This window comes from Cibotium barometz, chromosome 16, assembly GCF_041138505.1.
Source record: "Cibotium barometz isolate CiBa-2024 chromosome 16, ASM4113850v1, whole genome shotgun sequence".
In the NCBI taxonomy this organism is placed as follows: Eukaryota; Viridiplantae; Streptophyta; class Polypodiopsida; order Cyatheales; family Cibotiaceae; genus Cibotium; species Cibotium barometz.
Genome location: NC_141061.1, coordinates 27,339,456 through 27,461,351, shown reverse-complemented (window position 1 = coordinate 27,461,351; position 121,896 = coordinate 27,339,456). Strand labels below are relative to the sequence as shown.

General features: G+C 41.2%; 2 protein-coding genes across 3 annotated transcripts; one reads left to right on the top strand and one right to left on the bottom strand.

Moving 5' to 3' along the window:
• The first annotated feature begins 13,271 nt into the window (after window positions 1-13,271).
• On the top strand, window positions 13,272-51,055 carry LOC147630511 (uncharacterized). 2 transcript variants are annotated; one of them, XR_015267654.1, is made up of 7 exons: window positions 13,272-15,247; window positions 29,378-29,433; window positions 30,002-30,059; window positions 31,129-31,214; window positions 31,380-31,435; window positions 31,552-31,605; window positions 50,748-51,055. XR_015267654.1 is itself a non-coding variant. In XM_086810398.1 (7 exons), the coding sequence occupies exons 1-7, from the start codon at window positions 14,153-14,155 to the stop codon at window positions 50,835-50,837; spliced, it is 1,476 nt and encodes a 491-aa protein (XP_086666524.1). In that variant the 5' UTR covers window positions 13,272-14,152; the 3' UTR covers window positions 50,838-51,055. The 2 variants fall into 2 exon arrangements, 1 of the variants encoding a protein (XP_086666524.1); XM_086810398.1 differs by having other exon boundaries at window positions 31,148-31,214.
• Window positions 51,056-81,480: 30,425 nt separating this feature from the next.
• Window positions 81,481-85,116, bottom strand: LOC147630510 (RING-H2 finger protein ATL58-like). Its single transcript, XM_086810397.1, has 5 exons — window positions 84,041-85,116; window positions 83,859-83,948; window positions 83,055-83,759; window positions 82,476-82,570; window positions 81,481-82,376 (listed from the first exon to the last, which is right to left on the bottom strand). The coding sequence occupies exons 3-5, from the start codon at window positions 83,265-83,267 to the stop codon at window positions 82,025-82,027; spliced, it is 660 nt and encodes a 219-aa protein (XP_086666523.1). The 5' UTR covers window positions 83,268-83,759; window positions 83,859-83,948; window positions 84,041-85,116; the 3' UTR covers window positions 81,481-82,024.
• Window positions 85,117-121,896: the final 36,780 nt, after the last annotated feature.

Sequence of the window (121,896 nt, the reverse complement as noted above, 5' to 3'; positions counted from 1 at the left end):
GGTATCCGAGGGAATATTCTAAGAAATATTCCTCATACCGTCGCCCCAGACCCCAGCTAACGCTCGTACCCCTGACCATCTCCTAACCATCATCAATGGTCACAATAATGACCCCATCGGCGTCTAAGCCAGGGTTTCCACTAAAGACATATGCACCATGGCTACTCATCATAATGGGGACCTAACAAATGTGCATTATACATCAAAGTGAGATACATGCTGAGAGGGCAGGCATTGAGTGTATACTAACACTCCTCTTTCTTTTTTTGTTTTGCGTTCTTATTTATTGAGATGGAGAACACAACATTTCGCATTTTCGTAGGGGGTTTAGAATTTGATCTTACTATTAGGACTGTGTAAGGATAATTTTATATTTCTAAACTTGATGATTAAGTTAAATTTTTATCTACTCAATCTGGGTTAAAGGTATTTGCAATATGGGTTAAAGGTATTTGCAACCAAAGCTGAGGAGGATGGTGTGGATCATCTTATACCAACCAATCAGCGAGACCCGTATTATATCTTTGATAAAGATATAAAAACATAATACCTTGTGGTTCCATTAATAGAGAGAAGTCAAGCAACAATACAATAAGCACACCAAGGTAACTGATTATTATTGATCTCACAATAGAAGAATCGCATGCATTCTTTAAAGCATATATAGAGACACCCTATGATAAGAGTGTGGTGAAATACATACTCTCTATAGAATCTCATGTTGATGTTCTTCGTAAAATGTTATTATCTTGTACACTTATTGAAAAAGTGTATGAGATTCCACAAATTTACAATGGCAATGTTGTTTTTGACTTACCTAAGGTACTTGATCCTTCATCCTCACCACCAATGTAAGGAATGGAGCAAGCACACGGTGGGCATTGTTGTGTGAAACCTGTGTTGAGTCACGTAAAGTTTCCATGAGTAGTCCAAAAGAGTTCCTGTGGGAGGCTTATTTGAGTGCACTTATACCTTGTGTGGAACTGGGACTATGAACGACACACCGAATAGGATATCATGGACTAGTAAGCTTTATACATTACTTCAATTTTAATATACATTTATTGATAAGAGTATTTATTAAGACTTTATATTTTTTTAAATAATAGGAAAGCTCACACAAAAGCTTCCCTTACTTGACTTAACATGGGATGGACATGGCTCTCTAGCTTATTTCTACTGTAAGGCTAGACCTGTATGTAGAAGCATGTGTGAAGCTATAGTGTACTATTGTACATATGAGTAGACTGATGATACATCAAGGGGAACAATTGCATGAGGTGCAAAGAGGCACATCAAGCATTGCAAAGGATAAGAATACTTATACAAGAGGCAATGTTGGAGGTTGTCATAAGTGGTCCAAGGAAGATTCCAACAGATATCACAAAATAACTAATATTAGATACAATTATTAGAAAGCATATAAGGGATGGATTAAATAATAACAACATGGTTTAATTGTATGATTATGATTCTCAACACAATTTTAAATAAATTGAAAAGTTATTCCATTCTCTTGTAAATTTAAAAGGATTGTACGTGCTTCCAGAATCAACAATACAGTGCAAGGTGCAGAGTCTAGTATTCTAGATTTGAAGAGACAATGTACTTTTGAGTTCTTCCATGGCAATCATTTTCCAAGCTAAGATTTAGATGAGTCAGAGAGGTGTTATGTATTTAAAATGTCAACCACAACGCCCACATCAGATTTAGGCTTAGTGAACCATAGTGTTAAACAGAAGACAGTGATTTAAAAAAGGCTTGGTTTTGTTTGATCACCTCAGGCGTGTGCAAGGATGGATAACAATGGCTACGCATGTGTATGATCCAAGGTACTCTATGGTCTTGTAGAACTCCTAAAATTCATTAACTTCTTTCCAACTATTACAACTATTAGATAGTGGCATGTAGCTTGCAGCTTCTGGACAATTTCTTCTTATGAAATGAAATAAGAAGACCTAGATGCACAAGTTTTATTCTGGGAGATAATTAATGATGTTGTGATGCACAAAGGTTTTCCCAAACCAGATTTTTATAGCTTTATGGCCGATGAGGTAGGAGCTAATTGGAGGGCAGTAAGGATAGTCTACAATAATGGACCAAAAAATAATTTGAAAGGTCGTGATTTGAGTGGTCATGCCTTTTTCATTAGTAACAAAGCTTAAATATCCATACAGTTCAATACGTAGTCGAGAATTTTCAGGACGATCACAAGCAACTTTGTCGTCATCAGTGGCATTGTGTATTGAGTGAAGAAGAGGTACTTTTAAAGTATAGGTACATTAGATCATGGTGGATGAACGATTAAACTTTCCACCCCCTATTCCTACAGCTACACACAAGGTTATAATGTAGAAGGATTTGTAACTAAAGATGAGGTAAATGAAATTATTGAGAATGATATACACAACTCAATGTGGGTTATATGTCGAATATCTCTAAACAGCAAGGTCACCTGCGAAGGAGAGTTAGGTGGCCAAGATGGCAAGTGTAAGAAGAAGAACATCATAAACTATGGGCGAGATGTTCTCAAGAGGGTACAGGTATCAATTCATGTGGTTTTGCAACAATAGCATGGATCACACATGGAGAGTATGTAATACTATCTACAAGACGTAAAAAATTTCGAGTACAGCTAAGAGGATAGATTCAACAATTTCAAGTACAGCTATACTGTCTTTGAGTATTTGGTCATTAAGGCTAGATAGATGGAAGTGTTTGTATAATTGAGACCAAGGAATGGAAGATCATATTGCACATACAAGCACCTATATTTTGTATATTTGCGTATTTTTGGGTTAGATGTGAACCATAATATGTTTATACATCAACCCACTCTAAAAAAGGAGGACCTCATTAGAATGTTAAGCAATAGGTGAATAATCTGAAAAGGAGCTCTTTAGTTGGTATCTAAGTTGATGACAATATTAATGAGAGGATTGTTTTTTAAGAACATTTGGTTTTCTTGCAAATTTACTTGAGAAAGGGCTACATAATGTTAAACTCACATAAAAGTAAATTCAATCCTTAATATTGCTGGTATATAATGTCCTTCGTATCGCTAGTATAATGTCCTTGATATGGTTGTATTACAATGCTTCGAATGAAAATAATAAATACATTTTTATCTATTAATGTCAATGGTTGGAGTATCTTCTTTTTATATATTAACTTTTTTTATTTATGTTAATGTCAACATCTCTTATCAATGGTTGGAATATCTTTTCCTAAATATAGCATTTATCCATGCAATTATTTTTCTAACTTTAAGAATTATCCAAATAAATCAATTTTTTCTTTTAGCACGTTTTATCTGTATATATGACCCATGGCTCTTACTCTTACCCTCACTCCCATCTCTCATTGTCCCCTTCTCTCTCACTATCATTCTCTCCCTCTTTCTCTCTCTCTCTCTCTCACCATCATTCTCTATCTCACTATCATTTTCTCCCTCTTTCCTTCTCTCTCTCTCTCACCGTCATTCTCTATCTCACCCACCCTTATTGTCACTCTATCCCTCATTCTCTATCTTTCTCTTACTCTCATTATCCTTTAACTTCACTCACTATGTCTTTATCAAATACCCCAAACTCTACTCTTAAGGATACCCTTGAAGTTGTGTGCAAGGATTTGTGCAAGAAGTTAGGTAGAGATATGCAAGAGTATCTCAAAATTATAATAGAGACCCGTAATCTTTGGGACAAGCTCCTAGCGGACAAGCTCCTAGCGGATAAGCCCATCGCCTCAAAAGATCTATATATGTGGAACATGAAGATTAGTCACCACACCATCGGTACTTGGCGGAGTTACAGCTACATTGGTGAAGAAAAGGAGGAGCTCCTCTAAGATGAGAGCTGAAGAATAGAGTAGCCCTTAAAAGCACTTATTAGGTATAGAAACCCCTACAACTCTCTACTGCTAGCTTGCATCTACTTATATAGTTATGTAGTTATGTTATGTTATTTTTAGGAAACAGTTTGTAAGACTAATGTAATAACTTGTTTGGAATAAAATCATCTTTTAATAATAATTGTGAATGTTATTCACCTTTTCAATTGTACATTGTTCATTATTGTTGGAAAGTGGAATTTTTAAATTTTAAGTTTCATGAATCTTTAATGACATGAAGCGCATGCAAAAGCGTGCAAAGAGTAAGAAGGGCATGTAATCACATGAAAAGATATGCTGCAAGGGCATGCAACCACGTAAAAAAGACTTGGAATCAGCATGGAATCACTTGGATGGGCATTTGATTCCATAAGCATGTAATCACTTGCATGAGGATCATCATTATGTTGTTAATTAGGCTACACCCACCATAGGATTAGTGTTTTTAAATCACAGTAAATAGGGTTAAGCACACCATAGCCATGTATGCTTGAGGTGCCATGGTCAAACTTTTTAGGCTATACCCACCATAGGATTACTGTTTTTTAATCACAGTAAATAGGGTTAAGCACACCATAGCCATGCATGCCTGAGGTGCACATGTTCAAACTTTTGACAATGCAAGGCTATGCAAGCGCATGCAACGAGAAAAAAAGGGTAGCCATGCAAGCACATGAAAGTGCATCCAAGGGATAGTAAATGCAATGTAATGGCACGCACATGCTTTGACACGTAAAAGGATAATAAAGGGCAAGAAATGTTATGCAAATGCAAATAAATGCAAGCGTATGCAAAGAGTACTGACATGTTGAGGTATGCAATGACATACAGTGTTATTATGCAATTGCACGCAAAGATAAGGTGAGGAGAGAGAGAGAGAGAGAGAGAGAGAGAGAGAGAGAGAGAGAGAGAGAGAGAGAAGGGAGTAAGGAAGGGAGGGAGGGTTGATGATGAGATGAGAGTTCATGACAAATAATGACATGCCAACACATGCAAATGGATAATAAAAGCAAATGTATAGAGAGAGAGAGAGAGAGAGAGAGAGAGAGAGAGAGAGAGAGAGAGAGAGAGAGATGCAACCATAGTAAGAAAGGAGAGAAGGAAGAGTGTGGGAGAGGGAGAGGAAGGCGAGAAGGAAGAGGGTGGGAGAGGGAGAGAGAAAGGGAAGAGGGTGGGAGAGGGTAAGGAAGGAGAGAGGGAAGACAGTGGGAGAGAGAGAGAGAGAGAGAGAGAGAGAGAGGGGGGGGGGGAAGAGGGAGAGAGAGGGAGAGAGAAAGGGTAAGCATGTGTGTAAAGAGTACTAACATGTAGAGGGATCATGCAATGTTATGCAATCACATGCAAAGATGAGGTAATAGAGGGATCATGCAATGTTATGCAATCACATGCAAAGATGAGGTAATAGAGGGAGGGAGAGAGAGAGAGAGAGAGAGAGAGAGAGAGAGAGCCGAGGTGAAAGAGAGAGAGAGAGAGAGAGGGACAAAGGGAGGGAGAAGGGTTGAAGATGAGAGAGAGAGAGAGAAGGAAGGAGAGATTATCCATAGGGAGGGTGGAGAGGGAGAGAAGGAAGGAGAGATTATCCATAGGGAGGGTGGAGAGGGAGAGGGAGGGAGGGTGGAGAGGGAGAGGGAGAGGGAGGGGAGAGGGCAAGGAAGGTGAGGGAGGAGAGAGGGAGAGAGAAAAGGAAGAGGAAGAGAGAGGGAGACAGTGGGAAGAAGGAGAGAGAGAGAGGGAGGGTGGGAAAGGGAAAAATAGTGAGAGAGAGGGAAGGTGCATAGAGAGGGTGGGAGAGGGAGAGGGCAAGGAAGGAGAGAGGGAAGAGGGTGGGAGAGAGAGAGGAAGGAAAGAGAACGTGAAGAGGGTGGGAGAGGGGGAGAGAGAGAGAGAGCGAGAGAGAGAGAGAGAGGAGAGAGAGAGAGAGAAGAGGGGGGAAGAGGGAGAGTGAGAGGGAAGGAGAGAGAGTGAGAGGGACAGTGGGAAAGGGAGAAAGAGTGAGAGTGAGAAGGAGAGGGAGTAAGAGGGTGGGAGAGGGAGAGAGGGGGAGAAAGGAAGTGAGAGGGAAGAGGGTGAGAAAAGAGAGAGAGAGAGAGAGAGAGAGAGAGAGAGGAGGAGCTAAGTTGGGTTAGAGGGGAGGAAGTGGGCACAGGCTGAGAGTTGGTGGTGGAGGTAGTTCGAGGAGATGTGAGGAGGTAGTGATGGAGGCATTAGAGAGAGAATGTCCACATTTTTAAGAGAGAAGAGCTTCCAGCAAAAGCTCCCTCCACCAAGCTCCCTAAAAAATCACACTTTGGAAATATAGTTAATATCATCTAGTTGAAAATCGAAATTGAAACAAGTCAAAGCAAGCTATTATGCACTTTTTTGTTTTAAACTAATCACAATGTTATTGTGTTAAACCACTATCATGTTTCCAAAGAGAGTGTGGCCCTTCCAACAATCAAAATGTCAAACTTGGTACTATCTTTACACTTATATTTATTATTTATATATATAGTTATAGTTTTCTTTATATTTATATTTATAGTTAAAATATATTTGTACTTGTACTAATACTTATTCACTCATAGTTATAGTTCTCTTTATACTAATATTTATATTTATAGTAAAAAATATTTATACTAATACTTATTCATACTAAATCTTTATACTAATACTAATGCTTATATTTGTAGTTAAAAATGTCTTATATTAAGACTAAAACTTCAACATTACAAAAATAACCATAAAACAAATTGAAGATACTTAGAGAATAGACATAACACACTTCATTTCATTAATAAAAAATAGCAAGATGCTTATTATAAGGATTCCATAATCGCAAGAATATGGGGAGCAATACATTGTGCATAGAGCATGGGGTTCTCACATCTACTCTTGACTTCCTCCATCTAACTTGAAATAGAAATTTATAGATGGATCACTTATTAATGTAAGATCCCTGACCCCACTGCGCAACGAATTTGGGGGTGTTAGCAACTAAAGTAGCACTTCTTACATGGGGCACGGTCCCACACTCGGGGCCTCGCCCACCACGGCTATCCAGACAAGAGACTAATCCATCGGTTCTCTTCCAAAACCGAACTCGGAAAAACTTTCCTTACCCGGAAAGCACGGGCAATTCCTCCAGGATAACTTTTCTCTAACATAGTCAAAAGCTTGAACTAACTGAACTGATTTGACCGAACCCGTAAGTCCCATAATCAGATCAGGGAAAAGATTATACTTAGATCATAGAGACCAACGCTTTTTTCCTCATTGAGAGGCACAGCCGTTGATTCTTTTCCATAGAATAATTTTTATCCAGGATTTACCTCATCTATCGTACTATACAGAAATTAAGTCTCGATTTACGGATCCATCAGTCCAACCTATCCAGTCCCATGGGTTAGCCAATCGCCCAACCACTGTAGTGATGGGATCCAATTAGGAATTTGGTTAGGTTTTGTCCCGGGTACCAGGGAAAAGATTTCCCATGCCTCCTAGCCGGATATTCATGCAAACATAGAACTAGTCACACCACTTACACACCCAATATGAACTTGTCTTTTTCACAGATTCAACAATCTTTAAGACAATCATTTAATGAAACCATAGTGTTACTGATCATAATCCTTTAATTATCCAGTTGAATCCTAATTTCCAATTCCTTCCTTCATCGGTGTACCTATGGCATCACTGGCAACTAGAAGGCTCACCACCTGTTCACTCAAGGGCCTTTTCAATAGTTCCTAGCTCATAGTATCCAACAATATAATCACATAAAAATATCCAGATGGAATCTCCGTTGAAGATCAACAAGATCAACCAACAGATCCATATAAAAGAGCCCTGGACTCATCCGTTGAGGACCAGCAAGGTCAATCAATCAGATCCATGCCCGAATTCAAAAAACAACTCTTACTCCTTGTTCCAATATCTTCCCCGACGTACTCGTGGGTATCTTCGGCGACCCAGAGCCCTAGCACCATATGGTCAGCACCCTCTAGGATCCTTCGCAGGTCACCTAGCGCTTCACTCATAGGCCGCTTCCTTGGTCCCTCATCCACTGTACTGGAAGCTCACCATTTAATCAAACCGAGGCTGGTCAAGACCTCTGCCGACCTTGCTACGCGAGACGTCCTCCGATGACTCTCCGTCCAACAGTTGCAACTTTAATAGATAGGTCTCCACGACCTCATTCACAAGACGGTCAAAATACTTTCCCAGCATTCTTGACATAAAACAATCATTTAAAAACAAATTTCACAAACAAATATAATTCCAACAATATTTCCATCTTTTCTCATTACTCCGCATCCTTTCACATTAGACCCCATCTTTTTTCATCTTACCACAATTTTATTTTCATCATCGATCCCTATCACATCACATCATTCCTACATCAAATCACATCCAATCGCATCATCCACACATCAATCTACATCATCCATACATCCATCCACATCAATCCACACATCAATCCACATCAATCCACACATCAATCCACACGTCAATCCACATCATTCAAACATCCATGCACATTAATCCACATTACCCACACATCAATCCACCTCATCCATACATCCATCCACATCAATCTACATTCTTCACTCATCATACACACACCAATCCACATCATCCACATCAATCCACATTATCCACACATCCATCCATATCTTCCATACATCCATCCACATCAATTCACACGTCAATCCACATCATCCAAACTTATCCACACATCAATCCACCTCATTTCATAAGCATTCCCATTCTCATCTAATCACACCTTTTTCAATCTCATCACTTATTTCCTCATTTATCCTCATCAGATCTCACCCACTTGCATCTACCCATATATCTCATCACTTCACATACATTAACACATCTATCCAGTTTACATCGCATCTTATCACATTTATTTCTCATCACATCTCATTCATTCACATCCTGATTCACATGCTAACACATTCCTTCATGTCCCTTATCGTTCATTCATATCGCGATTCATATCACATCACATCCATTCACATCCCTTATCATTCATTCACATCCTATATCATTCATTCACATCCCGATTCACATCACATCACATCCATTCACATCCCTTATCATTCATTCACATCCTATATCATTCATTCACATCTCGATATCATTCATTCACATCCTATATCATTCATTCACATCACATCACATCCATTCACATCCCTTATCATTCATTCACATCTTATATCATTCATTCACATCCCGATTCACATCACATCACATCCATTCACATCCTGATTCACATCACATCACATCCATTCACATCTCTTATCATTCATTCACATCCTATATCATTCAGATCTATCCAATTTACATCACATCTCATCGCTTCAATTCTCGTTTATATTCATCACATTTACATCCACATATATTCTCCCACATACATCCATATCCATCCACATATATTCTCCCACATACATCCACATCGCTTCAATTCTTGTTTATATTCATCACATTTACATCCACATATATTCTCCCACATATATTCTCCCACATACATCCACATCCATACTTATCACACACACATCCACATCTATCCTTTCACATATACACATCCACATCCATCCTTTCACATATACACATCCACATCCATTCTTTGACATACACATCCACATCTATCCTTTCACATATACACATCCACATCCATCCTTTCACATATACACATCCACATCCATTCTTTGACATACATCCACTTCTATTCTTCACATACATTCACATCCATCCATCCATTCATTCCCATCTATCAGATTCACATTACTTCTCATCATCTATTCACCTCACATTCTCGTCACTCCTATTCTCATCACATCCATCCATCCATTCATTCCCATCTATCTGATTTGCATCCCATCTCATCACATCTATTTACCTCTCATTCTCATCACATCTATTCATCCATTCATTCTCATCTATTTGATTCGCATCACATCGCATCACATCTCATCACATCTATTCTTAGAATGCAAGAGAATCCATATTTTTGATATAAAGATTCTTTACACATCTATTTATGCATAATTTCAATTTTAAGGAGAATCACTCTTTTGAATTAAAAATAAATTTCTTTATGCATCTTTCTATGCATAAAATCAAAATTGATGAGAATAACTCTTTTGGAATAAAAATAAATTCTTTATGCATCTTTCTATACATAAAATGAAAATTGATGAGAATAACTCTTTTGAAATAAATTGATGAAAATAACTCTTTTGAAATAAAATAAATTTCTTTATGCACCTTTCTATGCATAAAATGAAAATTGATGAGAATAACTCTTTTGCAATAAAAATAAATTCTTTATGCATCTTCCTATGCATAAAATGAAAATTGATGAAAATAACTCTTTTGAAATAAAATAAATTTCTTTATGCATCTTCCTATGTATAAGATGAAAATTGATGAGAATAACTCTTTTGGAATAAAAAATTTTTCTTTATGCATCGTCCTATGCATAAGATGAAAATTGATGAAAATAACTCTTTTGAAATAAAAATAAATTTCTTTATGCATCTTCCTATGCATAAGATGAAAATTGATGAAAATAACTCTTTTGGTATAAAAATAAATTTCTTTATGCATCTTTCTATGTATAAAATGAAAATTGATGAGAATAACTCTTTTGGAATAAAAATAAATTATTTATGCATCTTCCTATGCATAAAATGAAAATTACACTTTTAGAATACACAATTGGTGGGGATTACTCTTTTTGGATAATAAAAGATAAAACTAATTTCACCAATTTTTAGAAAAATTTCGCCATAACCTCCTTTGTATGGCTGACCATTTTTCAAATTTTCCTAACTTAAAATTACTTAAAAGTTATCCCCAATTGGTTTTGAGCACTTTAAACTAATCAATTTTCACTTTTAAGAGAGAAACGATATAAAAAGTTTAATTCCAACAATTAGATCACTTAACTAGAATAAAGAAGGGCTGATTCTAAGAATGAGAGAGGGGGAAAGCCTTTCCAAGAATGCATAGCATCTGTTTATCATTTTAAGATAACAAACAATTTAGAAAACCATTAAAAGAATAAGAAAAAGTAAGATTTCTTACTTACATGAAATTCTACGAGCTTTCCTTTGGCTTGATGGTTTGAGGGATCTACTCTTGTTTGCAACAAGAGTGGCCACCAATTCTTTAGAAGAGGGAATGGTCAAAAACTAGTGAATTATTAAGAAATTCACAGTTCTTGGCTCTTGGGAGAAGCAGAGTAACAGTGCATAAAACACTATTAAGCTTCAACAAAGGGGGAGGCTTCTATTTAAAGAAAAAAGTGAGCTTCTAACCAAGCAAATTGATTCTAGAATTTTCCACATCAGTTTGGTTAATTTTTGACCATTTTTAGGTCAGTTTAGCTTACTTTTTGGAACTAGACTTGAATTAGGAGAGAGGAGAGATGAAATATCTCAATTTTTGATAATTTTAAACTCCACCACACATGTGAAGTAGGCACCTCCTTCATGAGGGGGGAATTCCCATTGTGAGGTGTCAAAAATCTATTTTTTTAGTAATTCCTTTGGTCCTTAGTCCACTCTTTATCTTATGTGAGTATTTACTCATTTTTGGGGGGATTTTCTTTATTTCTTGGCCCCTCAAAACCTTAATTTAAAATTTTTCAAAAATCTGGACTCCTAGGATAAGGCCTCTTGAACAGATTATACTTGATTTCTAATGCACCTTTTGAAAATCTTTTTGAACTTTTGTTTCGGGGGAACTTATTTTAATAAGAAGAGATATTTTTTCATCCAAAAATATTCAAAATCTGAATAACCTCTCTCTAGAACATTTTCTCTCTCTAGGCCAAAACAGGTAGAAACAAGATCTTTTATATTTCTGAAGAGGGATTTGATTACAGGGGAAGATGCTGGACATCTTGAGAGGCTAGGGAGGAATCTTACACTTAATAACAGTGGAATCTCTTGCCTAAATAAAAGAGACCAATTTCCCTCCACACTAATTGTAATTGTGTCATGGCCTTTCCAGCCAACCTTGACATCCACCATTATAGGAATGCTCGGGACCTCAAGTGCCTTGATCTAAGGTCAACCAATCACCTCTAACAAGCCTCCATCTTTTGTACCTGAATCACATGCATAATTTTTATCGAGAAGTACAACACCTACCATAAAAACAAATGAAGTGAAGTACCTACCATAAAAACAAATGAAGTGAAGTACAATTTCACATAAATTTACATTTGGGATAAGTTATTATTTGAAAGTAACATTAGATTTGGTCACCTGACATTCAATTATATCCTCTCACGATTGGTTCTCTTTGCATTCATTACCCAAACCATCAAGTGGAATCCTCACTTGGGGCCTTTCATGTAAATGTGTTTTTTATTTTCTTTAAAACCTTCATAAGTTGCAAACAAGTATGTAAAACATCCAAATGAAATAAACTAGCTTAATTGAACATCTTTTGAGCTAGTAAAATTGGTTCCATAGAAGCTTGCACATCATTTGCAAGCTTCACCTTATAAGATTCTATTAGGTCCATGCTAGGTGTTGGCCATTGTAAAGAAGATAAGGGAGGGAGAGGTATGGGTTCTAACAAGCCATATATATCATTATGAGATGATATAACGTACACAAAATCATGAAAGAAGATCGGTTGGGTCACCAAAGAGTTAGTATTCTTATTCTCAATAGCAACACCCCTAGCAAACATGTATAAGAATAACGAGTGCTTGAAGTAGTACCCAAGTATATTGCATTCTACTTTGAATCATAATACTAAAAACTTTTACCCACAAAGTGGAGCGAGGTAAAGAAATCGCATTCACAATATACCTAAGATTCCCAATTCAATTTAAGAAGTAGATATTAAAAGGGAGTATAGATCAACTTCTTTTGGAGAGGATTTATGCTTTATTTTAAGCTCTCAATGATTGAGAAAAGACAAACAAGTAAAGGCTAAAAAAGACAATCTATGCTTTCTCATAAAAATGTCAATTGACGGGACATCATCTTAAGTGGAAGAGTTGGACCACAAAATTGGATATGAGTAAGAGCTTTTTGGCTATTTGAAATTGTTTTTCAAGAAGGGTGTGTTTATCTCCAAAAGAATCGAATCATCCTTGAGGTGAAAATAATAGATGCACATCTCAAGGGGCGGATCCGAACCTGCACCCTGGTGTATAAAGTTTCCCATTTCTAGTGTTGGGCTATGTTCCACCCCTCATACAACCGATGTTAGAAGGAATAGAGGGCCTTCTCTAAAAGTGAGGGTGTGTGAGCCCTTCTTGAGGCATTTTACCTTTCACATTAGGAGATAAAAGAAATTACCCAAAAATGAACGCATGATTTTGAAAAGCGTTATAATTTCAACATGGCAATAGTTCAGTGGATAGAGGGATTGTGTTACTCCCCAAGGTTATGGGTTCAAATAGTGCTGGCTACAGTGGAGACTTTCTTGTAACTTGTGGGATGGTTGTAATAAAAATAGTAGATTAGTCCCAAAACAATAAAAAAAGAAAAAGTCTTTCAAATTTGCAAGGAAAGAGAGAGATGTGGATCACCCTGTAATGGATGGGCAAAAGGTATGGTCATACCACAACTTCAGTGGCGACCCCTCTCACCTCTGCTTGCACAAGCAATGGAAAATGCATCAGAAGATTGCAATCATTAGATTATCCAGAGAGAAGCAGTTTGCTGCACTAACTTGAACGTTGCCGGCGCAGGAGAGCGACTTTACTGAAGAAGCTGGAGCCTTGTTTGACCAGATTTCTGCTGAAACAACTAGGAAGGAAGCATGAACGAAGCCGTAGCCAGAGGTGAAACCCTTGCCTTTGCTGGAAAATAAGGCTGTCTGTGGCAGGAAGCATAGGTAAAGAGGTGAACCATTTGCGTTTTGTTTGAGAACAAAGCTGTTTGCAGAAAGCATGAACCAAACCATAAGGTTGCTGTAGGCGCAGGTGAGATTTCTGGGAACCTTTTGGCATCAGAAGGGATGCAGTAACCATCATTTGAGTTTCCTTAGCAGGAAAGATGGACGAAGCCATTTATCTCTGATGGATTTGTATGGTTTCTCTGGAAGACCAAGAATTTCTGTATGTACGAAGCTGCAATGGCTGGGTTCCTTGAAAGACAAGAGTTTCTGTAGGATTGTTGCAGTTGAAAGCTAGGGTTTTAAGGCTTTCTAAAGTAGCAAGCATGCACAACAAGTGAAGTTTATAGTTTCCTGTTGCAGAAAGAAGGTAAAAAACTAGGGTTTCAGTGGTACAGCAACAGATATGGAAGAGCGGAGACTGAACAGCATACTTTCCCATCTTTCACCTCGTTCTCATTCTCTAGCAGGGAAGTCTGATATACTGACGGAGAAAAGCAAAACTGGAGTTGCAGAAGAGAATTGGAACAGTCCGATCACAGTTCCAGATGGCCTGCAGTGGCCTACCCGCCGACATGCCGAAGTGCTGAAAGCTCACAGGTACATATCTGAATCAAGATCACGTTCGGATATATATGAAAGCAGACACTCAGGTCTTGTAAAGGAAATTACAATGAGAGGACCAATGACGCATCCTATCACTTCCTCTAGCAGTGAAGAAGTTGTAGATGTGCAGTTTAAGCAAGCAGCAGAGATTAAACCAACTGATTTCTTGCCTGCTTCTTCACAGCAGGTTACCGGAAACCTCTTGTTGAGGGAGTTGCTTGGCCAGTGCTATTCACCTTGCTCTGAGCTTACCATAAAAAGATGTAGAGGCTTGCTCAGGTCAAGAACACTTACTTTTCAAGTGGGAAGAGAGGACATATCCAGCAATGATGAAGCGTATGGAGGCACTTTGTTGAAGACAGACATGCAAGGATATAATGCTGGCACTACAGGTCTAACAGCTTATAAACTTCACAGTGATCTGCTGCACCACAGTGATAGTACTCAATCATATCCCTCTTGCACACCATCTGATGTGGCACAGCATGATTTGGATATCGGATGCAAATGGCTTGATGAGCATGAGCCACTAACCAATGAATGTCAGGCAGATCAGATTGTTCAGAGAGCTTACATCAATGATGATAGCAAAGCTATCGGAACCCAAAGGCTAAATCTTTCGCCTGGTGGCTATCAAGACAACCAACACGAAGCAGTGGCGAGTGATCAACAAGCACACACCATAACTTGTGGGATTTTCCAAAGTCTAGTGGAGCGAAGTCTTCAAACCAGCAGAGACATGCACAGACGTGATGCTCAGGCTGTAGGAATCGGAAATGAAGCTCCAGGGAGCATGACTGTCAGCAGAAACAATGCAATGACTGGGCAAAGAAGGCTTACTGTAGAAGATTGCATTTTCTGTCTCATTGTTCAAGGCCAGTCTCCCGCATTTAAGGTTAGCATCTTTGAGGGTTTGGAGTGATCAGTGCTGACATTAACACCTATTTAGGTCTCCAGGAGGACAATGCATACTTTCATTTGTTCCAACTTTTCGTTGCATGGTAGAAGGTAAGATAGATGGATTTTGCTCTACACGTGAAATATCATGAAAGCCACTTTGCAACCTTGATGTTAATTGCAAAAAAGAAATTATCATATGCCCACCTGCCATTGCCATATTCTCGGCTCATTCAAAAAAAAACTTGCTTTCCAGGAAGAGTTTGCTCATGTCAAAACAAAGTGCATAAGTTAGTCAGGAAATTGTTTGTGGGATGAAGCAACTGTTATCCTTATAAAGGCCATAGAATGCTGTGGTTGTGGTGGCAACCACAGGGTTGTTGAATGTCCCAAGCCGATAAGGCAAGGACAAAGGTGAATATGAAAGCCGTTGTGTGCACATTCTTCTATCTTGCCTTGAGGATCATTATAGGCTAGTTGAGGCTGTAGCTCATGCCTAACCAATATGGTAACACCAGAAAAAGCATGATTATCAGCATAAAAGATATGGAAACCCACAATCAAAGGAATGCTGGTTGTGTTCTTGCAAGCAAATCATGTGCAGGTGAGTTCTATGCGTGCAAGCCCAAATCAGCCTCCATTTATTTATTTGACAGAGGCCTTGTACATTATATGTCAAACATCTAACTGATACATACATATTTACATGTTTTGTAATGGGAGCAACAACTCTTAAGTTTCCATCAATATGGTTGCCTGGCTCCCCGCATAGCCATGCTCAACATTAACCATGGCATCTGAATCACTTGCATTTCTAGGGTCATGCACAACATTTGCAAGTAATAGTGTTTGGGTTTGCTCATATAATGGATCAGCCCTCACTACTGTTGACCAAAGTCGACCAACACTTTTAACATCATTAGCTATTTCATTAGTGTGACATCCACTAGTCAAAGCAACCTCTGTCCAATTGTGCAAGACAACAAGTCTTGGTCTTGCCCTTTTTTTGGGGGTATGCCAAGCATTTGCATCTTGCTTTTCTTTCTCCTTAGGTTTTGGCATAGGAGAACTAGTGGATACAACTTTCATTTTGCCTTTGTCCATGTTAACATTTGGGGCTTCTTGTACATTTTTTCCCTTTTGGGGTTGTCCTGTTCCAACCGGAGTGTTCTCATTCGATTGCATTGTAGTAGTAGCAGCAACTGGTGGTTGCAATAGCACGGTCGGACACTCTGATTGCATATGACCAAATTTGCCAAAAGTGAAGCAAGAGCCAGCAAATCTTCCCCATTTAAGTTTAAGAAAGACATCCTAGGAGTGGTGACCAGTTGTTGTTCTTCAAAGTTATATATCTTGGGAGGGTGTGCATACCCCAACAGCTACTTTATCCTTGAGCTTGTTTTTATGTTTTGATTGTTTGGGACGAGTTAGTTAGGTTTGTTTATCGTGAAGGTTACGTGATGTGTTGTTGTAAGCTCTTTGTTTTTGTTTTGTTTTGTCTTGTCTTGCTTTTGTTTTATTTTATCTCCCTTTTTTTCTTTATTGTGATTGTTGTTTGTTTTATTCTTTATTATTATTATTATTATTATTTATTTTCAAAATAAGAGTTATAATCTTATTTAATATTAATGGGTCCTTTGGGATCAAGGGTTTCTTGTCGGGTTTCATGAAACATTTCTCGTGAGAGGGAAAGTAAAGTAGTGATTCTAGCAAGGAGCCACGGGCACTTGATTGCACGCTATTGTCGATGATCTTTTGAGTGTAGCAAGCAGCCTTTTTTAAGGACCTCACTGCTTGGCAGCAGCCCTGCTAACCAAATGAGGGGTGTGGCTAGCACTTTTCTAGCCTTGGATCTTTAGCCTTCAGGTAGGCGTTGATCTTAAACTTATGACTTGGCTACACAAAATGAAAATGCATCTACTTCTGCCACCAATGTCAACATTCCCAAGGTACGCATCTCTAACCCTTCTTCTAATTTTATTGCTAGACATGCTCATACTTCTTATAGAGAAAGGTTTAACTTTTTGGCTAGATCTAATTTAAACTCTTTGCATGATTTTGGAGAGGGTCCTATTCGTTGGGCGAAATTCAAGTCTATATTAGTAAGTACTTACTTTACTAATAATACCTTTAAGGCTCTTAAACGTTTAAGATGTTTAAGAAAGAAACATCTTTTAACAGACCGTCCTTTAAGCCCCGTTCACACCTCTCAGGTTATTTATGCTATTTATAACATACATGATAGTTCCTTAATGTATGTTGGCCAAACCTTTAGAACAACTTCTACAAGATTTCAAGAACATGTTAGGGAAGCTAGAAGAGTTCATAATAGAAGCACTTCACTTGAGAGTGTCAAACCTCTTTATGGAGCCATTGCTAAATTTGGGTTTGAATCTTTCCGTTGCTTTTCTATTGAGCATATTGAAGGCTCTTTTAGAAACTCTAGCGAGTTTTACAAAGTAGCTTGGCCTCGAGAGCTTTTTTGGATGAGAACTTTGCATACCTTCTTTCCGAAAGGGTATAATTTGGACAGCAAGTCTTCTTTACGAAAAAGTAAGAAAGCCTCTCATAAAACCCCTATGTTGTGGAAAAGGCATCCTAAGCAACCTTCTCATCCCTTTCCTTCCTTCATATTTCCTAGAATTTCAACCTTACAACAAGTCAATACTCCTAGCATAGAAATAGCAAACACTTCTAACTCTAGGATAGACGAGGTTAATTCATCTAACAATAGAATTTTTGCCTATAGAGACTATAAATGGAGATTGGTGTTCTTAGCCAAGCTCATGAGTTTGGGTAAGTTCTCTTTTCAAGTTTTTGACATGTATAATGTCAAAATTCTTTTTAAACTCCTTTATACTCTCGAAAAATTTTCTTTTACTGATCTAGATATTAGTAGTTATCATAGTACCCAATTAAGATTACTGTTAGGCAAGTTTTTGAAGTCTAAATGCTCTACCCCCAGCCATTCCTTAGTTTTGAGAAAAGATTTGTTGATTACTATCTTTACCTTTCCTGATCTAGATAAAATAGGATTGAGCTCTATTTTACAATCCCCTGAGGTTATGGAAGCTCTTCCCCCTTGTTTTAGAAAAGTTTGAAATCATCCTTTAGTAGCTTTCAAATATGTAAAAACCTTAGGTCAAAAAGCTTTCAATTATAGTGATATTGGGAGAAACTTGAAAGAGCACAATAAATCAACCATTCTTAGAACTGAATGCCCTTGTAGGAAGGCTGTCTTCTCTTCGTTTGTGGAGGAATCTTTAGGACATGTGGTCACTGCAGATTGCTCCATTCTTCATTCTCATTCACTCAAAGAGCTTTTTTCTAAAGGCACTAAATTTAGACTTTCTTGTTCAGTTGACTCTTGTCTTCTTAAAGCCATAGAAAAGGGCATATCTAGTTTTGTAGTCAAGCTAGAAGAATCTTTAGGAGTTCAAGGCATTTTTTCTCATTGGAAAGCTACTATTTTGAGAAAGGCCTCTGAGAAACTCACGAAATTATGTTCAAAGAGTACTCCCTCTGTTAGCAATTCTTTATCTTCTAGCGATTTAGTTGCTCTCAATAAATTTCATTGAGATTTTGTTTTTTGTTCTTTGTTTTTTTGTTTTGTTTGATTGTTTTTGTTTGTTTGTTTTTTTTTGGTTAATGTCTTAATTAAAAGTCTTCATTTGATATTATCTTTTGATTTCCTCTCCTTAGTAGCTAGGTTTGTTAGTTTATTTATTTTTGATCTTTCAAATGCTTTGTTTTTGTCTTTGTTCTTCTTCACTATTATTTCTTTCTCAAATCTCTCAATTCGTAAGTTCATATTTTTTTGACCTTGTGAAGGTATATATATCCTAGGAGGGCACGCAATCATCACCACATCCAAGGCAACATATGGTGGTGTGGGTTTATGAGTATCCCACAATATGCAAAACTTATTGACATTTCCATTCGAGCGTGGGGGGCATACAACTTTGCCCAATGCTTCTACCAAAAATGCCAGTGCAGCTCGGTAATAAAGTAGGTCAACTATCTCCACCCATACATGGCACTTGTGCCTTATGAGACTTTGATAGTTCTTAGTTGGCAGGCAAGGGTAAACATGCACTAGTTGCCAACCATAAAACAAAGATCTCCGTTGTATATCCATACACGAGCTGTTGCAGCTGGACGATTAGGATTTCTCTTGTTGTAGTGGCACATCACAAACAAGAGATGCCCAAAGTGAAGGCGGCACGAATGGCGGGAAAAAAAGCCTTCTATCGCGACGGTCATGTCATCATTGATGGCAAGATCGTCGAATAGGGACTCGCGGCCTATGAGACAAAGATATAGATGGCAGTGTGGAACTGCAATGGGTCACTGTGGTCAGATCCAGGGCGTTTTGAGGAGGTGTTGGGATATCGGGACATTATTTTTCACAGAGACACACCAGAGTCAAGAGAGGAGTTTGCCGAGGGTGACATGCTATACATGGGAGTCTGCCTTTAGAGGACAGACTAGATGGGCAGGAGGTGTTCGAGGATCAGAGGGAGTGGCTGTACTTTTTAGGGAGGAGCTCCGGCCACATGTTACAGTGATGAGCCAAGATGAGGAGGCTAGGTTCATGTGGGTCAGAGTGCAGCTCATAGATACGAGGGCGGTATATATTGCTGTGTGCTATTTCTCACCAGATGGCTCACCTTTTGCTCAGAGGAAGCGTCATAGAGATCAGATGGAGGATGCAGAGGAGCACGAGGATGCTATAGCAGAGGAGGGGGAGATATTCACACCATTTCTGTTAGGGGATCATGGAGTATAGGAGGAGGGGGGATATTTTGCTAGTGGAAGACTTTAATGCCAGGACCGAGAGTAGATAGTGTGAGGTGTATGACATGGAGGATCCACATTTGAGGGGGCTGGATGAGGAGGACCTCGGGATACAGAGATCTTTCGAGGATCGAGGGGAGATCAAAAAATATGGGAGACAGCTATTGGTGTTTGGTGCACATCATCGGCTCATTATTTATAATGGGCTCGAGAGGTGGCTGGCTCAGGAGCCTACACTTGTTTTCCATATGGAGGAGGGAGGAGCACGATTGACTACATTCTTGGTCCCATAGAGACCATGAGTCTCGTGGACTCTTTTTCCATCCCTACTTGTCCTATTGGGGCGGATCATACATACCTACTACTATCTTTACAAGCACATCCTTCTAGTTCTACCACTTTACCTACTACTAGTACATCACTTCGCCCTACTATATATTTAACACATGATTGTGATCATCTATATAGTACTTCTATCTACCGAGGCCTTCTTCATCTAGACCCACACTCACCTCTTGACACTCTTACTACACAGCTTACAGATTTATTACATACATCCGTCCTGTTGAGCTTCCCACATTCTTGCAGGCGTACTGCCAAGAGTAACACTGGAAAGATGCCCCAAAATAGTTGGTACGATGACGAGTGTCGGGCTACTCGTTCACGTCTCAAACAGGAGGTAGAGAGAGGTGAAATCTCAGGCCGCAAGGCACATAGACTTAACCAATCTTTAACTCGCCGTAAGAAACGCATGTTAGAGGAAACCAAACACTGGGACATGTACCACTTATTTTTTGAGCAACAATTTAGCTGAGGCTTGGCAGAGGCTACAGGAACACCGTTCACGCACCCCTATCTCTGACTCCGAGATCTGGCATACGTATGCTCAGTCACTATATGTGTGAGGATTATGCTGTTAATCCCTCATATCGTGTACTAATTACTACTTAAGTAATTAACTTAGAGAACAAGAACCTTCAGGAGAACACTTGAGAGAAGATTGAATTGACTTGAATTGATTAAACTGAGTACAATAGGTCTCTTATATAGGCGATGAAGAGACACATTTGAAGAGGCATGTCCTTTGACGAAAGGACATGACCATAGACGAAAGGATACAACTTTAGGCTAAGGGATGTGTCTATTCGATGTAGAGGCACAACCATTCATCAAGGGATACAACCATTCGTGGAAGGGATGTGGCTATTCGATGAAGAGGTACATCCTTTGGTGAAGAGTCGCAACCAGTCGAGGGTAGGGGTTCCCTTGGCTGGTTACTCTTTGCATCTGCAACAGGAATCAGCAATGAAGAGAGTATCTGATACATACATACGTCACAATCGTGACAATATGATGCACCAGATCAGCCGCCTATACCCTATCCTTGAGAGCCTCGGCCCACCCACTCTACTTTCTTTACAGTAGGTATGGTGGAGAGTGCTATATGTCGACTCTAGCACATATGCGCGGAGGACCACACAGGCCTTAGAGGTGACCATTTTTCATATGCAGCTGACACAGTGGCGCCATTTATACAGGACTGTGATGGTAGGCCACACATTGGCCAAACTTTATGGGTCGGTCATTGAGCATGAGCTCAGTAAATTGGCAGAGATCTCTGGATTCAGAGCTACTGGGCATGGTGGTTTCCGCCAAAACCACTCCACTCTTGTGAAAGAATGTGCACAAGCGAAAGCAAATAAACATGAGAGAGAAAGATTGCAAGCAAGAACAAGAGCTTTATTAGCTTGAGGTTACAGAGTACAAGAGCTAGCAAATAGGGCAATTTAAGATGATTGAATGAATAAAAGAGAGCAACTCTTATATACTTGTGCATGAAGCAAGTCGGTTGTAGAAACAGGCCGACAGAACCTCCATGAGAGCATAATATTTTAACACCCCCTTTGCATCTTGAAGTGTGCAAAAAAGTCAGAAGAAAATTGATGACGAAGGTGCGACCATGGACACCTTAGCATGGCCAGTACTGAGTACACCTCAGAAAATGCACATGTCAGCTTGTTGTCTTTAGAAAACATAATGCCACTGTAAAGAGCAAAAGAAAATCTGCTTGGCTCCAAACTCAAAGTAGAACTGTGAACACATCACATCTAATAACCTCGAACAAATGAACATGGAACACATCCTGTCCATAGTCTCTGCTGACCAATAGTTCTGGAACTCATCCGAACCACGAAGGAAACTTGGTTGATCCTGCAACTCATCCGGACCATCAAGTGAACTTGCCTGTCTTTATACTTGGAACTCCGACACACGGGTCCCATGCTCCAGATTTAATATAAGAGAGCTTTTGAAAGCCCCCTTTCCCGCCCACAAGCCGTTTCTGGAAGACAGCACGCGGGGGAATGCCCTTAGGATCAGAGCAAGACACCAGTCATGTTCTTTCCAGTCTGTAAGGCCTTGGGAGAGCTGGGGTTATCACTAGACGAGTCTGTGTCAGTCCTGTGACTTGTCTTTGCCCTTCTTTGAAGACTTGCCCTTGTCCTTGGCTTTGCCTTTGTCCTTTGATTGACAATCCTTTGACAGGTGGCCTTTCTTCCCACACTTGTAACACCGACTCCGAACTTTCTTCTGCACCGTCGCGAGTGCCTGATCAGGTCCAATAGACGATGAAACTTTCAACTTCCCCTCTGAAACTAGGATGGATTCCTCTTCCAAGAGGAGAGTACACAGATCATCAAACTCGAGGGAACGTGTTGTGATCTGAACCCGCAAGGCTCGGGAAACCATGTCATAATCTGCAAGAAGCCTGATGAGGAGGAGAGCAGCTAACTGAGAAGAGGTTAGGGCGGTACCCATTGCCACTAATTGGTCATGGATTACCTTAACCTTTATCACAAACGACTGCATGGAAGTCCGTGCTGTAAACTCCAGAGAAAAGAGCTGACCCAGTAGGTTGACAGCCCGCATTGTAGAGTCCCGTGCATATAGATCTGTCAGCTTTCTCCAAATAGAAGCAGCACAATTCAATGTTTGCACGGTGGGGGAGACCTCTGGTGAGATGGCTCGTACAAGTGCAGAGTGAGCTTTTGAGTCTTGATTCTCCCAAGCTGAAAGTTCTGCGAGAAAGGCATCCTCGTGGTCCTGAGTCCACTTCCTAGAGCTGGAAGGGCGTTCGGGCTTTCGTTCGTGGCCTTGAACAATCTCCCAGAGTCCCTTGTGTGTGAACCAGACCTTCATCTGTAGCTTCTAGTGATCATAGTTTGAACCACTGAGCTTGTCCTCCTTGTTCGTGCAGGGGGGACCCATGTCTGCCTCAAAGAAGCTATGTCTCAAACAACCTCTGTAGCTAAGCAATCCACGTGCTCTCTCAAGCACCTTTCCACAGGATCCAACTAGGGACTAGTAGCCCCCTCTGAAGATGCAGGCTGGACAGCAGCAAAAGAAACCCAAAAACACACCACCGGGAACCTCCTACCGGAAGGGGGAGGGGATCTTGGAGGGAGAAGAGCTGATGTGCCACTTGTTAGGCAAAAAATATCCTTCAAGAACCTGCCACAAAATTGATGCCCTTATTGAATTTGCAGCGAGAACTCCTCCACTTGCCTCTGTAGAAGAAAATGCAGCTTGGGGGACTGGCCGACAGCAGTAGGAGGGCGTGTAGATCAAAAAACGCAGCTAATGAAGAAAACGCAGCCACTGTTGAAATATCTACAGCCAGGAGAATCTAGGGAAGCAAAAAACGCAAGGCATAGTTGAAGAAGGAGAGAGACAGACAGCAGATTTTTGTGCAACAGCCGGAGCCTAAGTGTATGATACCATGAAAGAATGTGCACAAGCGGAAGCAAATAAACATGAGAGAGAGAAAGATTGCAAGCAAGAACAAGAGCTTTATTAGCTTGAGGTTACAGATTACAAGAGCCAGCAAATAGGGCAATGTAAGATGATTGAATGAATAAAAGAGAGCAACTCTTATATACTTGTGCATGAAGCAAGTCGGTTGTAGAAACAGGCCGACAGGACCTCCATGACAGCATTAAGAAGATGCAATATTTTAACATCTTGATCATATCTTCACACTCAGGAGCCTCATAGAGGAGGCAAAGGCACAAAGACGTAGATTATATTGATGCATTGTGGATTTACGCAAGGCATTTGACACTGTGTCTCGTGACAGACTTATGCAGAGATTGCAAACACTTGGGGTACCACCAGAGATGATATGGGGGATTATTGCTTTGTATGAGAGTTGTGGGTCGTGTGCGATGCACGTGCGGATTATCAGAGGAGCTTGCTAGCACTATTGGTGTTAAGCAAGGATGTCCATTATCTCCGACCCTGTTTGGATTATACATTGATGAGCTAGCAAATTTTGTGGACAGAGGGGGGGGCAGTGGATCATCTTTGGCAGATCTATATGTACCTTTGATGCTTTACGCAGACGATGTAGTACTGGTCTTGGATACACAACATGTTACATGCGGAAGCTCTGGGAGTCTTCTTTCAGTCCTAAATACCATCTAGAACATGCTGATGCAAAAAATTGCAAATAGAAGGGAGAGTAGAGAGAGAGAGAGAGCTTATCATATGGTACAAAAAGGTACATAAATCCTTGCAGCCATGGGCTGCCTTGAAAAGGTAGTAAAATTCCTAAACAAACTCCTAGTTCTATGACCCAGCCAACAAGGGGCTGAATCATCAAAAACGATGAGCAAAAGAGCCTTTTATAGGCCTTGGACCAACTAGAGTAACTGGTCGACTGCTGGTCGGCCAGCCGCCTGGACATCTTTTTCATCATGGAAGTACCTGACTTGTTTTACTGCAGCCGACAGCCTCTTCATGTATTCCACTCAGCTGACAGGTCTGCTTGTCCACTCCAGTCCATCCCTTGCCATATCTTGCACATCAATGCTCCAAAATTCTGGTCCTATCTAGTTCTTAATCCTTCTTTATCTGGCTGCACTCTAGGAATAGTCCTGAGATTAGCATGTACATGTGTGTGCACATGACATCCCCCTCTGCTAAACTTGATGACGGGATTCCAATCTGCTTCTTGGATGACTGTCTCCCATTCTATTCCCAGAGTCCCTTTGTCATCCTTGAATCCTTCCTACCTTGGCAACCTTTTCATTGAATACCCGGCCTGGTCTCCAAATCCACTTTAACTTTGAAGAAGATCTATGCATCTGTTCCATCCAATCCCCATTCCATTCCTACCCTGTCTCTGAACACCGCCTTGGTCTTCATTCCTGAGAAATGAGTCTGGCACACTCACTCCACTCCTTGGGGAGGATCATCCTCCCTTGGAACCACTGCCTGAAAGCCTTTCCTAACTCACAGGATTTCCATCCCCTTTGGGCTTTGTGGAACACCACCAACCTACCTCCTTGGAATTCTTCCCTGTCTTGTGTTCCTTGCCTTGGGCCTCGTACTTGTGCACTTTCCTGTACCTTGGACCTGTACAGCTTCATATGGGATTGAATCAGTGTTTAGCCTTGTTGAGCCTGATGCTTTGATACCAATGTTACATGCGGAAGCTGTGGGAGTCTTATTTCAGTCCTAAACACCATCTAGAACATGCTGAAAAACGCAAACAAAAGGGAGAGTAGAGAGAGAGAGAGAGCTGGAAAGTCAGTATATCATATGGTACAAAAAGGGACATAAATCCTTGCAGCAATGGGCTGCCTTGCAAAGGTAGTAAAATACCTAAACAAACTCCTAGTTCTATGACCCAGCCAACAAGGGGCTGAATCATCAAAAACGATGAGCAAAAGAGCCTTTTATAGGCCTTGGACCAACTAGAGTAACTGGCTGACTGCTGGTCAGCCAGTCACCTGGACATCTTTTTCATCATGGAAGTACCCGACCTGTTTTACTGCAGCTGACAGCCTCTTCATGTATTCCACTCAGCCGACAGGTCTGCTTGTCCACCCCAATCCATCCCTTGCCATATCTTGCACATCAATGCTCCAAAATTCTGGTTCTATCTGGTTCTTAATCCTTCTTTATCTGGCTGCACTCTAGGATTAGTCCTGAGATTAGCATGTACATGTGTGTGCACATGACACAGCAGGGGTTACAGCGGCGCGTGGATGCCTTGGGAGAGTTTGTAATCAGAGGGGCCTGATGGTCAATCTTGGTAAAACCAAGGTTATGATTTTCAATACCATGGAGCAGGGGCGAGAGACCACCCATATCATGTACCAGGACAAACGTGTGGATGTAGTGACTTCATATGTATATTTGGGTGTCACCTTTACTAGCTTGGTGGGGAGGTTCTCCATGAGACAGGCAGTTCAGGACAGGGTAGCCAGAGGGTATGCAGCTTTAGCTTTACTTGAGAGGCAATGCCACCAAGCGCATTTTCAGGAACCCCGTACAAAGGGATGGCTTTTTGATACCATGGTCACACCAGCCTTGATGTATGCATCCCCCATCTGGGCTCCAGGACTATTAGCGAGCGGGTGGCGAGGTTTAGATTGCCCGCAGATATTTATGTTCTCACTCACGGATGATTCATAGTAAAACCTCAATGCCACATGAGATAGTTTTGGCAGAGTTTGCGTCTTCGCCCATGCTAGTGGAGACACTGTTTCAGACAGTGACATTTATTCAGCGGGTTAGGCACATGCCCCCCAGATAGATTACCGAGACAGGCCCTAGAGTCATCAGAGCGAGTAGCAGCATCAGGGCGACAGTCATGGTATGCAGAGGTTTTACAGTGGTTTTCACTACATGGGATGAGTATGGACAGGCTCCCTCCGTTTCAGTATGATGAGGACCATCCGACCATGAGACTCTCCTGTGTGGAGAGGAACCGATGGATATGTCAGGATTTGATACAGCTATACACACGTCATACATTGATTGATCCTCCACAGCCTCTTCCTGTGAAGAGGCAGCACTACCTCGATCATTTCTTACAACTCACAGAGGATGGGTTTGTGTAGAGACCGGGTTACATGGATGTATATGTGTCTCATGCCATGCACACTACTATTGGGCAGCTTTGGGCATCTTCACACACTCTAGAGATAGAGGCAGGGAGAGCTACAGGAGCCCCGAGGGAGACACGTATTTGCAGATTGTGCCACATAGATGTGGAGACAGAGGAGCATTATGTTTGCCATTGCCCAGTATACTATGAGATTCGGAGGAGATACCACTGTCTCTTCAGGGAGGGATTTGGTCCACTCAGCAGAGTTATGTAGTTTCATGATGAGAGATGCTTGAGGGGATTTTTGATGGAGTTACGACGTCGTAGAGAGCGGCTATTACAGCAGCTCCCACAGCAGAGGGATACTACATCTTAGACACGGATCACCACCTTCTTCCAGCCACTTAGTGGTTTACACATCCTTCACAGCTCCTTCGATCCAGACCCGAGTCACTCGGAGACGCACTATATCTATATCTACTACTAGAGGAGTGACATCAGCCCGAGCATGAGAGCTACGATCCAGGAGACGCCCCCGCCCACGTGGCCCGCACCCCCCCGGTCTCCACTAGACACAGATTGATGAGATCTTGAGGAGACATAGCAGAGAGGACAGACCAAAGATTGATCTAGCACAGATTGGGAGATATCTTGCCCCTAACCCGATGTATGACATCCTACACCCAATCATTGGCACCTATTGGAGCTAGATGCTTTATTGGATGTATTTACCCCCCTTCCCTCCCACCCACCCCATAGTACTTAGTTAGAGCCCTGAATGAGATTTATCTCCACATTATAGAGTACTTTGTACTTTTTTTTTTCTTTTGTATCCATTTGATGTCCATTGAGACATGATGATGATGTACACAGGTTTTGTCTCATAGTCCGTTTTTTGGCCTTAAGAAGACGTTAATAAAATCTCTCTCTCTCTCTCTCTCTCTCTCTCTCTCTAAACCACATCCTTCACCATGCGACCTCATCAAATCAATCTCTACAAGCATCAGCCTGCATCCTTGGAGCATGAATCAAAACCCTAGAAAAAGCAATTCACAAGAATTCGCACAAAATCCGAATAAAAGTGATGAAGAACCTTATAGAAATCTTTCTCCATGCTTCACCTTCGTGTCTCTTGCGGGTTTAGGGCGCGTTGATACTAATTGTAAGGGATTCTCACGACAGATTCCAAGCTTCTCCCGATAGAATCCCCCCAAGAGCTCCTAAATTTGAGACACAAGTTAGAAGTCCAAATTCAGGTTTGCAGGCTCGTGCTCACCACCCGATTGTAGATCCCGCCAATAGGATCAACCACGACCAGAGGTCTAATAAATGGATGGGACACATGCTTGCAAGTGGGTTACCTTTGACTTGTGTGGGACTTGCACATACACTCTGTGACACTGGCTGGACCCTAGACCTAGAAAATGCTTGGCATCATGTCCCTGGACAAGGGAAATGCTCAGTGTGCCCATCCCAAAATGAGTCCTAAGTGTTCTCGGTAAAAGAAAATGACTCCTAAGTGTACCGATTAGTTAGAATGGCCATACGGCACCCTAATACAACAGGTGTGTACGTGACACACACACAGGCAGAGGTATACAGTACGTTTACTTTGGGGATTGAAACTTTGAAATTGTTTGAAGCCCATACTGCTCGCTTGTTTTTGAAGTTTCTAACCATGATGGTGGACAAACTGGGCAAGAAAGGGTAGTGGGCAGGGCAGAGTGCCCATAGGCAGACTAGGATGGGTTCTAAATAGGCTGGACAGGAGGTTGGATGATCAAGTTTCTATAAGGTGGGCTGAATTCAATGCACAACCTTAGTATTATAGAAAATAAAAACTATAAGCAAAAAACCTGTTGTGAAGCAGCCCCACTGCATGTTTGTAGTGGGGACTGATTGGCCTGCTTACAACCTTCAACTGAGCCTATTTTGGGGCCCAAAGCCCATGCCCTACTGGCCTGCCCAAGCCCCAGCCAGCGTGCCTGCCTCAGTTACTTGTACAGTGTACACTGCTTGGGACTGGTAGCAGCCCTAGGACTGAAAACCGGTGAACTAATGTGTGGATGGCATTTGGAGTGAGGCGTGTGAACATCCTTTTGAGTTGTTTGATTGCCATAAGACCTCAAACAAGCAATTTCTTTTTATGTATCTTTTTTAAACTTTACTCATTAGTGATGCTTCAGAAATGGCACAATTTTTGTAAAACATAATAGTGCTGCTGAAGTTTTCTAATTCATGTGCACCAGCTTCGCTTTTCTTTTGTTCGGGCGGGGGGGGGGGGGGGGGGGGCGCAATTTATTGCTGTGTCAGGAATGTAAGTCAAATATAAATATTCGGATGGACTTCTTAGTCAATCTCTTTACTTACTTGATAAGAAGAAAACATCTAGTTGCTTTCTGGTGTGGATCATAAATCTTTTGCTCTTGTTTGCAGCTTTACGAAGATGAGATGTGTGTTTGCATTTTAGATATGCATCCTTTAAGTCACGGGTATGTGTCTTGGTTTCCCTTTGCTATGAATTGTATTTTCTTTTGCTCAAAATTTACAGAAGGGTGTTTTAAACATTTTAAATTCATAGATAAGGAGTTTTCCTAACACACGTGTTTAACCAAAACACCCCCCCGCGGGCCGGCACCAGAGAGTATGAATGTCAGATGGCACATCCTGGAAAGCTGGCAGTCCAGCTCCGTCAAAGAGAGACTTGAACCACTTAGGAAATGGCTTTAGGTCCTTTAGGTTCTGCAGTTTTTGTTGTAAGAACAGTGAGGCCCCTATGTGGCCACTGTAGGCAGGGTCAGAAGATCTGCACAAAGCATTTCATCAGGTTGATGAAAACACATCCACATGGTTACTTATTTTGAATTTTACTCAGTGACAGGCTTCTTTGATAATCCCAAAGGCACCCAAGAGCCCACCTCCTTTCGATGGGCGCATGCAGCCTTGTTGTAAGAACAGGGAGGCCCCTATGTGGCCACTGTAGGCAGGCTCAGAAGATATGCACAAAGCATTTCAAACAAATTTACATGGTTACTTATTTTGAATCTTGCTCAATGACAGGCATGCTTTGATAATCCCAAAGGCACATTTCCCTTCGTTGGAGCTCACTCCTTGTGAGGTAAGGATTTAGGAGTTTTTCATAATTACCATTGAATTTGTGAAGCTTTACTCATTTGTTAACACAAGAAAGTACAATCTAGTTTTGGCCTGCCCTTGTAAAAGGTAGGACATAATGGTATATTCAATTTTTAGGCAGCTAAGTAAAAAAAAAGATTACATAGTTTTTGGGGAAAAAATGTTGTAGTGTTTCCACGTTTGTCTCCCATTTTTGCTCCTCATTTCTCTCTTGGATTTTATGATCAAGAGCTAGCGCTTTTTTAGTTTCAGCCAAAATGTTCCGCACATCAATGTTTAGATAATGTAGCTAGCATAGACTCTCTCTCTCTCTCTCTCTCTCTCTCTCTCTCTCTCTCTGGACATCCTGTCGTGACATTTTGGGGTCCGAACAGGGCCCAAGATGAGTCTGGATGGCCGTGCTGCTACATAGTTTCTCTAGTTTATTCTTGTGAGCCTCTCTAGTTCATTTTTGTGAGCCGAGTCTACACCGTGCACGCTGGCACCTGCTATAGTCACGGACCTACACGGTCAAGTAATGGCCGCCCTACCTACACATGGCTATATAGGTACACAATCAGCCCTTTTTTGACACAGTTCATCAATCATCACTATGAGTTTACTCCCTAGCTTCTACTAGCATATAGCCTCCGTCTTAACACTTCCAAATCAGCCATCGAAGCTCCCTTCAGAGGAGCACACAGGTGTGGGGCTTTGCCATCTAATGTATCACTTCAATAACACAATATTCTTCTCTATCTCTGTTATTGTGCACTTTGAGTTTTAAAGTTTTGTGCTATGAAAGATCCTACTTCTTGTGAGTTAAATCTTGTATACACTGCACGTTGTATCCTCTCACAACGTCAATGGACTCGTTAGCACATGACCCATTTTTGTGAGTGCAAACTCCTGTGGTGCTTGCCCATGTCTCCACCTGAAGATAGAGATGTGCATGGTAAAAAAAAAAAAGGGCAGGCATCTTGTAGAGAGTTCTTATCTTGTTTGAATTTATCCATTTTTTGCTAGAAAATGAAGCCTTACAAAATTGATGACTTATTATTTATGTTGAAAAGCTGTTGGAGCGTTATGCAGGTTGCAGCAGCGATGTGTGCAACTGTACCATTTATAAGCATGGCCATAATGGAGGCAACAAGTTGTGGTATATTTCTACTTCTGATACAACCTGTTTGCCAGGAACATTGCAATTTCCAAGATATTAATGATCTCAAGAGACGAAACTGGTTTGTGAGAGGGATTGATGTAAGTTCAAAGATCACCTCATGTGAGACAGCTGAAGATGCTGTGCTGAACTGTGGCTTTGCAGAGTCCTTTAATTTGCTTGTGAATAGCGGGAAAGCTGCTGGGCAAGTAGTATTTCATGTAAGTTTCTCTTTTCCGGATCACATATCTCTGGCATTGCTGCTGCTCCTGCATGGTTAGTCTTTAGAGCCCATATCATCCTGCAGTACTGCTAATGTTTCATCATATATTCTCAGACACATTTCCACATCATACCAAGAAGTTCGGGAGACAACTTATGGAGTTCTGAGGTATGTTTCTATTCGAGAATCTCCCTTCGTTCCATAAGGTGTCCGTTTTCTGTGCTGTGTTGCAGATTTCTCACTTTTCTTTTTTGATGCTTTGAATTTTTCAGTATTGTTATTCTCATATATTTTTTTCCTCCCAAGAAAACATCATTCTATTAGTTAAAAGAAAAACTAGTCAGAGAGGCAGAATACAGTCCCTGCAATTATCCAGTCAAAATGTACAAAGCATGGGAGGAGGCTCCCTCCATGGCTGGCCGCTTTTGGAGGTAGGCTACATCGCGGCCGCGGGGCCGCGCGGGGGGGGGGGGGGGGGGGGGGGGGGGGGGGGAAGTGGGGGGTCACACCAGGGGACGTGTAATTCCAATTAACGCTTCCACCCTTATGTGAAAATAAGTGGCCTGGGCTCCAGATGTGGAAGAAAGCCACCCACCGCTGCTGCATACACTCCAAATCTCCAATCAGTCTCTCTAGGCTTCCCCAGAGCGTGTGGATATCCACCGAGATCATGTGGATGGTCTCTGCGGGGGAGTGATCATCTCGTCGACACGCTTGCCAAATGTGCCAGGCAGCTAGGCTGCTGATGAGCTCCCAAAGCTGGCTTGTACTAGACTCAGTGATCCAAGGCCATTGCCCCCACTGACAATGCGAGCAATGTTAGGGTCTGAGGTAAAAAGGTGAAGGATGTGCTACCAGACTTGTTGGGACTTAAGGCAATCCCAAAGGCAGTGTCATTGAGTCTCGTCTGGGCCAGCGTTGTCTGAATCCAACGTAATGCCTGATGGCCAGTGCGAACCTCAAATTCTCGGCCACAGAGGAAGTGTTTCCAATGTTTCAAGGCCTGAATAATTACTCGGTTCACCACAGAAGCCCTGGAGGCTGGGGTGGTTATCTGTGGAGTGGTAGTCTTCTTAGGTCACTCCCTAGAAGTGTGTCCTTTTGTATGACAAAAGAAGCTCCTACCCTCCTCCTTGTACTAAGCTCTCTCCTCAGCACTCAATTTACCACCGGTCTTGCCTGCTTGAGCTTTCTAGTCTATAGTAAGCTTGGGTGCATTGGTCGAGTTCTTGGAGCCAGAGGCTCCCGTGCTCTGTCTTGGGGAAAAGACCCGGTCTGGTTCTAGCCTTGTTTCCCCGAGGCAGTTGCAGGTTGGGAAGTCTCAGGCTTTCCACCATTGTGCTTCATTTCAGCACTCTGCGCAAGCGAGAGTGCGTCTTCGAAGGTGGCTTGCCTAAACATACACACTTCCCACTGGATTTGCATGTCAAGGCCATAAAGGAATTGCCCTTTCTTGTCCTTGTCAGATAAGCCCAATTGCAAACATAAGGTAGAAATCTTATTGGCAAACCGAAGAATTGGTTGCGCGTTTTAATGTGCTCCCCTAAACTCGTCTTTGAGATGCTCAAGGTAATGGGGCTGTAGAAACCGCCGCTTAAGATCGAGAACAAACTTGTCCCAAACATAAGCCGCCATACCTAATCTGGTGTGGGCATGAGCTCACTGAGTCCACCAAGGAATGGCCTCACCTTCCTAGTACCAACTAGCCAAGATCATTCTGCTAGTATCACTTTTCTAATTGCGGCGAAATAAGCTTCAAATTGATGCAACCAGGAATAAAGAGTTGTGGGGTTGAGTTTACCATTATACTTACTGAAGTTCATTTTCTCGGGAAAATGACTCGAGGAAGCCGTTGGTGTCATTCTTGCATCCAAAGCCACAAGGTATCTTTCGTGTTCCATGCGTCTCCTGGCGTCGTCTTGTGCAGTAGCACGGGCTACTGCCGCACGATCTTCCATCCGTTGAATCTCCATTGCTCGCATTTGCAACTTGAGCATTGAACTCGGCTGCGGTCGTACCCCTTTCAAAAGGGTCATGTAGTAGAGGATTTGGAATATGGGAAACGGAGGGGGAGGAGGAGACAGAAAAAGAGGTGCTGGAGAACGGGTGCACTCTTCTGGGGCCAAGATCTGTGCCTTCTGCTCTTCCAAGTTGGTACCCTGTTCTACGATTGTTCGCATCATCTGGTGGAATATATCCTGTACACTCATGCCTACCGCCCGAGGACTAACCGGTCGACTCTGTTCCGAAGTTTGTCGTTCTCTCTCTTCGTTGTAGCTTGCCATAGCAAGAAAATGCACTTCCTTTATGGGGCGCAATCTGACCATCCACTGTGCGTGTGGGAGACTTAAGGAGGCTGAAAACCTACCATCCTTCGAGGGACAGGAGTCACACCGAAAGGGGTGGTCTACCGGAGTCTAGAAACCAACCACACAACCGAGTTTTCTGGTTTTTCTGGTTTTTCTGGCTGAATCTTCACACTTGAAGAAGGCTCTAATACCAATGTAACATGCGGAAGCTGTTATAAGTCATTTCCTGTCTTTACCAGACACTAGGGCCTCTGTTGTGGGTGTGCCCGCCCTTTGTAGGTGTTTTCTCTTTTTTCCTCACTTCCCGTATTTTTTCCCCGTTTCTCCCTATTTTTCCATGGTATGGGTGGCTGCCCTATGATGGTAGGATGACCTAGTCGCTGGCCGACTCCACCAGTATGCACGTGTTCATTTCTGGGAGCTGGCCGACTGGGTTGCACAGGTCGTGGACCTCTCTTGTGCTGGGGGGCTGACTGGATGACACCAGTCGTGAGGCTGTCGCCAGCTTTTGCATAGGCCGACTGGGTACTTGGGGCCATATAAAATGTCCCCATGGCCCCCATTCCATTGTATCTTGTATCACTTCGGGATCTTGTGTATATAGAGCAGAGTTACACGCATATCTCTCTCCTTCTCTTGTGCTGTCTATTTTCTACACTCTACTTGCTCTTGTGGTCTCAGATTTGGTTATCATCTCGGCTGCGTATTTTGACATGGTATCAGAGCCCTAGGCTTTTGATTGTTCTTTGGATTTGTGTGAGCAAGAGGGGGACTGTTGTGTTGCTGATTGGTGGATTGTTCGGGACTGTTTGGGAAGAGGAGAAGCAAGAGGACGGCGGATTGATTTGCTGGACAGCCACTTGCAGGTGTAAGTTCTTCTTTGTTCCCACCCACCCACCCTTTTTCAGAGTACATTCCCGCAATGGCAGATTTGTTAGAGATGGCCAAGAGGCATGTGAAGATCCCTACACTCCCCACGTTCCCGGTGGACCGTCAGTTGGACGAGAACAACTACGGCATATGGAAGGTTATGATGGAATCTGTGCTGGAGTCTTACGACCTTGCTGATTTCATCGTTGTTGGGGTTCCACAGCCGGAAGTAGAGGAAGGGGAGTTACCGTCGATCCGAAAAGACCGGGAGGCACATGCATAGTTGTGGGATCGTGTCAATGCCAGGGTCCGTTCATTTATCTTCCTCAACTGCACACCGCAGGTAATCAATCATGTAAAGCATATGACGCTGGCCAGAGGTATATGGCAGCATTTGGCTTCTCTTTACAACAAGGTATCACCCATGAAGAGGATTTCCTTGGAAGTACAGATGCGGGTTATGAGCCCTGCAAAGTCGTCGACGATGCGGGAGCATATTAACAAGCTGCAGGCTCTTCAGCAGGAAGTTCTTCAGGCTGGGAAGGAGATATCGTCAGAGGACATGGCCATAACATTGCTGTTGCACTTGCCCTCTCAGTACTCAGCATTTTACTCGTCTTTGATTACCAGTGGTAGGCTCAGCACCATCACGTGGGAGGAGCTTGTGCCCATGGTCTTGGACCTGGAGGAACGATTCACGAACCCTCCACAGGGCGGAGGTTCGGAGGCCTTAACTGGCCAACGGTCGAAAGGCCGTAACATGGGCAAAGGGAAGGCTTCATCGGAGAAGTCTTTTGAGAAGAAGTCCGACGCTGACCGCGAGAAACTAAAGGCAGAGAGGATCTGTAATGATTGTGGCGAGAAAGGCCACTACTGGAGGCAGTGTCCCAAGCGGAAGACCGAGAAGAGTGAAGATTCCTCAGCAGCAATCATGAAGACTCTGGCTTTTGTGCACTTGGAGGTGATGGACACCGATGTTTCATTTTCTTCAGGCAGGGAGGAGGTTGGAGGACTCTCCGCTACTGATACTCGTGAATGCATTCTAGACAGTGGTGCTTCCAAGCACATGACTCCTTCCCGTTCAGATTTACAGGATCTCTGCAGGTATTCTGGTCACATTCTTACTGGGGATACATCCACTATCCCAGTTCACAGTGAGGGCAGGTTGGAGATAGTTCCCGATGGCAGAGGGGGGAAGCATTCCTCCCAGGTGTTGTATGTCCCATCACTTGGTTTTCATCTGTTGTCAGTGCATCAGGTTTGCAAGACTGGCGTACGGGTGGAGTTTGATGAGCATTTTGTTGCTCTCTGGGACAAAGCAACAGGCCAGGTGGTTTGGGAAGACGGAGTGGAGAATGGAGTTTACAAGCTTTTAGCACTCTCTCTCCTAGGTCCTCGATGAGTGGCAGTCTGGTAGTGGCCACTTAAGTGTGGATATGCTGCAGGTGCAGGCTTTCCAGGACCAGATGGAGGATAGCTTGCCAGTTGATGGCAGCAATTGGCAGGAACTTTCCAGTACTGATGTTGGTGGTTCTTGTGTTCGTCAGTCAGAGGAAACTGAACAGGTAACTTATGCTCTAATGTCTCGTAGTATTCGGGACAAAGAAATTCCTGTAGATGAGGATGTTCTTTCCACGGGAACCTCTCGAAAAGCCAGGCAGGTGGCAGTTGATTACTTGCAGCAGGAGGTGGATTCTCCAGGCTAGTTCCGGATTCAGAGGGGGTGGTTGACAGGTTTTCAGAAGGCCTTGCGTTGTCTTCAGCAGGTTTCCAGGACTTGGCTTTGCAATGTAACAGGTGTTGATCCTTGTGAGCAGTGTGATGCCTCTTTGACTCGGAAGCAAAATGGTTCATTGATTTGGTTGATGGACACCAGATTGGACGGGAGCTTCCTGATGAGGCAGTTGAGCTCATGGTTGGAGATGACTCTTTGGGAGGCAGGATTGCGTATCTTGTAGTTGAGCTCATGGTTGGAGATGACTCTTTGGGAGGTAGGATTGCGTATCTTGTGGTTTCTGCAGCATGCGAAGGATCATGGACTCTTTTACACACAGAAGGGGGATTGATTGATGGAGTCCGACTCCACAGTAGGAGTGACTCAGATTGGGGAGGAGATCCAGACACGAGGAGATCTACTTCAGGCCCAAGAGCAGTTCTACGGAGCAGTAAGAGGCAGTTATCTTTTGCCTTGTCGTCGACAGAGGCAGAGTACCGGGCTGCTTGTGATGCTGCTTCTGAGGTGGTAAGGTTGCATGGCAGGATTGGGCTTCCACTGGAGGAACCCACGGTCATCCAAAGGCACTTTGTTCGTGAACAGATCGTTGCTGATGATATCTTGCTAGAGTTCTGCTCGACGGAGGACAGTACGGTGGACCTCTTCACAAAGTCGCTATCTCAGGATTTGCTTAGGCGGCACCCCAGCTCCCTGTGGTTGGTTTCACAGCCAGGAGCTGAGAGTGGGTGTTAGAAGTCATCTCCTGTCTTTACCAGACACCAGGGCCTCTGTTGTGGGTGTGCCCGCCCTTTGTAGGTGTTTTCTCATTTTTCCTCACTCCCCGTATTTTTTCCCCGTTTCTCCCTATTTTTCCATGGTATGGGTGGCTGCCCTATGATGGCAGGATGACCCAGTAGCTGGCCGACTGCACCAGTATGCACGTGTTCATTTCTGGGAGTTGGCCGACTGGGATGCACAGGTCGTGGACCTCTCTTGTGCTGGCCGATTGGATTACACCAGTCGTGAGGCTGTCGGCAGCTTTTGCACAGGCCGACTGGGTACTTGGGGCCATATAAAATGGCCCCATGGCCCCCATTCCATTGTATCTTGTATCACTTCGGGATCTTGTGTACATAGAGCAGAGTTACACGCATATCTCTCTCCTTCTCTTGTGCTGTCTATTTTCTGCACTCTACTTGCTCTTGTGGTCTCAGATTTGGTTATCATCTCCACTGCGTATTTTGACAGAAGCTTCGTGGCCGAATCGGTAACTTCAATGCTCAGAATTCAGCAATCTTTCACGACAAATATAACGCACAAAACTGAAGTAGATGTGCAGAAAAGAGAGAGAGAGAGAGAGAGAGAGAGAGAGAGAGAGAGAGAGAGTATTGGGTCCCAAATACCCTCTATAGGGCCCCCACCAGGAATGGTGTATTTGCTTTATTAGAATGATGTAAATCAGAAAATAAAGAGAGAATCTTGACCTGCACTTTTCACCTTGATTGAAGTTTTCCCCTTGGCTGTCCTGGCCCTTGGAATGCAGCAATCCCTTGTGAATTATGAGAGAAACTAATTGTTTTCTCAGCTGGGCTTTATATACTCTCTCATGCTTCAAGTTGGCCTTTTGAAGAAAAGCTCACGACTAGTAAAAATAGCATTAAATGCTAGATAAACTCATTGCTTTCACACCAATAAGATGGCTGGCCACCAAGCACACTTGCTGGACTGCTGGACAGCCCATGTGTGGGCTGTGCGGGCTGCCCCACACCTGGCTGACAGGCTGTCCAGGGACTGGGGCCCTGTCGGCTGCCTGTGCAGAGGCCCTAGGGCTGGCCGACAGCTCCTCCAGCCCAAGCCAAGGCTGGTGGGCACAACTTGGGCCCAGTCGGCTGACTGTCCGGACTCCGGAGGCCATAGGGCTGGCTGACAGCCCCTCCAGCCCAAGCTAAGGCTGGTGGGCACAGCCTAGGGCCCTCCTGGCCCCTTGAGGGTGGTTCTACCCCTCCCCCATGCCCGCAATAAGAGCTCTAGGCTCTGCCTTTGGGGTAGCCCTATGGGCTGGCCCCTTCTCTGCATGCAAACATACATGCATCTACAGATGTCTGGCACGCGGTCTTGCAAACCAGGTACTCAGATCACCTGACATCATTCCAGAGGGAGACTCACAGAACGGAGTGGCACTGCTTCATGTGCAAGACAATGCACACCTGACCTCAGACTCATAGAGTGGAACCCTGGCTGAGTTGTCCCGGACTGGGCTTACATGGGACCAATTTCCACTCTAGGTCGTGCACTTTCTTGATCAAATATGTCTACGTGGCGTCAAGTGCGGGATGCACGTGACACCGAAAGAAAAAACTCACTCTTTTTGCCGTTTATAAAGAGCTTATGCTTGCGAAGCTCTCCAAACGAGCTCTATGTTCCTCCACATTCTTGGAAAACACCAAGATGTCATCAAAGAACACACTTGTGAATTTCCAATGTTCACGGAAAATGCAATCCATCATTATTTTAAATGTAGACCGAGTATTCGTGAGACCAAACAGCATGACTAAATTCTCATGATGTCGGAAAGCTGTTTAGAATGCCATCTTATGAACATCCTGTGGTACCACACGCACTTGGTGATACTCGCTCTTCAAATCAATGTGGCTAAAACATGCCAACCCATCAAGCTTATCAAGAATGTCATGTATGTGCAAAATCGAAAAACGATTCTTAATAGTAAGCTTGTTCAATGCCCGGTAGTCAACACACATGCAGGATGACCCGTCCTTCTTTTGATTGAGGAGTACGGGAGAGCAAAACGACGAAGAGCTTAGCTAACTTAAACGCTTCTCCAAAAGCTCATTTACCTGCTGTCACGATTGTGACTAACTCTCTTAATCTCTCCTTAATTACTCATTAATCTCTTATTAACTGAAAGGACACCTGTGAAGGGTCACACCCTTACACATGGGTCACTATCAAAGGACATGTCTATTCATTGAAAGGCACACCCCTAAGTCCAAAGGACATAACTGTTGACTCAAGAGTCACACCCCTTCCCAGGGATGTGTCTCTTCACTTGTAACCTTTCGGCCTCTATTTAAGAAAGGCCCCTGTCTCAATGAAAACAATCTCAATCTTTCTATCAGCATTTGTCTTATGTTTGTTAATTAAGTCTTAATCATGTTAATAAAGCTATAAAAGCTTTACAGTGGTATCAGAGCAAACTTTTTTCCGCCCTGTGAGATGCCCAAACCCTAACCCTAAAATCAGTCCAAACCCTAACCCTAAAATCAGCCCGCCCAAACCCTAAAATTGGGTGTAGCAAGTGTTGAATGGAAGAGCAGGAGAGAATGCCCCATTTAATTCTACCCAATTTTGCCAATTTTGCTTGATTAAGCATTTTCCTAATTTTCTATTTTTTTAAAAAAACCGATGGGAAGCAGAAAAGCAGAGAAGCAAAAACTCACATCAAAGTGCTTGTAGTATGCCTGTATTCTACTGGAGGCCCTCATCGCATCTTTTCGGGCTGCATTTCTCTCCACGCAGGGTCGCCACCCTTTGATCTTGCCTCTTCACGTTAAAAAAAAAAAAAACGTAACGTTTCACATATATATATAAAAAAACCAATAGCCTTATGATTTAAGGCTTATTACACGTGGCTCCACCAGCCACGTAAAGCAGCTACCCAACGGCAACCCGCCAGCGCACGCAAGGAAACCGGCCGACCAGCGCATCAAAAAAAAAAAAAAAAAGAGAATGGAAGAACTCGACGTGAAGCCGCCGGCCAGCGATTATTAAAAAAATAAATCAAAGGAGCACCTCACGGCCAGCAATCAGCACATTTTCTTTATAAAAAAAAAAAAAAGAGAACCTGATGGCCACCGCCAGCGACCAGCGCATACAAAAAAAAAGGCCAACGGCAGCATGTGGCTTCATCTGTGAATTCTGCCAGCCACTTCCCAGGTTCACTCTCTCTCCTCCAGCGCTGGCGCATCTGCAAGCACCATCTTGCGCGCGCAATGGCAGACGAAGTTTTCGATGTGCCCGTTCCGTATCTCTCGTATGTAGACGAGGTTCCCAAAGATGAACTGCCGGCGGATCCTCTCCCTTCGCAGGAGATTATTGTCATCCCGGATTCACCCATGTTTGAGCCCGAGGTGATCATTATTCCCGATTCCCCGAACCAGTTCCCGCACCAGTTCCAATTCCTGCACCACAGGCAGCACATTTGTCCCAGGATTATCTGAGTGCCGGGTAGATGCGGTGAACACTGTTATGATCAAGAGATGGTCTCTATATTGATGGCTATAAACAAATCCTTGGAGCAGCAAAGTGCACAGCAACAAGCTGCATTCAAGCGGTTTGAAGCCATGTTCCATCAACAACCAAAAGCTCGTATGTTTCTCAACAAAAATTCTCTCACCCTCAGCATGGTTCTTCAGAGACAACTAGACACAAAGTATCTTCGTGCGAGCAACGCAAGCCTCAGCATGGATATTCTTGGAAATGTTACAGTTCTAAGCAACCAACTTCTCATTGGAATCATCAGCAACAGAAGCAGCAACATGAAGCTTCCAAAGGATCACATCTTGGAAAGAAATCCGCCATATCAAGATGGGCTTACTTAGTGGCACGTGTGTCCGACCCTAGTCAAGTACTCGGTCGTGAGCGCCGCGACGTTGGACAAGTTTCCCCTCGCGAGCAATGCCCTACATTCAAGTCCTTGCAAGCTCTTGGTGGCAGTGTTGAAGACTTACTCATTCTCACGTTGTGCAAGAGGATCCTTGAGAGGTCTAAGAGGCGCAAACAACCTCAACCTCCCCCTTCTACATTGGAAGCCTTAATACCTGCTGAGAAAGCTGAAGATTCAGAAGATTCTGGTACATGTGTGACAGATACAATGTCCACAACCCCTTTTTCTGCCGTGACCCAGGCAGAAGCACTAGCCTCGTCACCGCCCGTGCAAAACGAAGTCTTTGCCTCTGACCAGATACCTGACGCCGTGGTGAATGATGATTCTTCTTCAAAAATGAAGACTCCAGTTCTTACCTTCAGTGGTGCAAAGGATAAATCAGACGTAGCCTCTTACAGCATGACTTCAGTCGCTGCAAATGAATCTTTGGACATAACTTGTCCCGAGAACAACTTTCTGAGCAAAGAAAAGCATATGGAAGATATTTCTTCTCAACCTACGACAACACTTGAAGACTTTTGTGTTCCAGAAAAATCAGTGGAATCCCTTTCAGACATCCAACAGGTGGTCGTCGCCTCTCAGCCGGAAAGCGTGGTGACACAATCAGATAATTTACCAATAGTTTCACTTGAAGCAGATAAAGATTCAATCTTTTCTTGGACAAAGCTCGAAGTTCCCAATGATGTTAACAAAAGTTCTACTCAAGTTACAGATATGATTCTCATGCTTTTGGTAAAGATGAGACAAGTTGCAGATGCAGTTAATATTCAGTTTGGTATATGCAAGATTGTTATGGTCAACAATAATGCCATGACATGGGATCTAGCAACTAGAGCTTTGGATGCAGAAGCAATTCAATCATTTCTTCCAGAGGCTCAACAACTACCCCTGGATCTTATTTTAAGTGGGAGGGAATGTCACGATTGTGACTAACTCTCTTAATCTCTCCTTAATTACTCATTAATCTCTTATTAACTGAAAGGACACCTGTGAAGGGTCACACCCTTACACATGGGTCACTATCAAAGGACATGTCTATTCATTAAAAGGCACACCCCTAAGTCCAAAGGACATAACCGTTGACTCAAGAGTCACACCCCTTCCCAGGGATGTGTCTCTTCACTTGTAACCTTTCGGCCTCTATTTAAGAAAGGCCCTTGTCTCAATGAAAACAATCTCAATCTTTCTATCAGCATTTGTCTTATGTTTGTTAATTAAGTCTTAATCATGTTAATAAAGCTATAAAAGCTTTACACCTGCTTCATAATCTCCTCTTGTTGCATGGCACTCATGCGATGGGCCGGTCTATCAGGTGGAGACTTGTTGGGGACCAAGTCAATGCGATGATCCTCGGGCCTTTGCAGCGGTAGACCCCCTAGCAAAGTGTCAGCAAAGCAATCTTTAAATTCAGCAATAAAATTCAGCCTCTCGTGTGAGAGTATCCACATGCACATCACTATGTTCAACATTATTACGAACAAAAACCAAGTACGCGGACCCTTTTTCATTGCTTTATTAATCTGTATATGATGTACAATGGGAATAGAGTCTCCCTCCTTGCTTGCATCAATAACATGCATGTGGCCTTTATGTGTAAAATAAATTTTGCTCGTCTTGTAATCCTTGCGGGGATCAAGATGGTGGTGCCATGGCTTGCCGGGCAACACGTCTCATCCATTCAATGGTGCAACCAATAACATGCATGCAGTCTTTTTTGCATAAAAGAAATTATGTTTGTCTTGTAATCCTTGCAAACATAGTTGTTTCTGTATGGCGTATGATGTCATATCGTACGGAATACCGTACAGACTTGTATGGATTTTTCAGGGGAAAAAAATATTATTGTAAAAAAAATTAATTTTTTTGGGGGTAATGGTCTTGTTTTTGCATGTCTATGGCTATTTGAGCTTCCTTTGTACTATGATGCTTCCCTCCTTTTTAAAATACTCCATATCTCGAAATTGGAAATACCTAAATTTATAAGTTCTATTTTGAAACACCGTATTTTATCATACGATAAGAAATTTTTTTATATCATACCGTATTTTCCCGTATGGTATCGTATCGTATCGTACGATACATTACTTGACAATTATGCTTGCAGGGATCAAGATGGTGTTGCCATGGGTTGCTAAGCAAGTTAGCAACACATCGCATCCATTCAATGGTGCAACCAAAAAGTTCTCATGGTCCAGATATCCTTGAATATGCATACGGAGCTTGTGTATGATAGGCATAACCTACACCTCCTCGGCTTGGGCCTCAATTTGGGATCCCAAGTCCCATACATCAATGCCCAGGTGGCCGTTTGCACGAAGTTATCCGTGACACAATCATCAAACATAAAGAGAGGGAGATGATCCTTAATTTTTCCCCAAGCTTTGCATTCCACTCTTTCATTGCCTTCATGACTAGTATTCCCGAATCCCTTGCATATTGGGAACTGCATGCACATTCACCTTGGGTTGCTTGTTGCTTTCATTCTTCTTCCGTTGAGGACATTCTCTGAAGACATGGTCTTTGCTCCCACATGCAAAGAACTTCCTTTCCTTCACATACTGATTCATTTACTCCCGTGTGAGTCCAAACTTGTGCCTTTTGTTGGAGTCGTCTTTATCTTTGGTGAACTTTTCCCTCATGTTTGGTCTCTTTTGAGACCCATTTAGGTGGTTGCTCACCTTTTTGCAGGTTTTGGACAACCCTCTTTTTGCTCTTGTTACCATGTCCATAGTTGTTACGAGGCGCACCTCTAACAGTTCGAGGTGTATGAGGCGTCCACCAATTTTATTATTTATTTATTTATTTATTATTATTATTTTTGCTGGTTTGAGTCTTTAGATGGGGGCTTTAAGGGCCCAAGGCAGCCCCTCTCACACACACTGTCTCTCCCTCATTCTCTCCCTCCCTCCCTTAAGCCTTTCTCAAGACCCAAAGTTCAAAGTTCAAAGTTCAAACACACTAGGATGATGATGTTTTTTATACCCACTTTTGGAGCTCTCTCTATACTCTACCGGTTCATTTCATTTTACTTTGTACCCTTGAATCTTGATGATGTATTCAGATGATGAGGATGGACTATTTGCTGCACGCATTCTGGTTCTACCTATCTTCTACTGGTTCATACTCTTTATGTGGTTGCCTTTTCTGGATCTAGCCCTGAGAATGTCCATGGCATCTATGATGCACATGACACTTCACATGCTTCTCAGCCATCTCAAGTAAATCTGCCATTGTGGGGGTGTAACTGAAAAGGGTAGGTGGGTGGGAAAAATGAGGAACTAAACCTGCAAGTGGCTGTCCAACAAATCAGCCCACCTTCCTCTTGCTTCTCCTCTTCCCGTACGGTCCAAAACAATCCACCAATCAGCAACAAAACAGCCCCCCTCTTGCTCACACAGTTCCCAAGATCTTCTAGGAGCCTAGAGCTCTGATACCATGTTAGAATACGTAGCGGAGATGAAGACAAGATCTGAAAACACGAGCAAGTGTACTGCAGAAAAACACAGCAATAGAGAGGGAGAGAGAGAAGCGTATAACTCTGCTATATACACAAGAAAATCCCGGAGACTGAATACAAACTGTGGGAGCAAGGGACCATTTTATATGGCCCCTATGATCCAGTCGGCCAGTAGAAAACCAGCCGACAGTCCTCTGTAGGTCACCCGACTGCTGCAACATTAGTCGGCCAGTATACATGTCAAGTCGGCCAGCTACAGAGAGGGGCGGGGAGCAGCAGGAGCAGTCGGCCACAGGATAGCCTCCCACACCAGAATAAAATAGGGAAAAATATGGAGAGTGGGGAAAAATGAGAAAACACCTAAATTGGGCGAGCACATCCACAACAGAGGCCCTGGTGTAAATATACAGATAGGAGATTGTCATGTGAAAGTTTTGCCATGGACATTCTCTGGAGCTAATCCTGAAGGGGCAGCCAGAAAAAGAGACTAGAACCATAGATTTGGAGCATGTGTTGCTGTTTTTGCAGGGATTTGACTGATTGGAGGACATGGTGTGCTGTCCGCCAGATTATGCAGGTGTGATATCCAGTCAGCTGCAACAAGTGAAGTATTGATGTCCATAAAGCTGGCCGACCAGCAGTCGACCAGATTTTGATTGTCATATCCAGCCTATAAATAGGCATGTATGCTCATTGTTGTATTCATTCACTCCACTAGGGAGTGGGTCCTTTTTGTAGGACTGTTTTGGGTGTTTCCACCTTTTCATGAAGGCAGCCCATGGCTGTAGATTTAGGGGTACCTTTTTTGTACCATATGAATATACTGAATTTCCAGCTATCTCTCTCTCTCTACTCTCCCTTCTGTCTACGTTTTTGCATCAGCATGTTCTAAGTGGTGTTTAGGGCTGAAAGAAGACTCTCGGAGCTTCTGTGTGTTGCATTGGTATTAGAGCATCAGGCTCAGCAAGGCTAAACCCTGATTCAGTCCCATATGAAGGTGTGCAAGTTTTGCCATGGACATTCTCTGGAGCTAATCCTGAAGGGGCAGCCAAAAAAAGAGACTAGAACCATAGATTTGGAGCATGTGCTGCTGTTTTTGTAGGGATTTGACTGATTGGAGGACATGGTGTACTGTCGGCGGCCGGCCAGATTATGCAGGTCTGATATCCAGTCCGCTGCAGCAAGTGAAGTATTGATGTCCATAAAGCTGGCTGACCAGCAGTCGGCCAGATTTTGATTGTCATATCCAGCCTATTTATCATATCCAGCCTATAAATAGGCATGCTCATTGTTGTATTCATTCACTCCACTAGGTAGTGGGTCCTTTATGTAGGACTGTTTTGGGTGTTTCCACCTTTTCATGCAGCCCATGGTTGTAGATTTAGGGGTACCTTGTTGTACCATATGAATATACTGAATTTCCAGCTCTCTCTCTCTCTCTCTCTCTCTCTACTCTCCCTTCTGTTTGCGTTTTTGCATCAGCATGTTCTAAGTGGCGTCTAGGATTGAAAGAAGACTCTCAGAACTTCTGCGTGTTACATTGGTATCAAAGCATTAGGCTCAGCAAGGCTAAACCCTGATTCAGTCCCATATGAAGGTGTACAGGTCCAAGGTACAGGAAAGTGCACAGGTACGAAGCCCAAGGCAAGGAACACAAGATCAGGAAGAGCTCCCAGGAGGTTTGTTGGTGGTGTTCCACAAAGCCCAGAAGGGATGGCAGTCCTATGAGCCAGATAGGTTTTCGGGCAACGGTCCCAAGGGAGGATGATCCTCCAAGGGGTGGAGTGAGAGTGCCAGACTCATTTCTCAGGAATGAAGACCAAGACGGTGTTTAGAGACGGGCCAGGAACAGATTGGGGACTGGATGGAACAGATGCATAGATCTTATTAGAGTCAGAGTGGTTTTGGAGACCGGGCCGGGTTTTCAGTGAAAAGGGTTGCTAGAGATGGATGGATGACAGAGGGACTTAGGGAATAGAATGGGATGATGACAGTCATCCAAGAACAGGTTGGAATCCCGTTATCAAGTTTAGCAGAGGGGGATGTCATGTGCAAGTTTTGCCATGGACATTCTCTGGAGCTAATCCTGAAGGGGCAGCCAGAAAAAGAGACTAGAACCATAGATTTGGAGCATGTGCTGCTGTTTTTGCAGGGATTTGATTGATTGGAGGACATGGTGTGCTGTCGGCCAGATTATGCAGGTGTGATATCCAGTCGGCTGCAGCAATTGAAGTATTGATGTCCATAAAGCTGGCCGACCAACAGTCAGCCAGATTTTGATTGTCAAATCTAGCCTATAAATAGGCATGCATGCTCATTGTTGTATTCATTCACTCCACTAGGGAGTGGGTCCTTTATGTAGGACTGTTTTGGGTGTTTCCACCTTTTCATGAAGGCAGCCCATGGCTGTAGATTTAGGGGTACCTTTTTGTACCATATGAATATACTGAATTTCCAGCTCTCTCTCTTTCTCTCTACTCTCCCTTCTGTTTGCGTTTTTGCATTAGCATGTTCTAAGTTGTGTTTAGGGCTGAAAGAAGACTCTCAGAGCTTCCACGTGTTACATTGGTATCAGAGCATCAAGCTCAGCAAGGCTAAACCCTGATTCAGTCCCATATGAAGGTGTACAGGTCCAAGGTACAGGAAAGTGCACAGGTACGAAGCCCAAGGCAAGGAACACAAGATCGGGAAGAGCTCCCAGGAGGTTTGTTGGTGGTGTTCCACAAAGCCTAGAAGGGATGGCAGTCCTATGAGCCAGATAGGTTTTCGGGCAACGGTCCCAAGGGAGGATGATCCTCCAAGGGGTGGAGTGAGAGTGCCAGACTCATTTCTCAGGAATGAAGACCAAGACAGTGTTCAGAGACAGGGCAGGAACGGATTGGGGACTGGATGGAACAGATGCATAGATCTTATTCAGAGTCAGAGTGGTTTTGGAGACCGGGCCGGGTTTTCAGTGAAAAGGGTTGCTAGAGATGGATGGATGACAGAGGGCCTTCAGGAATAGAATGGGATGATGACAGTCATCCAAGAATAGGTTGGAATCCCGTCATCAAGTTTAGGAGAGGGGGATGTCATGTGCAAGTTTTGCCATGGACATTCTCTGGAGCTAATCCTGAAGGGGCAGCTAGAAAAAGAGACTAGAACCATAGATTTGGAGCATGTGCTGCTGTTTTTGCAGGGATTTGATTGATTGGAGGACATGGTGTGCTGTTGGTCAGATTATGTAGGTGTGATATCCAGTCGGCTGCAGCAAGTGAAGTATTGATGTCCATATCCAGCCTATAAATAGGCATGTATGCTCATTGTTGTATTCATTCACTCCACTAGGGAGTGGGTCCTTTATGTAGGACTGTTTTGGGTGTTTCCACCTTTTTATGAAGGCAGCCCATGGTTGTAGATTTAGGGGTACCTTTTTGTACCATATGAATATACTGAATTTCCAGCATAGACGGAGGTTGCAGCGGCAGATTCGGATTATTCTTGCGAGGCATGCGGGACACCCAGTCAGGGTGCTGACCACAGAGGATATTGAGGAGATCCGTCAGTGTCCGATGCGGCACATATTATGAGATGGAGGCACCTCCATAGTGTACCTTCCAGTTCCAGTTTCATTTTCTAGGTGCCAGTAGTATCATCTTTATTTTTCATTTTCTGGGTTTCTTTATCCAGACATTGTATCAGATCCACCATGATGTAACTTTTGGTCTCATAGGTCATTATGGCCTTTTGAAGACGTTAATATTTCATTTCATTTCTCTCTCTCTCTCTCTCTCTCTCTCTCTCTCTCTCTACTCTCTACTCTCCCTTCTGTGTGCGTTTTTGCATCAGCATGTTCTAAGTGGTGTTTAGGGCTGAAAGAAGACCCTCAGAGCTTCTGTGTGTTACATTAGATGACTACTCGAACCCATATCCACAGCAACAAAGTACACAAATCTCATCTCTCCAAGACTCCTCTCAAGTGCTTTCCAACGAAGCCAGGCTTCAGTACCAATCAGCTCTCTCTCAAACCTGAGGGAGACAGAGAGGCTAGATAGCAACAAAACAATCCAAGAAACCACCGGGAACCTCCTACTGGAAGGGTAGGGACTCGGGGAGCTGTAGTGCCACTTGTTTGGCAACACCACATGCAAGAAGCACACCACACCTGATGCTGAAGCAGAAGACACAGCCACAACTCCAAGAACTTGCCTGTGTAGGACAAAACGCAACCTAAGGCTGGCCAACTGCAAGGCAAGGACTGGCTGGACTAGAAAACTTCACAACTTGCCTCTGTATAAGAAAACGCAGCCAAGAAGGCTGGCCGACAGCAAACAGAAGGCCGGCTGGACCAGAAAATGCAGCAAAGTGGTGAAACACAGCCATTGTTTTCACTGATCAGCAACCGGGAGAAGCTATGGAAGAAACGCAAGGCACAGTTGAAGACGGCGAGCAGTTTGCAGAAGGATGGAGCAGCCTGAACCTAAGCGAATGATACAATGTTGGAGAACGCACAGGCGGAAGTAGAAAATGAACAAGAGAGAGAGTAGAGAGAGCTTGTGGACAAGATCACCTTTTATATTAGCATGAAGGCTTTACAATGGCAATTAGCCAGCATCGAGTGTTGAACAATTGCTTGGGAATGGTTGAATACAAGTGATGATGAGAGGCCCCTTTTATAGTGAAGCAAGGAGGCTGGCCGACCGCCCACGACTCACTAAACATTAGAAAAAATATATAAAATCCCATAAAATGGGTACTGCAAAAATACACTGAGATGCACCAAATTCTAGCAAGCCCATGCATGGTTTCTCCATAGGTCAATTCTATAGGCAATGTACCATGTCGTGCATGAGCGTGTCCTGCATATGGATGACCATCTGGCTGTCCACCCTCTTTGGCATAGGCATGCCTCTCATATCCCTCATGTCATGTGGTGAAGAAGTATGGCGGGAAGTCACCGAAGGCTCTTCTCTTTGAAGAAAGACTTGATCCTGCGAGCGATAGCACTACCAAGCTCTATGTGAGGAGGCTTCTTGAATTGTAAAACACCAGAGTCATCTTCCAATATATGTATGCTCTTATGTGTGTGCATGCGTGGAGTGTGTGTGGGGGAGGATATATTAATACCAAGTTCTACACCCACTATTGGGCACTGATGATGCTAGGGGGGATGTCGTAGTATCTAGTCTATACTATGCATGATGGAGTTGATGGTTTATTTTCTTGTGGATGACTACCATGAGGTTATAAATTGCACATCTTATAAGGGGAATTTGGGCATGTTCTTGGATTCATCTAGGTATATGTTTATGCTGTATTAGCGGACATGCAAATTTCACATTGTGAAGTTTTTGACCAAGTTGCAGCCAGTTGATATTGGTTTAATTCTTTCCATCTTTAGTGGTGCATATGCCCTATCAACTACCTTTTTGTTGTAATAATTCCTTCTATTTGTTATGATTCTTAGTGCTAGGCTTTATTATGGTTGAGTCTGCCCTATATCTCCGGAGCTCTGACATAAACTTAGTACACAGACCTTTGTATAAATGTATGCTCTTATGTGCGTGCGTGCGTGGAGTGTGTGTGGGGAAGCATATATTATGTCCATTTGCTAGCTGTACATGAATGTAGGATCCTTACTTTGAAGACTCAAAGAGTGAAGGCTAAAGACATATGCAAAGACAAAAGATGTAGGTGGAGAGAAGTGGAATGCAAACATGAGCAAACTACAAAAATACATTTTTTAAAACCCTATGCTTTTCCCTTGCACGAAACCACATCCATACAGTATGACACCTGGGGTTTCATACATGTCGTGTATCTATTTCGCTCAACTTCTTTCACCTCTTACAAGAGTAGTGAAAGGTATGGAACGTAGTACATGGTACCATAAGCACTGCATCATGTAGAGGGGTTAAGTATGAGTAGTTAAACATGGGCACTGAAGCTGGCCTCTTCTTTTCTGGTGCATGTATGAAGAGGAAATGAAATACTGACAAGAAAATTTTCCCACCTCATGTTTCTCCTTTTTTTTTGGGATAAACAGTATGACTAACTTTGATGGCAAGCAGTCATTGTGAGTTCAGACCCCAAGAGAGAATGTTTCCAAATCTTGTCGTGATTAATAAATAACAGCCAATAGTCCTTGCTCATCAAAGGTTGTAGCCTGCAACCACCAACACTTGTAAGCTATTTAATGTCCTCCTTGATTTAGAACTCACCGTGTGTGTTGGGGTTTGATTTGCAAGGGGATTGAGAATTGGAAAATGCCCATTTTGAATGGTGTCTACTGTGCAGGGTGGAGGCAGGAGGACACTGCCTGTGGACCATGAGACGTCCCTGCTTGTTGAGCAGATTCGCCACAAGCTATCAAACAAGCGCCTGTGACATCAAAAATACAGAAAAAGTACCAGTGTTCAGATTTATACTTGTGCATCAGTCTGTTAGGGATCTGTCAGTCAATTTGCACAGCCATTATGCCTGAGTTTTAGAATGAGCGTTGCTGTCGTAACGGACTTGCGTTAAAGCAATATTTCCTTGTCCACATTGTAATAATTGCTTGTAACATATTTTTTAAATTTAAATCCAAGAGAAGTTTTGGCTTAGTTGTAGCAAGGCACAATTTACATTCCTATGGTTACATTTGAAGAAAAGGGCATTCAACTGCATCAATGTTTTTGGGCCAGTGTTGAAGGATAAATCATGTACATTCTGCTCCTTCGCTGGAAAGGTTTGTGTGCTGCAACTAACTTGAGGGACTTATGCGATGCATAGATATATACATGTGCTGTTGCAGAGCTGACATATTAAAGCACACTGGCCTCTGATAGCTTTCCTTGAGCCCATTGCAACTGATTTTCTGTTCCACCACATCCATCTATGGGAGCATCATGGGATTCACCTTTGTGAGCCTTTGTAAAATTGTTGGGCTGACCGAGGGTTGAGAGCATATTGTAGTCTCTTGGTTTTTTTAACTCCATAATTTGAGTTGCTGGCAGGTGATTATAATGCTGCTCACTCTAGAGTCAGCTGAAAGGATGCTGGCTTGTCTAATCCAGATGCAATGTGACTCCTTTTCTCTCCTGTGATTTATACCTGTACACCAGGAATTTTATTTTCAGCAGGTGGTGCTCTCATTGCAGAATTAGTCGACCCTGCTAGACAAGGTTTCAAGGTGCACATGAGAACCATCAACTATAACTAATCTTGGATTCCTTAAGATGCATCCATTATTAAAAAGCACTTAAGGTGGACATAAAAGGAGATTTTATGTATTTAGGTACATGAAGGTGTTGATGAGGTCCAAGGGTTTGAAGTGTCATTAAAACTTGAGCATCAAACGAATGAGTAACATGGGGGATTATAAACCCAAGATCATTTCGATAGTGGTATTATATTATTAATACAAGAGTGATATAGTTTTGTATGAGAAGATAAATTGTCCTAAGAAGGTTCTTGGACATGAGCACAGTGCCATCACCATCACCATCATCTCAAATGGAAAAAGTAATTGCAAATGTGATCCTCATGTTTGTGAAGGTAAACATCTTAACGTCTTTGTGATTGTGAAGGTCAACATCTGTGTTTAAACTTGCAAGTATGTCCATATGTACATTCATTACAAAAGCCAAAATTCACAAAAGCATTTACATGCTACAATGGGTTGATAAAGAGAAGATTCGCATGGTTACACTTCCAAATGCTTTTAATCCATGCATGAAAGAACATCCAAGTGTGGAGAGTTGGCACCTTTCCTTAAATCTTAGAAAATTTGGGGCCTTTTTCAATGGGCAACAATCAATGATTAACAAGCAATAATCAATATAAAAGAAAACTTTATCTTTCCCATGCGTGGAAGGAACTGCAGGTATGCAATAGGGCATAGGGTCTAATGGTGCAAGATCTTCTTCCATGGGTAGAGGTAGTATTGGAAACAAGGGCCCTCTCTTGGGTAGAGAAAGAAGAAGATGGCTTCTTGGGGTAAAATTGCAACCGAGCAAAGCTGGCACTCACTCATATAGGTTAGCCATAGGTTCTAAACTAATGGTATGTGTGACAAAGGTAAAGAAATTAGGTGCAGTAATGTGATGACATGGTCTTCTTGAGACTTTGCAGAGCTAGTGGTGGCGTGCTCTGCATTAAGGCGCTAGTACTCAGCGACCTTGACTTTCAGGTCATCCCCCTCTTTAATAGAGAACTTTTTATGTGATGTTCGAGATCAATGCGACACGTGCGATTACGTGTGGCATCTCTCTCTGCAAGGTGTGCCTATCTGTCAGAGACCTAGGGGAATTGCTGGAGCTACGAATGAAACTCTGGCAGAAGGCCTTGCATGAGCTCGACTATGGCAGTGGCATTCCTAGCTTCCCAATAGAGGATGACTTCAGGAGGTGCTAATGAGGGGTGGGGTTTCGGTTCAAGTCCCTTCACCAAGTTCCAAGAACCTTAGGAAGTGAAAACTTGTTCCATAAGGTTAGCCTAGGTGGTGTAATTAGACCCATTGAAACGAGTCTTTTCTGTGAAAGCATTTCTGGACATAGATGGCTGGTATCCATATAAGGAGTGTAGAGGGTTAGGTGGAACACCATTTGAGCCAACTTCAAGAATTCTACCTGAGGCCTACTCCGAGGTCACGTTGACAAAACAGCATTATGTACCACACCCCCTACGAGCACCTCGCCCAGATTTAAAAGAACTACTCCCTTTGGCTGGAGAGGGTACATTGTGGTCTCATGTGGCGTGACAGAAAAAATTAGCAAATCCACAATTGGCTGACCTACTGGAAATCCGAATAGTTACCTTCATGATCAGTTATTGCTTTCGCAGGTGGAGAAAAGCTCACGCAGTCCACACATGAGGGGGCTATGCAACTATCATCACAGATGATGCACATCCCAAGATAGAGGATTTTGGAATACAACCGAACTGGAGAAAGGAATTCTTAACAATTCTAGAATACAGCCATGTCTATGTGTGTGCGTCACCAACTCAACAGGTTGATCCATTGTACATGCCACCACTAAAGAGAAGATGGACTCCACTGGAGTTTCAGGAGGCCAAACAGTGCGACTCGCATGTCTATTACAACTTCCCAATCTTCATGCCAGCAACCTTTACAAACATATGGGAGCAAAGAAAACAGATGCTCACTTGGATACAGGCATGGCACCGTATCCCGGACCCAGCAATCGTGGATTGGCCAGTGTTAGATTCTTAAAATTGCTCGTGGTCTTGATTGATCAACCCAAAAAGCCATATGATGGATATGAAGCTGAAAAACTGCAATTCGACATGAATCAAGGCCCCTTTGATGACAGGGGTATAATGATGTATTATCATTGTCTGCGGTGTCTTCCTACATACATGCATGTCACATTCGAGGACATGGTGGACATAGGGTTCTGGCGTTCACACTTAGCATTCAGAAGAACCCTAAAAAACTTCAATCACACCAAAACTTCTACCGTCACATGAGTTCGGTGACCAGGTCTTTCGACCTCAGTGTAATAGGTTATGAGGACAGAACCTACATCAGGTAGGGGGGATGTTAATCCCATTTTGGATTAACAAGTATGCTCCTCCAATTAAAGACATTAATAAGGGTCATGAAAAGGCACGATAAAGTTATACATTATGAGATATTGGCCACCCAAGGCCTTAGTTAAGTAAGTTTTGGGTGCCCAAGTGTGAATAAGGGCCAAATGTATATAAGGCATTTTCTCATGAAAAGACACAATCCCCCTTTGTTCTATTGAGAGCTCTTCTTGTGTCTTGAGAGAGATTGAGAGAGAGCATTCTAGCATTTGTGCCTCTTCTATGCTTGTATGTTCATGCTTGTGTGGGAGAGTGAGAGAGAGTGATTGCCTTATGCGACGGTGTGAGCGACTCTACGGTGACAACGTGGAGGTGGAGCTTGGAGGCCTCAAGGGACTCAAGTTAGAAGCATTGGTAAGTGCCCTATGATAGTTGTGCTCTATTGCTTTTCCCTTAGGTAAATGCATTGTGTTCCCTCTTGGAGGTGTGGTAGTCCATAATAGCCTCCAAAGTTTGCTCGAAGAGAATGCCACTCCACCAGATATAAAGGCGTTCAAGGGTTGGAACTAGGGTCCAAGAAAAGTCATGTATTGGCTTTCAATCAATGTCACAAACACAATGATAATGGCACATACAGGATGCCAACACTCAGCAGCAGTTGCATGGAAGAACCTAGTACAGATGTTCTAGAACAACACAAAGGCAAGGAAACTGCAACTAAAATAAGAGCTGCATATTGTGGAGAAGAAAAGCATGTCTATCAATGAGTATCCTTTAAAGATCAAGAGCATTATTGAATCCCTTGGGTCTATCAATTTATCGGTGGAAGATGATGACTTAGTGAGCGTTTGTTTGAATGGGTTTAGCAAAGAGTACAAGAAGCCATTCAAGACCTCCATTTGCAGTCAGAGAGAATGTTCCCAACTTTTGGGACTTAAAGATCAAGAGCATTATTGAATCCCTTGGGTCTATCAATTTATCGGTGGAAGATGATGACTTAGTGAGCGTTTGTTTGAATGGGTTTAGCAAAGAGTACAAGAAGCCATTCAAGACCTCCATTTGCAGTCAGAGAGAATGTTCCCAACTTTTGGGACTTAGTGTCCGTGCTGAGATCATAGAAGAAAAGTCTCTAGGTGAGGACTCTTCTTCACAAAGCAAGAACACATTAGAACATGCCTTCTACTCCAATTTAGGTAGAGGCAGAGGTAGAGGTTGTGGTCGAGGTCAAGGTGGTGGCCAACATGGAAACCAGAATTATGGACAACAATAGTCCAATGAGTCACAACAGTAGCATTAGCAGGAACCATACACATGTGGAACATGCCATTCTAGAGGAAGGGGGAGCTAGAGGGGCTGAGGCGGTTGGAAAAGAAATTGAAGTGGAAAAGTACTGCTTTAAGAAGTAGAATGACATTAAAAGTGAAAAGTTGCAACAAGGCAACTATGAATCATATAGTAAATAGGGTGGTGTGATGATAGAAGTGAGCAGCTATTTGTGATGCAGCACATTATGGGAGATGTTAAGCATCCTCCTGTGAGGTGGGTTCTTCTAATGCTACATCTTTTTAGATGTAGATTCTTGTGGTGCCACCTAAGCAAGGAGTGGTGAGGTTTTTGAAGAAAGATACTTCACTTTTAGGAGTAGAGGGTAGATCTAGGTATTGTTTTCCTTTATCTTGCATTTCACAAGCAAGTTCTTGTGTCTTCTCCACCACCCCCTTGCGAATTGTGAGGAGAGGTTCCTATAGTCTGCTTGCACTTGCTTAGGCAACCGCCACACCATTTAGGGTAATGAAGGAGATTTTTTCAAGGTTTTCACGAATGGTGACGGCTTCAAGGCCTTACTCTTTAGAACCGAAATGATTTGAGTTTACCATCATATAAGCCTTGAGCCTCTAAGAAATTATTAGTAGGCAACCACACTATTGGCAATACTGTTTGCACGTGACATAGGTTCTTTGTTGGTAGGTTTCTTGGCCTTTCTTTGGTTTCTCTTCTACTTCTTGGTGGTGGCTAGTTGGGGAGACAATGTTGTGTTGGTGGGCCTTGGAAGTCATAGGGGGTTCTCTCCTTCTGGAACTTTTAACCTTCCAACAATTGTTTGGGCACGCAACGACATTGATTCCTTTGATCTTGAGGCAATGGTATCTTTTTTTGTCAGCCTTTGATAGTCCTCTTGAGAGGTTTTTTGAGGGAAAGGGATGCAACATCCTTTGGTAGCCATATGTGAGTGTTGCCCTTGTAGTATCCTTGGGCTTTGAGCAGTTGATTGGGAAACCAACCACACCACTATTTTGAAGTGTTACCCTTGTAGTAGTAGCCTTGGGCTTGGAGCAGTTGATTGGGAAACCAACCACACCATTATTTTGTAGGGTGAGCTTCACATGAGTGTTACCTTTCTTGAACTACCTCTTGGTTCTCTTTGATGGTCGCTTGGGGATCCACAATGTTGTGTGTAGCCACATTGAAATAGCCACCTTGGGTGATGAGAAAGTAAGTTTTTGGCAATGTAATGTTTAGTGAGTGTAAGTGTTGCAATTAAGTGAGTGATTTCTAGGCACCTAGGAACATAAAGTTGGGACTAATTGCTATGGTGGATGTAGGTGGGCTTGCCACATTTGCAAGGAGTCATTGACTAGAAAGCCACACTCTTGTAGATGCAATCGTTTGTGCATTATTTTTTGATATTATGAGGGAAATAGGAGGCTTACCAAATGTTGATGTTGAGACCATACTTACCGTACCTCTTGCTAAAAGGGGCTACAGGTAAGATTTGTTGTGTTCTCCCCTTTCCAAGGGAACATTATTAGCTTGCCTGTGGGGAGATCAAGGATTACCATAATGTTGGCCCAGTTGATTGTGCATTCATCTTTGCTCACCTAGATTTCTCTAAGGATGACTCCCTCTTTGATTACACACTTGTAGGGACAACATGAAAGTTACACATCAAGGGATTGTGCATTTAGCTTTGCTCACCTAGATTTCTCCAAGGACAACTCCCTCCTTTGCTAGGGACAACATGAAACTTGCATGTCAAGGAATTACACCTGTAGTAGGGACATCATGCAACTTGCACATCACAAGGGATTACACACTTGTAGTGATAACATGAAAGTTGCACATCAAGGGATTGTGCATTCAGCTTTGCTCACCTAGCTTTCTCTAAGGATGACTCCCTCATTCGATTACACCTCTAGGGACAACATGAAACTTGCACGTCAAGGGATTACACTCGTAGTAGGGAGACAACATGAAACTTGCACATCAAGGGATTACACCCGTAGTAGGGACAACATGAAACTTGCACACCTATAGGGTAGCATGAAACTTGCACATCAAGGGATTGTGCATTTAGCTTTGCTCACCTAGCTTTCTCCAAGGATGACTCCCTCTTTGATTACACACTTGTAGGGACAACATGAAATTTACACATCAAGGGATTGTGCATTCATCTTTGCTCACCTAGATTTCTCCAAGGATGACTCTCTCCTTTGATTAGACCTCAAGGGACAACATGAAACTTGCATGTCAAGGGATTACACCCTTGTAGGGACAACATGAAACTTGCACATCAAGAGATTACTCCTGTAGGGACATCATTAAAATTGCACATCAAAGGATTAGATGTATTGTGAAGAGTCTATGTGAAACACCCCAAGCTTTCAAATGTTTGTTTATTGGCCACTTAAACATTGGTGTTTACAACACCAAGAGAGAGTTGGTAGCATACCCAGGTTTCCCATTTCATGAGATTGTGGCTAGCTTCAGAGCTAATGAAATCTCACTTTATTTTCATGTTTTTACTAAATGAAAAGTTAAGCCACACCCTAATAGGTGGGGTTTTAGAGTCATATTGAGAGTGCCTATGGTTCTAGCAATGGGGATGTGAATCATTAGCCTCATCTTCATCAAGTAGGGATGCTTATGGATCCTTCTCTTATTCATCATCTAGGTCTTGATAACAAATCTAACAAATATAAATGGAGATATATATTGAGTTGTGACTTGTCGTCCCATGGGGTGTGCTTTCCAGTTATGAAGAATGACTTTTAATATTTTGCACTTGTTAATATAGATGTGGTTACTGCCTAATCATAGATTCGAGACTTGCACATGTAGTGCCTTGCATTATATTTCACACTTGTTGATATAGATGTGGTTAGTGCCTCAATCATAGATTAGTAGTGAGACTCGTGCATATAGGGCATATGATTATATCAAACACACTTGGATGGCTGCTCTAAAGTTCATTATTATAAAAGTTTGTCGAAAACTTAACCCCATGGTTTTGACTTTGAGGTCTCGTGCACGACCTAAGGGTTTTATGGTTGTTCCATCCATTTGCCAGTTTCACTACCAGAGTGGTTTTGTCCAAGGTTGGTTAACCCCATTGTTCCTAACATTGTTTAGTGAGGATGCTAACTCCTACACACCACCATCAAATATGGCTTTGCATTCTCAAACTTTATAACCTACTGGAAGGTTGCATTTGTGGCATCACTTTCAAAATAGTGCCCAAGTGTATTTATTGGTAATTTGCACACCTTAGTTTTCTTAGTATAATTGATGTAGCACTATGGGTATCTTCGTGATGTGTCATGACTTCTTGTGTCTGTTGATGTAGCACTATGGTTCTCTCTATGATCTAGCACAAGTTCTTGTGTTTCTTGATCTAGAAATATGGGTCTCTTTATGATCTGGCATGACTTCTTGTGTCTCTTCAACCTTTTCTTGGAGTCATCCTTCCATCTAGTTGTATAGATCCCTCCATAGGCTAGGGCTTACATGTAGAAATGTGCCAATGGGAAATCTAATTTTAGAGGATAGGAAAGATGATAGATCAACTATATCCCTAGGTATGTATTCCCCTTGGCTAGATGCATGACTTGGGCCCCATCAGCTATGTTGTGTAAGGAATCTCAATGTCATCATGGAAGGCTCTTTTATATTGTGTATAAACACATATTGAATCTTTTTTTCTTTAGATTCCTCCTTCATGGCCTCAAGTACAAGTGGCAAAGGGATTATCTGATGCTGCCTCATATGGATCTATAAGAGAAGGTAGCATTCTTGCTAACCCTAGTTCAAGTTATTTAAGTTCATTAAGTGGAATCCCTACCAATCTTGTGTGATGCTCCTCTCACTAGTTTTTAAGTTTAAACACCCTTGTTGTAGTGGAATCCCTATCAATCGTATGATGCTCCTCTTAAGTTCCAACTTGCACTTCCTTGACCATGTGTTGGGCTTCTTCAAGCCAGTGTTTCTTTTGGATGGGGATTGGGTATTCATCAATGAAGCATTTAGGTAGTAAATCTAGGTCTATACTCTATTCAGAACCACTCTATATTTTCACTCTTAGAGGAGGATGATGAGTCGACTCTATTTAGAACCACTATGTATTGTCACTCTTGGAGGAGAATGATTAGTCTATATTCTATTCAGAACCACTCTGTATTGTCACTCTTGGAGGAGAATGATTAGTCTATACTCTATTTAGAACCACTCTATATTGTCACTCTTGGAAGAAGATGATGCATCTTGACTCTATTTTATTTGTGCTTTAGTAGCAAGCTTGGCTTGCATTTGTGTCGGCACATTCAATGAGATAGTAGTTATCTTGCCATGTTGAACTCTTATAACACATTTAATAGATAAGCCCTCAATTTTGGAGTTACCATTATTGTTAGCAGGGGGGAAATCTTTGTAGAAATGATCTACTCCACAATTTTGGAGTTAGCAATGTTGCTATAGCAGGGGGAAATATTTGTAGAAATAATCTACTCCACAATCATGGCATGATGATGTCAATGACGCATCCTTTGAGGCAATTAGAGTGTTCTTTATAGGACACTTGTCCACTTAATGTGGTCCTTGAAACACTGCATTCCCTACGAGCGCACAAGAGGTTTTGGGGAAATTCAAGCCATAGTAGGTAATGGGAGGCAACTCTTGGGAGAGCATCACGTGGTTGCACAACACATAAGGATTCTAGAGTGCTTGGACTCCTTTGTCTTGCCATTTGGTAATGCTTTAATATTTCCTCGATCATTCAAGTTTATCCTCAAGTAAGGAGGTCAGACAAGAAGTGGAATAGGCACAATAAGCAGTCTTAAAGGATGTTGGGCTAGTAAGACACAAAGTGGAATGGGTGCACTAAATGTCCTTAGTTTCCCATTTGCGGGGTGTTTCTTGTGGCTAGAGCCATCATCAATGCATGTTACATAGGGGGAGATGGCAATACTAATGGTTGATATAGTTCAAGGGAAGTGGTTGAGTCTAAATTTGTGTTCGTTCATGTAATGTGACTATATTGACATTCCAATTTCCTATAGTCACCATTCCATGACAAGTCTCTGCATTGGCGACATACATTAAAGTCCTCTTGTTTAAGTGTGTTGACACATTACACCACACTAGACCATTGCACTTTATGGGGACAATGATATTTTTTTTTTTTGTAATTCCCACTTGAAATCATTTGGTAAGCATTATTGCACCTATGCAACAAGCGAAGCACTGAGTTCCTTAATAGTCACGCTACCAATCGATGTTCCTCCCTTATTGTCTTTTGGTTTATCCTTGTCTGATGGCAAGAGGCTCAATAAGATTTTTGGCACATCTGTGAGTATTTATTTGGTTGATTTTCTTGCATGTTGTTGCCCCCCTGACAATTAGCCTCTAAATTCCTTGTCTTTTACATTCTTCTAAGGCTGAAATCAAAACTGTATATTCAGCACTGTTATTACTGCTGCTGACATCCTTCACCACCATTCACTTCTTGCATACTAATTCACCTCTTGGATTATAAACAAGAAAACCCCCACCTACCATCTGTGTCACCCTCCCCTGCAGCCTCCATCAAAAAATAGAGTATAAGCAATTTTCAAAGGTTTAGGGGGCCTCCAAGTTAAAACCTAGTGAGATTTTTTCTCAAATTTAATAAGTTTTCTCCCAATGTTCTATAAGTTAATAAATCAGCACAATGAAGCTCTAGTACTATCCTCCACCTGAAAAGTATATTCATAGCTCTGTAATTCCAAGAACCATTTGGAAATTTTAGCATGACTTCATATGTTGATGAATTAGAGTAAATATTGGTTCTACAATGATGATGACAAAAAGCTTTGAAAGTAGATAAGATATGAATTTTCTAATTGCAAAAATCAGAGCTAAGTATACTTGTTCAACTTGGGTATAGTGCTTCTTACTATCAGTTATGACTCTAGAAGCAAAATAGACTGGCCTTAGCATACATGACATTTTATCCTTTTGCAAGAGAGCTGAGTCCAATCTGGTGGCATAATAATGGGCAGCTATTATAGCACTTGCTTACATTCTTTAAATGTCTCCTCATCCTCCTCATTCGAGCGGAAATTAATCATATGGCCAAACCTTTGCAAGGGTTGTAACAACTGAGATACTATAATATGAATGAATCTGGAAAGATACTTGTTTTTTGTATATAAGAAATCAGCTCCTTATCTATAGTTGGTGATGGCAAATTCAACAACACTTAACTTTAGATGGATCCACATTGATCCCTTCCTCTGACACTTTGTGACCCAGTAGAATAGGCTTCTTTTCAGCCATTCATGCTCTGCCAAGCTACAAGATTTTCTTTCTCTAGACTCCCATCTCAGACTGAATTGCTTTGATTTATCTCCTTTAACTGACACCTCTCATAAAGAAAACTAAAAAAAACACAAGCAATTAGGTCCACTTGACTCAAAAGCTCGTGCCTTATAGAAATGCAATGACCAAAACAAACCTGACATTTTAATAACCAGAAGGTATATTCAATATGAATCAGAGAAACTCTTAGATAAGGTAAATAAACATGAGGCACTTCACACTAGTCGATTGGTACACAAATTTAAACTGAACAAGATTCAACAAACCTTAACAAAAAGAAATTTTTCTTTCTGTACTGATTACACACATCATGTATCTTAAACAAACCCACATAGTGAAAATAAAGAGACTTGCTTAACATATATGCTTAAATGTCTTACAAACAAAGCTTACAGCATTTCTCTCTTACTCTCACTCTTTTCAACGGTATTTCTCTAATGCCTAGATTCTCCCTCCCCCTCTCTCCTCACACCCTCTTGAAAAGATCTTTCTTTATAGAAAAAAGCAATCGGTAGCTACCTCCTTCCTTCAAAGAAGGGCTTGCCATATTTGATTTCAATGACTTCTCTATTTCTTTAGACATCTTCATTCTTCTAGACTTTTGTACATCTTCATGATGGGGTATCTTTTTTAGTAGGCACGTGGCCTTCCCACATTACTCACCTGCTTGATTTCATACTATGCCCACTTCCTCGGTCGACACAAAGATGTAAAAACTAAAGTTTAGACTAGCACATGTATGTTGCAATCCATGTTTGTGCTAGTCCTAAGACATTTCTTAAAAGAGAAAAAGTTTCCAAAAAAAATGCATCAACGGTTTCTAGCTAGAAGCAGTCATGTGTTCCAACATATGTTTTGAACAGGTGTTCTACAAAGGCTTTGCATACAATTACACCTTTTGAAGCTTGGAAAGGTAGAAAACCCTCTCTATGGCTCTGTTACACCCCGCAGCCCAATGGTGGTAGAAAGTGCTGGCAATCCACTCCCCACGTCGTGAGCACCACCTCAGTATCACAAGTGTGGAGGTGGAGAACTATAACCACCAAAGATCCATTACCAAGAACAAGAAGACTCATAAAAGGGCACTCGGTCACTATAGATGGTGACGAGAGGATAGCTTAGTATTAGGCAGGAATAGAGCTAAATGCTAAGGTAGATGGAACCTATGAAGAGTGCTATTGTTGTATGCTCTCAACTATTAGTTGTTTTGACAGTTGTGTCATGAAGCTGGAGAGTGTGTTTGTACTCAAGGAATGTTAGCACTATTGGGTAACTGTTCTATATTGATCTGTCATGTTTCTAGAATATAATTAAGAGAAATCTTGCCATTTCATTGTTGTTCCAAGTTATCCTCTGTGTCTAAGTTCGCAGTGTCACTGTTCTGCTCAATATGTTGTCTATTTATGAGAAAGCGAGTGAGATGTTAGTGGAGTGTTGCTGAGAGAGTGATAGTGAAGGGTTGCTCAATAAAGTCATGTTTAGCGTGACCCCTTGACCATATGGGAGTTGGTGTTTGTACCCAAGAACTCTGGTGGGTGACTACACGTCTCCCACATCATTGCCTAACTGGTTGGTCACCACAAACTATTATCTTGCCTTTCTAATGTGAGAGAAATCATTGAGAAACGCTTGGCAATCCTGCTGGGGAACAATCTCTCAGAACAAGTCTGAAGAGAAATCATAGCTGTTGGAATTAGGGTTGCAGGAATGCACACACAACTTCAAGAAGATGAGGAAGGTTGAGCACAACACAGTAGTGTATTATGAGTGCCAAAAATGAAAGATTACAAGCCCTAGAAGATAATGGGCGTATATACAATGCACGGGGAAAAAAACCTCCTAGTGAGGGAAAAAGTGCCCCGGCGGTCCTAAGTGTGTTCACACACATCACTACTATAATATGGTAACAAATCCCCCCTGGAGTGATGCGGTGAACAAGAGCTAGCACTCATGTATAGGGAAGTGTCTAGCTATGTGGACGAATCCACAAAAGGGAGTAAGCCCAAAGCTTTGCGAAAAGCTTCGAACTTCTCACGAGGCAGAGCCTTTGTGAAAAGGTCTGCAAGGTTATCCTGTGTTGGCACATAAGCCAAACTGATCTCTCCTGCAGAGAGTCTCTCCCTGACATAATGGTAGTGCACCTCAATGTGCTTCGTACGAGCATGGAACACTGGGTTCCGCGCAACTGCCAATGCGCTCTGACTGTCAGTGAAGATGGTGGTGGCAGATGGCTGCCCAACACCCAAATCAGCCATAAGGCGTCTGAGCCACACACACTCAACCGTAGCTGTGAAAGCTGCCCTGTACTCAGCTTCACAACTAGAAGTGGCCACAGTAGGCTGCTTCTTGCTCAACCATGATATGCATGAGCTTCCAAGCATGAAGCAAAAACCACTCGTGGACACGCGTGTGTCATAACAACCAGCCCAGTCAGAATCTGAAAAAACATGTAAATCTGGCGGCAATGATCCCCCCTTGGGATAAAACAACCCAAGATGCCGAGTACCACTCAAATAGCGAAAGATACGCTTCACTGCCTGCCAATGCTTAATGCCTGGGCTATGCATAAATCTGCTCACCTGTGAGACTGCAAACTGAATGTCTGGCCTCGTAATGCATACATAAATGAGGCAACCAACAGCTGTCTGATAGAGTGTGACATCAAAGTGATCTCCAGCATCATGAAGACTCAACTTCAAACCTGTCTCCATTGGAGTAGCAATAGGCTTGCAGTCTTCAAGGCCAAATCTCCGCAACAATGTTTCAATATACTTTGTCTGACACAAAGCAATACCTCCATCACACTGCTTAAATTGTATCCCCAAATAATGATGCAAATGCCCCAAATCTGACATCTCAAAAGAGGCATTCAAATCAGCCTTAAAATCAGCAATATGACTCTCATTTGGTCCTGTGAGCAGCATGTCATCGACATAGAGAGCAATGATTAGATGTACACCATCCACACGTTTAACATACAAAGTGCTTTCTGTTGGACTATTCTGAAACCCATGTGCAGTCAAATATGCATGTATTTTTTCATACCAAGCTCGTGGAGCTTGCTTTAAACCATATAAAGCCTTTTTTAATCTGCACACTTTGTTTTCCTGCCCTCTTTGAACAAAACCACGAGGCTGCGATACATACACCTCCTCATGCAAATCTCCATTTAAGAACGCAGTCTTTATGTCCAGCTGATGTACATTCCAACCATTATGAGCTGCTAATGCACAGATGCTACGAACAGTGGTCATACGACATGTGGGAGCAAAAGTCTCATCAAAATCAATGCCCTTCTCTTGAGCATAACCTTTTGCAACAAGCCTAGCCTTATGGCGATCCACTGTGCCATCAGGCTTACGCTTCAATTTGTATACCCACTTAGTGCCAATGGCCTTCTTGCCAGGGGGCAAGTCACATAAAGACCATGTACTATTCTTCATAATAGCATCGTATTCTGCTTGCATAGCAGCCATCCAATTTTCTGAACTTTGTGCCTCATCAAATGAAACAGGCTCACTTTCATCGCACATACTAGAAACAGCCAATGCATAACAATCTGACGCATAAGAGGCACCATGAGAGCCAGAACGAGTGCGACTAGACAAAGGGGCATCCAACTTGCTGTCACGCAAAGTCTGCACCAGCCATCTAGGCATGTTCCTAGAGCCCTCAATCTCTTTTTAGCCTCTTTCGCAGCCAGCTTAGGACACGCTTTGATGACATGATCATTTCCCTTACAGTACTTGCAAAATGTCTTCTGTTTGTCACCCTTCTTCTCATCTTTGTCTTCCTTCTTTGGTTGCGCAGCATTTGCAGATTTCTGCTTACTAGAAGAAAAGCCAGCTTTACCTTTCCCGCTTCTCTGACTAGCAACGAAAGCTTGATCTGCGACACGCATAATATTCCTGTTTTGCCTTGACTGGTCTTCTTGCAGCAAAACAGAAACTAACTCCTCAAATGATAAGGCATTGGGATTGCCTTTCATCATCAAGCGAAGAGTGGAAGCAAAACCCTGATAAGAATCTGGTAGACCATTCAAAACAGTCTGCACAAGTGAACTGTCTGACAGGATTTCATCTGCAGAAATGAGCTGCTCTTTGAAATCCTTGATCTTTGTCAAAAAACTATCCATAGAATCACCTTCGTTCATATGCTCACTCTCCAACTGTTTTCGGAGGTAAGCAACACGAGCCTCATTTCTTGCCTGATACAATGTGGCAAGTACATCCCAAGCATCCTTAGAAGTCCTGCAGGAGCGAATATGTGGGATAATGGTACGTTTGACAGACAGCGCAATCAAGGCATGAGCCTGCGCATCTCTACCATCCCAACGAATCTGCTCTGCTGAAAGTGGTGGTTCTCGAACAGCTGCTACAGCACTTGTGCCTGCACCATCATCAACAGTACCTGTTTCTGATGTGTTTGCAGCATTCCCAGCCACAATAGGACGTGCATCAATACCATGCACAATGTTCCATAACCCCTTTGCTACCAATACATGTCGCATCATATATGCCCACAATGGATAGTTGGTGCCATCCAACTTATCCTCAGCAGCCAACATGCGGAATACATCATTGTTGTCAGCCATGGCCAATGACTGTACTACTAGATGTAAATGCTGTCTGTAAGAGGTAAACCTGTATAAAATCGATCTGTGCTATGTAGCACAGCCCAAAACAGACGAATGGGCACCTGTCCTGCAGATTTTAATCTTGACAGAAAATCTGCACAGTAGGACGATTTTGCCTACGCAGTACTTGGAATGCAAAAACGGAGGGCGAAATGACTTCAGATCAAAATTCTGAAACGAACATGCCCTACGGGCTCTCCCACGGCATATACTAACCTGCAGACGCTCGTGAAACCTCGTCGCAATCGGAGGAGATGAAGCGGCAGGTGCCGGTGATGCTGCCCGGGAGGAGGAAGCCTGCTCTGATACCAATTGTTGGAATTAGGGTTGCAGGAATGCACACACAACTTCAAGAAGATGAGGAAGCTTGAGCACAACACAGTAGTGTATTATGAGTGCCAAAAATGAAAGATTACAAGCCCTAGAAGATAATGGGCGTATATACAATGCACGGGGGAAAAAACCTCCTAGTGAGGGAAAAAGTGCCCCGGCGGTCCTAAGTGTGTTCACACACATCACTACTATAATATGGTAACAATAGCATGGAAGGAATTCTCCAGAGAAGTCAATATGCAAAGCTTCCCACTACACAACTCAAACAACTTCAGGCATGCTTCACGCATGTTCAAGAATCTAAGAATAATGAAAAGTAATGCCTTCCAAGAGACCCTTTGGGAAGCTTACAGCTAGGAGTACCTCACATCATCACAATCAAGAAGGCAGTGCTGAAACTTCTGCAACCCCGCACAAGCAAGAAGAAGTGTTAGAATTTAGGCACGACTTGGACCAAGAAAAGGAGTGCCAAGAGTGAGAAGCCGGGCATAGTCCAGGTTTGGAAAGCCCAAGAAGGGCGGATTAGCAAAACCACGAAAAAAAACCACAACAAAACCCCCAGAAAAGGTTCAAGGGAGCCATGGCATCATTAGTAGCCAAAAATTTCTTGGTGTATTCAAGAGAGATAGCAGAAGATGCAGACTTGCATGTGAGGAGGTTTGAGCAATACTGGAAAGTAGCCAGACCTCGGATGTGGAAGAGCCAAAGCTGAGTGAAATTCGTAGGAGATGCTTTCATGAATACCTTCAAAGACAGAGCCACAGAGTGGGTGTGTCAATATATCAAGACAACTATTTCTAGACCTATGAAGAAGTCATGACTGCTTTTCTGGGAAGATTCCACAAAATAAATTCTAAAACTCAACTCTGTGATCAAATGAGAGAGATACGTCAAGACGATATGGATGTGGAAGGTTATGCAACAAAGCTACTAAGCTTAAGGTAGAGAGTGGCAGAACAAACCCGACTCTTCATATAAATTGTTGTTGACTAGTTTGTCCAAGGGCTTAAGCTGGATATCCACGCAGTAGAGCAGTCAGCACAAAACAAGTGGAAACTGAAAAAGAGTTCAAGGAATTGGTGTTGGCCAAAATGGCAAAAAGAAGAAGTCGAGAAAGGAGACAAAAGAAGAAGCCCAAGAAAAGTGTAACCACTAAAGAGGATGATTCAAAAAGACTCTTCGCATGACACACCAATGGCAGTGAAAAAGAAGAAAGACAAAAAGAAGAAAACTGGGAAGGCACAAGGAAACCCCGGTGAATTGATGTTGCAGGTAAAACAACTCATGCAAGAAATGAAAAAGAGCAAGGGCTCTTAATGTTGCAGGGTAAAACAACTGATGCAAGAAATGAAAAAGAGCAAGGGATCAGAATTCCACAAGAATGTGTTCTGTTCCCACCAATGCAAGAAGGCAGGTCACCTCAAGGAGGAATGCACTGTGCCACCAACTTGCACCATATGTAATATGTACAATCATAGTACATGGAACTACATGCACAATATGAAAAATAGAGCTCCCATGGTGAACAACATTGAAGGAGCAAAAAGAAGACCCCCAAGAATGGGAAGGTATGGAAATAAAGACCGGGAAAATTATTCAGGAAGGAGAAACCAAGGACGAGCTAGTGGTTCTACAACCTTCACGCGTTATTATTCTCAACAGCTTGGACACACCAAAGCAGAATGTGCCATGAAGAAAAAGCATGATGAAGAAAGACAAGCAAAATTGATGTAGCTCAAAGAAAATCCACCAAGCGTCAACATGATGCAGGCAAATGACATACAGAAGGAGGTGCATGACATCTTTGCAGTCACAAGGGCTAAGGCTAATGAATATGGGGAAATGATAACTCCGCCACATAATCAAAACTCACCCCTAGCCCGCAAAGAAGGCAGCTGTGTGGACTAGGATTAGTAGGAAAAGGTGAGAATGCAAACTACTAAGGAAATAGAGAAAAGAAAAAGTTTATAAAAAAAAGAGGATGGCTCACGTGAAATCATAATGGGATTGCCAGAAATAAGTGGAAGCAAGCATTCAGAGCACCTTAATCGGGAGGAATACTTGGAAGAAGACTAGAAGAATGATGATTGGTTACAAACCAATGTACTGTTGTGGATAGACAGGTTTAACTGAGACAAGTGCTGGACCTATGTCCAAGGTTCAAGGCCAAAATACTGATGGCAAGCATTAAAGGACTGAGCAAGGAATTAAAGAACTCAACAGAAGAAGGAACCCTGGAATGTAGCAATATGCAAGCCGAAGAACCCCCGGTATCCAGAGATGAAGTGGCCAAAGTCACAATTCAACTAAGCAATGTACTCATCAATGATGATGTACTGGATGGAGGATCCGAAGTGAATGTCATCACCGAGGAAACTGCATTGGGAGTCTCAAGTGGGAGCCCATTCCATTCAACATAAGAATGGCAGATAACAGGGTAGTAGTACCTAAAGGAATCATAAAAAATGTCCTAAATGAAAATCAAACAAGTTGACTTCAAGATCAACTTAGTGGTGATTACCACAAAAAACCACACTGGGTCTTACCATGTATTATTGGGAAGGCCCTGGCTGAGACACGACAAGGTAAAGAAAGACTGGGGCAGGAACAAAATCACCATCAGAAAAAAGGAAAGCGGAAAGTGCATGTGGATCTCGCTGACGCAAGGGGATCGGTAAAGCCCGTTCAAAGACCAGTCCATGCTGAAACATTTAACATGTCAGAAGGCTTTGATGACGATGAAGAGCATAGAATACTCCGTGAACACCCGGACCCGGTGCCCCTGTACATGTTAAATATGGGTGAAGTAATAAGGCATTATGCCAAAGCATAGAGTGAAAAGAAAGAGGCACCGGATAGTCAAATGAAGAAGGAAGAAGATGTTGAAAATACAAAGGGCTCAAAATTGAGCAAAACCTTGTAGGAAAAAGCCTCAGAAGAAATCAAATGAGCCTGGAATTCGGAGCAAGAAGAAGATATCCAAGAGATCCGGGAATGGGTGCAAAAGCAAAAGGAGAACCAGGAAAACAATGCAGCAAAGTTGAGCCTGGACAAATTATAGGAGATAAATCTAGGGGATGGAAAAGAAGAAAAGCATGTAAAGATCAGCCTTGAACTGGAAGATGAATTCAAATAGGAGTTGGTATCCTTGCTAAAGGAATACCAAGATGTCTTTGCTTGGTCATACGAAGACATGGAGGGCATTGATCCTAAATTCTTCCAACACAGCATCAACTTGAAAGAAGGAGTTGAAAGTACAAAATGAACCCGAATTATGCAAAATAAGTAAAAGAAGAGATTGACAGATTATTGAGAGTGATATCCCCAATTGTGGTAGTTCCCAAAAAGAATATGAAAATTAGGATCTGTGTAGACTACTGCAACTAATTTAGATCCTTTTCCACTCCCTTTCACAGACTCCTTGCCGGATGAGGTAGTCGAAAAGGAGATGTACTCCTTTTTAGATGGCTTCAACAACGAATACAACCAAGTAAAGATGGATCCAAAAGATAGTGAGAAGACTGCATTTATCACCGAATGGGCGTCTTTGTGGCAACTGTTATGAAGTTTGGCTTAAACAATGCACTTGCTACCTTCCAGAGAATGGTATAGGAGATTTTTTATGACTATCTGACAGACTTCATGATAGCATTCGTGGATGATTTCAGCGTGTCTGGAGACAAGGCAAAGCACATCTATCATTTAAGGCTATGTTTGCAGAGGTGTAGCGATATAAGGCTGAAGTTGAATCCGGCCAAGTGTGCTTTTGCAATAAAATCTGGAACACTATTAGGTCACATTGTGTCAGCCCAAGGATTGGCTATAGATCCAGCTAAGGCAAAGGCCATATCCAAAATGTATACTCCCTAGAACATCAAGCAACTTGAAATATTCCTTGGCAAGCTTGCAAGATTTTTGAAGTATCTAGCCCATATAGCCTACCCATTATATGCATTGACCAAGAAGGATGCAAGGTATGAATGGATCCCGTAGTTCCACAGTGTCATTGTTCTACTAAATATGTTGTCTATTCATGAGAAAGTGAGTGAGATGTTAGTGGAGTATTGCTGAGAGAGTCAAGGGCTGCTTAATAAAGTCATGTTTAGCGTGACCACAACCATATGGGAGTTGGTGTTTGTACCCGGAAACTCTAGTGGGTGACTACACGTCTCCCACGTCATTGCCTGACTGATCTATCACAATAGACTGTTGTCTTGACTTTCCACTGTGAGTGAAATCAGCAAGGAGAAACAAGCTCGCTTATGCATTTTTGGTTGTCTTGCTTATGTACTTGTGCCTAGGTAAATTCGCATAGCAGCAAGCTTGATGATAAGGATGTTAAATGTATTTTTATGGAATATATCTCAGAAAATAAAGGTTACCGTCTCTATCATCCTGCTACCAAGTGGATTCTTGTGAGTAGAGATGTTGTATTTGTGGAAGATGTAATTCAGCCCTTGATTTCGTGTAAAAAATAGCAAAATGTATGTTCGCAAGATATATTCAACGCTCTCCTTTCATTGTTCAATGCAAGAAATGCAAGACACATTGATGTGCAGAGTTTGGGTACTCAAAGGAATGCTGGAAATTAGCCCACACAAGTTAAAAATCAACATGTTTTCAGCCCACAGATCAACCTATTGATAAGAAAAATGTGGATGATGTAGTTGGTGAGGAAGAAGGGAAATTGAGTCAAAAAGTATGCCAAAAGCGTTGGTGCAAACACTACATGACAACAAATTTACCACTCCTTTGCCTAACAGAACACGTGCAAGTTCTCATCATGCATCTCATGTACAGAGGTCATGTTCTTATTGCCAATTTATGTAATGAGAGGAACTTGTCTCCTTTGATGAAGCAAAGAAATCAGAACAATGGATGAGTGCTATGCAATCTGAATATGATGCTTTACTAAAAAAAAAATCGGGAGTTGTTTGATTTACCTAATGGCAAGAAGGCCATTGGCACAAAATGGGTTTATAAGCTTAAACATAAAGTTGATGGTAGTGTCGAGCGATACAAAGTAAGGTATGTTGTAATTATACACAGGAAAAAGGCATTGACTATGGTGAGACCTTTACACCCACATGTCATATGACTACCATGTAGAGTATCATTGCATGTAGCACATAAAGGTTTGAATGTATGTCAAATGGACATCAAAACTACTTTTTTGAATGGAGATTTACATGAGGAGGTCTATGTATCTTAGCCTCATGGTTTTGTTTAGAGAGGTCAGGAATCAAAAGTATGCAGATTGAAAAAAAACTTTGTATAGTCTTAAGTAGGCTCCCATAGGATGGTATGAGAAGATACATGCATACTTGGCTGCAAAAGGTTTTTGCAACAGTCCTACTAACAATACCCTCTACATTAAGAGGACTAAAGATGAATTTTTGGTTATTGTTGATGACATGACATGACATGACGCTAGACCACAGGCCTTGATGATGATCATATTTTAGCTTTTATAGCTAATTTATGAAGGTCTTTTGAAATGTTAGATCTTGGCTTGTTGCACTATTATTTCGGCATTGAGTTTCGATAGCATAATGTGGCATTGTTATGTAGACACAATACATGAAGGCATTGTTAGAGGTTCAATCTTGGAGACTGCAAACCTATTGCTACACCTATAGAACCTGGCTTGCGACTTAGTCTTGAAGATGGAGTTAACCCTTTTGATGCTGGTCTTTATCAAGAAACTGTTGGATGCCTTATCTTCTTATATAACATCAGGATTAACATTCAGTATGGGGTCCTAGTATTAAGCACATTTATGCATAGTTTAGGTGCAGAGCATTGGCAGTTTGTCAAACGCATGTTCCGTTACCTAAAAAGGGCACAAGCACTTTAGGTTGTTTTATCCCAAGGGGGGTAAATCACAACTCCATGCATTTACAGACTACTCAGGATGTTATGACACATGAGTGTCCATGAGTGGTTTTTTCTTTCATCTTGGTAATTCATGTATATCATCATAGCTCAACAAGAAGCAACCCACTGTGGCCACTTCTAGCTGGGCAACATTTATAGCTACAATTAAGTGTGTTTGGCTTAGAGCTACATTGTTGATTTGGGTATTAGCAAGTCCTTAGCCACTACCATCTTTACTAACATAATCAGAGTGCTATGGTAGTTGGGAGGAATCTAGTTTTTCATGCTTGCAGGAAAAACATTCAGGTGCATTATCATTATGTCAGGGAGAGATGCTCCACATGGGAAATCATCTTGGCGTATGTGCCAACACAAGACAACATGGAAGATTTATTCACAAAAAAGCTCTCTCACAACAAGAGAAGTTTGAATCTTTTCGCAAATCTTTAAACTTACTTCCCTTTGGGAATTGATTTGGTCTCCCTCTCATAGTCCAAAGAGCCTGGCACATCTCTATATTTTGAGTACGACCTCACCCCTTGTTCACATCATCACTCCCAAGGGGATTTGTTGCCATACTTGGTAGTGGTGTGTATGAACCTCTTTAGGAGTTTTTTTCCCCATGCTAGTATACACTCATCTTGGGGTATACTTATCATAGCACACATTCATTATCTATCTATCTATCATCTCATTGTGTGCTCCCTTGAGCTTCTCCACCATGTGTGTATGTGTGTGTGCAACCCTGTTTCCAATAGTCTTGATATAAGGGGTATAGTCGTTTGCACCAAGCGTGCGCTAAACGTGGAGTCGAGGGGATATTTGATAAATATTTAAAAATTACTTAGGTTTATTCAAGATTCCACCTAACTTGGCATAAAGTGTATTGGGGGAGTAACAACTTGCATTGTGCTTGATCTTGAGCCTCATGTGTATGTACATGCCATTGATGTGAGGAACTAGCCTCTAGAACCTCACCATTGATATTCAACAATGGCTAGTTTTCTATTGAGCCCAAGGGCATTATGAGAGTAACATTCTCATCTAGCTACCAAAGTAAGATGCATGTGCTCTTTCCTGACTAACCACACCAAGGAGGGCCAAAAAAATCAATGAGATGAGGCAGCATCATGCTCAAAGGAGTCAAAAACTTAGGTGCCCAAATGTTTGCTTGATGCTCAAAACTTCCATGAGGGCAACACCCAACTGTGCCTTTATGTCAAATCTTGTAACCTCATCCCCAAGGTGCCATATGAAGAAAAGAAAAGGCCAAAAAATCTTGTTAACCTTGCCAACAAAGAACCCTTGTCATTTGACAATGCTGGTTTTGCCCCTAAGCACTTATTACAAACTCAAGGCTTCTATGATGATAACATAATCATTTGAATTCCCAAGCACAGGCCCCCAATTCATCACCCACAAATCTTGTTGGATTCTACTACATTAACTCACATGGTGTGCTGGCCCAATCTAGCACCATTTCCACAACTCTTGTAGGATTCTACTACATCAACTCACATGGTGTGGTACCCCAAAAAAGGTGCAAAAAAACCACACCATAGATATTCACGTTTGAAGTACAAGAGAGAAAGAGAAGAAATGAAAGTATCATTATGGGGCTTACCAATAGTTGCAAGTGTTGTAACCTCCATGTGGTGAAAAGCTAGAGACTTAATTACTCCCTCTGGTGTTCTACCTCGATCAAAGACCAAGCCCAATAGGTCACACTAGAAAGAGAATATAGCTATGGAGAGAACCACTCCACCTTCCTACCATGTCTACCTCTCTCTCTCTCAAAATATTAGAGAAGAGGATGAATGAGAGGAAGAGAAGCAAGTAAGAATAACCACTCTCAAAAGGTAGACTCATCACATGCACATGAAGATGAAGTAAGCATGCAATCGAGCAACATCTTAAGAGCACAACACTTGATTGTATCAATGGGATTTTTTATTCTCATTATTCCAAATATCTTATACGTGTATCCTACATTTGGGCAATTTGAGGTGCCTTATTCTAAAACTATTGATTACATAATAATGGATGTCTTTGTTATATACACTTTATAAGCTTGGAATCCTAAAGATATATGATCATCAAATTACGTAGGTAGAAAATAAGGCCGAAATGATTTATGACTTTGTTACATAAGCTTTATAAGCTTGGAATCACAAAATATGTTCATGAAATTAAAAAGGTAGAAAAATAAGAAATTTTTGCATATTGCTAGTTGTATGATGTGGACCAATATGGTTAACAACGTAGAGCTCTCTCATGATGCACTGAAGGAGTTTCCCATCCAAGCCACAAATGAGCAAGATAATTGCAAAACAACCAAGGTATCGTCAAAGCAGACTCCCTACATATGAATATGATGCCAAGGAAGCTAGTGACAAGGATGCCAACATAGCTTCAAAAAAGGAGAACCATGAAAATTCAAGCATCCAATATGTAGAAAACCTCCTAGGATACTCAATATAACCCTACAGAAAAGCTTTTAAAGATGTTATGTAGATTTCGTTCTTGGTTTTGGCCCATCATGCCACTTGATGGAAACATCATTGGTTAAAACCAAGTTTCCTTTGCCAAAACATGAAAGCTAGTATACTTATCTCATTCATTTATTTTTTCCACACTTCAATAAAGTCTTCAATATCTACTTGGGGTGTTTGAGCTATTCTTGATACTAAGCCATGTGCTCCCCAAAATATTTGCTTATGCATGTCATAAAACTAACTAAGGGTTGTGGCATCTAGAAGTTGGTGTAGATTCTCAAAAAGTTTCTCTCACACTTGGAAAAGGTGTCTATATACTTTTTAGGTCTCAAAAGAGCAAGTGGTCTAATTGTTATTGTTCTCATAATGGACATGCTTTTTTGTAAAAATTTTAGACATGCTTTGTAAAACTTCTAAGTCTCAAAATAGCAAGTGGACTAATTGTTGTTCTCATAATGGACATGCTTTTAGGTCTCAAAAGAGCAAGTGGCCTAATTGTTGTTGTTCTCATAATAGACATGCCTTGTAAAACTTTTTCCTACTATTCTGTTTTTAGATACAACATTATATGGTGTTATGTAGGACCTCTCTTTGTGGCTCCTTAATAATTTGATGATGGAACCACATTCTTGGATTACCAAGTCTTTCCTTTTTTCATCCTCTTAAAATCCCACTGCCTTGCAACCATAGATGTCATATACTCGACCTTATTGCCTCTATCACTATCCCTTTATCCTTAATGAAGGGGTTCCTAGTTTGTGTCTCCAACTCTTTCATTTTGTCTTTATGTTGTCTAACCTACACCATTGTGTATTATACTACACCATTATGGTTATCTCATTCTTCAAAAATTACCACATCCGTTCATTAGCTTTAGTGTTTATTACTGCATCATGTTGACACTTCTACTTCCACTTTTCTATCTTATCCATTTCCTTTTGCAATATGTCCTTGATTTATTTATCATCCTTCTTTAGCTATTCTAGCCCTTTTCCACGCCTTTTTTCCCCAACTATTGCTTGCCAATATGCCTAAGGTACTCGATCACCTTGTTTTAGAGTTCTTGATCTAAAGCTTTATGCCTTCTACTATAGATGTTTATTTTCATCATTGGCCAATTCGTAGAGTATGGTAAGGTCATAAAGTGTTGGAAATCAATGCTTCACCCTTGTCATGATTGACGTTGCGGGTGCTAGCTCTACAACCTAAGGCCCCTTTATGAGAGGAGTGTGTCACAGAGTAGCACGGGTGCTCGATTTGGGCACCGACATTGTGAGATCATATGTGACCAAGTAGTTAAGAGATGGATTCGGTAGGACTGGCATCATGTCGTCAAGTAGGCTACATGTAAGTGTGGGATGATATACCCAATTAGACTGCACTAAGGAGAACAGAGGGAGATATGACACATTGTCCTTGGGTTACCCAAATCAGACTACACTTAGGACCATAGAGGCAGATATGACACATTATTCTCAGTTTTACAGGGCTCAAACATACACCCACCGCACCTGAGGTGGGTATGGAAGCTCCACCAAAAATGTACTCTTGTTTAGTATATTATTACCCTAGTTGTGTCATATCTTTGGTTGCACCCAACTCAACATAGGGTGTACGATTATCCCTAGGTACTATATATTAGATGGGTTAAGTAGCTTCCATCATAATCAAATTATCAATTTTGGGATCTACCTTCACTACTATGTGCACCCTTCTTTCACAGTGCATACAATCCTTAATCTCAATGTCTTTGTGGATTACCATCTAAGGTCCCTCATACAAGCACATGGGTGGAAGGCACTTGCCATTAGTTGCTACATGAGTTTACATCAATAATTTGGAATTATTCTCAATCTCTTGTTAATATGTTCTTATTTTGTGAAGGTCCTGCTATTTGTATCAACACACAAGTCGCATTATCTTATACAAAGTCTTGCACAATGGCTTCAACACCTTGAAGACATACTATAACCATGAAACAACAACAAGAACAACAATCCTAGAGGGAACATTTGAAACAAAGGGAGAAAAAAAATGCTCAAACAAAAGGCTGCCTAGCAAAAGCAACCTATTTATCAACATTATGAATATGAGCTCTCTCTCTCTCTCTCTCTCTCTCTCTCTCTCTCTCACACACACACACACACACACACACACACACACACACATGCACGCACACAATTTGAAGCCACATCATATAGAAGCTCTTAGACTATGCAATACATATCATTCTCAAATTTTAGTTCTAGCTATGTTAGTGATGGTAGTTGATTACTTTTCTTTAAAAAATATTATAAGATGTCGCAACATTCTTTATCGTCCCTTCTTGATCTATTTTTTATTAGATAATGAGGGTGTGATTAAATAATTTTATGGAGTATAGGATTGTGTTATACATAAGGATCTAAAGGTCATAATTCCCTTGCTTAGAGCTAGATTCTCTTCACGCTTCTTTATGTGAATTCCTACTACAAGGATCTCAATTTTGTTTATGGTGGCAAGGACACAGGTAAGGGAGTTGTCTAGCTTGACATTACCTAAAATAGGTGTAAGAAAGATGTAACTATATAGGGTGGAAGATTTCACATTAAACATCTACGTGAGTGTAAGAGTAGATCCCATGAGGTTTGTTGGTACATTTCCAATGAAATTAGCAAGGCCATTTGTCTCAGAGGAAGGTATGCATGTCATGACTAGGACTAATATGTGACTTCCCACTAGGTTCATAGCAATTTACTAGGATTAATTTTGCACGCATGCACGCAAACAAGTCCAAGCAACCAATGATAGTAGAAGTTAGAAAAAATATTTAATTTCTCTAATTATGTTGAATCTATGTAGAAAGCTTCCCACCAAGTTCATAGCAATTTACTAGCATTAATTTTGCACGCACGCAAACAAGTTTAAGCAACCAATGATAGTAGAAGCTAGAAAAAATCTTTTATTTCTCTAATCATGTTGAATCTAAAAATTTTTAAACTAACAAACATCATAGGGTAGTACACATGACAATATTAGAGAACATGATCTTTGATCAACATAGGGCAACACAAACATCACTGTAAGAAAACATGCTCTCTAGCTAGTTGACAATATTAGAGAACATGATATTTAGCATAGGGCAACACAAACATCATTGTTGTAAGAAAACATGCTCTCTAGTTAGTTCCCAAAAAAGTACCAATCAATATCACGAGTTAGAAAAAATATTTTATTCTCTAATTATGTTGAATATGTGTAGAAAGCTTCCCACTAGGTTCATAGCAATTTACTAGCATTAATTTTGCGCATGCACACACCAATGATAGTAGAAGTTAGAAAAAATCTTTTATTTCTCTATTCATGTTGAATCTAAAAAATTTCAAATAGATAAACATCATAGGGTAGTACACATGACAATATTAGAGAACGTGATCTTTGATCAGCATAGGGCAACACAAACATCACTGTAAGAAAATATGCTCTCTCATTAGTTGACAATATTAGAGAACATGATCTTTGGTTAGCATAGGGCAACACAAACATCATTGTAAGAAAACATGCTCTCTAGTTAGTTCCCAAAAAAGTACCAATCAATATCACTTCTCCATAGTGATTAGTGTAGTTTTGGCCCTCCTTATGTAGCTCTTATTACCATTCAAGTAATTCATTAGTCAAGTCTTAACTTTTGAAGGGCATTTTGGCAAGTTGGCTTTACACCAAAAGACTACACTATTAATCACTTGGCCATGATCCACGTGCTAATTTGAATTTGAAAGAAAAAGGTATGTAATTAGAAGGGTACTTTGTGGGGAGCTCTCTATATTTACTTGGAAACTTGTGGGCCTCCAGTTATTATACAAATTTGAACCTTGCACTTTTCCACTTTCAAATTAAATTAAAGAACAATGGGCTTGTAAATCTATTGTGCATTCTCACAAGGTGCCTCATGTGGCATAAAAGCATATAGTGGTTTCAATAGACCAGAGGGATGGGAGAGCTTTCCATCCATATAAGGATACTCACACCACATTGTGTGAGACGGTGAGGTGCTACCAACTTAGATTGTGTTGTCAACGAGCTCTAGCTTTGAGTGGTAGCAACCCCAACCTCTTAAAGGGGGGTTCTGGGTTCGAACCTACCCAAATACATTCAATTAGTAACCACTCTCGCAAAAGGGAAAAAGAAAAAAAAAAGAACTCTATCCACCAAGCCTTTTTGTAGCAATGTTGGTGCTAAACAAGGTTGCCCACTCTCTCTATTCACTTTCTACATATATGAACTAGGAACTATGTGGATGGACTACATATGTAATGTGAGCATAAAGAGCCAAGGATAGGAGTGTTACACACCCATTGTTTCCTACTTTGATGATGCAACGAACTTGCAACATTTGATGGGCACTCGATTTTGCCATCTAGTGGCTTGTAGCATATGTGGAGAGTGGAGAAGACGAATGCCATGCTTGCAAACACCATACAATTTCCATGCTCCTAATTGGACTTTCAAATTTTGATACTAAGAACATTCATGTATTATTCCTCATGATATTGAGAAGGTCAAGACAACACTTGGGATTGTAACCTACCCCACTTTTGTAATCACATTATTGGATATCAATGCTCCACCCTTATACTATATTGTCCAGGCACCGACTAGCTCATGTTTGTACGGCCCCCATTAGTTCGGATGCCTTGCAACCTCGTATTCACATGAAAAGGTGGCCTATGAGACCAAATGGCTTGGATTAAATTTGGTGCACTACCTAATAGGCTACATGCTACACTAGACCGTTATGAAATAGCGGTCCACACATGGAGTAGGTAAGACTTTACTCTTTGGCACCATGTCCTTACATTGTGAGACTCCAACAGGACCCAAGATGAGCTCGGAAAGCCAGTGGAGGTGGGGAACAGTTACGCAACTACGCAAAGTCTAGTACATCTTTATGGGCCGAGTCTGCACCATGGATGGTAGCACCAAGTATGACCGCGGACCTGTCCAGTCATGTTGGGACCGCCCCACGTATACAAGCCTACATATATACATGGCCAACCCCTTCTCCACACAATTCATGAGTCATTATTGTGAGTTTACTCCTAGCTTCCACTAGCACACACCCTATGTCTTAACAGTTCTAGATCAACCATCGAAGCTCCCTTCACAAGAGCACATAGGTGTCGTGATTTGTCATCTATTGTATCACTTCAATAATACAATATTCTTCTCAATCTCTATTGTTGTGCAATTTGAGTTTTATTTTTTTGTGCTGTGAAAGATCATACTTCTTGTAAGTGTTCTCTTGTATACACTGCACGATGTATTCTCTTACACATTGGCCCTACCACCTTCTCTCTTCCGACCTCTCTTAGGGACTTCCCTCCGGCTTACCTCTTCAGGATCTAAGCCATGTGGTCTAGGTAAAGTGGTTTGCTCTCACTCGCTCTCGCTCTCTCTCTCTCTCTCTCTCTCTCTCTCTCTCTCTCTCTCTCTCTGCTTAATCGCCTGTAGCCCTTATCTGGGACCTCTTTCCAACCTGCGTCCCCACGGGCCTCCGTCCCCAAGAAAGCATGTAGGAAAGCGCTACTCGCTTTCTCTCTCTAGGGTCTATGATGGATTCAAGTCCGAAGGATACATACCTGCCATGGATAGAAAGCGGCCGGCTTTATGTTCAAAGTGTCACCCGAGCAAGAGGTTCATTCCGGTAGCAGATCTCAGGTACTACCATCGATTCTTATTTCGAAACGTTCTTATTGAGAAACCCTTTTTCACTATTAACTGGATATAGCCAAGAACGCCAATGGCAGAGCAAAGCTCGGATGGCGTCGCAATTAGGGGAAGCTGAAACACCACCATATATTTCGATTCTCTCGAAAGAGTGACTCGCTCAATGAAATGGGGCCTATTGGACCAGACGCATCATTAATTACGATGATCCCTTTCAACCCCTCAAGCTCGGCCCTCAAAAAGCGCTCTCCAAATCAAGTTAGGGTGGTGGAAAACGCACCATGTGGGAATGCCAACTTATGACCATACTCTTGGATGGAGAGGGATTCGAACCCCCAGTATTTTTCCGAATACTTTGGTTTTCAAGACGGACTCTTTAAACCGCTCAAACATCCATCCCTTTCCTGATGAGATCATGAGCCTAGAGCCATCAATAATCGACGAGAAAGCGTGCCAAGCCTACATGTCTTTGTAAATTGGACACAACATCTTCAGAGAACAAATAGGTTGTACCACAGGGATGGGGGCTTAATGAATCCCCCGTCCTTCCGACCAAAAGGGTAAAGCATGGTAATTGATCATTCTATTTTAGATTGATAGGAACTAAGGCATCCTAATAACCGTGTTTACAGCCCTGGGCAATAACGGACTTGAACCACTAACTCTCTGGGTGTAAACGAGGCACTACTTGAGCTAATTGCCCCCACTACTTGAGCTAACAGACTGGTCTCTCGTAATTTGACATGTATTTGCAGCAAACGGATATATAAAATTAGCAAGACACAAACCATACAATACAATATTGAAATCAATGCACAAGCCTCTTAAGGAAAATTACATTAATGATCACCATCTCAATCTGACCCAAAGATTACATAATGCTGACCCAAAATGGCCACCTACTGCTACTGCCCAAAAGCACAAGTTATCTCTATGACAAATGTTCTCTAGCAAAACAAAGGAAGCTCTCAAGTACATGAGCACTAGCTTATAGACTTGTTAATGCTTGAAGTAGTCTCTGAAACCCAACCACTTCAGAGCATTAACAGCAAATAAACAAAGTGATTACAAGCTGTCACTAATAGCGGCCTCTATTAGCTATATAGGACAGACACCTCAGACAGCATAGGTGCCTACAAAGATACAAGACAATGTATCTCTTTGTGCTGATTACTAGCTAGCTGTCTAGGTAGGCTCAAAACAGTCATTCCTCCCAACATAAATCAAGCAAAGTCCATATGCATTGACACCACTCCTGCAGTTCTTGAAATCCTTAGGGCATGGATTCTGTAATGTCAACGTTGTGAAGTGATAGATGTATTTGCCTTCCCTACATTCAGCCTACCATAAACCAGTGACAATCAACTCCGTTCGATATTGATTGCGTGCTCACTGCTGAAGCGAGGGGCTGTTTCAGAAGATGCCACCATGTGACTGCTGCTGCTTGCCCCATTAGATACCTCTGATCTCATGTGGGCACTACCATCCTGGACCTCATTTACTACCCTCTCTTCCCACCGCCTGTTTTCTTCTGCTCTTACTGAAACCCCGATGCTGTTGCTACCCTCTTGAAGAAGTGAAGATCGGCATATTGGACATGTTGTGTTCTTTGCCAGCCACTCATCGATGCATGGAACATGGAAATAATGCTTACAAGCTGGCAGCTGCTGCAGCTTTTCATTCAGTTGATAATCACCAAGACATACAGCACACCTGAGCAGAAAGCAATGTGGGAAAAACGAACAAATTAGCTCTTCAGTACACTGCAGATAAACAGAAGAAGACTCGATTAGTGCAAAGGTGTGAACTCACTGATTTTCTTCACTTGAGGCTGCAAACTTCTCGTCAAATGGAATGGTTGGCAACCGTTGTCTGAATGATTTGCTGAGACCATATTCATACAGAAGCTGAAGCATACCACATCAATGAAAACCAGGCCGAGAAATACAAATTGTTTTGACATAAACAAGACACACTTGGCTTATGTAACATGGCACATACTTTGCAACATGTTCACAACTGACAACTGAAAGCTGAGATGCACAGAAGAAGCCAGGATACAGAAGCAATCTGCTTGAATAGCCAAGTGCATACACATACGCGTATACATGCATACAGAAACATACACGTGCACACAAAGTCTGTAATGCATACATTGAACATGACATTACATTGACATCCATATAGCATACACACAGGCACATCATGTATACATCCCCACAAAGAATGCCTGCATACATACGACATACAATCACATACATATAACATGCATATAGCCTAGAGCTCCAAACATGGACTTTGAAAAAGAACAAAACTAGATCAAGTGTGATGCTGGTACAAGCCCAAAGAAGGGGAAGCCTCGCTAAGAAAACAAAGAGTTTTCGTTCTTACTGTGGGGAAAAACCCTCTTGAAACAAACTGCGCGCTGGCTTGCGAGAAGTTGTTGGCATTTCTGCGTCTTCTGATGTAGAGCATGCAGAAGAGGATTAACAGCAAGAATGCAAAGAGCACTGGAGTGGCAAAGATGATGGTTTGGTAGAGCTGCAGCTGAGGAGGGGTTTGGCAAGGCCCTGAACAACCAGACACATTCCCCTGCTTGGACATTATTATATACTTCTACTCTGGTACTACGTAGATGTGAAGCTTTGCCCCACCTTTCCCACCTCAGCAAGGAGCAAAAACCCTGCTTTCTTCTACACTTGGAGCAGAAAATAGGGCTTGCTCCAATGCTGACAAAAACAAAGCCTGTACCGACCTGCCCTCTTCTCCACTATTTTGATAAAGTGTAGAGCTTGTCCAAACGTTGTAGAGACCAAAGCTCTGTAGAAACCTGTGCTTTCTTCTTCACAAATTGGTGGAGCGCAGCTTTCCCAAGGGCAAAATCCTGTGTAAACTTCGTCTTCTTCTACTACTTCTTCTTCTCCACTCCTTGCAGCGTGTATAACTTGCCCAACTCCTTGAATTCGGCCCCTAAGACCTTCAGTGTGCAGGAAAATGCACGCCCACACAAAAAGAAGCTTTGCCCTCGATGGACAAAATCTCCAATGTGGAGGGAAACTTCCGCCTCTCCAAGTGCAAGAAAACGCCGCCCAAATCCTTAGAATGCAGAGAAAACCTTGCGTGAGGAAAAAAAAGCTTCGCCCAAAACCTCAAACCACGGCGAAAAGCAATTCCAGTGTGCAGAAAAAAGCTTACCCGAGTACGCGGCCTCAAGGACCAAAGACCAGCAGAAAACCTACCCCAGGTGCGCGGAAAAGCAGACAGCAGATTGCCCAATCTGCAGAACTGTAAGAGAATCTTCTCACTTTGCAGCAAACTTAGTTTACCCAGATTTTACTCAACGGAAGATGCCAGGCGAGAAGGGTAAGGCAACCCACCTCTTCGCAGAGAAGAAGACTGTACTCAACAACCACAACAACAAAAGCAAGCATTTACTGTTTCTGCCCCTCGGTTTCAGCAATCTCCTCTCTTATCTTAAATGTGCCCAAATGCCCACTTCTGCACACCTTGGGAAAACCACCCACCATAGCCAGCAATAACAGTAAGTTGAATAGCGACTTAAAGACAACTTCAGCACCCGCCTTCTTCTTCGGTAAGCCTTCTGCAGAGGAAACAATCAAGGGAAGGGGGCATTCCCTGATGCCAGATGGATTGGGAGGACGGAAAAGGTATGGGTGAACTGAAAAAAGAAAGATTGGTTAGGCAAAGAGGCTGATATGATGGCTCAATTGGTCTGCAAATGCGATAGAAATGTAGGAGATTGATTAGCCGATTGCAACCTAATTACAATTTGTCAGCAAATAGGATAGGAATAGGGGGCTGATTAGCAGATTGCAGCCTAATTTGTCTGCAAATGCGATAGGATTAGGAGGCGAGTGACAGATTGCAGCCTAATCTGCTAATTTAGGTCGAAGTAATGTTAAGTAAGCTGGGGGGCGTGAAACGGCACGCAGTTCCAAGCGAAGGGTTTCGCTTGGGTGAAAGGGTGGTGGATGATTGAGAGATGCCCAAAGCCCTTTCCACTCTCAGCATTTGGAACACAACTCACCCACCACATCACCCATCAAAATCTTGCATCTTTTTTGCCACATCCAGACCACGTCCAACCCATTCCCAAAATGCCCTCATAAAACGCCATCGCTTCTGCAGCCCCCCCATTTGAATAAGCCCTGCCCCCTCAGTCACTGCGCGCGCGCGCGCGCGCACACACACACACACTTTCTGTGCTTTCTAATCACACCTGCGCACGATCAATTTCAAGCCTCTCTCTTCTGTGTGACAGATGTACAATATACCCAAATGATTGTGATTGCGCGCAGAGAAAAAGAATCTCGCAGGAACTACATCACACGATGTGAAACCCCTGATTCTGGGCAAAATTGAGAGCCCACAATGTGAAACTCCTGATTGTGGGCACAGTTGTGAAAGCCCATCAATGCAAATGGCGCAATTAGCCTACCTACTTAAGGAAAGATTATACATTAGCCCACCTGCTTAAGAAAAGATTCTCTATATAGAGAGAGAGAGAGAGAGAGAGAGAGAGAGCCAGAACTTGCAATGATTTATTTTTTTCCCTCGGCCAGACTTTTTTTAATCCGTCCGTGGATTGGAGCTTGGAACTGAATCTTCTTAACTTGTTATAATTAAAATAATAAATAATGAACCCATAAAAAGGAGAAGAGAAAAAGCTTTGATATTGAAGATATGGAAGCCTAGGTACCTATTTTAGCCTATAGCACATGCAGGTAACTCTAGCCAGCTCATTGCTTCATCATCTCACATGATCTTATGATTTCATATCCACATAATAAGTCATCATCTTCAACATAGATATGTATGTAGTATGTACCATATGCCCCATTGCCTTGGCCATTGATGACTAGCTCATGTCAAATTTGAATGAAGTTCATGGCTTGCTTTGCATTCAATGACCCTTGAATAACCACCACCACTTGTAGTCTTGTACCACCACAAGATAATGAAGAGGAGTAAGAGTGGCTTGTGGCACAAATTATGGAATGAAGAGTTGTAAGAGCTCTGTCCCATGCAAGACTTGGAGACTTGGGAGATGCCATTTTTTGCACTAAGTACCCTACTTATTAAATGCTTCCATAAACATCTCATTGGTTAGTCATGCTAAGTATAAGTAGGGTTGAAAATATGGGTTACTACAGGTTCATTAGAAAGACTAACCAATCATGTTTACCAACATGTATTTTAATAATGATATTCCTCCAATCCCACCTAATATTCAAACACTGAAGAATCTAACTGGCTAAGAGATATGCACCCAAAAAAAGTTAGGTATTAGCTAAACATAGCTCACCCAATTTATTTCTAGCCAATAGGATACGAGGGATCGGTAGCAGCACCTAATCCTCCTTTCCCATGGTAGGCATGTTTCAAGAGCATGGAAATGTTAAAGTCAAAATGTATTGGTTCAAATCGCCTTGTAGACTAGGCATGCACCAATGTGTTAAAGCCATTGTGAGAATTTGCAAAATTTGGATTAACAAACTTGTGTCTAAAGCCCCTTTTATGTATGTCCTTTGGTAGCCTACAAAGAGAGTGTTTCAAGTATTTATGCTTCAAGGAGACCCAAAATAGTTTGAACCTCATATACTTGAAGGGGTTGAGTTTGTGATCATAGAAAAATTACCATTTTAGAAATGTTGCAAGTGTTGCCATATATTTTTAGTTAGATCCCTCATTTCTTGGCTAACGTTTGAGTGTCATTTTATAAATGTTACAAGTGTTGCCATATATTTTTGAGTCCTTAGATCCCTCATTTCAATGCAACCTCTCTTGGTTTCATAAGTATTTGAACCCACTAGTTAAATGGGTAAATGTTGCAAGTGTTGCCATTTATCTTTGAGCCCTTAGATCCCTCATTTCTTGGCTAACTTTTAATGGAGCCTCTTCTAGTTTCAAAAATATTTGAACACACTCATTAAATCTAGTATGAGTGCAACATAACAACACATCCTTTTCTATGAAGTATGCATTCAATCACCAATGCATAACTTAGATTAACTTATATTATTAGGAAGAAAAACTTATAGAGTTTGCATTACCATTTTTTAATGTTCACATGTTGGTACCTTGTAGGAGTAAGGGCTACTAACATGCTATTATTTCCACCATGTGGAGTGGTTATAGAGTGTTAAAGAGCCAAGGGACCTTTTGTTATAAATTGAATTTGAAAAGTAGACTTGGAGGGAGAAAGTTGCTTAAATATAGCTCTACTTCTATTGTCTAGATCTCCCAACAACAAGCTTGACTTGCTTCTTCTCCTTGCCACTTATATATCCATGATGTCATGTCTCCTTTGGAGGAAGGCACTTTAACCTCTATAGACCATCACATTTTCCTTGCCACTTATATCCATGATGTCATGTCTCCTTTGGAAGACACTTTAACCTCTATAGACTACCATCACAATTTTTCTTTTACAATGCAAATGTCACATTAAATAGGCATGCAGTATCTAAGCCATCGTAGATTGCGCATCCGAGATTGCAATGCATTACTCACCTCACTTTTCCTAACATTGCCAAAGCATGATACCAAATCCATCATTAGTCTAATATATAGTGATTAAAAAAAATTCTAGCTTAATAAGATGACATATAGAACATTGTCAAAGCATGATACCAAATTCTTGACTACTTTTTCAACTTAAATGAACCTACTCTTTTAACTCCTTTGAAGCATCTAGTATGGTGGGTTAGATGATTCGATGATGCACAATTACATCTATGAGGCATTAAAAGAAGAGTTCCCTAAAGGAGATGGTGTTTTAAAGTTTTTAAAAAAATTTAATGTATACGATTGTCCTACCATTTTTAACCCTTTTCATTTTCAAATTTGTAAGAAGAATCTTTCAATCCCCACATTATTTTTTAAACCCTTGTCTCTCTTCTTACAATGGCAATGGAAGAATGTCAATGCCATTCGTAGAAAACTTTTTTTGTGTGTTTATTTTTCCATAAATGGTTAGATGATATTTAGTTTCATTCTTTTTCATTTATTTAAAGTTGATCTAGCTTTAAACATAGAATGGGATTAGAATGGAGAAATGTGTAATCTAACATAAGTGTATTTGATGTTTGTTGTGCTTGTTATATAGAGTGCAACATAAAGATAGATCACCAAGGCACTTGTTGAAGTATCATTTCTTTTGATGACTCTTATTATATTTTTCCAAAAGGAAATTATGTTTTTAAATGTTAACCACTTTTAAGATTAACATTATTCTTCACCTAAAACACCCGCACACCATATGTATGAGAAGAATACGTGGGAGAGGGTGAGCTTGAGCTTCTTGCAAAGCAAACACACACACACACACACACACACACAAGAGTAGACAAGCACATAAGAGAGATGGATGGCTAAATTTTTTTCTATTCTCTTCTCTTCTCTACAACCATAACATAAGATAAGATTACATACTATAAGGAAAACTACTCTCTTACTAAAACATACAAGGTTAGTCCATAGTGTGAACCCTAGACTACATGAGCTAGCACCATAGCTGTGCCATAACAGCCCAATCAGCATCTGTGTACCCATGTACACATATCTCTGTCCCAGTCTCATAGAATAGTCCCAGTCTCTTAACATGGTATCAGAGCCAAATGGGCTCTTGGTCATGGGTGATTATTATGTATATTAGCTTGTTTGTGTGTTTGTTTGATTAAGCATTATTTTCAGTTATTATGAGAAAAAAATTATGCACACTCATATTATCATTTGGATTTGCATTTGTGATGAGGATTTGAGAGGAGATTTGCATTTGTGAGGTTTTGAGAGGAGAATTGCAACAAGAAGGTTGCATAGAAGCTGCCCAAGAGAGTTGCAAATGGAGTTTTGCAACATGGAGAGTTTGCTCATCATCAAGGAAGCTGAAAATGGAGATTTCAGCATTATGAAGGCTATGGAGTCTTCATCATCATCAAGGAGAAGCTGCCAAGAGAAGATATGCTGCTGATTATGCCTCAAGAAGGTTGGTTTTGTGAAGTTTTGCCTCAAGGTTTTGTGTTTGAGCATGGAAAAATGCTCAATGTATAAGGGTTGCTTGATGGGATGGAAGAATCCCAAGGTTCTTTGCTTCCAAGCAAAGAGTGGAGGAGGTGCATGCTTGTCAAAATGATGGCAAGTGAGATGGTGAACTCAATGGAGTTCACATGTGTGTGCATCAAGAAGAGGATGCACTTGTGAATGTTTGCTCAATGAAGGAGAGCAAAGAAGGGGATGGAAACCTTGGCAGTTTCCACATGTTTATGCACCTATGGTTTCAAGAGAAACCATTTGAAGAAAGCACCCTTAGTGTTTTGCATGCAAAGAAGGGGAGCATGTAGACTTTGATAAGCTCATTTGTGAGCACGATAACCATTGAATGGTATAAAAAAACCTCATGAGGGAGGTTTTATTGAGGCAAGCAAGCTTGTCAAAGGTAGAAGGCAAGCAAGCAAGTTCAGAGCCAAATGGGGAGCCCTTGAAGGCCATTGGCTATGCGTGAACCTCATTGAATAGGTAAACGAGGCAAGCTTGTCAAAGGTAGAAGGCAAGCTTGTCAAAGGTAGAAGGCAAGCAAGTTCAGAGCCAAATGGGGAGCCCTTGAAGGCCATTGGCTATGCGTGAACCTCATTGAATAGGTAAACGAGGCAAGGTGACAGTAACATCAGAGGAAGCTGTAAAAGACAAATTGGATACATCATGAAGGCACTAGAAACATTGTAGATGGAGGCACTTAAACCTGTGTACATCTCAGGACTGAGAAGAAGAAAACTGCAATGCTCGCTACGATGAAAGCTGCAGACAAGGATAGAGAGACCATAACCGTAATAAGTACCCCATTCAACAACATTGAAGACCTCAGCCCTGCCAATGAGTAGAGAGAGTTGGAGGTACAGGCTCTCTAGCACAGTAGTAGTAGGCCAACATTACTACAACTAAGCAAGCGTCACCAGCAGTTTGAAAGGCAGCAAGACCGGCAACATTACCGAGTTGCAGAGAAAACAAGCACAGTAGGCGGTGCAGAGAAGAATCTCGAGAGTCAAATTTTGGAGGCAGGACCAAAGATAAGAAACGACAGAGAAAGGACAGTCATGATGGTAGAGATCCAAGGAGGCGAGGTCGCCATGAAAGCTTAGAAGCAACAGAGCGTTTGAGAGCTGTGGCGTATACAGATTTGAACATCAGAAGCAGAACTCCAAAAGGTAATTCTGCGGTGTTGTTGCGTTGAAGGCACTGAGGAAGAGCAGCTGTGCAGAATCCGTCGAAAGCATGGAGAAGACCTGGAGAAGACGAAGATGGGCAGGTCCCAATTCTGAAAAAAAAACGTTGCTGTAAAGATTCGCCAGGTGTATTAAAGCAATTAAATTGAACCCCTTATTGGCAGTAAGGGTTCATTCACACACACCAATTTTTTCAAAGCATTTAAGAAAATGTTCACACACACCTACTTCACAAATTTTCAAAAGCATGACACTTTGTTCACATGCTATGAGAAGAAGCAAAAAAAAGTATTCACACACATGAAGGTCCACTGCCTCCGGCTTCGGACAAAAGATTTTTTGTAAGGGTAACCGTACCTGAGTTTGAAGCTCAAAACAAGGATTTTTTTGTAATCATCCAAGGTATGAGGGTAACCTACCCGAGCTCACCGAGAAGCTCAAAATGGTTGTCGTGTGATATGTGCAAGAGCGATGCACGTGTGAGGTGCATGCGCATGGGTTGGATCCCACCCGAACTTCCATGTTCAAATCGGACTCAGTGGTTCCGCTGTGAGCGATGAGTCGGCTCAAAATGGACTAGGTGTCTAAGATGGTAGACACGGGCACACATGTTTGGTTAATGGACACTCCAATGTATCATTGAGGGGGAGTGTTGAAAGGTAGCGATTGCGGTTGTGCAATGCTACATTGATATGGGTGATGGATGATGGGTGAGTTGTGGAACACCTCGATTAAGAGGGGGTGTTGAGAGATGTAATCGCGGTGTTGTGTGTATGTGGGAAAGCACCCTAGAGGTGCAAGATATTGTGGTGAGATGGAATGCCACATGTAATATTGCATGGTGTGTGAGTGTTGACCAAAAGAAGTGGAAAAGGAGTTGCCACATAGATGATGATGTGTAAAGTGGGATAAGGCTTGAGAGCCTATATCATTGTATGGTTCATTGTGATATGCAAGTGAATACAAGGGAATAGTGTTGAGTGTGCAATCTCCCTCTCTCTCTCTCATGGAGTTTTTAGTGTGGTTTAATCCACCTTAATCTTATGCTTAATCTATGTCTTTCACCATGACCAATCCCATTTCTAGAATCTTAACAAACCAGTCATCCACATTGGTGGCATATCAACCATAATCTCACTAACCATGCCAATAGTATATTGTGGAAGCTATCACCCAGGCAGGTCATCAATGTCCACACAGCACTAGTTGAGCTCGATATCTCAACACTCCCCCTCGAGCTCAACTCCACACATTGCACTTCAAGTAAGCTCCTAAACCTATGGAGCTTCTTTGTTCCCAATGCCTTCGTAAAGATGTCAGCCACCTGATCCTCTGTGCTAACATTACTAGATCTACATCACCTACTAGGACCTTATCCCTTGCAAAAGGGATAATGCACCTCAATATGCTTTGTTATAGCATGGTATACTAGGTTACTGGTCAACTATATGCTACTAATGTTGTCACAATGAATGATAACTGCCCTATCCACTAAGCATATCTAAAGCACAAGTGCATGAGATGATCATAGATCAAAGCATGGCATCCACACTAAAAGAATCAAAGGAAGCATTAAGTGGCAATAAAAAGCACGACATCCACACCAAAGAAAATGTCAAAGAGCCAAGAGCCAAGAAGTAGTCAACAAAGTGAAGAAGGAAATGACATCGGCATGAAGAACAAAGGAAGCAACAAGGGATCTTCATCGAGCAAAAGCAAGGAGATCTCGAGCCAGCAGCAGCAGCAGAGCAGCACTAAGCAACATCAAGCTACCAACCACTACCCTAACCTAAATCATATATTATAAAGGCCACCAAATGAGTAGGCCAAAAATCATTTGTTATGTGTATCTACCCGACCACCTAAGAGTAGCCAGTTGAGCACTCTACTCTTAGAAAGAGACCTCTAGACCTCAAAGATAGGTCAAGTCTCTATCAAGGGGGGACCTCACTCTTAGAGATGACCTCTAGGCCTCAAAGATAGGTCGTCACCATCAAGGGGGGGTAAAAATATGTTATAAAACCTTGCATCCGACCACTTGAGTAGCCCAAATATTTTGCACCAAGGGGGGATGTTGAGAAATGTGGAGCCAAAGAGCATAAGGAAGAGGTAGGGAGTAAGTTGAGTAAGTCAAGAAAGTGCAAAGCCTAGCATGAAGCTACATGAGCAAAGGGATCTATCCCACATTGATGTACAAGCCCACCTCCTCATATAAAAGGGGGACATTTCAAGCAATGAAATATATCACTTGCACACATCTCAAGCCTCTTTATGAGTACAAGTCTTAATCTTGTAACCTGATTGTGCTTGAGTCTATTGCACATACTCATCATCATCATGAGTAAAATTAGATTACATCCACCTTAGATTAATCATGAGTAAAATTAGATTACATCCACCTTAGATTAATCATGTTTAATTAGTATAAGATTAGGCTTGATTAGGTAGATGTTTTGCTAGTAGGAGAGTTTGATCAAGAGTTTTAATTAGTATAAGATCATGTATGTCAGCATCACTATCACTAGTGATAATCAAGTCATCCACATAAATGACTAATAGCAGCAAATACCTCACTGTTCTCCATGAAATAAACCCACACTTTCCTAGTGTGATCATCAATGAATGTAACATAATACCTGCTCTGCAACCTGTAATTGTTGCAGTCTTGGTCAGTCCCCATACATTTGAATGTATAACATCTAATAGGCTTGCACTAACATGCTTTTCATGCAGGAAAGCATGTTTGGTCTACTTACCAAGCTGGCATGCTTCACATACTTTATGCATACTACTAACATTAAACTTTGGCAAACTTGCAACAATATTTTTGGCCTACATAGAATTTAGCCATTGTATATTCACATGACTAATGCACTTGTGCGATATGTCAATATCTTCAATGACACATATTCCATGCGCAAACATGGCTGCCTTCATCTTAGGCATGTTCACATCCAAAGAAAACATGCTCCCATTTTTGCTACTGATTACAACCAAGCGACACTGATTTTTGCTACTGATTACAACCAAGCGACACTGATTTTTGAAGTCTTCCACAAAACATTCTTGAGGATTAAATCTCCTGAAAAAGTTAACAAAGAGGTAGTATGATCTACCATGCTAACCAATTCCTTAATTTAACATCATCTTCACATTGACGTGGTGGTGGTGTCAACTAACCATAACCATCATTGTATGGTGGCTTTCCATATCGTCACCTCAACACGTTGGCAAAGAGGTAGTATGGTCACCATGCTAACCAATTCCTTAATTTAACATTATCTTCACATCAATGTGTGTCAACTAACCATAACCATCATTATATAGTGGCTTTCCATATTGCACCTACAGCCTCAACACGTTGACAAAGAGGTAGTATGTACTACCATACTAACCAATTCCTTCATTTACCATCATCTTCTTGTGTTAGTAATGTTCCAAAGACCTCATTAACTTCTTCTTCAACTTACCTCTATGTGATAAAATACCACAAGCCTTATAATCGATCATGGGTACCTCGAATCACTTACTAGCAAACAAGTAACTTAGTGAGAAAAGACTTACAAACAATCGATCACTTACTACCAAACAAACAACTTAGTGAGAAAAGGCTTACAAAGTATAAAAGCCAAATTCTCATGTTTATAATCACTCCCCATTCATGCAATAAAGTTTAATGTTCTCTCTACTCTCTCTTAAAACTCTAATCTAGCATAGGATTAAGGTTTTGGGTATGCTTTGCACTAATCGGCTCGTTTTCTCCTACTTTTCATTCTTCTGCTCTCTTCCCTCTTTCTTCAGCGAGATTAGGCATACATAATGATCAGCTCACCCAAGGAGCACCACCCATTGGAGAAAGATCTCATCAATAATCAGCATACATTAGTGTAGAATAAGCACGACATTGATGCACGAGGATGAAGCTCTTGGGCTCAGCTCATGCTTGTTCCCCATATGACCCTTGCTCCAACAAGGATTAACATTGACAACGTAGAGCTTTCAACTCTTCTAGAGATTGAAAGTGGGGATTGGCTCCTTCCAAATTTATTTATCAATGAAAGCTTTAGATGCAAGATTTTTTAGAGGTTTAAAAATGTCTAAGACCAAGTATTACCACTAGGCATGTTATAATCAAGGATTTAATGCAAATTAATGACTTTATTAACTTCTTTATTCACTATTAAATAAGCCAAACAAACAATCTTTACATGTAAACAATGGATAAAGTTGATTTGTTTTTATGGATAAAGGATGGGGCCTTAAAGGATTAGTGGTGTTAAATGTATAATATATAAAGCCTCTATATATGTTGCAATTACATAATTGCTAGCTAGAACTTTATATTGTCTTACTATTATATTTGTTGGGCTAACATTGGCACTATTTTGATTGGATTTAGAGCTCAATGAAGTAGATTATTGAATTAATGGTATTTTCATTTGGTTTGAAAATGAATTTCTCACATTGATCTCTTTGAAATAATAAATTAGGATGAGGCTAATATTCCCCATAATTTGTAGTAAAGCTAATCCATGCAAGGTAACATTTCTCTCTTATGATATTTAGTTAGGGTGATGTTATAGGGGAAGGCGATATTTGAGTCATCAAACTGGATGATGGTAGTGGCGAGACGAGGATCTCTATTTTTGGCGGTAGTAGCAGTAGTGGTAGAGGATGAGGAGGCCATAGGGGGGTAAGGGGGAGGGCTTCTCACCGGCAGAGGGCCTTGTAAGCATAGTATATTGTGTTCCAGCTGAGCCGCTCCAGGAAGGCGAGGGCTACAAAGGATCTCATCGAGTTGTAGGGGGTATAGGTAGAGGCCATGGGGGACTAAAAGCTTGATGGAGGCATCGGTATCAATGGCTTTCCCGTCGTACTCCAAGAGTGTGGCCTAGTTGATGAGGTGGCGGCAAGAGGGTGAATGGGAAGGGTGAAGGAAATTTGGTTTTGGGAAAAGAGGGTGACGAGGAGGTTAAGGGAGGTGCGAGGGGTTTTGGTGATGAGGTAGGAGAGGACAGATGCAATGAGGAGGTCATTGAAGAAAATGTTGTGTTGGAGAAGGTTGAGCTGGAGGGCATGGTAGTGGAGTTCGAGAAGCTAGGGAGGGTTTTGGGGTGGGGTGGAGAGGGTTGGCAGCTCGGTGGTAGTGTCCATTAAGGCATTGACTTTGCACTTGTTGGTACTAGATGTTTGCTTGGATGGTTTTGGGGCGGGCTGGATAGGGTTTTGGGGCGGGGTGGAGAGGGTTGGCAGCTCGGTGGTAGTGTCCATTACAGCATTGACTTTGCACTTGTTGGTGCTAGATGTTTGCTTGGAGTTGCTGTTGGTGCTAGATGTCTGCCCAGAATTGCTTGCTGCACTTTGTGTGCGCGATCTTCAACGGCCCGAAGCTGGGTATCTTTTTGCTGCAGTGTCTATTTTGTGACCTATTTGTATAAATCAAAGGAGGCATGGATCCTATTTGCACCCCAGATTTGTGTCCCAGTTGGGCTCGATGATGCATTTCTTGAGCTTCCCTCTGGGCTAGGGACCAAGTGTGGCGGGGCGGTTTAGGCATCCTCCTGAGCCGCACATAGAGTTGTGGGTGACGGCGGCCAGGGCATCAGCAAGGGTGCGCTCGTGGTCCTCTAGGGATGTCTGCAATTAGTTGTTGGTGATGAGGAGAGCTACCTGGAGGTCTTGTTGAGTTTGGAGTTGATCAACACAGGCTAGGAGCATGGAAGATTGGTGGGTTTGGCAGTGACTTGCTCATGCTGCCTCTGCATATAATTCATCATGGACATGAGGAGCTCCCCTGGAGCTCCCTGGCGAGGTTAGAGAAACCTTCCACGAAGTTAGGGAGGGCAGCGTGGGAGGACCTCATTCCTTTAGAGTAGGCCTATTGGGATTGGAAACACCAAATAGAGGAAGTCCATGGTGTGAGGTTGTGAGGTAGAGGGTGATGCCAATGACCCTTTGTCAGGATGAGCTGGTGATGGCAAAGGAAGGGAGTCCGGATGTTTGGAGGAGGTTCTCTTCAAGGAATTCGGCTGTTTGGACAAAGTTTCTCTTCTTCTGCTGCTTTGCAGGGCGGGCCTCCTCCTCCGCCTGGGGATCGGGTAAATTATGGTTAGCACCCATATCAAGAAGTGCTAACTTTTGGGTGAAACTTGTTAGCCTTGGATGTCATGGTGTGAACAGCCCTACACACGGGCACCTTTTACCCTATGTTGGGCAAGGTTTTTTTCTCGTGTGAACACTAGTGTGTTAGCCACGTCAACCCTAGGGCTAGGGCTACTAGTACTTTGTACTCCAAACATTCATCAGCATTATCATCAAGTACTTCCAACTGTTGCTTTTGGTCTCTCTCTTGCACTCTGTGCTTGATATACGACTATGTGTGTTTGTGTGTATGTAGAGCATTTACTTCCTATCCAACATTGGTATCAGAGCTTTGTTTCAGAGCTTAGGTTTCAGTGCCTAGGTCGTCGTATATCAAGCACTCTGTGCTTGATATACGACTATGTGTGTTTGTGTGTATGTAGAGCATTTACTTCCTATCCAACATTGGTATCAGAGCTTTGTTTCAGAGCTTAGGTTTCAGTGCCTAGGTCATCTCAGAGCTTGGTTTCAGAGCCAATAGTTCCATGCCATTATTCACTGTGCGGTTCATTAATCTACGCCGAGCTGTACACTTCAAGTATGCTCATGCCCTTCTATACCTTGCTGGTGTCATTGACATTTGTCATCGTACATCCTAGGTAAGCTCTCACACTTTCCATAGATCTAGGGTTCTACCTCCTTATGTACATTGGTGTCATTCATTTATGCTGCTGTATATTTTAGGCAACCGCGCACACTATCACTACACACAACTTTCAGCATAGGATTTCAGTATCCGTCGATTTTTGTTGTTTCTACTATTGTTGTTGCTGTCTGAGTACCGGATCTCAACCGATGGACTTCTGCGTCCCATCGATTTTTCTCTGTCAGCTACCATTTAACATTTCTTTCGGCATTGGACTTTTGCGTCCGTCGATTTTTCTCGGTCAGCCATTCAGCTTACTTGATTAGCAGTTCAAACTTTGGCTTTCCTCATTCAACATTCGGCATCAACATTCACACATTCAATATTCAACTTCAGTTTTTCTCGATCAACCATTTAGCTACATTCGTTGGTTTTGCTTGTTCAACCTTTCACTGCTTGGCTTTTTGCTTTCAGCAAAGCAGCAGTCAGCTTTTAGCACTTGGGTTTCCTTTTTTTAGCATTCGGCTTTCTACATTTAACAATTGGCTGGGTTTACTTTCTTAGCTAGTCTACCCAAGGGTGGTCGACAGCCTAGAGCATTCAGCTTTCCACATTGAACAGTTGGTTTTCTGTGTTTGGCCTTTTGCCTTCGGCACTCTGTGTTTGACATTCGGCATTCGACACTCCACATATGGCCTTTGGTGTTTGGGTTTCAGCTTCCGTTAGGGTCCGTCCAGTTAGTCGATTTAGGTTCCGTCTGTCAGATAATTCCATACCCATTTGTCAACTAGTTCAGCATCCGTCCATCAGCTCGTTCCACATCCGTTGTTTGACAGTTGATTCTAACCACTTGATCCAACCCATTGATTCCATGATGCTAGCTTCTGACCTATAGATGTCGCGTCAGCTTTCGACTTGCTGATGCCATGTTAACTTCTGACCTGCTAATTCCATGTCAGCTTTCGACCTGTTGATTCCACGTCAGCAGATTACGACCTGTAGATTCCAGATTCGTCGATCCCGCCTGCACCTCCAACCTGTAGATTACTGATTTCGTAAGTTTGCATATGCATTGAGCAGACATTTGAGGTACTCTGAGTCACTTGAAGCTATTGCTAGTGTCAGTTATACTTTGGTTTGCACATTTCTTTACTTTGTAAAATGTATGGAAACACCAGTGATTTGTTTGGCATGTAATTCATTGAGGAACCAACTATCTTGTGTGGGCATATATGATGAGGCATGTACTAGTGGCAAAGAATTTGTGGGTGTATGTATTTGGAGTTGACTTAAGGCCTGCTGATTTCGCTAGTGCTAACTCAAGGTCTGCTAGTTCCACATCTACAGCATGCCAGCATGTAGATCCATCATCAGAACTAGTGAGTTTGGTTTCAATGGAAATATACCGCCTACACTTGTTCCTCCTATAGCAAAATAACTCAGATGGGATGCTAAAGATACACAAGTGCATGCCTTAATTTCTCTCTCCTACAAACGGCAAGTCATACCTCATATTCGTTCATGTACTTCTTCTAAAGTGCATGGGATATACTTGCCTCTCTGTATTCAGATCCGAAATGAAGCTTGAGTTACCTATCTATGGAAAAAGCTTGACTTGGAGCATCTGACTGAGGATGAATCTATGGATGTATTTTTGACCTGTGTTAAGGATATGAGAGAACAGTTGATTAAGATTGATGAGGTGATTCTTGACAGTTCTCTTGTCTTTATAGTTCTCAATGGCTTGCCTGAATCCTATCAAGGATTTACTATCACTCTTTGCCTCTTGAATGGTTGTTTATACATCAGGGAGGTACGGTCTTGGATAAACAAAGGAACGGGTGTTTGTTAATGGAGGAATGGTTGTTCACTTAGGAAATGTATGGTTGTGTCTTGAGTCAGCAGCCAGAAAGATTTTTTAATGGGGGAAACGAGCGTTCACTTGGAAAAGTATGACCAGTCAACACTTGTGAAGGAACGGACGTACGTCTATGATGGTATGGACATATGCTCTCAGACACACTGGCAGGTACCTTAACTGCGCAAAAACAATGTATCTGCTGACAGCTACCTTCAAATATTCCCCTGACAGTTCAGTTGTAGTTCTTTTATACCCTTTTAATGCACTTTATCTTAACTGCACAGAAACGACATATCTTCTAACAGCTACCTTCAAATATTTCCCTTTTAATGCACTTTATCTTAACTGCACAGAAACGACATATCTTCTAACAGCTACCTTCAAATATTTCCCTGACAGTTCAACTGTACTTATTTTATACCCTTTTTAATACACTTTATTCTCTCTTTAATGCAAATTACTCACATTGATGAGGTAGATATGGAAATATTTTGCCATAAGAAGTGAACGGGCGTGCCTTAATAAGGTACGACTATGCCTCTGTGAGGTGAACGAAGCTATACTTCTCAGAGAAGCAAGCCGAGACTGAACTATGCCCAATTTTTCTCTAGTTTTTCACAGATTTCATCCCCTCAATAATGATTTTTTTGGTTTTTCTTTTTATGGATGGCTTAAGCTAGTCCCAATCTACCCAATGATACATAGAATGTCCAATTAATCTTATCTTAAGATTAATTATGGGATTAAGCTAATATATAATTTTAACTAATTGAAAGAAAAAACCAAAATTAATGAAATCAAGAGCAAGATTAGGGCACTTGTAGTCCCCACATTTGGTGTAGCCTTTGAAGTTCCTCATGCTCCAATCGCTCCATTGTATGAAGAAAAACAAAATCAAACAAATCAAACATACATCTTATAACCAACTCCTACCAGTGGATTTGCGGTCCATCTGGGAAAATCAAACATACATCTTATAACCAACTCCTACCAATGGATTTGCGTTCCATCTGGGAAAATCAAGACTCTAGCTAAGAAATAAAATGTGGAGGACCCTAAGCTAAGTGTTATCCTTGGCAGCAGTGCCAAAGATGTTCACCCAAGTGAGCATACTTCCTTGCATGAGAGAGGCACAAGAGAGGAGAAGAGAAAAGAGATAATGTAAGGGTTGGTTCAGGAACACCCACTTATGCAACCCTAATGAGGGTTAACTCCGCGATGTGAAGCCACTAGGGGCTCACTTTACCACCACTTATGTCACCCAAGTAGAGCTTTCGTTAAGCTAGGTGAGGAGAAATGAGAGAAGGAGCTATGGAGAGCTTAACTCCTACTCAATGCCTTCATATGTACAAGAGAGAGAGAGAGAGAGAGAGAGAGAGAGAGAGAGAGAGAGAGAGAGAGAAGAAGAAGAAGAAGAAGAAGAAGAAGAGATAAGCCAAAGGAGAATCACCTATATGCACACACGTACAACCAAGCAAGCAAGCATGCATACACACAAGATCACCACCATACCCACAAGAGAGTAAGAGGGAGAGAGAGCCAAACTCAATTCTGATAATGGGATTGCATATCCTTTTCATGTTTCATAAGTCGCTTATATACATGAGCTTTATTTTTACAATGGCTAGCCGCCCATTTGACAATTGGGGGCCCAAAATTGGATCTCTAGCTCTATCTATACTTAGGCTTATTGCTCATGGCTGGCGTTACACATGTCGTAAGCTTGATCATCCCATATATCTTTTATATGAAGCACTTAGCATGGTTTTACATAAAAATGGATTACATGAAGCGTATGTTAAAACTCTTGATCAAGCTCTCCTACTAGCAACACATCTACCTAATCAAGGATTTTGAAGTAGGACTTTGAGATGAAGGATTTGGGTGAGCTGCGGTATTTCTTGGGCATAGAGGTGGTGAGATTACCTCATGCCATTTTGTCATTGTAGAGACAATATGGCTTGGACATGTTTTCCAAGTATTATATGACAGGTTGTAAGCCTATTTCAAAGCCATTGGAGCAGAACATAAAGCTTTCCATAGATACAGATGAGCTTTTGGAGGACCCCACTATGTATAGGTGCATAGTGTGGGTAGCTTGACCTACATAACCATCACTAGGCCATACTTGAGCTATGCTATTGGTCTTGTGAGTCAGTTTATGTAGGCCCATAGGAAGCCACACTTGGATGTGCCTAGATGGATTCTCAGGTACATAAAGTCTAATTGGGAACACGCACTTAGCCAACCCTAATTAGGGTTAAATCCTTGATGTGAAGTTGATAGGGGCTCACTCCACCACCACTTGTGTCACCCAAGTGGAGCTTTCCTTAAGCTAGGTGTGAAGAAATGAGAGAAGGAGCTATGGAGAGCTCAACTCCTACTCAATGCCTTTATGTATGCAAGAGAGAGAGAGAGAGAGAGAGAGAGAGAGAGAGAGAAGAAGAAGAAGAAGAAGAAGAAGAGGTAAGCCAAAGGAGTATCACCTACATGCATACACATACAACCAAGCAAGAAAGCATGCATACACATACAACCAAGCAAGCAAGCATGCATACACACAAGCTCACCACCATAGCCACAAGAGAGTAAGAGGGAGAGAGATCAAAACTCAATTGTGAGATGATGGGAATGTATATCCTTTTCATATTTCATAAGTCACTTATATACATGATCTCTATTTTTACAATGGCCAGCTATCTATTTAACAATTGGGGGCCCAAAATTAGATCTCTATTTTTACAATGGCCAGCTATCTGTTTAACAATTGGGGGCCCAAAATTAGATCTCTAGCTCTAAGTACACCTAGGCTTATTACTCATGGCCAGCCTTACACATGTTGTAAGCTCGGTCATCCCATATATCTTTTACATGAAGCACTTAGAGGGCGATTTTACATAAAAATGGATTACATGAAGTGTAACCACACTTAGAATAATGTTAACCATTGTGGTTAACATACCTCTCTCCCTAATTTAGGTACGTCCTCAAAACTGGCAAGAAGAATCAGCAACAGTAATAGGGAGTATGTGTGGACAAAATCATACCGCGATTTGGGATACTGGGGGATCGATGAAAGGCCTTGTAGCTCATCCAAAAGGTGGTTTTCATCATGTCTTCGAAGGTTTGGAGACACCATGCAGGTAGCCATTGGATACGCTCGTAGTAGCCAAAAAGCTGCTTGAGAGTGGGGCCTTTGTTGAGGTCGAAGGCAAGGCCTTGGGCTCCTTCATGGTAATGGTGCCACTAGGGGAAGTCCGTCTCAAAAGGGTGATGATGAGGTTACAGAAGCGGATGGTAGCAACTATGGCAAGATCTAGCACCTGATCATATTTGGCTATGAAAGCATGTATTTGGGCAAGCATGCTTTCCTCCGTGCATGCGTTCCGAGACGTAGAAGGGGGGAACCATGGGAAATTGAATTGGAGCTTAGGGTTCTCTTTTTGTTCAGTTTGGAACAGGTCCTAGGCTCAGTGCCTACTAGTAATAATGGATGAGGAGGTAAGCTAGGTGGATGCGAAGGCTGCCGGTTGATTTGTAGTACTTAGCCCAAATGTGCGTCTTGAGTAGAAAGGGTTGCTGCCAAACCGACTGCTCATTCATAAAATTGAATGTGAGGGGTTTAGGGGCTTGGGTTTAGACTGCTCATTCATAAAATTGAATGTGAGGGGTTTAGGGGCTTGGGTTTAGACTGCTCACCCCTAAAATTGAATGTGAGGGGTTTAGGGTTTAGGGGCTTTGTAGTACTCAACCAAATGTGTGTCTTGAGTAGAAAGGATTGCTACCAAACCGACTGCTCACCCATAAAATTGAATGTGAGGGGTCAAGTGTCAGAATGGGGTCGGATGTAGCCGTCCCATTGTTGGTGCAGGTGTTGGCGCTTCCATGCATCGTGCTTGGTGTCGATTTAGAGCCGACGGACATGAATGTCAATGCGGTCCGTTATCTTGGTTAGTGGTGCTTGTTGGGGCTCTCGACCTAGCAGGATTCGTATTGTCTACTTAAATTTGGTCCAGGGGATTGCACCAATTTAGGGGATTGATGGGGGGATCCACCTCCTCATGCTCCTGTGGGGGTTGGGGTGGGATTTTGGCCTCTTCTAGGGGGTGGGTGAAGAGAGGTTGGCAGGTTGGGGTTATTAAGGCTGTGAAGTGTGGGGGGAAGAGGGGGCGGTGCTGAGAAAGGCGTTGAGGCATGGTGATGGGTATGCCGATGTAGAGGGGACATTTGTTGGGAGCATGGGTAGGCCCAATCTAAGATGGAGGGAGGAAGGGGGTGATGCTGGTGTTGGGGAAGTAAGTTCTGTAATATATGCTTGTTTTTTTTTCTGCAACACCGTTCTATTTTGCAAAGTGTACCTATATGTGAATTACCTCTTGATTCCCTGCTTTCTCAAGAAATTCCTAAACTCATTGGAGAAATATTCTCCCCCACCATCTGATCTTAGGCATTTGATCTGCATACCTTTTTCCTTCTCAACCAAGGCTTTAAATCTATGAATGAGAAAACACCTCGCTTTTCTCCTCCATGAAGTAAATCTATGCTTTCCTATTGTGATCACATCAATGAATGTAACATAGTACATGCAACTCGTAATTGTTGTAGTCTTGGTTAGTCCCCATACATTAGAATGTATAAAATCTGATGGCCTTGCACTGATGTGCTTTTCATGTGGGAAAGCACATTTGGCCTACTTTACCAAGCCGACATGCTTCACATACTTTGTGCATACTATCAATCTTAAACTTTGGCAAACTTGCAATAATAATTTGAGCCTATATATACTTTAGTTGTGCTATTGTATATTCACATAACCAATGCACTTGTTCCATATGTCAATATCTACAATAACACATTTCTCATGTGCAAACATGGTTGCCTTGACCTCAGGCATGTTAACATCCAAAAAGTAAATACCCTATCACTTCTGTTACCCTTTCAACCAAGCGGCACTGATTTTTGAAGTTTTCCACAAAGCATCCTTAAGGATTGAACCTTACTTGTTGTTGCATACCCTACTCAACGATCTATCCCAACAAAAACTAGGTTTTTGGTAATATTAGGAACTTGAAGAATATCTACCAAGTACTTCATTTTTCCATCCTACATAGACAATAGCACTTTACTAACATGCGCAATGGGGTGCACATTATCATTTTTTCATTTTCTATATATCTCTAAACCATTCACCGAGTGGTTAGAGGGGCCAGAATCCATATACCAAATATCTCATAATCCTGACACATCTCTTCTTATGGAACTGAGCATGTGCTGCATCACAAATAGTACACACTTTGGTCATTTATAGTAGTCCTTTGCAATAATATGTCCTAGTTTTCGATAGTAATAGCACTCTATGTTTGATTTCTTTACCAACTACCTCAGCCTCTCTGGATCCCCCTACCTCTAGAGTGGCCTCTTCCTCCAATTTATATATTAGATTCCTATTGTTGCTACCCATGATTTCTATTTCTAAAATGGCATACACGTCAACAGCTTCTAGATGATGATTTGTCTCTACCTCTACCTGTATCTGAGTAGAAATCATGTTCATGTGAATTTCTATATAAAGAATCTCCCAATATTCATCTCCTCTCACGAACGAGGAGAGTAATCAGTTCTTATGGATGTCTAAAAGTGGATGTATTCCTTACCAAGCCCATTTAAGGTCACCAATACCATATCATTATCATTAATGATGGTGAACCAATAAAAGCAAGGGAATCTACAAGCCCTTTAACATTCACTTAGTAATTATTTATACTCGGATTCCCTCTAGTCACATTATGCAGCTCTTGCTTTAGCTGCAACTCCTATTGATCCAATAAAAGCAAGGGAATCTACAAGCCCTTCATTGAGTAATCAACTATACTCACATTCCCTCTCTTGCTTTGGCTGCATCTTTCAAGCTTGAGTGTTTGTACTATAGATCTTCAATAAGGTGTCCCAAGCCTCTTTAGGCATTTATGCATCACGTATATACATAATCATAAAGTCTATCACATGCATAGACAGCCAGTACATAGCCTTTCTCGCTCTTTCATGCCATGATTTTTATTCTTGCATTTGTTGTGGGGGGTGGGATTTTCTTCACCAATCTCTGGCTCCTTTTCATCACCTAGATGAATTCCCAATATCCTTTTCCTAAGGAAATTGGTCAACCTGAATTTTCAAGCCTGGAAATAATTCTTGTCCTACTTCTCGCTCACGATTTATGACAAGCTATCCGACATCTTTACCTGCAACAACTTACCAAATAATTCTTGTGAAAACTTATTCACTTACAAATACCTACAATCTCTAACACATCAATACTATGAACTTGTTATACTGTAACTTTATATAGAATAGTCACACATTCATACATCCACCAACACACTTGCAAATCTTAGATTCTCTACATAGACTATCCTGTGACCAAATTTCTTCAGTGACTTTGCACCAAACGACAAATTAGGCATACAGATTCAAATCAACACTTTCACAAAGTGTTTGCGAAAAACTTACATAGCTAAAATGAGGCTCAAAACATGCCCAAATCGCATTGAAATGTGTAAAAAAATTAGTTAACAAAGTTAACTTCACGTGACAACAGGGTCTTCTTCATTCACCCATAGGAGGATGCCTCAATTTGAGATAGTTACTTCCTTATCTACATGTATCTCTCACATCTACCCAGGAGGATGCCTCAATCTGAGATAGTTACTTCCTTATCTACATGTATCTCTCACATCTATCCAAAGGTGCTACTTACTGCTTGCCTTTCTTGCCTATTTCTTGTCCCTTGAGCTCTTCCCTGAGAAGAATGCAGGGGAGAGGAGGACCTTGAGCTCCTTGCAAGCAAACACACACATAAGAGTAGACAAGCACACATAAGAGTAGACAAGCACACAAGGAAGATGGATGGCTGAATTTTCTTCTATTCTCTTCTCTTCTCTACAACCATTAACATAAAGAGATAAGAGTACATACTATAAGGGGAAAGTAATTTCCTAATCTAACTTACAAAATTCGATCCATAGTGTGAACCTGACTACATGAGCTGGTGGTATGCCATAACTCTAGTACACCAAAGTGGATGCTATCATATATATAGCCTATAAACCACTCGCGGCATATTGCCGACAATCTCACCAACTATGCGAGTGGGGGCGTAAGTGCATAAGCTATCACCCAACTGGGTCATCAATGTCTATAGCACCAGTTAAGCTTGATATCTCAATTGGGAGAGAGGGGGGAGGGGTTCTCTCATCTCTCCTTCTCACAATCTACATAGACTTTTTTTCATTGAAAAACCCATACTCAAGTAAGTAGAAGGACACACTCATAATGAGCGAATTTTATGTCATAGAGCAAGACATGAAACATGCTATATATGGCCTCTAAGGCTGGGGGGGGGGGAGTCTCTCAATTCTCCTTTTGGCAACCTACATCAAATTTTTTTTAAAAAATCCATACTCCAGTAAGTAGGACACACTCATAATGAACTAGTTTTATGTGGCTCTTTTCCCTTGTCACTTTTTCATGGGTTATCACCAAGAACTCAAAAAGTTTAGTAAAATACAACCATTTTAGCATTTTTAGATTTAAGAATCCACATCACCCATAGGGTAGATCCTGGAGAGTACAAGTATGATTACCTTAAGGAAAATTTAATTTGTGTTTGTTCTTTTACATGCGACCCTGAAAAGTGTTTATCATGCATCCACCCGGGCCTCCAGTATTGCCTTTAAATAATCTCATTCTACTAGCTCACGCAATAAATGGCAAAAGCCTTGCTGACTTTCTAGGAGTCCATTCAGCTCCACTGCGTGGGCCTCATCTTCCCCGATTGCATTCCTCTTTCAAGGACCCTTGCTAAAAGCATAAGGGGAAATTTGACAAAGCAAATGGTTTTTCTTTATTAGATCATTTAATTTTGTAAGCATTTTTTTGGGATGATTAATAATAATTATATATATAAACTTGAAAGATGTCCAAAAATACTGAAATACATCAAAGTAAAACCTGAACTTCCCTACAGTCCTCTACAAATCATTTTTGTCTTCATTTAAAATTTTACAAGAAAATCCCATATTTCCTCCTCCATCAAAAAACTAGAATGCTCCCAAGATATCTGATAACCCAGCAAGATACAGGCCTCCATCATTGCTTCAGCAGTGCAGCCTCTTAGGGATTACTTTTCCAACATTCCCCTCTTCTTGGACCATATCTTGACAGTGGGTCTGGTTCCCACACTGGATTCTCTATAAAGGCAACAAAAGTGTGATCAACCTGCTTTTCTTTACAATGCCATCTCTGCGTTCTCGGGCCGAATCTGGGGGGTCTCTTCCTCCCTTCCCAACACCTCACCTGCAACATACAAATCAGCATTAGGAATTCACTCCTAGTATGTCACATGACCCTTTTGTACTTCTTGAAGAAATAATAAAACTCATAAAATACATCAAAAATTAAAACAAAGACTTGAATTAAATTGAAATCAAATAACATAGCATAACATAAGGCAAGGGAAATAGAATAACATCACCATCAAGACAAGATTGGGTGCAATCTCCCCCCCCCATGCCGTATAGCTCCACTTCCACAATATGAGTATTTAGAGAATTTTATTCATAAAAATAGCCCAAGGAGCTAATAATAGATGTGCATACAAATTGGGCTTTGCTTTTCCCACTTTTGGGATACTACTTTACATATTTTTAACCATATGAAGTCTCCTAAGGTTTTTACATATAAAAATCTTTGCCCAAATATAATTGCTAATGGGTCTTGTTACATAAAATAACTTTGCGCACATTTGCACATATAATAATCTCGTGCGCATTTGCACATTCCATTAAGCTGATTCCTGCACAAATTAAATAGAACATATTTTTCTACGATTATTAATTCATCAAAAATATGATAAAATATATACCTGTTAACAGTCCTCCCATTTAAGGAAGCAACTGTCCTCAGTTGTGTAAAAAAAAATGTCGAGAGAACAAGATTATGCTCATATGTATTGAAACCATAACCTGCAAGGTAAACTCAAAGGTCCGAACATGGCTGAGAGGCACAAAGGCATGGCTGAGAGGTTCTTATGGACATGGAATACCAACAAGAAAAAGTCATGCGACACCTAAATTGGTGATCATCACACTGATTATCAAATCCAAAATAACATATACAAAAAAGTCTAATACATGATTCACAAAAGAAAAATGATCATCATCTTCACACTAAAATCACCCCTCCATAATACGAACCAACTGAAACAAACAGTGGAGGCCTAAAAGCATGCCATATATGGGCATCCCCGATATACAATTGCATAAAGGCATGAGAGGATGGCTTCATGATTGGTGTGGAAGACTAGATCTATACATAATGCATATTCAATGAACCAATCAAATGAATGTATGTAAGACGAGTCTAAGTGTCTCAGACCACATAGGCGCGTTGCACATACACACATAGGATGGTAAAAGATAAAAGACATAAATGTGTATAGAGTAAGTATATGAAACCAATCCGATGTCCCATACCACCAAATTAATTACATACATCACTTCTTTCATAATAGAAGTTTGAGGCGAAGTGGCCAGTTCCCTCTGAAACTTAAATTCCGACACAAATTTTCTCTATCTAGAAATTTTATTTTAGTTATTGAACTTGAACTAATCTTAATATTGAATCTATGGTTTATTAATTAGGTTCTTAAGTTGGAAAAATATTTATAGAAATACTTATGAAAAAGTTGTATAAAATGAAGTGAATATATATATATACATATACATACCTCCATCGTTGTGGTAAAATTGAAATAATTTGTCAAAAATAATATTAACACTCGAAAGAGATGTGAATCATATTACTTCTATGGATAGGGTATATAAAGTTATTAAATATCATCTCATGAGAAACTTAACATCATAAGAATAAAAGTTAAATTGGTTAGGGGTATAAGGGTAGAAAATACTAACCTTGAGTTAAAAAGTTATTTGAAAGGGTATGAGATTATAAATGAAGAATAGATAAAGTTGATTTTTCAATACAGTAAAAGTTTAAACACAAATATAAATATGAATGACTAGTAACAATTCTAACAATCTTGATTAAGTAGAACAAGTGTAGATGATGAAAGCTTAATTTGCGTATGAAGTTGAAATAAACTTGAATAATAAATATGAATTTAGCAATCATAAGATTGAGTTAAGTGTAAGAGAATCGTACCTTTTGACTGTAATGATGTTCTACATTGGGAAAAATGAGAAAGTACCTTTTGACTGTAATGATGTTCTACATTGGGAAAAATGAGAAAGCAATGCAAATGGATCGAAATATAACTATTCTTCCAACGTAACTAGGGTTATATTAAATTATGACTTCATAAGAAATAAAACTCATAGTAGTATAGTTTAAGATTCTACGCACAATTATTTTTAAGCATGATCATTATTGTAAGGATAGAAATGAGAAACTTACTTGTTGGAAGGTATTCGAATCACTGTCTGAAAAATAAAACTTACATAGAAATATTGGAATAATTATTCACTAAGTTATAGAGGATAGCAACTTACTTACAAGTGTCGGATAGCTTTGCTACAAAATACATCATTAAAAGGATGTAAATATTGCAAGCATATGTGACATTTTAATTATGGAAAATGGAGGAACTTACCTGTGATGAGTGCTGGAATCATTCTGAAAAAGAAATATTATTGTACATGCTACATGGTACCAAATAATTTAAAAGTAGTTCTAGCATTCATATATCTTGAATTAATTAGTGTCAATTTTAAACACATATATAATACAATTAATGAATGGGTTGAATACGTACTCATATGATGTTGGGGAAGCACATCTACATGGTAAAGTGTTAGATAAACAAATGTAGATATGACTGATGCAATTACTAATCACAGATAAGAAAATTCACCTCAAGGTGTGATGAGTTGAGAATAAAACATTAAAAGTGGTGTTCAAATATCATAAAAATATGAAAACTCTTGAAGTTTCGCACCTTGCTGAAGATATCCTGGAATATTGTAATCTTTGCATCACAAAAATAATTAGACTGAAACAAAGAATTTAGGGTCTTTTCTAAGTCTTGAAGGAAGGTCTTGGAGCAACTTCAGCATTTTGTGGGAGAAATAATAATAATAATAATAATATAAGCATGGGAGATTTAAGTTAGATAAAAGATAGGAAATAAAAACATTTGAAAGCCTTTGAATTTAGTTTAAAGAGATCTTAATATAAAAATTTAAGGTTTTAAAACTCTTATTATATATACATACATATATATATTTATATTTATATATTAACAAAGCTTTTATCAAAGCTTTAACTAAGCTTTTTAGAAAGATGATTAAAGTTATTAAAAGCTTTAATTTTAGTTTCGAACTAAGGGGTTTAAGTAGCTAGGCAGAGAGTCCTATACATTTACCTTTATTTATTTATTTTAAATGCGCCTCTCCATATTCGTACATCCACGGTCATGGGTCTACGATTGAGGATATAGATATATATATATATTTAGCATTAAGCTTTAATTAAAGCTTAAGTTAAGGCTGTGAAATAAACCTCTCTGGAAACCGGCCAACAGCATTGTAAAATAAAAAGGAAATTTTCTGGCCATAGGCTCTACCGCTCGATATACAAGGGGCTACATATACACACACACACACACACACACATATATATATATATATATATATATATATATATATATATATATATAAGGCTCGATTATTAAGCCTTTAATAAAGGCTTATAAAGCTTAATGGTTAAGCCTTTAAACAAGGCTAAGAATGATTAGAATCTGCTGTGTGCGCAGAAGGGAGGAGGAAAACGATCCCAGAATTTTGTTAGCGCTGCTGCCACCCATGAGAGAGAGAGAGAGAAGGGAGAAAGATTTTAGAGAATATATATATATATATATATATATATATAATTTTGATCTTCCTCTCCTTTCATGAAATCGGTGTGTTTTCTCATAAAAGGATAAGTTTTATAATTCTCCAATTTGCAGGATTTATATTAGCCCTTTCATTATGGAATTCAAACACTGCTACTAGTTTAGCAATCCAATTGTGGGTCTCTATGCTTCTTCTCTTGTTGATTCTATCCGTACTTACGGACGGATTATGAAGAGAATTAGTGAAATTAAAGGTGGTTTTATGGTTTCGCAAACCCACTAATGGTTTTTCACCTTGCTTTGCCCTTTGCACAAAAGATTGATGGGGATTTGTTGTCCAATGCGTAAAGACAATCCTTCTCTCAACCAACCATACATAAACATAAACCTATTCTTCTTCAATTTAAATTGAAAAACTACCAAATTAAATTAAAAATTTACCAAAATCACATGTGCCTTTGTCTCTTTCACCTCTTTGTCCACAAGTCTTTGATCGGCTTCAAGAAGATTAAATTAAACCAAAGATTAAATTAAACCAAAGCTCTGATACCACTTACCACACTGTCACGGGATCCTTTTGTACTTCTTGAAGAAATAATAAAAAACTCATAACATACATCAAAAATTAAAACAAAGACTTGAATTAAATTGAAATCAAATAACATAGCATAACATAAGGCAAGGGAAATAGAATAACATCACCATCAAGACAAGATTGGGTGCAATCTCCTCCCCCATGCAGTGTAGCTCCACTTCCATGACATGAGTATTTAGAGAATTTTATTCATAAAAATAGTCCAAAGAGCTAATAATAGATGTGCGTACAAATTGGGCTTTGCTTTTCCCACTTTTGGGGTATTGCTTTACTTATTTTTAACCGTATGAAGTCTCCTAAGGTTTATACATATAAAAACCTTTGCCCAAATATAATTGTTAATGGGCCTTGTTACATAAAATAATCTCGTGCACATTTGCACATATAATAATCTCGTGCACATTTGCACATTCCATTAAGCTGATTCTTACATAAATTAAATTAAGCATATTTTTTTAAGATTATTAATTCATCAAAAATATGATAAAATATATACCTGTAACACAATATGATTGAAGCTTCACCAAAACCAGGGCAGGAGTCGGATGATGTTTCTCTCTGTAGATTCAGTAATAGCACATCTAACTTAGTACATCTCAGCTTATTCACATTGCATACAGACCAGCACATGCACACACACTTGTGCATCAAGTTTGGTTCTTACAAACCAGTACATGTGACCTTCATAAAAACAATGGCATTCCTGGTGGACCAGATTTCCCACAGAATACAAGCTCTGATAATGTTAAATAGCAACCCAACATGTTCATCTCACTGAAGGACCATTTACCCAAAATCCAGTCCCCCCAGAATGTTTGAATGCCCAAGCCCTTCTCAATCCATTTAGACAACTTTGACCAGGTTCCTCTAATTGCTGGGCAGTCCCAAAAAGCATGTTTACCATCCTCAACTAAGGATCTACACCTAGGTCAAATACCACTAGAGATACTTCTCTTTTGAATTTTAGAGCCAATAGGTAAGGCCCACATACCAACCTTCCAATGACCAAATCTGTTACAAGCAGTTTGCTTTGGAATAAGTTCCACCATCCCTTCTTTGGTCCTTATCCATATATCCTGTATTGAAAGCTTTCCTACAAATTTCACCCACAATATCCTTCAAGGAAGGAAAGGCTATAAAGAACTCTTGGGAGAGTCCATCCCAACCTGGGGCTTTATCTCTCCCCAGCTTTAACAAGGCACACCAACATTCCTCCACATCTATATCCCTTTCTAGCCACCTTGCTTTGTCTGGATCCACATTTTGGCTAAGTAGTCCCAATAGCCTATCTTCAACTTGAAACCTCCTCAAGGATCAATCTTCCTTCAGGCTAAGAGTAGAGCCCAGAAATTTAACCCATTTCTTAGCAAGAGTATTCATAGCATTCAAGGGAAGACCATCTTCATCCAAGAGGCTCCCCCACAACCTCCCTATCACTCTTCCCTTTTTGAGAGTTTGAATAAACTGCTATCAGGTTTTCTTTTCTTATTAAAGAATTTCCATTTAAAACATTTATCCTGCTCTCTGGCACATCTGTCGTCCTCCTCCTTGATGCTAGCTTGGCACTTGAAATACAAGGAGGTATCCTCAGCATTTAGTCCTCTAGTTTGTCTCTTAATAAGGATTTCCTCTAACAAAGCAGCCCATTTCCTTCTTTCACCTCTCCTTTCCTCAGCTCTCAGTTTACCCACACATCTAATAATCGATTCCTTGCATTTCATTGGCAAACTGCCTCCAAGAATCTTCAGCCCCCCTCTCCTTTTCAGTTTTCTAATTGCTTCTTCTGTATATTCCATGAAGAGAGGATCCTTAAGAACCAAGTTATTCACTCTCAGTTTCCTTGTGGGGTAGTGAGAGAGATCAATGTCAGCCCCATCATTTTTCTTCCAACACCACTTCAGAGGCAAGTGATCAGAGAGAGTAGAGCTGCACAATCAACAGAAACTCTCAGAGTGTGGGGCACCCACGAAGCTTGATGGCTAAAGAAAACCCTGTCAATTCTAGAATAGGAGGATAAATATTGAAATAGGTATGGCCCGAGTTGTCTCTCCAGTCCCCTAAATGCCAACTATCCTTAAGACCCAGCCCCTCCTCCCATTTCTTTTTCTCCTTCCCTAAGAGGACAAACAATTTGAAGTTACTTTGTTTTTTTGGCTTCACTTAGCCCAACACCCAAACAAGTGACTCATCATCCTAAGCATGGTAATGCTAGTAATAAGTGGGGTTATTGATTGAGAATTCTCCCAAAATGCTACACTATTCTTTCCTTTTCTATCAAAAGCAACATGCTTTATAAGTTTGCATAGAAGGACACTTACCTATTAAAAATAGTATTTATCTATTAGATATGGGTACACTTTATGGTGCTCATTGTGTATATCTCATTGAGAACTTCATCTTTGATTTTTAGTGCTTTTCCATATGAGGTTCTAATCAAAAGTTGTGAGTCTTGGAATGTCCCTTTGTTCTAGGTTGTCCATGTGTGGTTGAGGTGAAAAGTGAGTTAGCATAAGTGAGACAAATGAGTGAGGTAGCAAATGGATTGCACACTTGGTAATAAGTGAGGTGATTCAAATGAAAGAGAATGGAGGGTAGATATATTATCTTGATCTAATCATGAGATTTGGTGTGAGGCCCCACGTAATCAGCTACAATTCATGAAAATTAGCAAGTGAGGGAAATAAAAGTCCCAAATTTCATGATGCATGATTAGCAATTAGTTACCCATGATTACTCAAATTCTTAACCTCACAATTATCAATAAGAAAAGGCAAAGACATAGTCTCATTCAAATTCTATACATTAATCTCATTTTAAATAACCTAATTAATTTGAATAATTAATTACTTAATTACATATGTAATTAAGAACAAATAATGTTACTAAGCTAATATATTATGATTATTAAGTACCTTATTAGAGGGTATAGGAGGTCCCCAAAAGGTGACATAAGGAAAATACTAGAATTTCATGCCTAGGTGAAAATCCAACTCATCAGGTTTTGGTTAATAAACATTAAGTTATGAAAAATGACATCTAAATTAAGCAAAGTGCTCTTTTTTTATTTCAACAAATCTCTTGAAAACACACCATTTTTAAATATTTAAAAGGTTTTTTCAAACAAAAAAGTTGAGCCCCACTATTTTTGAATGTTTTTTCCAAACTACTCTAATTCAAAAAAAAATTTAAAAAATAAAATTTTAAATAAAATAAGAAACTACATTGAAAATCATGAAAATAGTACAAAGGAAAATATCTAGCTATAATCTCTTATACTACTTGCATGTCATTATTGAAATTGCTAAAATTTTACCTTTTTTTTTCTTTTTTCACCCCTATTTGTCCTCCTTGGGGCTTAGTTGTTTTCGCATCCACCCAACTCATGGGCTTTCCCTACCTATCTTTCATGCCCAATCCCTATCTACATGTCCTCTCATTTCTTCCCTATCTCTTGCCCAAGCTCTTTCCCCCTGTGTGCCTTGCCTCACTACCCAATGCCCATACCACCTCCCATCCTCCCTCTCTCCGTACTTTCCTATCCACGGACACTGATCCCTGCACACACACACACACACACCCAAAACCACCAACCCCTCACCTCTTACTCATGCCCATGTTTTCATGCTCCCTCTCTTCGCACTTGCCTATCCACGGACACTGACCCCTCCACACACACACACATACACACACACCCCAAAACCCCCAGCCTCTCACCTCTTACCCACCCCTTGCACACACCACCCACTGTGCCCCCCTCTCGTTCCTGCCAAGGTGTGAATGATTAGCCATCAATAAAAGGTTATCCCGAGCACTTCAACAAAGTGGATTCTAGAATCTACTCCATTGATAGAGTGTATTTTGGAATCTAAATTCTCCAAAAAAAACAGGCGTTAATGTGATCTAGTTATCATTTTTCATAACACATTTTGAGGTGTTTTACAAATTAAACATTTTCTTATGAACGCTATAACTCAAAATCTAACCATTGGATCGAGGTGAAGGTAAAAGACAAAATGTAGTACTTAATGGTATCTACTATCTAACCATTGGGATTGTTGATTTTTTATTTAGATCTAGAGATGTCTTAATCTTTTTTAGGCTACTTCTATGGCCTAAAATTTGAGGACTACATATACCTACCTATATTAACATCAAATTATGTTTTAAATCATTTAGCAGATCAACTTTGTGTAAAAATAAATTTTTTTCTTAGGTCATGGACTAGCTACTTCTAATAGGGTTTCATCAGATTCTTCTCGGTCTAGAAGAAACTTCAATTCTTTCATTTATCAGTTTGTGGATAGCATGTAACCTAATTTAGAGACCTGTATTGTCATCAAAATTAGCTTTGATCTAGCTGTTAGAAAAATTATTCTTACTTCATGGACAACTCCTTGTAAGACAGGTTCATCAAATTCCATCTAGTCTAGAAGTAATGCCAATTTTACTATGTATAAGTTTGTGGACAACATAGCACGTATTGCCACCCATTCCAATGAGTGTAATAGGTGGCTTTGCTGGCATTCAAAAATATAGTTATGTCTACTATAAAATTCAATTACTTTAAATTGGTAATACAAGAATTTCATTAAATATTCTAAATTCATGCAAGAACAAAGATTTAAACATTTTTACATTATAAAAATTTATAAATAATTGAGGATTTGCAAGTAATTTAAGATTTGTGCATTATTGGATTACATAAATTCTTTTTTTGGGTTTTAGCAACAGAGAGAAAAAATACAATTCAATAGCACGTCTTGAAATTGCTTTGATGTTGTCAATTTATTTGCAAATGTTAAAACAACTATTACAAATTGCTTCAAATTTTTCTAAATAGCACAACATTTTTCAAAATGATAACTCATGGCTCGTTTGTTGTTTTTGTAACTTGTTAATATCTCTCTTGTTAAAAACAAACTTTTTACAGGAAAGAGCTTCATCTAAGGATAAGTGCATTTACGTTGGTATCATACATATGTAGTAATAATAATTTAAAAAATAAATATTCAGACATAAATACAATTCGAAATCTTTGAAAGTGAAAAAGTTACGTATTGTATTTTAAATTTGAATCAAGCAAAAAGTTATCATGACATATTCCTCTAAAGCACCGCTCACTAGGGACCTCTTGTTTGGCAAAGGGTGTACACAATTCACAACAAGACACCATACCTTATTACATTTGGAATGAAAACCCTCTCTCCCTTATTATGTTTTACAATAGATCTATTATAGTGAAGTATATATACCAATTGATCATGAGTGTTCACAAAAATTATTTCTCTCAATGCATTATAAAGCTTATGATTAAAATTTATAGTATGTACAAGATAAGTTTGAAATTTTCTAGTTTTTAAAGTTGGATTATGAGTAAAATCTTTTAAATTTTGGTTTGTGAGTCCACCAATGTATATAGTTGCATGCTTCTTATGAACTTTGATAAGTGCCCTTTTGATATAAATCAATAATATATTTTTTGGGTACAAATGTTAATTTTGTAGGTCTGTTGCATATAGTTTACATGTCTTCTATGATGCTTTTGATGATTTTGAGAGTGCATCGACCATAGGTATTTCAACCTTATTACTCACCCACCCCTCATCGCATTCCCTTGCACATGTCATCTGTAATAAAGTAGGAACTTTATTCAATAGGGTTAATAATGGGACAAGTCCATGTATAAAAGAGGGGACTTGGACCATGGTTGTAACTTTTGATGATCATTTTTAGAAATGGAAACTCATGTTTCTTGGAGCTCATGGCTTCTTGGCTTGTGGAAGGCTATTTCCATTCTCTTGGTGTGAGAGACTAAACACACTTAGGCATCATGTTTACATGGTGATTACTCATATTTTCATGCATTACATCCCTTCATTCCAATTGGTATCAGAGCTCTTGATTTTGATCATGGGCATGCATGGGTTGTTGGGAAAATTTGCTTGAAAATTTGAGTTTCTTTTAATTTTTTTTCTCATTTTCTTGTAATCCTTGAGTGATTCTTGACAAATCTTCTCTAATCTTGCTTAATCTCATGGGGATGGTGAGCATTTCATGTAGATTGCTTAGATTTTGAGTGATTTTGGCCATTTTTGCCCTTTCTGGACCAAATCTGGGGGTATGGACCAAATTTTTTAAAAGTTTTGGACCAAAAATTGGGAAAAATCACTAATCTTGCTTAAGCATCACTAATCCAAAACGTTTTTGATTAAGGAAGCTTTCCTGCAAACCCTAGCTATGGTGGGAGCATACCGGGTCATTTTGGAGCACCTTTAGCACTTTCTATGAGCAATAGGGTTGCATCTCCACATGAAGGAGACTCTCTGATGAAAACGCGCTGGTCGGGCAGCCTAACGGCGCACGGCATCAAGAATAAGGCTAGGAAGCTAAGCTAAGCTTAGCTTAAGCTTAGCTAATGCTTGAGATAGCTTAAGCTTAGTTGATTGGTGACTTTGGGGGCTATTTGCAAGCTTCTTCATGGGAGAATGGTGGATTTTCTTCAACTCCTCCATGGCTGAAAATCAGAGGTAAAATGCTCAAATCTTCATCTCCATCAACAAATCTCAAGCATTGAAGCTTTTCCGGGACCATTGGTGAGTTGCTACATCCATCCTTTGCAAGATTTGAAGCATTTGTGAGCAATGGAATGAATTAGGGTTTTCCACATGAAGAAACCCTAAATTTCAGACATTAACCATTTGGCTTGACCATTCACATGCCAATGATGCTTGTCTATGCATTATTGCTTGCATTTGTGCAATGGATTGCTTCCACATGAGCCTTGGCCAAACAAGGGATCATATTTTTGGAGATTCTCTTCACTTTGATTCAATTGGCATGCCATTGATGGAGTATCAAGTTTACTCAATGCTTTTGGGAGCCATTCATGCTTATCTTTATGCCACATAGATGCCTTGAATCATCTACATAGCCATTCAATGCTATGACTTGCATTTTGGCATAAGAAAGCATGGCTCTTGGATCAATTTTGGGGGATTGAACTCATATTTCACAAGTGTCAATGTGTTGTTGGATGTTGTTGATGTTGGAATTTGTTTGATGGATGGTGAACACTTGGAGTGAGGAGAATGAGCATGAGTTCATGCATATTGATTCATGAGAAAATTGTAAATGGCATGAGTCATGCCATATACTTGTAAGTGATCTCTTCCATTACATTCACATCATTTTTGTACCTACACTCACCATTGCTACCACTTCAAGTTTTCTAGAATCTAGCAATGTGTGAGGGTACCTTGGCATTGGTTGGAGAGGCCAAGGGGAGAATGTCTTGAACTCTTTGTGCCGTGATTGCCTTGGAAAAGCGGTACAAAGAGGGATTAGGTACACGGAGTGAAGAAATGGCCTCAACCTTCACCTTGGAGGAAAACTTGGTGAAGGGGTGAGAAGGGCTTGGCCGGGAGATCGGCAAGCTTCAACGCGCGTCCTCAACAATCCTCACATCGACTTTATGGATGCATTTGGGCAATGGGGCCCCCTATCCCATCATATTGTGTGGATGTTGCTAATGCCTTGATGGGCAAAGATTGCATAAGAGCTTTCATGGCATTGTGGGATGCAAAGAGCATTGTATTTTGATTTCAGAAATTGCATTTTCAGTTGAGATTTGGCTCCATTTACAAAGGAGACTATGGCGAAATTTTTCCAAAATCTTGGCTATGCATGGCAATTGAGGTTGGTGAAACATTAATTGCAGACCTTGGGATGCAAAGGAAGTGCAAAAGGTGCGGGAACAAGCAAGGATCATTGGGGGCACAAAAGGGTCACTTGGGCAAGAAAATTACAGATTTACAAAACCCTAATTCAGTCCCAAACCTTTTGGACTGAATTAAAGGTGATCATACGAGCTCTTAGTGCTTCCTTAGAGCTACCCAACGAGCCCTTAACCTTTCCGTTTCGATATCTCTTTGGAGTAGAAATTAGGATTTTTGCAGAAACAGTAAACCCTAATTCAGTCATAGGGGTTTTAAGGTCTTCAAGATCTAATCACATAGGCTCGTAGTACTCATCGAGGGCTTCGATTTGAGCTAAGAAGTTTTGCATTCGGATATTTCTAGCTCAAGTTATGCTCAAAATACTATTTCAGCCTATAACCCTGTAAACCCTAAAACAGAGAATAGTAGCACTTCTCACCTCTTAAGGGTCTTTGTATAGTGGTCTAGTACACCTCATTAGCTCTCCAACAAGCTCTAGACCACTTCAATCGGACATCCCTACCTCAAGTTAGAGCCAAATCTTTGAAACCGATACTTTCCATGGGAACGAGGACAAGAGGGCGACCAAAGCATAACACCTTGACTCCCGACGAGGTAGAGGGAGAAGAAGCAATTATGGAGCAAGGAATCTTAGATGCTCCGGAAGATACTTGTGAGCATACTTCAAGGGAAGTGCATGAAGAAGTGAATGTTGGAAGTGCCCACAAGGCCACCCCACAAGCGTCACATACCATCCCCATCGATTCGATCATGCAAATGCTGATGCAAATGAATGCGAAGATGGACACGATGGCTACAAGGGTGGAGGTCAATGATAGACTTGATACTATGGCCACAAGGATGGAAGTCTTGGAAGAGAGGGTGGCTCGGCCAATGAGCCAACCTTCATTTGATAGTGGTCATGGTGTTTCACATGCAGGCAAGCAATATGGGACAGCTTTTGAAGGCCGTAGGGAAGGCAAGCTACCTATGGCACAAGAGGTTTCTCCCAAAGTAATGCATGAGCATGCCACCAAGAATGCTACTTTTGGATTCATGGCGGATGCACGGAGGCCCCTTGTCAAGGACATGTTTCATTCTTCTTTTCACTCGGGTCCATCTAATTCCAATATGCACATGATTGATGAAGAGGTGGTACTCGATTGGAACCAATTGTCCTTTGCCCAAAGACAAAGGGATGCTCATGAGAAGTGGATGGAGTTACCAAATGACATCAAGAGGGACTACAAAGACTTTGCGCAATTCATGGAATCTTATATGAAGATGCAAAGGTTCAAACCCTCTACCCAACATGACAACCCATCCTACACAGCTTCTAAGGATGTCAAAGACAAAGTCTCACTATCAAAGTTCAAAGGTGATGGATCATCTCCGCAAGAGTTGGAGGAGTGGGCTACTAAGCTTGACACCTATTTCCAACTTTACCCAAAAAGTGAGCGTGATACGGTACAATTTGCTTCCTTACACCTTGAAGATTATGCACATCAATGGTGGAGGCACTTGGTCAAACAAGGGAACACGCCATCAACTTGGGAAGGATTGAAGCGGGAGATGAACTTGGCCTTCATTTCACCCCTAGTGCTTGACCGTTACCATGAAGAATGGTATGAACTTTCTCAAAAGGGGATGATGGTGAGAGATTATATCAAGAAATTTTTGAAGCTTTCAATGTACGTGGAAGGCTTGAGTGAAGACATGAAGATGAAAAAGTTTGTGCATGGGCTTGAACACTTCATCAAGGCGGATGTGTCGGCTCAAAGGCCTAGCTCTCTCAAAGAAGCTATGAGGTTAGCCGAACTCTATGAGCCAAAGTACAAGAGGTCTCAGCCCATGACCTTCACCAAAGACACACTCAAACCAACCACTACTTCTTACAATTTTGGGAAAGGTCCTACCAATACATTACCATCCTCTAATCCAAGAACTCCTACATCATTTGGGGGTGGACAGCCGAAGAATGGGATACATCAATTTGATGCCAAAAGGAGTAGTGACTTCATGAAGAAGAAGCCCTTTCAACCCTTCAAGAAGACTCAAAGAATGGATGATCCAAAGATTGAGGAGTTGAGAAGCAAAGGGCTATGTTTCAAGTGCAAAGAGAGGTGGTCACCCGGGCATGTGTGCAAATCAAAGAAGATTGTGGCCACTATGATCCTCATGGATGAGGAAGAGAACAAGGATGACTCTCATGACATTGAGGAATGGGAGGATTGCAATGAAGAAGCACATGAGGAGTCACTTGAAGACCATTCTTTCATCACGGAGGATGGTGAGTTTCCGTTTAATCCGGGAGGTAGAGTTAAGGAAAGCCTTGTGGATGGAGACATGCCTACAAATGCAGAAATTTCAGCTTGCATATGCTCTCTCTCGCAAGAGTTGTTGGCGGGTTGCAAGAACCCAAGCACACTAAGGTTGGTGGGGACCATCAATGGGAGGGTTGCACATATTCTTGTGGATTCCGGGAGCACTCATAGCTTCATCAACTCTAAATCCATCAACTCTCTCAAACTCAACACAAAGAAGACACCTACAACGTTCCAAGTGCAAGTGGCAAATGGGGAAAGTGAGAAGACTAGCTTGGTTTGCCCTTCTACAAAAGTGGTTTTATCCTCTTCATACACTTGGGAAGGTGATTTGGTGGTTTTGGATATGGGTCCCATCGACATTATCATGGGGTGTGATTGGTTGGCTTCACTTGGTGACATTCACATGAACCTTCAACAAGGTTTCATGAGCTTTCTACATCATGGGCAACAAGTGGTACTTGCTGCAAATGCACCTAAGAAGCTCTCTTTGATCACTCCAAGGCGACTCAAGAAAGAGATTAAGGCTTTTGGCACTATCTATGTGTTACATGTTACCCAAGAGGGGATGGAAGGCAGTGGACAGCACATAGATGAGGAAATGGCAACTCTTCTTAAGGAGTATGAAGATATTTTGCAAGTGCCAAAGAGTCTACCACCTAAGAGGGAGATTGACCATGCCATAGTACTTGAACCGAATGCAAAGGTTGTCAACAAGCCTCCTTACCGTTTGTCTAAGGTAGAAAGAGAGGAAGTGGCTAAGCAAGTGCAAGATTTGCTTGCTATGGGTCTTATTCAACCTTCACAATCTCCATTTGCATCTCCCGTTCTCTTGGTGAAGAAGAAGGATGGATCCTTTCG

What these genes read in the sequence shown, in the direction of transcription:
- LOC147630511 (XM_086810398.1), top strand. Translation starts at nt 14,153, where the DNA reads ATGGAAGAGCGGAGACTGAACAGCATACTTTCCCATCTTTCACCTCGT. An exon ending in GCCAGTCTCCCGCATTTAAG is followed by an intron (nt 15,248 to 29,377) that starts GTTAGCATCTTT and finishes TCTTGTTTGCAG; the next exon opens with CTTTACGAAGATGAGATGTG. An exon ending in ATGCATCCTTTAAGTCACGG is followed by an intron (nt 29,434 to 30,001) that starts GTATGTGTCTTG and finishes GCTCAATGACAG; the next exon opens with GCATGCTTTGATAATCCCAA.
- LOC147630510 (XM_086810397.1), bottom strand. Translation starts at nt 83,267, where the DNA reads ATGTCCAAGCAGGGGAATGTGTCTGGTTGTTCAGGGCCTTGCCAAACC. An exon ending in CAAGAGGGTTTTTCCCCACA is followed by an intron (nt 82,571 to 83,054) that starts GTAAGAACGAAA and finishes GGTATGCTTCAG; the next exon opens with CTTCTGTATGAATATGGTCT. An exon ending in GCCTCAAGTGAAGAAAATCA is followed by an intron (nt 82,377 to 82,475) that starts GTGAGTTCACAC and finishes CTTTCTGCTCAG; the next exon opens with GTGTGCTGTATGTCTTGGTG.